The following is a 115,285-nucleotide window of genomic DNA, read 5'->3' as shown; positions in this document are numbered from 1 at the left end:
CAGCTCTGTGTTCAACATCATCTTCTTTCACAAACTGGTGGGTAAACCAGCGACCTGGGACTTCCACCTGCATGTGGATCAACAGCTTCTTGTCAGACTGCAGGGTTAGAGTAGGAAACTATACATCTGCAGCCATTAGTATCAACACCGGCTCCCCTCAGGGCTGCGTGCTGAGCCCTCTGCTCTATACCCCCTACACATTTTGCTGTACCTCAGCACACCACAATAACACCATCATCAAGTTTGCAGACGACACCACAGTTGTGGGGTTCATCTCTGGGAGGGATGACTGGGTGGTGCAGAAAGAACAACCTGCTCATAAATATATCAAAGACCAAGGAGCTTATCATAGACTTTAAGAGGAAAAAAACAGACATTCCACAACTGTTCATCAACGGGGACTGTGTGGAGAGGGTGGAGGGCTTCTGCTTTTTGGGACTCCATATCGAGGAGGATCTGACCTGGACTGTGAACACCTCTGAGCTACTGAAAAAGGCCCTGCAGAGACTGCACTTCCTGAGGACGCTCAGCAAGAATACCATCACCCAGAGGTTGTTGGTGTCCTTCTACAGGTGCACTATGGAGAGCATCTTGGTGTACTGCATGTGTGTGTGGTACACCAGCTGCACGGTGGCTCAGATGACGCCACTGCAAAGAGGGCATAAACACAGCCTAAAAGATCTCTCCTCACACTGGAAGAACTGCACGTTTCCCGCTGCCTCTGGAAGGCTGGCAAAATTATCCAGGATTCTCTCACCCCGGTCACCACATGTCTGATCTGTCACCGTCAGGCAGGCGGTACAGATCAATCACTGCAAGGACAAACCGGTTCAGGGACAGCTTTTACCCGACAGCAGTAAGAACCCTGTGATTGAATTGAAATTCACTAATTCCTAGATGTAGCTGCTATCCTCTGGTTTTTATTGAAAGTAATGTGGTTTTCTTTTAGGAGGAGATACAGATGTGGACAAAATTGTTGGTCCCCTTTGGTTAAAAAAGAAAAACACAATGGTCACAGAAATAACTTGAATCTGACTAAAGTAATAATAAATATTTTATGAAATTTAACCAATAAAAGTCAGACATTGCTTTTCAACCATGCTTCAACAGAATTATTTAAAAAATAAACTCATGAAACAGGCCTGGACAAAAATGAAAGTACCCCTAGAAAAGACTGAAAATAATGTGACCAAAGGGACATGTTAATCCAAGGTGTGTCCACTAATTAGCATCACAGTTGTCTACAATCTTGTAAGCACTCAGTGGGCCATATAGGGCTACAGATAAGTCCTTAGATAACAGTTGTTATATTATTAATGTGGATCATATAATGAAGGAGTTTAAAACTGGGAGTTGGGACCCCCATGGGTGTCATGAGACAATATCGGGGATCGCCAGGTAACTGTAAAAAAATTGAAAGTCTACATTTATCAAATAAATTTAAGCAGTCAAAATTAAACCATTAATGAAGAGATAAATCTTTGAAATTAGCTCCTTAATATTTTAACACATTAATGCATAAACAACAACATTAGTACATAAGTCATATTAAAAATCTGAATTTCACATTATCACTGTGAGAGGAGCTGATTTTGGGCATGTAGGTGCCTTGTTACAGTGGTGAACCACCAAAAATCACTTTATCCTCCTTATTTATTAAGATTCTGACCATTTTCCAGCCTTACATTTAGAAGATGCTGCAAGATGACTCATTTAGGTTATTTCCCCAGTGTTTCCTCGGAGGGGGCTCTCTGCACCGGGGGCTTTTCATCGGCTGTGGCTGCTGCGGCTCTGTCCTGCGGGTTCTTTCGGTCTAGTTGGGTGGCTCCTCTGCCTCTCAATTGGCCGTGTGCCCTGGGTCGGTGTGATGGCGGTCGTGGTCGGTGGGCGGCTCCCGGTGCAGACGGCTCCCCGTGATAGTGTTTCCTTACCAGGCTCATCTGTGCTCAACCTCACATTAGTCTTTTAATATGTGCAAGTATGTGTGTGTGTATGTGTATGTGTATGCTTGCTTGTACACAAGCGGGGAGGGAGGGGGTTATCTGTGGGGGTGGGGGAGGGGGGTTGTTTTAACCATGGAAAGCACTTTGTGCTGCATTCTTGTATGAAAAGTGCTATATAAATAAAGATTGATTGATTGATTGATTGATTGATTGATTTCATACATCACACAACTAATCACTAGGTCGTTGCGTGGGGATTGCAAACACCAACATATGTTATCTTGGGGGTCGTGGCTTAAAAAGTTTGCAAACCACTGATATAATGGATTGGTTTGAATTGGATTTTAATTAAACTGCATCTTTAAAAGTACCTTGAGATAACTTTGTTGTGAACTGGTGTTGTGAGTTGAACTGAAATAAAAATCTAAAAACAAAAAGTATGCGAGAACGGGGTGAGAAGAAACTAAATTTGTTCTTGCCACTTTTCCACCCATAATCTTTCATAAACTTCTTTATATTTAATTCTCCAATTCATTCTAATAAAAAAGCTGTTTAACTTGTTTTTTGTTGTTTGGTCAGATGTTAAATTTTTATTTTATTCTACTGTATCTGTGGGGCTTATTATATTGCTGAATTACACTTTTGGTTTGTCTGTTTTAGGCTTTAAAAAAACATTTAAATAAATATTTTTAATTTCTTATAGAAAAAAATGTGGTTTTTGTATTCTTTGGCTTTGAGTGCTCTATTTGCATCTTTGCAGCATTTCTAATACTGAGGAAATAAAATAAATATGAGAAAATCTAATGGGACTGATGCGTATCGGTTATTCACCTCCAACTCCTTCATGGTTACAATGCCATCGTGTTTTTCATCAATGACATCCTCAAACTCCTTCTTCCTCTCTCAGACCCAGTCGTCGTCGATGTCCTGAGCTTGCTGGTTCTCCACGGTTCCCACAGGTAGGGAAATGAACTCAGACCAAGTCAGTTTCTTATCTCCGTCTTGGTCTGCAGATGAAACACAATGAACCTTTAATTTATCCTCGGCCAGTGACTCTCAGAATGAGCTCTTTACACAGTAATGCCATCAGGGAAGATGCAGGATTCAACATTTTAACAGCACATCAGACCGACAGCCACTGTGGTACCAAACATTAGTTTGAGGCCTTTAGTTTAGCATGTTGGCTGCCGCCATACTGACTCCTTAAAACCTTAAAACCACAAGTTACAAGCTTGCAGTGGGTCTGACTGAGAACCTGAGAAACCAGTCACAGCCAGTTGGTCGTAGTTTGTCAATCACAATGTAGTTCCTCACTAAAGCACACCTTGTTTAATCAACTACTTTACCCTAAATGGCACCACAACCGACACATTAATCCTCACCTTTTATCAAATATGAGTCTAGTTACAGTGGTTAAAGTAAAAAATTACCCTGAGCCTGAACTTTTCCCAGATTCCCTCTACTTGAACCCAGAACATATTTATAGAAAGGTATTTACCTATTGTAAATTACAGGCAGCTCTGTTTCATCGCAAATGATCTGCTATGTTGGTTTCTTCGCAGACTACCGATTTAGCAAAGCTAATTAAAACCGTAATATACAGAAAGGTTGGTAGATGGCTGAAGTACATCTATAGGTAATGGTCTTAAACAGGAGCTGGTCTGATGGTCTAGATGCCAACAATAAATAAATAAAATGAGCCTCATAAATAGAATATAGGTTTTCACAAATCTAGCAATGTGTGTAAATGAATTTGCATCCTCGGTTAAATAATTCAGTACAAATTTGAATATCTGCAAATCTTGTAGTTTTTTCTTTTTTTAGCAGGACCTGGTTTAATGTGGTCTGGATGATGATAAAAAAAATCCCAGAAAATGACCTTCATTAGAACAATAATAGTAATGATAATGTATTTTTTTTAACAATTATTTATTTTCTTTATTTAACTAGGCTCTGCACTTTACTCACCTCCATATTTCCTAGAGAGCCGTTTTTGTAGTTTTTCAGCAGAACTTGGTCTAATCCCTGTTTAGTTATTAAAGTGTTAGAGAGGCTGTCTATGATCTAATCAATTTCCAAGGTCTGCTCAACTTCTGATTGGTTAGTAATGTGTCTGGTTGAGTGCAAAGCTGTGTTCTTCTCCTATTCTCCTATTTTTATGTATAATTCATTTTTTTATATGTGTAGATTTACAGTGCATCTGGAAAGTATTCACAGTGCTTCACTTTTTCTACATTTTGTTATGTGACAGCCTTATTCCAAAATGGAATCCTCAAAATTCTGAAACCAGCGGTCCTTCAAGCTTTCCAAGCCAGAATAATGTTAACCACTGTGTTCTCAGATTTAACATCTACCTGCACTAATTACTGACATGCAAATAAATAAGAAAAAACTGAATATCTCTTACTTTCTTTATCCAGTTTCAGATCTTCGTTGTTCTTTATTCTCTATGCAATCTCTTTTTCATTGAAACCTTTGCTGGCCAGAAATTTGACTCTGCATTCATCCCACGTCACGTGACCTGCAAGCAGCTTGGTCGTTAAGACTCTGACATAATATTAAACACAAGGAGATTCAACAGACGGCGAAGTCGACTCTCACAAAACTGTTTTTGTTCTCCATCATGGCCTCCTGGAAGTGCTCCTCCGTCTTCTCCATATTACAGCGCTGCATCTCTTTAGCGCTCACACTCCGGTCCTTGTTGAACTCTGTCACAAGCGAATCGAGAGAAGAAATGGCTCCAATAACACTATTATTACAGGGGTCCAGACGAACTTTTTTTATGAGGAGTACAGTGGCCATAACTTAAACTTTTAGGAGCGCAAGCAGAAAATTCAGGGGCGCACACTGAAATCACCTTGCATAACAAATATTCACATTTCTTCTCATTTTCATTGTATTAGTGATAAATACTTGAACAATAAATAAAAAATAGAATGTTTACAATTCACTTTTTTGTGCAGCAGTTGACATAACATTAAAAAACATCTTACTGGACGCATGAAAACAACACAATTAGAAGTAGAACTTGTCAAATCAAATCAAATCAAATCAGATCTGATTATTTGATTTGATATTCACATTGTAGTCGAACCAGAACTGCAACTTTGTCACCATCACCTCCAAAGGGCATGATATGACTTGTCCATGTAGTTCCTGGCAATAAACAGATTCAGGGACTGACTCCTCTCCAGTATGTGTTAACCCTAACTGAGCATTTGGTAATTTGTTTGGATTATCAGTGTCATTTACCGTTCGTTTTCGGTGATTTTCTAATAGCTTGTGCAGTTTTACACGGGGAACTGCATGTAACACGTGACAGAATACAAATATTAAACTAAGTTGACTTAACGCTATATCATATTTTGTTTATGCTATTTTCTAAAATCCTGAAAGCAGACGACGTTATTATCTTTAGTTATTTTACAACTTCATAGGCTAGGCTAGGCTGCTAGCTAGCAGAAGAAAGCTATGTAGCCATTCCGTTTGTTTGAGTAGCGTGATTCCACTCTTCTGTTTTGTATGTGTTAATAAAACAGGCTGACGTTATAAAGAAAAAAAGACATGTGCATCGTGTCACGTGACGCGATACACCGTTATATTTCATAGTGGTCATCCACACGTCAGTGTCCCTTCGATAGCTCAGTTGGTAGAGCGGAGGACTGTAGAGGAATTACAGCTGACATCCTTAGGTCGCTGGTTCGAATCCGGCTCGAAGGAGACAATATCTTTTATTCCATAATCAAATTTTCCATTGAATGTCACAAGATATTTGTTTAAACCAATAACGCTTGTTTTAAAAAAGCTTAATAACTGCTTGTTGTGATAACAAGCTTTTAAAACAGTCTGGTAGGACTAAGGCAAATTTATTTGAGTTGCTATATATATATATATAGCAACTCAAATAAATTTGTTATATATATAACAAACTATGTTATATATATATATACACATATATATATTGCTAGTGATATTTGATATGTTTTTATAACTATGTTGAACATTTTCTGCAATTATTCTGGCCCTGTCTTACACAAGTGTTTGTTTGTGTAACCTTTGAATTTGTTGACCAAAGCTTCTTTTGCAGACCTGTGACCTGTGCTTGCAGCTTCCTCAATAGACCCTGGTGATCTATTACAGAATGCTTGATCTACCATGGCAACGAGAGCGTCGTACCTCCGGCAGGAAATCCTCCTAGAAGCGTATGAAGAAGTCAAGGACCAAATAAAAATACAAGGGTAACACCACCACGGTAATAAAACAAAGAGAAAAGCATTGTAAAGTATTGCAGACCACCTGAATACGTAAGTAGGACACAAATACACACTCCTCTGAAACCATCATAATTACAGTCTACATAGTTACTAATGAGGCCATTGAAATTGCAGGTGAAACTGATGCAGATGTGAGAGAAATGATGTAAATGTGTTTGTCTGGTTATTAAAACAGTATCAGGTGTCTGTATCTCCTTCCCTGGCCACAGAAATCTTTGCCACACCAAAGAGGAGTTTATAGGGTTGCAGGTAAGACAAAATTACAAATTACACAACAAGTGTCAACAGTCATAGTAGGAGACTCATTGCTTTGTGTTACAGATTTCTCCAGTGTCTTTGGTGCACTGGACTGCACCCACATTTTATTTAACTTTTAGTTTACCAAAATTAATAACAACTTCTTATTTGCAATGTTGGCCTGGTAAGTGCCAGAAAGTACTTGCAGGACAGAAAAAAAACATTAAACAGTCATTTGCATAAATTTCAATAAATCATCACATCAAAGTAAAATCCCCAGGTGCCCATTAGGGGGATTTTGTGACTAGGAAATCCTTTCACAGCATTAATGGATGTGACTTTTTGATATTGTCTATTAATAAAGACAGAACATTGCTTGTGAGGTGCATTGGTTGGTTTAATAATCTACATCTTATCATTTCAGATGGTCTGCAAAGCTGACTGGCTAATCAGTATTGGCAAAGTGATCTGGCTCGGTCCAGGACTCCTGAGTCTTTCAAACTTCTGGCATCTGGCACCTCTAATAATAATCACTTTTAACATTATGGCTGGGTCTATTTATGAGGTTGTGATGATGATATTCACAGGTGAATGTCTTGCTAGTGGATAGAGGGTGTCTACCAGCCTTTTCTCCTGACACTGTCTGCAGACTCTCCGGCAGCACAGCAGACAGCAAAAAAAAAAAAAAAAAAAAAATCACAGTTGGGAATCACTGTTGTAGAGCTCTGTGTAATTTCAGTTTTGAACAGAGCTCATTGTTTAATTGCTTTGATATATTTTTATTTAATAAAGGAACATCATGTAACTCTGTATTTAAATGGGATGTGTATTTTATACAATGGGAAAGTGTAAATTATCAAATTGCAAAATCTTCTAAAATCCTTTAACTAAAATGATTGCAAGTAATGATCTCAAGTGTTTAAATAATGACAGTGGGCCTAGTTGAATGTGATAATGTGTAGCAGGCAGTAGAATAAATACTGGTTTCCATTTGTGGTGACTGCTGACTGTAAAAAGGGATGAGCTTAAATACATCCTGGAACTTAGCCTGGTCTGGCTCAGGCTAGCCCTACAAAATAAATCTCCACAGCAACTTACATGATAACATATCCCACCTTCCACTATGCTGTTTTTGTGCAACCGGATCGCAGATGACTTGATCTAAGATGACCAATATTTCCCGGATTAATCCCTTATCTTGGTTTTGTGTAACAGGCCCCAGGAGTTGTTGATCACAGTGTGGTTTTGCTGGTCACCCTATCACATACAGGCTGCCCAATATGATACCACAAGGGTTGGGTTGAGGTCTGGACTCGCAGCAGGCCAATCCATCTCCTCCCCTCCCACACTGTGAAGGTACTATGTGATTATCCCGGTACTGTGGGGAGAAGTGCTGTTATCCTGGTTGATGGAATTAGGTCCCAGATTCTGGCAGTGTGGAATTCACACTAGCTCCAGAGTCTCATTATAGTATTTTTCTATCAACTTAGTGCTAATCAGGTGCCAGTGTGTGACTGATACATGCCTGGTAGCACTTGATTCTCAAAACAAAAGTGAATGTATCAATCAGATCATTAATCAGATGTAATTCTGTTCTGTGTTTACAGCTAGTTTGGTATCATAGAGATATATATTTGTAAGGACACAGCACTGACAGAAGGAAATCATACCGCTGTTGCAATTATTATCAATATATTCACCACTGTTTGTACTGAAAGTGATACACGTCATAAAAATCACAAATCTGTGTATGATGAGGTAGATTATTTTGACATGTCATATATGTCCATACCCTAACTATTAAGAGAGATAGTAGACAAACAAAGAAATGTCATCATATAAAGAATAAGAATAAGAATAAATATTGAAAAGAATTTATTATATAAGGTTAGAAATATAAGGCAACAATTGTTTTCTAATAATTACATCTGAGTGTCAAGACAAGGACAAATCCACCCACACTGCTCAGAGACTGTTGTATGTGCAAAACCCTTCTTTCAGACCACAATTATGCCAGAGAAATGTTTAATAGCTATGCTGTTGCTACTTTATTAAAAAGGCTGAGGTAGTCATATGGCACTAAAAACTAAATTAGGCACATTTTAAAGGGATAACAAAGAAGAAACTACACTGTTCTGTGCAGAGGTGTAGGGCCAAGTACACACAAGCTCAACACTAAATAATTCCTAGAGCGATATATTGTCTGACTCTTTAAATTATCAATACATCTTCAAAGAATTTGCCAGAAGTCATGTCAGCATTATATATTAAAAGATTTTAATTGCTTCTCATTCAGTGAAAATGATTAGTGACTAAAGACAGAGAACACATTTGCATGCATGCTTTTACTCATGGCGAACACGTTTCCTTGGTGATGCTGGAGGCTCCAGTGAGAAGGCGGTGGGAGAATTGGGGCGGGACTCTGGGATGTACTCTGTCTGATATTTGTCAATATAAGGTTTGGCCACGTTCCACACCTGAGTGGAAATTTATAATATTTCATTAAGGATTCATCCTAAAGGTTGCAGTCCTGTGCAGATTACAACAAACACATTTTTCAGTTATTTCAGAAGTTTGAGAACTTGCCTTCTGGTCAAGCAGGAGACGGTGAACAGCTTCAATGTCTGGAGACAAGAATCTGTCTTTAAACCATGGTCTGTCAGTAGAAAGAGAGAGTGGGGCTGTGGATAAACATTAACTATCCTCTGCATCAATTCAGTGAACTGAAATCTGTGTACCTTGGCCACATCTGTTTGACTTACTTGACAACACTACGCACAAGTTCATAGACCTTCTCCAGTGGGGTGGTGGTACGAAGTGGGCGGAGGAACTCGATACCCTGACAGGCTGCGAGCAGTTCTATAGCAAGAACTGATCACAAAAAAACAGAGGTTCAATTTGAATAAATGTATAACGTACTTGGGCTAATTCAGTCCTCCACAGTGCTCATTATTCTCATCAGATGCCCCTAAAATGATCATATTCCACAGTAATTTTTATATTGTGAACTCATTAGATCTTTAAAATGTCCCCAGTACATTATTTCATGATCAATTTAAATTCTGTCATGTTTGGGATATTTATGTGGTTTGTAAAGAGTTTTACGGGGATTTCAGATTATCTACAGTAGTTGACAGAAGATCAAACATAAATACAGTGAAGGAGTGACATGGATTTCAATTAGCTGCATTTGTGATCTACTGTCTCTGTATAGGAAATATTCCATTGTTCTTTGTAATGAAAAAAACCCACTTTACCTTGCTCCACATGCTCTACAACCCTCAAGGCCTTCCTAGCAGCCCAGCCTCCCATAGACACATGGTCCTCTGTGGCGGCACTGGTGGACAAGGAGTCCACAGAAGAAGGATGACACAAAACTTTATTCTCTGAAACTGAACAAAGAACAGGATTTGAGATAAGAGTCAGTTTTTATATAAGAAAAAGCAATTTTATGCCACATTTCTAACAAACACCAACCTAAAGCAGCTGCGGTGCAGTGGGCAATCATGAAGCCTGAGTTGAGTCCCCCCTCATTGACGAGGAAGGCAGGCAGCTCACTCAGGGAGGGGTTACATAACCTCTCGATCCTCCTCTCGCTGATGGAGGCCAACTCATGGACAGCAATAGCCAAAAAGTCCAGAGCCTGTGGGAGATAGAATGGAAAAAAAAGTGAAAACAATAACATTCACAGCAAATACCCAAACTGTGTTTTATCACTCACAAACCTTAGCTGGATATTCGCCATGGAAATTCCCACCTGAAATGGTCTCACCTCTCTCTGCAAATACCATCTTGTATGACTGTTAAAGCAAAAGACGTGATTCCCACTCAAATCTGACACACCAGTTTCAATTCTCTGTTTACATGAATGTCAAAATCAGATTCATTCAACAGATCAGTTTTCTAGTTTGCAAGACAGGGAAGGATACAGGGTTGTCAGTAGCACTGTTGATTTCTGTATTGATGATGTCCTGGACAAATTTTATGGTATCATTTACAACTCCATGAACCTGTATAAAGAGAGGGCATATAATCCTTCGAAACACCTGTACAACAATCTATATAAACTTGAACTGACTTAAAGTTACCTGAGGACAGCACCGCATGGTGTAGGCATCCTGAACTCTGTCACAGAACCTGTGACTCTCTGGAGGAACACACCAACATCACAGATACAGTATTAAATGCATGTTTGAGGGGACCGTGCAGGTATATTATCTAAAATGATACTTTATTCATCCTTATAATGTACTATACTTTATTCAACATGTCTCATCTAAATATTTAAGGTCAGCTTCACAGGAGTGTTGCAGTTCCTTGATGAAAGGATTACTAACACAAGAATTTGTTTTTATTGAATGACTGGCAGATCTGATGCTTGTCATAATAACTATGCAAGATAATCACATGATATTCTATTACTGTTTTACAATCTGGCTCAGTCCTCTGACCTGCAATCTCAGATGGATGGTGATCAGAATCCAGCAGTGAGCGAAAGCGTTGGGCCACCTCTATCTGACCTGGATGGGGCCGCAGTGAATGGATGTCTATGCAAGGACGCCAGAACATGAGCAAGGACATATCAGAGGCATGATCTTTTACTGGAGATAAATAAGCCTCACTTGTAGCATATGAGTTTTTGTCAATGTGAACAGCTGCTCACCACTGTCAAAGGCCTTGGTGGTTCCCTTTAACACCTCCAGGGTGAGAGCAGCAATGATATCTGCCTGGTGGGCAATCGCCTGGGCCCGCTCCACGGCCTCTGCCCCTAAAGAGGTAATCATCTGGGTGCCATTGATTAGTGCAAGACCCTGTGAGGAAATACCAGAACAAAACAGTTAATGTATTTTATAATAAGTCATTTAAGCTGATCTGGGTTAAGCCTTACTGCGTGACACCTGCTTACTTCCTCTGCCAGGTGTAACAGCTGTTAATTTGGTCAAGTGCGTCTTTTACTGTATACTGATAATAGAAATGTTTATCTTGACAATGACGGGACAAACTGACAACAAATCGACTAGGACAAACTGAACAAGGCCGCACATGCTTGGTTTTAAATATTACCTCTTTAGGTTTTAATGATACTGGCTTCAGTCCATGGGCCTCCAGGACCTGGCCAGGGATGAAAGGAGAAAGAACATGTAAAGTCAAGGGTCATCAAAAAACAAACATGTTTTCCTATTGGACCCCACAACCTTTCACTCGTGCAGGCAAAAGGTACATTTCCGATAGTATTAAGCAAGTTGTTTTACAACCATGAAAACGTGACTGATCTTACATATTTGGCATCTGCCCATCCACTCTTTGGAGACCACATTTTACCCTCTCCCATCAGCCCCAAGGCCAGGTGTGAGAGGGGCGCCAGGTCTCCACTTGCACCCACTGTCCCTTTCTCTGGGACGAAGGAGAGACAGGAAGCTGCAGAGGTAAAACAAGTTAGAGACAAAGATTAGTCATGTGAGATCCAGTTTTGCTGTTGGAAGTTGTTGGTTGAAGACATTATCTCACATCAGCTGAAGATGAGAGGTATAGTTTAAGCTTACCATTGAATGCCTGGATCATGGCATGGAGGGTTTCCAAAGAAATTCCACTGTACCCTTTAGCAAGAATATTGATCCTCAGAGCGAGCAGCATACGTGTCCTCTCTGGGCTCAGTGGGTTTCCCACACCTACACATCGCAGCAGAACTCTGATGAAGCATAATCAAGCCCAAAACATTTCCAAAGCCCTGAAATGTAAATAATAAGTCAAAGATTTTATCACCTGCTGAATGTGACCGCACCAGGTTTTCTTGGAGCTCCCTGTGGAAGGAAACGTGGCCATTGATAAGCACAAAGACCTCATTCACCATCAGTTTGCAAACATCATGAACAGAACTTAAAATACAGCCCTACTTGAGCTTGCTGACAGGAATTACAGTTCGGGCAAATTTGCCAAAACCTGTTGTGATGCCATAGACAACTGAAGGAACAGGAGAAACAAGGAAGGGAGTAAATGGGATCATATATTTGTGAAATTCTGTAGAGCTCACTGCATTTACTAAATACTTAAATGTATCTTTAACCTTTGTTTTCTTTGACAATGGTGTCCAAAAGTTCTCGTGATTGCACAACATTGTTCTCTGCCTCTGGAGTCAGCTAAAAATGTTGGTAAAGGGAAAGGATTTCATTAAGTCAAAGATAACTTTAGATAAGCCACAACAACAAACACAATTTGTTGATCATTACCTTTATCTTGTACAGTCCTCTGCCTAAGTTGACCAGATCCGTTGATGTCAGGCTGTTGCCATCCAAGAAAATGTACTGCACAGGAAGTCACATGTCACACACAAGAGGTATATGCATTCCGATTTAATATGTTTTAAATTGGAACAGAAATGGCACTTACTTGTCCAGGTTCTTTGTACGCTGCCGTACTGTTTACACAGCTAAGTAGATTACTTTCATCAAAATGTGCTGTCGTTTTTTATATATATATTACAAAAGTTACCATATCAAGTTACTTGTTTTAGCCTGTGTATTTTTCAAGTTTAAAATATGAGTTTACAGAAAGATAATGAAAATTGATTTTATAAAAATATTAGTTTTCCACACCACAATACCCAGTAACTCAACAGGTTTAAGGATACATGTTAGAAACTCCAGGCTCACACGGGATAAAATCAGGAGACATTGTATCTCCTTCAATAGCTGAAAGCATAATAAAAATAAAATTAATGAAGTTCACAACTTGCGGGTTACAGTCCGCATGTCTGATGCTCAATTACGCAGAGCTTAAGCTCATCATAATCATTTACATTGTCTACTAAATAAATTATTTTCACGCACACTGTCATTACCAAGTTCGACAAAGTCATTATCCTCCAGTACATCGTCGATGGTGTCATCCAAGTCCAACAAGCCCAACCCCTGACACCTGCGCACCACGAACGGCGTCTCTTTCACAGAGGTGATGCCGCCGTTGTCCGGCTTGCTTTTCACATAACGTTTCAGTCCTTCCAGTCCGAGCCACTGGATTGTGTTGGAGGTGTCCCGGCATGGCACTGCCAGCCACTCATCTCGGATGTGGACAGTAAATCTAGGCATTGCGCGTTAGCGTTACTCTGGAGCAGTGAGCACTGCGCCCCGCTCTCCACGGTACCACCTTCCACCGCTTGCCGTTCGGCCACCAATCAGACGCAGCCGGAGGGGGGGTACGCCTTGCTGGTGTCGCACCTCTCGGGACCAGTGACCTCAACAGGTCGGTCATTCACACAGATGTGTGCACACAATGCACAAAATATAACCACAAAACTCACAAACGTTATTAAATGTAGGGCTGCGCAGGTGAAGTCAAACATGGAAAGGCTCATGTTCTTCGGTAAGTCGGTAATGTACACCACTGAAAAGGTATCAATATTAGGCCTAATTATACAGATTTGTTTTACAACATCAATGCATTTGTTTGTTGTATGGCAAGAAGCTTGTTTTTAAATGGTAATGACCTACATTTCCGGAACTCTAGTGCAGATCACTTTTATTTTCATATAGCTACATTTTATAGCCTAATTAAGCATAAATGTCATGAGAAGTGGAAACTTTAATATAAGTACTCACAATAATGACCACTGGTCTCCCAGTGAGTCTGTTCAGATGTTAAATTATTTAACATGAACAGGTTCAGTTCTTCCAAAAATTCCCAACCAATGTTGATTGCAGCTTAGGTAACTATTGTTAGATGTGTATCCTCGGTGCCAAAAGAAAGATGTTGAGTTATGCGCCCAAGCTGCAAATAGCAGCATTTCACAGAAATATGCTAAAAGACAAAACTGTAGTCTTTTCCATAACCTGTGGCTCCAATAACTACCACAGCTAGCATGTGTTGATTTAACCAGAAAACCTCTCTAAAAGGTTATATCTATGTTTTAAGCAGAGATTTTTATTTTAATAAATATTTTACTCTGATCACACTCCACTTCTATAATTTAGCTGATTACAAATCCCTCCTTTTTGAACAGATATCTCAGATACTGATCTTGTAGTAAACATGGAATCATAACAAAACAAATATTTAGGCTTTCCACACAATTTCATTACTAGCAAATATTTGTACTGCAGTCAAATATTACAAAAGACTGACAGTTTAATCACGTTTGACTATATAGATTGCTTAAATGCATATTGCCATACAACACAGTTTGCAAAGAATTTCAGACAAGATGGGAAAGTATTAGCTTGTTAATTCTAGCAGCATATTTTTTATTTAAAACAACAACAATAGAGATAGGTATTGTGGAGTCAAATACAAATGCCTTTTTTTTCTTTCTTTTTTTTTAAGTAAGTTGGAAGAGGAACGTGTTAAAACCACGTTACATGACGTCCCCATTTAACAGTATTAGCACCTTTCCCTTTCAGAAAGACGTTCTCGGTTCAAATATCAGCAGTGAGTCTGGAGGTTTCTCTGTGTGGGTTTTCTTTGGGTAAGATAAAACGGCGAGTCTAAACGCATCCTAATTCTCAGGTTTCGTGTTCCAGTGGGTGTCTTTACCCCAATCCTCTCTGAACTTTTGCTGTATGACATCGTCCTCATCTTTCATCTTAAAAAAAGGGGGGGCAAATGCAAAATAAAATGGAAAAAAACTCCTTCGATTAGTTATTTAGGGCATATTAAGTCATCAATATATGCAGGAGTGCGGGCTGTCTTTTTTTTTTTTTTTTTTTTTTTTTTTTAGTGAGAATCAAACCACGCGATGTGTTTTGGACTAACGAGGCGTGCCTGAAAGCACCACGGCGGCCACCGGACCGATGATGTCAGTTTACGGGCTGTAGGAGTTTCTGTCTCACCATGTGTTCCGACAGAGACTAGGCCTGCTGCTGGCCGTCATCGGGCAGGCGGAGGAGAAGAGAAGGGGAGGAAAAGTGTGTTTACACAGACGGCAAACTGCCTGGGGAATCGTAGGGGAGAGGAAGTCAGCCGGCTCTGTGTCTGCTTGCTCCAACTTCCTGCTCAGAAAAAGAAAAAGCCCAGGATCCTATTTCAGTCCAGCACAACTGTGCAGACCAGAAGTAAGCATGGAAAAACAAGGAATCACACAAGCTTCACCTTAAAGTTTCACGGAGGGAAAAGACCGAGTCGAAGATCGCAGGTAAAGTAAAATAAATTGTCAACTTTCCCCTTTGTTAGCTAGTTGGAGATTTGTGGAGAGTGGTATTATTCAAAGATGGCTGTAATAACCGCTGTTGTTACCTTTTTATTAAGTAGGCTATCGATGTTGCAAGCTTCAGCTTCCTGTTTAACTCCTCAGATAGAGGCAGTTTTTAAGTTAAAATCAAGAATGGTACGGATTTGAGTAGTACACACTGTGCGGTCTTCCGGTCCGAGCAACATCTTGAAAATGAGTCAGTGGGGCAGATTTGATCCAGACCAAATAGTTACAGCAACTTCAAAGTGTAAATTAAAGACGTGGGGCAAATTAAAGGGCAATGAAAAATCCTCCCTGGAGTATGTGTCCGCTGTTTAGAGATGCGTTTCTTACGGGTCCCTCTTGAATTTTCCACCGCCTGTGAACAGGAAGAGAGCAGATTCAGTCATGGCTAAGTAATGTCTGCATACACCATCTAATCTCATTAGGAGTTTCCGTTCAGCCAACACACTGGATGGCTTTGTGCACACAGTGAGACTTCTCCGGCCGAGCATCCACAGCAAGGCTCTTCATCTTCTACCCAGACTGCCACGATGTTCTTGTGATGTTCCTAGAAAGAGCATCAGCAAATCTGCGGCGCTTTTAGTTACTTAATTGCTGTGTTAAAATGTGGGATTTTATTCTGTAGGATAAGCCTAACGCTTATTGTTTTTACAGTGTATCGTTTTGAGACAGTCGCTTTGTTGTACCTCATCTGTTATAGAGTCCAGGTCGACTGAGGTCTGGAGGAGGCATGTTTGATCGGCGGTTGCTGCTGGAAACTTTCAGCTTCCCTCTGCAGCATCTTCCAAATATGAAATTTTTAATTCAGCTTTGTGTCCATGTAGCCTGTTGGCATGCTTTACTTTTGCTTTGTTTAAAAGCTAAAGCGAAGTATGGGTTCAGAGCGGGTTAAAGGGTGGAGCTGTGCAGAAGGGACAATGATCTGATCTTTTGACCTTTCCCTCTGGGATTTTTGTGGGAAGTGTGGCCGGAATGGGGAAACGCTCCCCTGCTGTGGGATCCCCTCTCCTCACCATTTGTCCTTGGAAGTAGAATAGGAGGAAGTCCTGACTTTGACAGGTTTGTAGTTTCACATGGCAGATAAAAAAAACTCAGGGGATGGCTTGTGTCGGAAATTCGGTTCAGGCCTCTCTAAACAGAGTGGTTGAAAAGCTGTGCCGCTATCAGTGCTTTTCTGGTGTTAGTCACTTGTTTATCCACAGATAAGAGAGAAAAGATCACAAGATGAGAACGCAGTCCTCCTGTCCATCAAAAACTTTGGCTTTTACATTTAAGTTAGCAACAGATTGTAGGAAATCAACAAGACATTTGATGACACGACACACCTGCTGTTATGACACACTATTGTTATCATGAAAATATTGAGGCATAAACAGTATTAGAGTGTCTATTAGTGTAGAGCTTCAGCTAATAGTTATCTTCATCACTGACTAGAGTTTCTAAGAGCTTAAGGTGATGCCTGCAGCTTGCCAAATTCAATACCAGAAACAATAAACCTGTGATAGACCAATATGATATAGTCGTCAGGCTAGTGGGGATTATTTTATTTGTGCTCCAAATAGGCAGACAGGAGCTTGGAGCCTGCACATTTCTCTATTAAAGGAATAACCCACCCTGGGCCCGTCATACTTCCTGTGGAGAGAGGGCCAGGTTGAACCACAGCATATTTCTGGCTTGAGCTGTTGTTCCTCCTTATATTTTTTTCTCTCCTGCTGCTGCTGCTACATTACACTATACTCTTTTACACACTGTTCTATTCATGACTGGTCTACTCTTCCTCACACCACATGTTACTGCTCAAACAGGCCGTTCCCTCTTCAGCCAATAACCTAATTTAGTGTGCATGCAGTAAAACATGCTGGGAAGAATGAAATGCTGAGATAAGTATTTAAACTGAGGGGATTTCTTTGTTATAAGCAGCCTCTTTATTTCTTACAACACTTAATTAACACAGACTTTGATCGAGCACAGGAACGTACAAAGAGTTACTTACCTTGTTTCCGTCAGAGGTTTGAATTTTGTGCTTTTTCTGCCACTGTGACATCTGGCAGGTATTACATATGCAGGTAATTTTGCTGCCTTTTTAATGTCAGCTCAGAAAGCTGGTGCTCCAATTTTGTGCTGCAGTTTAAAAAGAAAGAAAAATAAAAGACCACAGGAGAAAGGCCTCAGTTGTCATTAAAATAACCATGAAGGGTTTTGCTCATAAATTTGAGCCAATATTCCCCCACTGATCTAGTTACTTGGATGTATTACTGCAGGTATGGACAGTGCCATCACCTTGTGGCAGTTCCTACTGCAGCTACTGCTCGACCAGAGTCACAAGCACCTGATACGCTGGACATCCGCAGACGGAGAGTTTAAGCTCCTGAAGTCAGAGGAAGTGGCAAAGCTGTGGGGGCTGCGCAAAAACAAGACCAACATGAACTACGACAAGCTGAGCAGAGCCCTGCGCTACTACTACGACAAGGTGACTTCATACTGATTCCTTTACCAAACATGTCAGTGCAGCTTTAGTTTTTAAGTGGACCTGCAGATTTTGTGAAAGTGTAGTATCATGACAAAATCTTTGTCCTTCTCTTTTAACCCACGATCTCCTGTGATAGAAACTTCCACTTCCTCTTTCTCCTCTGACACAAAGCAGAGCTCTATCTGTGACGTAGCACTCTAACACACACACACATACAAAAAAAAGAGTTTCAGTGCAGTGGTTTGCTGTTGCAACACTGACATGCAGTCAAAAATCTCTCCGTTATCAATTGTTTTGCATTTCTGTTTCAGTAGTAGTACGTTTATCATTGTTGGGTTTGTTTGTTTTACAGAACATCATCAAGAAAGTGATTGGCCAGAAGTTTGTCTATAAGTTTGTGTCCTTCCCTGAGATCCTTAAAATGGACCCACAAGCAGTAGAGATGGGCCTGGTCTCTGGAAGGTTCCCCCTCCAAGAAGGAGAGGTTCATGAGCTGGAAGTAGAAGAGGAGGAAGATGAGGAGGGTGAGGAGGAGACCCAGAGGAGGACCTTGGCAGCAGTAGGGACTCAGCAGTGTCGAAGTGATTACCTCCACTCAGGTCTCTACTCGTCCTTCAGTATCAGCTCCCTGCAAAACCAACCCGAGCTCCTCCGTGCTCTGCGGGAGCGCCAGGAAGAGCCGCGCTCCGTCATCCGCTTCGGCTCCAACACAGAGAGGAGCTCCCCTCCTTCTGCCAAGTCTGAGTCCTACATCTCCCCCAGGCTACCCAAACTCCCCTCTCATTCCCACTCCCCGTCTTCCCCTCATACCCAGCCCGGGCAAAGCTGGAGCCCAGCTGCCAAGGAAGAGGATGAGGAGGACTCTGATCAAGGTGCTCAGCCCCTCAATCTCTCCTCTGGGCACAGGGAGCGAGCCCTGCAGCCTCCTGAAAAGAGGAGCAACAGCAGTAGTAGAGGTAATTCCTCTAACAGTAGTGGTAACCAAGGAGATGGACTCCCACCTAAAAGCAAAAAGCCCAAAGCTCTGGAAATCTCCACCCCATCCATGCTTCTGGCAGGGAGCGACATCGGCTCCATCGCCCTGAACAGCCCAGCGCTGCCCTCTGGCTCTCTCACTCCTGCCTTCTTCACTGCACAGGTGAGACATTTACTTGACATATGTAAAACTATATCATGATGCTCTTAGGGGAACACGATGAATGCAATAATGAAGACATTTCCTTCCTTCTTTCTAGACATGAGTCAGATGGTTTAGAGCCTTGGAAACTGTTGACTCATTCACATATTCCTCAAGGTGCTTTCCAGTCTAAGAAATGACACAATCAGCCACAACATTAAAACTACTGACGGTCTGAGCAAATAACAGCGATCGTCACATTATAATCCAGCATTCTGCTGTGGACCCTTCACATTGTTGCAGAGCATGGACGTCCCCAGATGTCCTGCGTTTGAGTGTCTACCAGCCAGAGTTGATTTAGTAGAGTAAGATGGGACCTACACTGAATTAGGCCAGTGGTTTGATAACCTGGCTGTTGTTTACTGATAGGTGTGTGCAGGGTGAAGCATTAGAAGCTTTCTGTGAAATTATTTCATCACTATCTTGTCACAACATGTTTCCACACCCACTCCTATTTCCTTTCTGAATAATTGAAGACAAACGGGATCCTGTCACTCACAGGCAGCCACAACATATCGCACTGAAAATTAAGACTCATACCTGAGAAAGTTATTCTGTGATATCAAAATCCATCCTCCTTTAACCCTAGCCTGGTTTATCATGAGGGTGGTTATGTGAGCTATCCAGAGTATGATGTCAGAGCCCCATAAGCTCTCACAGAGCAGCAGCAGACATCTAAACCAGCTTGGCATGTGCTTGTGGAAACACTACTGCTATATTTATTTAGCTGTCACTTGAGCCAGCAATTCCTCACGGAAGACAGAGGGAGAAGGTATGGAAAAGGTAAACTGATATGATTTTAAGTTCAATAATAAACCTTAAAGCATTGGTTTAAAGTATATAATTGTTTTAATGAGCTGCTGTCTGGTTTTGGCTCAGCATGAATGATTTTTCTTATAATTTATTGTGCTGGAAATAATAGCTCCCCCAGTAATATATATCAACATTCAAATACAATTTTAGACAAGACAGTGAACACTTAAGGAAAATGTCAAATTTGCTCACAGATGGTAATGCCTTGACATGCAATGTCAAAATGAACCCTTCAGTCCAAACTTTGAAGAAATCTCTGCATCACATTTAGAGACAAATTCAGTGAGCTGGAAGATTTTGAGGTCATGGCAAAGATCAAAACAAATCTAATTATCAACTCATATTTACCATCTGTTTTAGTAAATAATGCGTTTGCATTGGAATTGTTACAGAAAAATGGCTGCCACATCAAGAGGTGTTTTATCTTCATGTTGAGAAAGGCATTAATAGTTCTCTCACACCATTTATGAGTGTGAGAAAATGAGATCAGAGGGAAACGTGCGATTTACAGAAATCTTCTCCGGGTCCAGCCTATGAGAGGGGGAAGAGGCCCTAAGTGATGCCATATGCTCCAATAATTCCATTAATAATGGGAGCAGGGTTGGGTCCCTCCACAGCAGCACTGGCTCACGTCTGAGGTGACACAGGGGAAAGTAAGGGGGAGGGGAAGAGAAGAAGAAATTGATTTCATATGTTTTCTCTCTTGCTGGTGTTCCAAACGCTTGAAGACCACTGCCTACCTCTGCCTTGCTTACTCTCAGTTCCTACCCCAACCCCCCCATTCTCATCACTCCTGTATTCTGGGGGGGGGGGGGGGGGGGGGGGACCAGACTTCCTTCCTGCTTCATCAGTTTATTTTCCCAAATGCCAATGCACATCCATGTACCATTTCAGCATGTTTCACATTATCAAAGCCCTCAGAGCAATTTTGTCCAACTGGGGCTTCTCTATATTTGTCTTTCAAAGAATGTTACCCTCCATCTTTGGTTCTTCACAGACTCCTTCGGGTTTGCTGCTGGCTCACAGTCCCCTGTTGTCAGGCATCCACTTTTGGAGCAGTCTGAGCCCCGTCGCCCCACTCAGCCCCGCCCGGCTGCAGGGCCACAGCTCACTCTTCCAGGTAAGATGTGCACACAGGTGTGAATGCATAGTAAAACGGAAAGAGCAATAAAAGAAAACAAACAGAACAGAAGCAACAATCAGAGGATGACCGTTTACTGGATGTGCTCTAAAGCAGAGGAGGAAGTTGTGAAGCTGTGCATGTAAAATTAGTGCTGCTGTTAAATCCTTTCTTTGCAACAGTAAGAAAATTCGGGTTTTAAAGATATTGCGAGGAAAAGATTTTAAAATATTAAGTAGATTAACCACTTTTGTAACTAATGTTTGGCAGCTTAAGTTTCAGCCTCAGCTTAAGTGGCACATTTGCTTTAGGTCCAGCAGACTTTGTTGTCAAGCAGGTATTTACATAATGTTTTCAGTATTTGCAAAGCAGCAGATACCAACGGTTGTGAAACTAGTTGAGACTTTGCAAGCAGGTCCTGCAGAGGTGTCCTGTTTCAGTGCTTGTGTGCTAGAGAGGAAATCCTGTGAATACTTCCTGTTTGAGCCCAGGGGAGCCAGTCTGAACAGGGTGGACTGGTTTGAGAGCTGCTCCTCATTTATGAAAAACACACATTACCTCCACAGGCACGCGCACTGTACCAGATTCTTTGTGCACGAATGCTGTTCATATCTCCTTCTTTGTGGAGTTAGAGGGGATAGAGACAAGAAGGAAGAGGCACAATGAATTGAAAAAAACAAAAAAAAAAACAGGAAATCAGGGCAGTGACAAAGCTGCAGTTCCTCACCAGAAAGCAGTCACCCTGCTAACTCTCAATCTCTGTCTTCCTCTACAGTTCCCCAGCCTAATCAACGGACACATGCCTGTCCCTCTGCCAAACCTGGAAGGAACACCCTCCTCTCTGCTTCTGTCCCCCACCACCCACAAATCCTGATCCAGTCTGTGAAAAACGTCCCATCATCATCCATCTCTCATTGAAAGTTCCTCAGTTATCATCATCATCAGCCTTCATCTTGACAAATTCTGCTTCAGAAAAGATCTGACCTCATCTTTTTTTTTGCACTTGAGCTGCTTCAGATTTTGGTTAAAAGCACTTGGTAAAAGCCATACGTCACAATGTCTAAGAGACGTCTGTGGTAAAATACCCTGCCCTCCATGGACGGATTCAACATGATGCTAGCTGGAACAGGCTAGCCAGCCCCTCATTCTGTGCAGAGCTTTGTTTTAGTCTTGTAAAAAAGAAAAAAAAAATCTGTTTTTCTTTAAATATTAACCACAATGTGAAACTTGCTGTTTCACATATGTGGTATTGTATGTATTGTATGCACTATGCTTCTCAGATAGTACCGGCTGTGCCTTGACTTTTTTTATTGCTTTATTTCAAATTCTTTTAATGAAGACGAGATTTCAAAATCAATGAAAACCTTTGTAACTGTTGTTTTTTATACTGGACTTGGCATACAGTATGTATTCTGTATATTTTTTGTATTGTGAAAAATGTCTTGTCATTTTCAATAAACAAAGCATTGAATGCTTGAACAGTATGTACACACTTCTTCTACAAACAAATGTACCCGGCAGCTGCAACAAATGCAGTTTAATTTATTGATTTACAATCGTTTAATGGTTTAAATTTAGATTTAATTTTTTTTTAAAAAAAACAAAACCTCAAATATGGGAGGGGCATCTGCAACAAAATCCCACACAAATGACAGTTATTCACAAATAAAGTTAAAGAATATCATACAAAACTTCTTTTTTAACACTGTTAAATAGACTGCAACTCAGAATCACTAGGGCAGGACTAGAGCTAGTGCTTCCTGAATCAGGAGTTTTATGGCTGTGTGCTTCATCACACAACACAGCAGGCATGCAACACAATGATGGAGGCAAACCAGAGAAAAAAAAAGATCAACTTTTACATGTGATGGACATGGGAATGACAAACAGGAGAACCATCTGTAAAGCACAATGTCAGCAATGTGGAATCCATCTCTGGAAACTTGCTTAGCATCTCCTCTTTGTAACGAAACGTGCCAGATTAAGATAAAAAATAGACATGACAGCTGAGAAGGAGGTTGTTCAATGTTCTTAGATATCTGATTCCTTCCTGTAATGCCCTTGATAATAATTTTGTTGCCTTTTTCCCTGCTTTTGTTCATTGGTCACAACTGAGACCACAGCATCCTGGAATGATATGCCAGCATCTGAAATGAACAAAAAAAAAATTTTTTCTCTCATTTTTTTTTTTGCACAAAGGTAATGTAATGCACTGCTTCTGTATTAACCTCAAGTCTGGATAAAAGTTATCAGTTATTACATGAAAGCTGGCTTTAAAAAAACCTTCAGAGTGAATGGTCACAAATTATTTGTGCAGCTGAGCGCAGCACCGTGGCAACAAAGTCCGAACATCAAACCCCTCTGAGCTGCTACAGGGACATCCCTCTGCATGTGAGCATCACACATCCAGGAGCCTTGAGGTGGAGTTTTATGTATGACAAAGCTTACAATGAACCCCTTCTGACAAAAGAGAAAAATTATCTAAAAAAATAGACCACCACTAAAAAAAAAACAACAAAAAAACAAACAAAAAAGTTAAAAATCTATACACATTGCATGTATTCATTAAAGTGACTGAGCCAGTTAGAATTCTAGACAGTAGTTGAATTTAGCAGCAAATTCTCTCAATAAATATAGATGTACAGTATATAAACGTCTCTTATGTGAACCAGATTTAGATTAAACCTGGGACGGGTGGGGTTTTTTTTTTTTACTACGGACAAGTTTCCCCCAATAGTTTAGAGAGGGTGGGGGGAGGAGTGATGATCATGATGTTCAAGGTCAACATCCATCTCTGAGTACTAATCCGTCTTCAAGAGTGTACAGCCGAGAGAGATCTTTCCCAGGAAAAAAAAATTAAAAAAAAATTCCAGTCCAGAAATTTTAAAACAGCATGCTTTGTCTTCTGTTCTTTCCATTGCCTGAGGGGGGAAACGAGAAAGAAAAATAAGTATTTAAACTACTTTTGTCACAGTCTGTCACATTTGAATTCATATTACTCCAAAAGTTTCCAGTAGGTGACACCTTTTTACAGCGGGTAGGCCAGTAAAAAAGCATGACCCACTTTTCACCATGCTGCTGTAATATGTGCAGAATGTGGTTTGGCATCGTCTCGTATACAAAGATATTATCTGACGGCAGCATACACTGCTCAAAAACTAGAATATTTTGTTCAACATTAACAGTACCTTCACAGATACATAAGCTGTTCATGTCGTATGGTAAACACACTCGTGTACGATTACAGATGTTTGCTTTTCAACTGTCTTTCCCTGTCGTCTTTAGCCTGGGGGACATGGCGTCCATGTGTTTAAAACTTTGATTCATCAGATCACAGGACAGCTTTTCACTTCATCCTTGTCCATCTTAGGGACAGAAAGCAGCAGTGTTTCTGTTCTCGTTTACATTTATTTTTGTTCTTTCTCCACTCGTGTTTCTGAGTCAGCTACTGAACATATTTATCTAATGCAGTGTCACCTGATGGCCTGAGGATCATCGTATAAATAAATAAATCTGTAACCATTCATTCATTTTCTGTACCGCTTATTCCAATTTAGAGTTGCCTGTCTATCGCAGGGCCAACACAGAGAGACAAGCTCGCTCACACTCACTCACAGAGGGACTTTGGAGTGGCCAATTAACTTAACATGCATGTTACTGTGGGAGTAACATTTCTATTAAATATACAAAGTCAAATGTGTAAATATTTTACAGTATGAAAAACCGAAAGAAGCAGCAACAGTCAATAGTTGCTGCACTTGTTGACTTTGTTGCTAAGTAGCCAAATCTGAGGACTAAACTAATTTTAAAAAAGGACGCACTAGTCCGTTTCAGCCCTCTCATCAACTCTGCTTCACATGCCACATTCCCATCTTCTTTACTCTATATTCCTCACCTGATTCGGGGTATGAGGAATTCCGATATCCAGGATCTTTCTGCAGCTGAACCTCCTTCAGTGTAAATATGGATATGTCTGTTAAAGACACAGTCAGTCAGTGCAACAGAAGTCCCCAAGAGAACTATGTCTTTGTTAAGAGGCTGTAACCAAGGCTCGTTACACACTGCCATATCCTTCAAGTTGTGCTTAGCTGTTGGCATTACTGCATCACAATGTGATTACTCATACTCACTCTCTGGCAGTGTGTGCACACGTGGCCCCAGGCTCCTGAAGTACGACTGCCTCATTGCTTCATCAGCAGAGATCCTCTTTTTTGATTCGTACTGAAGTGAGGGATAAAAATAGGAAAAGTTGAAGTCATTAAGGGGAAACAAAAATGGGATTGGATGTTAACGTGCTGGCATGGCTTAATGCACTTCTTTCCAAAAATAGTCTTAGCATAGCTGCAAAATGTGTCACTCTGCTTTTAATGTGGCATCAGTCGCTGGCAGATATGGTACAACTCACTTTTAAGAATGACATCAGCAGGTCAATTCCATCGTTATCCAGCCTGCAAGGGGGTGAAAAGTGGAGAGAAAAGAGGAGGGAGTGGGGTCAGTAAGGTGGGGTGACTCACAGATGCTGCCGGGTGTAAGGAAGGAAACTGAGCCAAACAGAATCAACTATTCCACAGGATTTCCTTACAGGAAGTGACAAAGAGCACACGCTCCTAACTAAACAACCCAGTAACACTAATGTCCAAGTCTGAAAACTAAAAAGTTTTTACATACAAGTTGTCCTATACCTGGGTCTCATGAGAAATATTTGCTCATTTCCATTTCCAGTGGTAAGTGGACTAGCAAGAGAGATTGAAGGAGTTATGTCAGATACTTTTCATAGCTGCAGTATAAATATCTGACATAACCAGATGAAACACAGTGCATGTTGTGTATGTAAAAAGACAATCCATATACAGAAGTTAGAACTATTCAGTTTGAATGCCCCAACCTACCTGGGTGCATGATTGATGAGGGCCTGTGCCTTGTACTTTGGAAACTTGTAGGACTTGAACTCGTCAATAGAGGATATTCCAGGCCAGCTGTCTTCTGTAGGAGTGCCTGTGGAGGGACATTCAATCAGCCCTGTTAGAGCCAGACATCACCATGCCAGCTGGAGGGGTTTTTTCATGCAGCAACAGGGGCTACATGCCAGGGTTAATGCGATTATAGGCTCATGTTAAAATTTTAAGCAGTTCCCTGTCAGCAGGGGGCAGCACTGACCTAACAGCCTAAAGATGAGGTGCAGCTCATCCTCCACTGTGGAGCCTGGGAACAGGGGCCTGCCGGCAGCCATCTCATAGAATATACAGCCAACACCCCTGATGGACAGAACGACAGATAGCAGGGAAAAAGTCATGAAAAGGCAAATAAATATTTGACACTAATTTAACTCCTATAACTCTTTGTATTGACTTCTCAGAGACATTTACAGGCTGATTACAATCCATCTCAAATAAAACATCAACAGAAAGATTTATGTTTGATTTCAGAAAGATTAAATTTTAAGAAAACCATTCAGAGCTTAATTCTCAAACAACTTGACCCTGAAACAAAGTCAGTAGCTTCACTCATCTGTGCTTATCCCACAAATTAGGTAAATGAAGCCATGATATGAAATAATACATTTTTACAGATTCATAATATAAATTCTTTTAGGATAATATCTGCCAGCTTCTCCACTGTTTAAGCATATGGACTTAAATAGAGGCTGGAACAGATGTAATGACACCCACTGAGCGAGGCCCACTCACCACATGTCTATCTGCGTGGAATACTCAGAGGAGCCCAGCAGCACATCGGGAGGCCGATACCAAAGCGTTACCACCTCATTAGAGTATGTTTTAGTGGGCACAGACTTGGCCCTTGCCAGGCCTGTGGAGCAGAAACGTGCAAAGGAAAAACACATTTAAAAAACATGTTTAGAGAAGTGTAAAAAAGTTATTTAAACTGCAAAATATTTATTGAAATGGCTCTTTTGTGTCACATATTTAAGCTTCCAGCCGAATAGTACATTACTGCTTGTCAAAAGTATGATAGTATGATATTATTTATAATCTTAAATTTATATGTATAAATAATTTTTGTAATTTTGTTTTGGTTTTACCAAAGTCAGCCAGTTTGAGCTCTCCTCTGTCATTGATGAGCAGATTTTGGGGCTTCAGGTCTCTGTGGAGAACCTTCCGTCTGTGACAGTAGGCCAAACCTCGCAAAATCTGAAAAAGAAAAATCTACAAAAAGAGATTTTGACCTTATTAAAACAAATATCCAGCATCACGAACTACATTTAAACCCCATTTTAGGGGAACTAAATGTGTTAATTCAATGCACAATAGTCTATTAAAGATTATTGTTTATGGTTGAGACTCTATATTAACAATCTTAATCAGAATTTTGCAATTTTACTCTTCTTTTTAAAGAGCCATGTTACAACAAATGCAGATTTCTTTGGAAAAGTGAGGGTATGGTTGGACTTTTTATTTATGTCTTTAGGGTTTACATTTCACCAGCAGGGGGCACACAAACAGTGTGACTAGCTCTGACACCAGCAGCTAAAAAGTCGTCCCAGTTGATGAAGGTGTCTGGGCCAACAAGCCGCCTGCGGAGACTCACCTTGACATTCTGCATGCTCAGGATGTTCCCGCAGTCATCCATGTACTGCTTAAGGTCTTTGTCCTGGATGAAAAGGACAGTGTTAGAGAAAAGAGGCAACAAGCACAGAAACTACAGCAGTTGGTAAACAGTGTCTACTTTGCAGAGGGCCATGAATAATAATGATGTGAAATAGATTCATTGTAGGGTCCCTAAAGAGAACAACAAGTGAGTCATGAACAAGGTGACTGCAGAGTTTCAGCCGGTCTCACCAGGTATTCAAAAACCAGTGTGAGCGACTTGTCTGTGTGGACGATGTCGTGCAGCGTCACAATGTTGGCATGTTTCAGGTCCTTCAATAGAGACACTAAGAACAAGAAAAAATAAAAATAAAAAAAATAAAAGGACAAATTGGACATTTTGAGTTTCCTTCTCTGGTGTCTTCAAGGTTTGAACTCAAATCCAAAAAAAAAAGACTGCATGTTCCAAATTTGACTTTTCTTATAAGGTCACATTAACCTAACTAACCTGAAAACAAAACTTCCCCCACATTCACTTGGAATTTAGTGTTTTAACAGGTCAATTTAGTACATCTTCTCCAAGCAAAGCTTCCACAAATTCCAGTTTTATCCTGGTAAACATGTGGATGAAGCCTGCATGATTAATTAGATTTGCCACATGCACGTCTGAACTATTAATGTTGCATAAACATGAACTCCAAACAGTGAGTCCACCTGAGCTAGATTTATGCGATTCAGGTTTCTGAAAAGGTGATTTAAAGGTGAAGCAACATTACTGTACCGCCCCACTTTGTACACTTACACTCATTCTCCATCCCATATTAACTACTCCTTTTTCTTGGAGGATGGGATTTTAGTAACTGCCTGGTGACTAAATAGCATTACTTATTGACTATGAAGCTCCAAAGTGTCTTACCTTCTCGAATAGCTGTGCACGGTGCCCCCTCCTCATGCTCAAGTCTGATCTCCTTCAGTGCCACAAGGTTGTCCGTCAGCTTACTCCTCCCTTTGAAAACTGTTGCATACGTACCCTGGAGATCAGGATGAGAAGGGAAAAAGTTTCAGATGCTGGAAAGGTCAAACTAAAATCTGCAACTGTGTTTAATTGCTACACGATGAGAACATTAACACCTGGGAGATGAGAGAGGAAGTCAAGGTTGACAGTTGCACGTACCTCCCCAAGTTTGTCCAGTTTAATGTAGGTCTCCAGCTTCCCAAAACCAATTTCTGACTGGAGGAAAGAAAAGGACAAACAGCATTAAATTGGACAACATCTTTATTAGCACTGACAAGCTTACAGACACCACAACAAATCCTTATGACAGCTGTGGAGCATCAGAGAGAGGGATGTAAGGAGGTCAAACACCCATACCACAATCATAGCTAATCTGTTGTGACAAAAGACTGCCAGCCTTTGGCTTTTTCAATATGCTTGTTTATGAGAAGACTAAGTGATAGCAGACATTGTCCACAAAGCAGGATTAATATAAAGAGAAATACAGGTGTGCCAATTTGTTTACTATCTTTAAAGGTGAAAAAAAGCTTGTCTCAATGATTTTTTAAAGTGATGGATTTGCTGCATTTCTTTATTTATCACTGTGGGAATTCACCAAATCAAGGATTTCTTTTAGAGCTTCAGGGGTTAAAAAAAAAAAACCCTCCAAAACCACAGAGAAGCTGAACACATTCCCGCTATCTAACTATTTAGATGTAATGCTCATTTGAAAGGAAAAAGTAGTAAGAAGAAAAAGCTTCTGCAACAGCTGAGGGCAGAAAATATGAGGCATGATGAAGACCGGCCTGCTGAGCTGAAAGGCTGGAGTCTCGAACACATGCGCCATGCCATTCAGAGCTTAAATAAACAACTTCACAGGAGAGCATATATGCAAATGAGCTCGACTGAGTGAGGCAGAGCGTTACTCCTCTGTTCTGCTTTTGATAGATGTACTTTTAAACCAAAATAACAAACCAATTACTAAGACTGCTGACAAAGTGAATGATAGGCTGCATGACAACAGGCTTAAGGGGATGAGATTAGTCAGTGTAGAGGCAAAGCATGACCTCTCACTTCTGTTCTCAGCTATCTTTATCATTGTGCAGCTTCTCTCTCTGACTCCTCTGTTTCTGTATCCCCGTCATGTCTTTCATTTAAATCACTTTCCAGTCAGATGTTGACAAGAAAACCTGTACAATCATACAAGTAGTTTAAGACTTTTACTATCCTACCTACTGCAGACATCAGAACCAAGTACACCCCTGTCCAGCATCGCTTCAATGTCCCACCTCAGTGCTTCATTGAGAAAATAATAAATTCAAGCTGGCGGTGCTCCCGAAACCGTTCAGTGCAAACATACTGGACTCTATTTCAAATGTTAAAATTTATTTTGGTCTCATATGTCCAAAGAACAAGCTTTAACCTTCATCTGGTTCCTACTAATGTTTCTTAGCTAAGTTAATTGTTGCAGTTTTTGTGCTAAAGAGTGAGCAGAGTTTGTTTTGGATAGCCTAACATCATGCAGTTTGCTACACACTGTTGTCAGAGAAACATTGATTCTCACTGATGATACTTGTGCAAAGTCTAAAGCTTGTGAACAAAATCATTGACAAGGTTTTCTGTATGAGTAACCGTGTAACCTACTTTTTGAGATTTGTCTGAAACAAGTTTTTTCTCACATCAGATTCTAAAATATACTATACAAAGCCACTCAAATCTAAGCACCAATTAAAAATGATTACACAAAAGGTGATAGGTGATGTTGACTGCATTACTTACATCAACTACTAATAGTCAGAGTTCTAACCATCTCATAGTATTTGATGTGCACTGATCTGTGGTAACTATTAATGTTTGTTTCATAAAATGCTGCAATTACAATGATTAATATAACTCATGAAATCCTGCCAACAGTTTTTTTGTGCAATTAAGTACTTAAAAAAAGGTATACTTTTATAACTGGACAAAAATTCTAATAGTTTAACAAGAGAAAATAGTGGATAAAGCATCAATTTCCCAAGCTTCAAGTAAATTCCAATAAAATCACAGAAAAAGAGAAAGTCACCACATCTGAGAGGCTGAGACAAGGGAACTAGTTACAAAAATGCCCCAAATGAATAAAATTGTCAAAATAACAGAATATATTTTTTTGTCCGTTACCTGTAAAAGCTCTACTTTCTATTCAGTTAAATGAATTAACTGAATGAACCCTTTTTACTTTGTAATTTGTGTAAATGCTGCTTATTTTTAAGTTCTCCAGCCCTGATAGTCCAAAATCACTCATCATCTTTTTGTTTCTTAATTTTCTTTCTCTCTTAAATCTAATTTCTCAAACTATCCTCTTCCTCCTCACCAGTGATGCTCTGCGGGATCGTCGGCTCAGCGGCTGGTCGAAGGTTGGGCTGCTCAGCTGTAGTTTCTGCAGGTAACCATCAGGAATCCGGATATCAGCAGGCAGGGACAGGCGTTTGTTCAAGTCCTACACACACATATCATTACAAACATGTAACCTAGTTCAAGGGGAGTCACATTGTCATCAAAAAATGTACTCTGAATAAACACCAATAATAAACAACAAAAATCAGAGGAATCTGTAAGAAGAAGTCTCCTTCAGATCTTATTAGTCAACAAAGTGCAAAAAACACATGAAACATGATTTTATACAGTGATGAGCTCATGCTGGGTTATAATAAAGGTCGTCTGTGGAGCCCCCTTAAAAAAAGATCAGGGTAAAGTTTTTCTTTAGTGTACAAAAGGAGAAAGCAGTGATCCTAATGGCTTGTTGCATAAAAATCCAAATCTCTCACAGCACAACATCTGTATTCTTCCCATCATGCACTTCTTCCATTTGTTAGATCACTGGTTAATCCGGCCTCTCACTGCTTTAACTCTACTTCCCCCCTGTCTGAGGTAAGATTGGACATCTACACCCCACCTAATATGCAACTTTGAACTTTTTGGAATTTCAACACACGCTTGCACGTTAATAAATCGGTAAATGAAGGCGACTGCTTCTTGGACAAGTCAACTGACCTTCCGCCTTTTAGTCGAATATGAAAGTTATGCTTTACCTGCATGGTTGTTTCCAGCTGACACATTTAGACATGTTGTCAGCTTAAAGGAAGTGATTATCTTTTTCCTCATTACATAACTAAGTTGAAGGAGGTGAAATTGCAGCGGAACATAACCCGACGGATTTAATGGTATAAAGAGGTCATATTTAGAGCACAGCTTCTAAATATTTCTTTGAATTTAGTCAAAGTCTGCATTGGTGTATGGGTCTATATACTGAATATCACATTTATCAGTGAACGTTGCTGTAAAGCTGAAATTATCTACTTTTTTTTCTTAATTGCGGCAAAACCACATTTTAATTTAAAATCTATTATTTGACTATTTCCTTATAAAAAAATTTAAAAAAAATTTCACTTGCTGTAGACTTTTTTGTTAATCTTATAAACTGTGGACAGAATGGTAAAACACAAATAAGCACTTCAGAAAATTGTGTCAACTAATATTTTTCACCATTTCCTAAACGCTGTGGCTCAAATGACTGAAAGCAGATTAAAAACAAATCATTATTTGTAGCTAAATAAATGACAGATACTCAGTTTGTTCACATGTTGCTATGTTTACGTTTCTGAAAAACATTACATCTCTGCTGCCCTGTGGTTTCTGCGTGTACTGCCAGGATTGGCCATGGGTCCTCAGAACAACTGATGTCACCTGATCTTTGCTTCCATCCCACCCTCCTCCGGTTGTCCAATCAAGTCGGTCTAATCTGTTACAACGGGGTCCCATCTGGACGGTATTACACTAATCCTTGTGATGTAATCCCAAAACGGCACTGCTTCCACTGCAGCGAGACAAGGGCGACCCACTGCCTGATCACAAACAGAGATGCTCTCACTTTTCCTGCTACTTTTCCTCTTCTGCTGTCCCCACTCTGAGTGTCACAGCAGCCGAAAGAAAACAAAGACAAAGGCCGTGTAATAATTTTACCGTTGGATCACTTCATCAACAACAAGCCTGCAGTTAATCCCACTACTCATAAAAACAATCCTCAGTGTTTGTGAGCTGCCAGAATCAGTAGAAATGTGCTTAAGTCAAAATCAACTTTTTATAGTTGTGAAACAGTCATAGGAAGTGGGTGTGTGCTTAGACACACATAGACAACACAGCCCGGTGATGTGTCATTTATCTGTGTGTGCAGCCCGAAATGAAGAATGCTGCTTAACCACTTTTTGAAAGTTTTATCTTTTTTTTCACCTCATACAGTTATGCATGTTTGCTGCGTCTGTGCAGATGCTACCATGTGCTTGTAAATCCCCAACAGCTCTGCAACCAAAGTAACCAATGAGACGTAGGAGGGAAGTGAAGGTTCTTTAATCATACAACATTTTCTCCTACGTTCGCCCAGCAGGTAGCATGCAACACAGCTCACTGGTAAGATATGGACATCAAATACAAAGATTTAACCGTGTGTGTGTGTGTGTGTGTGTGTGTGTGTGTGTGTTAGTGAACTATCATTTGTTCTGGCTCCTGATATGTCAGGTGTTTGTCCCTTAAATCGTATTAGCATCAGTTAGCCCATTAAGGCCCTGGCACTTTCCACACACGATGTGTGCAGGAGCAACCCATATGTTGCATTGGCTCCTAGATGAACTCAAGAATCCAATTCCTTGCTTTGCTGCAAAGAGAGGTTAAGAGATACACGCATCATTTAAGGTGTGAAAGTATGAGGATATTTCCTTTTATTTAATCAAGAGCGTAATTGTTTCATTTGAGAGCAAAATTTCTTGTTTTCACATTCAAATATCATATTGCTCTCTTTCTAAACTCTGCTCTGAAATACATTGTTCTTCCTTTCGAAACTCTGCTCCTCTTCTCAGGTTTAGTGTTGCAGGTTCAAATGTCCTGCACTCAAACTTGGTCTCTTTCCCTCTCTTTCCTGTCTGTCAAACCTCCTCCAGCCAAGAGAATACTAGTTAAATGAATGAAAATAAATTCTAAAAGATTTACATAGTGATTTTATAGTGACTGGTATAATATTTAAACTCCACAGTGGCTTATCTTATAGCCTTTTTTTATTTTATATACTGGGAGTAGCAGAAATTTACTTCATTTACAGCCCCAGTTTGAAAAAAATGGGATGTTGTGTAAAATGTAAATAAACACTGAAAGCAATTGTTTGCAAATCTCAAAAATACATAATTTTACCAATAGAATATAAACAACATATTAAACATGGAGACAGATATTTGATCATTTTATCTTCAAAATATTACCTCATTTTTAATTTGATGACATTAATACAACTCAAAGTTTGGAAAAAGGCTAGCTAAAGTTGGAAAAGCTGGCAAAACACACAAACTAAAAGAACATTTGACAACAGATTAAGTTCATTGAGGAATGGTGGCCTAGACGTTAGAGAAGTGGACTTGGGAAGGAGGACATAGGACCAAGTCATTGGACTAGCAAGGAAGGTGAACCACTATGGGCTGGAATATGGCTGCCCACTGCTCCAAGTCATTTTAACTAGTGATGGGTCAAAAGCAGACAAATAATTTTAAATAAATAAAGATTTCTTCTTCTTTGCAACAGGTCAGTAACATGACTGAGTACAAACATTTCAGAGAGGAAAAGGGACAAAGCGTGGCTAAACACTGTGGAACAATCAAAGAAAAATGTTCCTCAATGTCAAATTGTGAAAACTTTGAAGATCCATCCATCTATAGAGTCAGAAGAAGTCTGAGAATTAGAAGGAATCTCTGTGCATAAAGGACAAGGCTGAAGGTCAAAGCATTAAAGATGGGCATGATTCTCTACTGGAAATCCCTGCATGGGCTTAAGAACACTTCCAGATATCACTGTGAACACAGTTCACTGTCCACTCCAAAGGAGGATAAAGCTCTATCATGCAAAGAAGATACCATATGTGAACATCATCCAGAAATGCCACTGTCTTCTCTGGGCCAAAGCTCATTAAAAATAATCTGAGGAAAAGCGGAAAACTGTTCTGTGGCCAGATGAGTCACAATTTGAAATTCTTTTGTGAAACCATGGACACAAACAGACTAAAGAGGAGAAGGACCATTCAGGTCCAGCTTATCAGCGGACACAAGCCTGCATCTCTGGTGTGGGGTTGCACTAGTGCCTACTGCATGCAGCTTACACATAAGGGAAGGCTCCGTCAAATGGTGAAAAGTGCATACACATTTTGAATATGCTACCATCATCCAAGCAAATTTTCTTTTATGAAAACATCTGAAGCACCGTGGGTTTATGTGACTTTGTTTTTAGCCTATTGTTAAAAGTCTGAGCAAAAAGGTTGACAATCAGATTAACAGCGTGATTAAGTCCAGTTTCTTTGAGCTTAGGCAGCTAACAAAAATTAAGCCATTTTATTAGGCTCCTTCGCGCTTTTATAACAAGGTTAGACTATAATGCGCTGTATGTTGGGTTAGCCAAATTGCTGCTCTCTCTCGTCTGCAGATGGTCCAAAATGCAGCTCTTCGCTTGCTGGCGGGCACCCGCAAGTCAGAGCACATCTCACCTATTCTGGCTTTGCTTCATTGGCTTCCAGTTGGTTTTAGAGTCCATTTAAAAAAAAAACCTTCTTTTAACATAAAAATCCTTGAATGGTCTAGCACCACCCTATGTATCTGACCTGCTCCAGCCCTTAACTTAGAGGGGATCGGGCTTTCGCTGTGGCAGCACCAAAGCTGTGGAACAAGCTGCCTTTTAAATATTAAACAGGCCACCTCACTGTTTGTTTTTAAAACTCTCCTTAAAACACACTATTTTCTTTGGCTTTTAACACTAATTGAGGTGATGCTTTTGTGTTTTTTAAGGATTTATTGTTTTGTTTATTTTATAATTTCTTGACTGTTGATATTTTGGCCTAGGTTTTAGTGGATTTATAGATATATGTTTTTAAATTATATTTTGTTTTATTGTTTAGCACTTTGGTCAACAGTGTTGTGTTTAGAGTCCTCTAAAAATAAATTTGAACTGGATTAAAGTAAATGCATTGTGGTTTAATTTACATTTCACACAGCATCCCGATTTTTTGGGAACTGGGATCGTAAAATATGAAAACTCACTAAGCTTGGATTCCAAATTATCAATCTCTTTTTTATGCGAGTCTTGCATTTACAGATGTGTCTTTCCATGGTAATGTTTGCACTGTGTGACCACATTGAAACAAGAGGTTTGTGTGGGAAGAGGTGATGACAATTGCCAAAGCTTTTTAAAAACATTTCAAAACTGTGCTCAAAAGAACAATATGTGGAATTGCAATGCATGTGTGTTTGAGTCCTGCAAAGATTATCTGAGCGGATGAGGAATTGGGTGCATTCACTTCGAAAATACGCCCACGCTGAGTTACAGCATCGAGCACCGCATCCACTTCCTACAAGAAAACCTTTAGTGAGACGATACAGCCTCTTTGAGCAAATTCATCCAAACATACGTTCCCTGACAAAGAGATGGTTGAATAACTCAGCAAGGTACGAATGCACGAGTTAAGGCGTTGAAACTAATTCACACGTCAGAACTTGTTAATGTGAGAAGTGAATCACATCCTACAACAGATCAATGAGTCATGAAGTAGACAGGCTATATAAGGACATCAATGACATGAAAATTCAGAAAACAAATCTCACCTCCGCAGAGATGCGTCTGCCCCCTCTGTTCCTCAGACAAACACCCGTGGGCGACTGCACCTCATCAGAAGATGTCCCGGATGCCTGGTCGCTCTCCCCATCTGACCCCATCTTCATATTCTCGTGTACAATATCTAGAGAGGAGAAAGAGTACAGAGAGAGGAAAAGGATGATGAGGTAAAAAGGGTAAGAAAGGAGCAGGTCTACGGAAACAGGGCAGCTCTTGTTCTAATCAAGAAAAGTAGTAAATAAGGTTTAATACATCTGACAGATGGATTTTATGTATGTCAGTGGCACAGTGCCTTATGTGGAAAATTCATGCATCAAATGTAATTTGTCCTATGCATGAACAAATTCAGATTTCATACATAGAAAAAGCCACATTTCCATTTTCTCTAGGGACTATATTTATGTTTGGTAATGTTGCAAATTTAATTATTGTCTGCATCAAGAAACAAGGCCTGCTTAGAAATGTCCAAAATCAAGAGTTTGTTTACAAAAACTAGTGTGACTGTATAAAACAAGTGAGATTCTTCAGCAAATAATAATGTGTATCTTTGCTAGTAGTGGGGTTGCATGATTTGTCAGTATGTTTTCAGGCTCAAGTTGATGCAACAGAAATGTACAAGGCAAAAGTTTTACAAGCAGTTTAAGGAGATTTAGATGTTCCACTTCTGGTCACATTTAAATTACACTGGTCTGAAATCCCAAACACTATTTCTGTTTTTGAAGCAAGAAAAAAAAAGGAAGGACAAATATGAAACGTGTCTTATGTGCAGCATTTGTGTCTCACCGAGACGACTGCCATTGCGAGGCACGGCCATGAGAGAACCAAGACCTCCTCCAATGACGCTCTGAGGCCGTCGTAATGGCGGCTTTTTAAACGAGCCCGTGTATTGGTGGAGAAAGGAGTGGACACTGTGGGCTGTTGGAGGACGGCCGTTCCTCACTATGGGCTCTGCAAAGGAAGAAAGAATTTCTTAAAGATTTTGGAGTCAACAAAACAAATATAAAGTATGGATGCACAAAAAACAGCCTTACAAACCAAGTACATATCAGTGATCACAACAGGCTCAATGATGGGTAAAGAACACTCCTATGAAATCTTTTTGGATCTCTAAAAGTTACTCAACACATCAGGTGAAAATTGTGTAAACTTATGTTGAACCAGGCCCCTGTAAAAGTGGCTTAAACGCCATGAATATTTCCCCCATAGCACTAATATCAAAATCTCTTCTTCCAGAAAAATGCTTATATACAGCTATAAAAAGCTATTAACTGTATGAAGTTAGCTAAAAAGCTAAGTGCAAATTTTCCACAAATTCTATATATATATATATATATATATATATATATATACACACATTTATTTCCATCTTTACAAAACAGCATAGTTGTATTTCCCACCAAATAAATTTCATGAACAGACTACACTGTTGTGGTTGTAGTCACATTTACATCACTGGTATGCAAACACCAGAGTGCGGAAAACAATCAGTTACATAAGACGTAGGTTTTAACTCATTATCCTGTATAGATTTGTGTGCAAAACTTGTTGTGACTTAGTGAGATTGTTAAAATGTATGCTGAACAAATAGTTAACAGGTTTATGACAGAGGACTTTTTTTTAGTCCCAGAGTGGAAACAAACAAAAACAGAGCTGAAAACAAAGAATACTACCAACATCTCAAAGAAACAATCAAGGAAGAGAAAATGATGGTTATAGTGAAGAGTAATTAATGAAAACATCACAGTTTCCATCACATTGGTGTGATTTTATTCAGTCTAATCTTAATCCGCTTCAAGTTCACATCACTCCTACAGCCTCCCACTAAAGCTATAATTGTAAAATGTTCTCTCGACTTGTGTTACTGCTGTCCTGTTAAATAGGGAAGTAAGCCTAGCATGTAAACAAATGCCTTGTATTCTCAGGTGTGTAACTTGGATTGATAAAAGGCTCTACTGACAAACAGAAGATAATGTGTTTGAGAGCATAACTATAGCTAACAGCAGTGAAAGATTTATTATGTATTCAGCAGCACCTTGTAAAACACTGTCACTGGGGAGAAGATGTAGCCCCAGACAGACTGAGCTCAGAAAGGGGGACAGTATAAGACGGTGGCAATTCAGTCATAACATAAGTAGCAATTCAGGAGAATATGGTTCAGAGAAGAAGAGGTGTGGATTACACAGATTAAAGTGTCTCTGACAAAGAAGGATCAGAGAGAAGGATGTTTTTATTTGTTTATGACTGATATGTCTGGTTTTTCAGTTTCTAGGATCAGCTGATCCTGTGCATTTATTTGACATAAATCCTAATGCAAACATAAAGCTTACTTGATGCAAGCTGACGTTTGGAGCTGATTCATTGTGTAGTGGGTGTTTGTTAAGTTATAAAAACAAGGTTTCACTAAGCAACAGTTTTGACAACCTTGACGTCAGAAACTTCAGAACATTTCGGCATGTCCTGTAACGCAGCGTTTCCCAGTTCTGGTCCCTGCAATCATCTGACCTACATGTTTTAATTGTGTCCCTGCTCCGACATATCAGATTCAAGTGAATGGATCACCATATTGGCTTGTTTTCAAGTTCTGCAGAAGCCAGTTAATGACCCGTCAACATGAGCCAGGAGTTTTTGAAGCAGTCGAACACAGACAACATGCTGGGCAGAGAGATTGGGACTGAGAAGCACAGACGTATTGCAACCAAATTTGTGTTCTTTTTTTCCCTTTTTTGCTTAATGCACTAGCATATAAGCTTTCTTAGATATATCTAAAGCATTTCCTAGAATTCATTTATGAACAGAAAATCACACAGCCATGTGATATCCAAGTCCTTACGCCACCTCTCACTTATCTTTGGGCAGCTGCTGCCGCCGCTGGCCTGTGATATGAGTGTTACATAATCAGATCAGGACCAGAACGCTTTCCCCAATCGCACAGTTCAGATCAGATCTCATCTGGCTACTCCATTATGCCTCTTCTCTACTCTACTTACTGTTGCACAGGCTGCTAAAATCCCTCCATATGACGCGTCCCTCCATCTTTCCCTCTCACACACACATACACGCCATGATTCTGTGTCCAAACTCAACAAGCACAGACCCCTCTGGCCAAACTTGGTGTTAATCACTACACAAAAAGCCCTTTTACAAAGCCCAGTTAGTTCTCAGAAAGTGGAGGGGGCGAGAAGGGGGGGGGGGCTTACACAATCTGACTGGTAAGGGGAAAATGGGGGTGAGGTCAATCCTGGTGGTCAAAACAGAAAAAAAAAATTTAAAAAGCAAAAGACTCATTAACAACTTAAAAAATAAATAAATAAAAACACAGAAAATGAATGAAGATGGCTGGCTGGAGTCATCCAAGTCTCCGTGGCAATGTCATGGAAACTCTAGAAATGTTTCCAGACCCTGAACACCATGGCAACGATGTGGTAGCACACCGAGGCATGCGCTCTCCCTCGCTCCCTGCAGATTTTGTGAATATCACCAGAAATAAGTTGCTGTGCCCCCATGTTTTTATTTGACACCTTAAAGGCCAAAACCTTCAGCAGGATCCAGATGAATAATAAACAACTACAGAGCCTGTTAGACCACAACAACAATGAGTTTATGGTGAAATAAAGAGAGTCAATACAGAACTGCAATTTACAAGAAGACATTTTTTTAACAGTTAAAAGGGAATAAGTTTTGAAGAAGGGTTTTTATCCCTGCTTAAAAAGTTTGAACAGTGGGTTTCCCCACTTGTAATTGTCAGATTTCAGCTGGTAGAAACCCAAAATGATCAACTCTGTCAATTGTTTACTTTCAGATTATGGGTCAGATTTGGACAAAAATAAATAAAGGGATTTTAATGTAAAAAGAAGTGCTGTATAAATGAAATCTATTCAAATTCAGCCAGTAAAAACCATCTCAGATGTGAACTTTTTTTTTTTTTTTAAACATTTTTATGCAGATGCTTGGTTGTGTTTGATTATTAAATCAAATTCACGTCACTGTGTAGGAGGAAGGTGGGACATGGATTCTTGCTCTCAGATAAACTTTGCAAACATCAGAGTCACCTTTGGGTAAAAGTCATGAGACCTCTTGGTTTCAGGTCCATTTTCCAGTCTTAGTGTTCTTAGTCTTCTACCCATGATAGTCCTGTCATATTTAAATAAAACCCTTGACCTGTGCAACAAAATGAATTAAATGACATTAAAAAAATATTTATCCCAGAAGGAAATTTCAATGTCGAACTTTTTAAAAAAAAAATAAAAACAATAATTAATTAATTAGAAAATGAAGATGATATTGCCTTGTTCCAGAGAAAGATGACTGCTGAAAGGAATAATCTCCGATCCCTTTCTGTTTCTGAAGCATGCTCTGGAACAGGTTCTGTCTGAGATAAGCGATCAGTTCGTGTCAAAACACAGCCAACTAACCAAGTAACTCTCAGCTTTCCTTCCTCACTGATAGCAGCAGCTGTGTTTGATTTGGCCTTTACTTAATCTCCAATTTACTCATTTATGCTAGCTTTATGTCAGATTATAATCTGTTCATCTTGTGGGAAATATAATATTCTAGATCTATGTTTGTGTTTGATAACATAATGCCCAACTTTGCCCCTTTTATTCATTTGATTTAATTTTATTTGCTCACAGAGTCTGATCCTGAGTGCAAGATCACACAGAGAAACCCTGAACATATACATGTATACAATCTTTTAAAAGTTACTATAAATATATCAATTTATACAATGAGGCAGTAATTCTAATAGAGGAAATGTGAGGAAATGCCTTATGGTGCATCACGTTGCACCTCTGGTTAGCCTCTAGAAACAGAAAATTAAGCCAAGGCTTGTTATTCCTGTAGCATTTTAAAGAATAAAGCATACCAATCTGATAAAAAGAGCATTATCCTTTAGAGCCATTAAATCACTCCAGAAATTCCTGTGTTTTGTAAAAGAATGTAGATTATAATAAGAAAGCAATCAAAAAGGGAATATAGATGAAAAACCTACCTTGGGACAGCACATTACACAAGTCATCATTTACAAACAAGCTGTGAAAGCTTACCACTGTCCTTCAGGCCGTTCTCTTCAATGGTCATCTGCTCAGCCAGCTCAGACAGAGACTCGTCGATGGTGTGGCTGCCTCGTAGCGTCTGACTAAGACGTCGCTTGAACCGCTTCATCTTTTCCATGGAGCTCTCAGGAAGGGGAGGCCTGATAGTGATGAATAAGAGGAAAAAATAAAAATGTAAGCCATGACAAAAGACAGTGATAAGAAATGATAGCGCTTGTGTTGGCTCCAGAGGAACGCTCTGTCTGTAAGCACTTTTGCTGACGCAGGCCTTGACATTTCACTCACTAGAATCAGCTGTATAAACTGCCTTTTACCAAAGCACCCCATCCACCTGTTGTCATGTTTCGCAATCCCGTGACATGCATAAAAATGTGGTTAGATCACCAGGAATGTGTCGAGAAGAAAGAGACCCAACCAATCAACACTGACGTTAATTATGACTCAGCTCGCTCAGGCACATCACTTCACATTTCTCCCCCTGGGAAATCATGACAGGTCGGTGAGAGATTCTTACGGGTGACTTTAGAGTGCTGTCCCTGCCACACCGAACTGTAAAAGCAAATCCTAAACCAGGGGGATTAGCAGCTGAATGGTGTAGGACTAGTCTGTGCCACAACGAGTCCACATCATACATTCCAGCTCCATTTATAGTGTGTGAGAGAGGCCGATTGTGAGAGTTTAGAGGCTGTGCGAATATGTGTGTGTATCTCAATATGTGCCAGAAAAATTCTGTGTGATAGCATGTGTACGGAGAGAAGAACGGTTTCCAAATAAAGACAGATAATGTTTGTAGATTACGAGCAGCCTCGCCCTGGGACCTAATGTAGAAACTCTGACTCTACTACTGCTGCAGATCTGGACATGTTTCTGTCTGTGATGCTAATGAGTACAACCAGACATGAAAACACCCAAGTGTTAAAACCCCCCCAGGGTTCACCCACTGTCAACTATTCTCTACAGACAGCATTTTGTCTTTTAAATATCATACACCTGAATACTGTCTTTACTCATATTGGAGATGTCCACATCAAGGGAAAATGATGGGGACAGTTGTACTTTCCCCAGTAATGCAGCTGTGATGTGTACTCTGACACGTGTGCTGCAAACAGGACAGAAGGTGGTGTAAAAAATGGAGTCAAAGCCACACCATTAAACAAACTTTTGGTGATATATTTTGAAATCACTGCATGCATTCTGTTCTGTATTTATTTCTCTGTGGGGAAAATGAATAAATAAATAAACTTTAATTTCAGAGAACACTAGAAAAGTTAATGATAAATCTGATACAGTAGATGTTGGCCAGTAATATAGGTCAACCAATACTAAAGTCTTTCTGTTGCCATTTTTAATGCATATTTAGAAGATCTGAATAATATAGGGTAAATGGAGATGTTAAAATAAATAAAAATAAACAAACAAAAACAAAAGTATATGTTTACTTGAGGTGTTTTAACTTGTAATGGGCATCAAGGATACTGGAAACAACTAGATGGTAGACTTAAATGACATGACTAACAGCTTACCGGTCCAACCTGGCAAACAACAATCTTACATGACTGTATTCCCAAATATGAAATAATACACCAGCTATTCCAAGAGATTAAATTCATTTCTGAAGAAGTGCTCTCTTATTTTCCCCTTGTGGATGTCCACCACAGTGATTGAATAGTAGGAGTTTTAAGATAATGTCTATTGAATTACAACCAGCTGCATCTTATGGGTGGTATTTCAATAGACACAATGCAGTCTGGTTTATTCACTTCAACACAGCCAAAGCACAGTTATCTTACTCACAGTTCTTTTATTGCTGCTTTTCAAAAGCGCTAGTCTGTCTTCATTGGTGTCTTCAAATTCAATGTTTGTTGCATAACGACTGGTTGAGTGGGTGCCCCAGGCCTGGGTTTGGGTCTTAACTTACAGCAATTTATTCTGCTTAATTTCCTTCAGGGTGAAACAAGTTATCTTTCTATCCATCTATCAACCTGCCTGATCTTGATGACTGATTTTAGTGTGAGCTCATTGACTGTCGCTGTGGAGGCTGACAGAAAATATTGGCTCAAATAGGCAAACCAGACTTAAAAACAGTAAAAATGCAGCACCACAATTTATATGTAATGTAGTCTATCTGGGACAAAAAAAACCCTGCAGTTGTTTACAGCAACTGGTATTTTCTTTTATGCAAAAAAAAAAAAGAAAAAAAAAGGGCTCATACTGATTTTCCAGAGGAAGTCAACCAGTTCGTTTTTACTCCACACAGCAGACAGCAGTGCCATTTGACTGAACTGGGCTTCAAGCCAATGCCAATGAGGACAGTGCAAAGCAAAATATTTATCAATACAACCTGACGATTAGACTATACAAACAAAATTTCACACAGCTCCAATTAGTTTTACAACGACAAGAATACTGAATGTGGAACATCCACTAAGTGTGATATGATGTGTTAATCACCTAAAGTGGAATTCCTAATGAACAGAGTACAACAGAGATGTATCATTTCTACTTTGAGAATATTCAGAAACCTTTTTGATTTTTAAGAACTAAAACCTAACAAAAAAAGAACAGTTATCAGTTAGTGTGCACATAACTAACATTTCATTTAGAAAATTTGGGGGATCCTGCAGCTTCTTAGGCAAAACAGATGGTGTATTCATAACTGCTACAGAGAATCTCACATTAGTGAGACCAAGGGGGATATCCAATTCTGGGGAAGCAGAACTGGAGTCCAACAGGGACTCTGTTGGAGTCCCAAGCACTTGCAGTGTAATGACATCTTATTAATTGAGACCATTGTAAAAGGCAGAGTGATATCAAACAATATTAAAGCCAGGTGATTCCATTCAATTAAGTACATAATAGCATCTTGAAATGCTACATGTAAGTGAAGACCTGATGGCACAGTAGTTGTGTTGAACTATTTTAGGCTGTTGACGCAATGACACACTGGCTTAACATTTTCCCTAAATATTCTCATCCTGCACTGTTTATCGCCTACATATATTCTTACTTTCCATCTGTTTTCTACGTCAAAACACAATCGAATTTTCCTGGGGCGGATATGAGGAAGAACAATTTTGATTTGATTGTCATAACAGCTTTAAATCAGTCAGTTCTGCCTCATGACACGTCAGCTCCAGCATGGGCGAGCGGTCTGTCATCTCCTGGACAGCTCAGTGAGTTACCTACTCTCCAGCTGAAGCCTCACACACTGCCAGAGGAGAAAAAGGAACACTTAAAACTCCTGATTACCAAAATATATGTAAAAAAAAAAAGCCCTGAAAGAGGGAATTCACTCTATAAGACCTTGATCATCCGAAAGTTTGCAAAATTTGCTTTCTGTGGGAGAATATCTGCCGCATTTTCTGAACATCTGTGTAAATTAAAATTTCAGTAATCCATAAACATATGTTCATCCACTTCCCACTAAACTGAGAAAAGACTTCCAACTATATTTTTTATATAAAGAATAAACACCTTTGTTAACTCCAAAAATTATTTCAGCTTCTTTTAATTCAGTCAAGGATTTAATCAGAAAAAGAACTTATAGGTTAATCAACAATAACCACAACTGTTAGTTGCAGCCCTACTGTAATTCTGACATCACTCTGAATGGCTAAAATACTTGGTTGTGTTTACAATCAATGAGATAAGCTGAGACTGTTCGTTGTTGCTTTTGATCTCTCTTTGGATTTTCTATTGTGATATTCAGAATCTCCTATTAAGTTATGACTGTAGATCAGGAAGCACACCTCATAAATAACCAGGATAAAAACTCAAATACAACAGATAAATCAATTTTTTTTAGAGTTCTGAGTGGAAACTCTAATGGGGGAGTGGGGGGCAGATGTGGATGCCTGTGCATCCATATCTGCTGCCCAATGCTCCTGCTCTGGGATCAAATGTGAAGCTTTGGACGAGATTTCTGTTCCAAGCTTTATCCCTGCTCCTGTAAGTAGGCTGGTTTGAGGGCTGATCTCAGATCTGCTGGGGGATGGCCAGGAGTTAGGAGGAGGAGGAGGAGGAAGACAAGAAGTAGCTGAGGGTGGTGGGGTGTGTAGAACAGAGGGGTCCGAGCGTTGTGCTGATTTGGGATTTGTTACCAAGGCAACCCCCCACTGCTTTTTCCATGTTGAAAATGCATTACAGGAGTCGGTATGCTGGCTGATTTCCCGATTGCCTCAGTCTTATGTCCCAAACAAGTCTGCATTTTCATCACCTAAGCTTGCCATGACATTTCTTTAACAAACAAACACATTTGTCAAGCTATATAGTAAATAGGAGATAGTAAGGTGACTGCAGCCACATGAAAGGGAGGGCTGATGGGATTGCACACTATAGACGCTGCAGTGGGGAGACAATAGCCATATGCTCTCTATAGACAGTCTTTTCTTTGCTGCAGCTGCTTGTGAGCAATGACTGTGTTGAAGATAAACAGAAAGCTACTAAAAGGCTCACTGCAGTGGTCGGTGCAATTGGTGCACTTCTGCAACATGAACTGCCACGTGGTAACTGCTGTCTGGACCACAAAGAAAACAGGAAAAAAAACCAAGGTCACAACCCATGCATGACCCCTGCTGTGTTCAGAAAACCTCAGAACGTCACTGCCTTCAGGATAATAGGGGCCCTAGAAAACACCTACCTCTCCTCCCCGGCTGCCTCCCTCACATAGAATTAGACAGAGAACAAGCGTGACAGTTGGCATGATTCACAGATGAGCTCAGCCTTGGGTTTCTAAAGAGCAGCCTTTTCTCAACCTGGCCAAGACAATGAGGACATGAGTGAAGGAGCTGGCTCCATTATAAGGGTCTTGCATAAAGGCAGCTTTGTGCAGAGTAAAAAGTGGACTTTTTTTCAAGAGATGAAGTGGGGTACTGCATGGTGCTGAGCATGGCAAGCAGGCAAGCATGCACGCCTCAGGTGAAGCTTTAACAGTAAAATTGTTTGATCATCACAAAGTGTGTCATGAAATTTGCTTTTTTTTCTGTCCTTACTGGCACATTTATCCTTTCACCCTGCTATCACACCTATCAGACGTGTCGTCTGTGTTCGGAAGGGTGAGTGCTGCTGACAGGTCAGTACTGATGTACAACTTGACACCTCAGCCAGAGCCTGCTGCTGCTGCTGCTGGAAGCCAGACCAGTGACGCACAGCCACAGATCTTACAGGCAATAAGATTCAGTGATGGCTGATTAACGCTGCTGCTATGGTTACAGCAGCTTGAATGACAGGCCTGCTCTTCTCTGAGCTAAAACTATAGCTCAAAATTACCTGCAGTCAGACAGTAGATGTACAGTTCTGCAGGTTGCTAATACATGCTATACTGAGTAAAGTTCAGCTGTAGCTTTATGATCCAACAAATGTATCCTCTTTGCTGTGAAGGTTATGCTTAGAATTTATTTCTTAATTAATTTGTTAAAAGAAAAAAAAATTATCTCCACTTTTTTTTTCTATTCCAGATTCTCAAATGTGGGAATTTGCAGCTTTTCTGCTTCTAAAATGTTGGGGGATTTAGGACTTTTGGTTTCATAGATATAATATTTCATTAAACCAATCTGAGACATCTTGATGAATAACTCACTTTTATAGACGAATACCTTATTCAAGAGCATATTTGAGAGATTAATCAATATTTATAACTATTTTTAAAACATAAAGCATACATTACTAATAACCCTGGGTTTCTCACAGGTATTTTGGTGCAGATGAAGGCCAGAAGCAAAGCCCTATACTAACTAAAAATCAGAAAAAGTGGAAAATTTGGCATAAAATTTAATATTAATCTTATGTGATCTTGAATGATTTATTAATTTTGGTAGCTCCTAAAATCCAATACTTGCGAGATACACTAAAATTGAAAAAGGAAACAAAAAAATCTGACTTGAAAAACAGAAAATAGGAAATTTGGCATTTTGAGTCAACTGAATGTGTACCTCAGTCTGTTCTGTGATTATCAAGGCTACATTTACTGCCTTATTTTTAACACCACCAGCTATTGCTTTATCTTTAAAAACAGCAACACAACACTATAAAGGTACTTAGAGATGACAGCATTTGCCACAGAAATCCCCAACATCTTTTTAAAATCATCCTAGCTGTTAGCTCACATACACCTGAGAGGTAAACTTTCCAGTAGAATCAACTTCTTGAACTAACAACACATTAAAGTTTAAAGAATGAAGCCACAATGTTTGAATGAAAATATCCTTAGCTCCATGTGCACTTCACATGATCATGTTTTGTGAATGGGATGAAAGGCCAGTATGAGTTGTGCCAGATAAACCAGCTGGGTTTAGAGCGGGGCATCAAGATCAAGAGATTTCATCTGGCAGACAGCAGATGTGCCAAGGAATATTTTTTTCAATCCAATCAGTTTTTTTTTCTTTAAGAAACATATGTGCTTGGCATCTATCTTGAATTTAAAAAAGATTAACAGATTTTAACAGAAATTTGTTTTGGACTAAACTCAATCCCAGTACAGACAGCTAAACAACTGGCAGCTAGCACATATCTTACTTGTTCCATGAGACAAGAATTTTATCCTGGATCCTGGAAATTGAACAGCTACATGGCACATCGGGTGTGTACTTATCACTATAAATATACAGTGTATATATGCACATGTTTTTAGAGATGCCTTTAATTCATTTAAGATAAAAGGAAGGGTGACTATTACAGCCTTCTGTTGTGCTAATTATTGGAGATAGCTGCTTATCTGATCCAAGCCTGACTCCAGTCACCTGTCCCTGTTTGTGAGCCCACCATTAGCATCAGAGAGAGCAACAATTAGCCTCCCCCTCCCCTGCTTTTCACACTCATCCTCGCTGCAGCAGCTTCTTCATGGCTATTAAATATGAACAACAAGCCAGGCCCTATCTATCTTAGGGCAGATGACAGGACATTGTTATCACAAATCAGCATCCATATCAAAGCCTTTGTGGCTGACAGGTACTGTTGTACATTACACTGCTTGATCTCATTTTTAAATGACTTTTTTCTGACAGTGTTGAAGCTGCACTTAAAGACTATTTACTAAATTACTTACTTTAGATCCAACTTGTACATTTTTACAACATACAGAAATGAATGTAGTAGTCTTTCAAGAATTAGCTTCTTTCTGTCTGATGTGAAAACTGGCTATTATGAGGCTTCAAGCTGCCACTTTGGGTTTTTAATTATTTTAAATGGGAAGTTTTGGTCCTAATTCTTAAAGTCTAAGCAAACATCTCAAATCACTTAGAATTTACATTATCATAGACTTTTGGCAAACTAAGTAGAGAAAAGAGGAAACTGCAAACTGTCACACTTGTAAAAACCAGCATCTCTAAAAACAGCTGCACATTTTAACTGTTAACTACAGTATTTCACTGTTAACAACTACACAAATCTCTAAGCAAGTTTGTTTAAGCTCACCGAAAATGTAGGTGAGTTAAAAAGAGACCAGAATTTATCATTAACTAGTTTTACCCTGTCTGATTAGAAAAATCTAGGCTTTGAAGCTAAACAAATCAAGGGTGATTTTTAATTTAGCTAATAAAAAGCCCCACGGATCCAACATGGCTTTTCATTAATTTAGAGATAAATTAATTATGGGTACATCACACAATGCATCTCAAATATGCATAGTTTTCCTGGCTGTAAAAACAATGGGGGGAATGAAAGCGTGCCTCAAAATAAAGTCCAGACAAGTGTTTGGACAGCACCAGCAAATCCTGCTGAGTGACAGGAAAACAGCCAGAAGATAGCACCTGTCTCAGACGCTGCTGCGAAAAATGACCACACACACACATGCAGAGTAAGTCATTTCTGCAGAAGCCGAGCAGGCTCTCATCCAGCTGGCTCCAGGCTGGATCGGCGTCTATAGCATCAAACGGCACTTGAATCAGACCGTAACAAAAAATCAGGGAGTGGAGGCAGCCAAACTTGCAAGCAGCATGTGTTTTGTGGGGCGTTAGCATGTGAGAGAGCCGAGTGCATGCTGGCATTAACACGGCAGAGAAAAGAGGAAGATTTCGTATTCATGGCTATCTATAGATAGGAGTGGTGCCTGCGACATAGCAGCTGCTCCCCGGAGAGCTGCAACACATTAACCTTCAGACAGCTGTCTTGGCCCACAGCTTTAACATGAGCTAATTCACAGTTGTGCTTTCATGATTTCTGAGGGCACACTTACATTCACTGGTTGAAGACTTACTCCAACCTATCCCTAACCTTGCAACTCTTCTTCATCTTAATATTTCAAATAAACATGCCCCCCCCCCCTAAAGGAACACAAGTCCAAATAAACAAAATGGTTTAACAGATTTTAGTCCCCACAACCATAGAAATACTCACAATCAATCAATCATACACACAACCCCAAACTTCTACATCTGTTTTCAAGGACAATAAATATCAACTCAGGATCAGTTAATTATGGTTACAAAAAAATCCAGTCTCCTCATATGAGAGCTCACACACCCCCTGCACACACCCATTCACATACTGGACCATCATGTGATCTGCACTGGAACTCAGGGGATCAGCACCGCGGGGCTACAGCTGTTTCACAGCGGGTCAGGTTACCCTGCCACCACCGTCCCCAAGGCCTTCACCAAGGGAGCAACCCAACATCAAACCAACACACACACAGTCCTCCAGCAGTTCCTTGCCCTCCTGCACGCATTGAACCCAACAGTGGGCGCTGCAAGCTCAAAACTGACACACTTTGGAAAGGTCCTCAGTAACACATATGCTGTAAGGAAGCTCAGCAGCTTGTGGTTGTCAAACTGAAACCTTCTCACAGGAAATCAGAGAAAGTTCTTTTAATCAGCCACCAAGAAAACAAAAACAGACTACAAACAGATGTAGATGTGGCTTTAACATGTCACCGGAACAAGATGTTAACAATATCAGAAACAGCACTGTCTTAAAAACAACTTACTGTTTGGATCAAACTTTGTTTAGTTTTTTTCCCTCTTATTTTAGACAGCTTTTCAGTAAATTCCTGTACAGTCACTATAGCAGACTGGTTCCTTGTGTAACACAAAGAAGCTCTGTATGAACACTAAAGAGCATCTAGTAAACCACAAACACTGTTTCTCCTTTTTTGCTCTAAAATTCAAGAAATTTTTATCAACGGTGCAGACTGATGGTAACCAAGTTTAATTATAGAGGCCCAGTAACTACATCTCAATTACCTTTTGGTGTTCAACACGTAAAATTAGATTAATATTCTATCATCCTCATTCAAAGCTGAAACTATGAGTTGCTAAATTAAATTCATCACATGAAAATTAATCAGCAACCGTTTTGGCTTCATGTGATGTTAACAATCAAAGGTGCTAAAACTTCCTTCTAAAATGTTCTTTATTTCAGGAATGTGACAGATTTGTACAAATTAGTTGATAAAGAAAATTACCCTGGTTGCAGTCCTTATTGCTGTGTATAGCCAGAAATATTTATTTTCAAGATGTAATTTTCTACGTATGTTTTGTAATCAAATACCAACAAAATTAGCAAGAAGCAAAAGCATGGAGAATCATGTCTTGTGCAAAGTAGAGCAGGATAACGTCATTACATTTATGATACTGCACAAGACTTGTTATGTGCACATTTATTATATACACACCCATCAAAATTTAGAGTATAGAGTTCATCTGCAGCTTAATGACTGTTACGGCTATCTCAGCTGTGTACAGTTTAGATGTAAACTTGTACAGAGGGTTTCAGTTCTAACTTTTATAGTCAAAGATGATAGTTGTTTACACTGAGGTGTATTTGATTTTAGTATTGAGTCCATACAATTATTATTAATCAGGGTAAAATCAAAATTAGAGATACATCTCAGCTTTCAAAGGCAAAATATCTTACTTGTCTCAAATATTTTAAATTAAAATAAACATTTGCATCATTGCAAAAGTTAGATTTGCATTGCTCTGCACTGACTGAGTTGATGTCAGATAAAGAAAATATGTAGATCTACATGTGTCTTCACACCAAAGTCATGTCTTCCTTTGGGACATCCTGCTCAGGTTAATTCCCTGTAAGAAGAAAACGTGAGTACAGGCATTAACTAAAAAGCTGGGGGTATTCATGGAAACTGCAGGAGACTTTCTCCAAGTGTTTCCTACGCAGGCTCCAGTCCAGGCCTTCATACAGCAGCTGAGACGGCTTAAAAGCTGTCCATGAGTGAGCTCAGAGACAGTCTGCGCAGGGCTCAGACTAGCTGCTCGTTTAAAAAAAAAACGTGGACCAGAAAGACAGGACATTTCTGAAATGTGGGTCACTGAGTGTTTTGGTATCAGCTATACATGATGATACATGCCAGGGCCGCCAGTAAACCCTTCCTTTTGCAACCCAACCTCATACAATTCAATGACAGCCACCCGCTGAGTGTTTGTGCAGCTCTCAGAGGTATAAAACAACAAATCCGATACAAATGTTTAACCGTGAACAAACTATTAACCCCTTTGAACTTAGTTAAGCAATCATTTGGGAACATGTAGCTAACCTATCTGCGTGTTTCAGTTAAGACTGAAGACAAACTGACACACTGAACAGGTCAAACTGCAAACGGCTGCATTCAAACTGAAGCTGTGAAATAAACATTGCTACATCGTTCAGTCGACTCAAACCAGGCTTCTTGACACGTTTCTGTTCTTCGAGCGGCTCTAACTGGTGCTTCGTTCGTTGTTTCGTTATGGTCAATTCACATGAACTAACACACATTCAGAGAAAATATGAAAACTCACCAGAAGCGATTAACCCTGCTCCGACCGGAGTCCCCGACCTCGCAGCTTCTTCTCAGGCCGGACGCCGTCTTTCTCTCCGCGCGTGAAACAAGAAATAAAGCACCTACTGCTTCTTTTGTGGTTTCTGTGTGGTCGCTACTTTCTGTTCGGCGCTGTCGCCTATTTCCGCAGGGCTGCAGCGTCCAGCAGCATGGCTTGTTCTTAGGCTTTAAAGTTTCTCTCGCAATTGAAATTAGGAAGCGCTATCGTTGGGGTTTCCGTCGTTGAGAACATAGCAGAGTGAGGGACGGTGGTGATTACTGGTTGATCTGTCCTCCCTGCCAGCTGACGCTGCCTTCTGCCACCACACCGTTGAGCTCCCGAGGTATCATCGGGGAAACAGCGACACCTAGCGGTCGGAACGGAGAGGAGACAAACTGGAGGTCAGCACGGCCCCACAGTGACTCCTAAGGGAAGAAATGATGAAGTTCTCCACATTTACGTGAAAATATTTCACAACAAACCTGAGTCTTTGGCAAACAACAGGCAAATTCACACAAAAGTGGGACATAACAGAGTTCATTTGATGGGAGGAGGCAGCATATGTTACTCCTTGTTTGTGTCTAATAATCTATGAAAACTGACAAGTAGGCACACAGTGGTGCTTTGATTGTTGCAGTATGAAATGATTCATAAGAGGAACAAGTCATTGATTAAGAAATAAACTGTGTTCAAAATTAAAGACTATATAATAAGATATCTTTAATATAGGACTATTGCTTTATTGGATAGGTTCTCATATAACTTCAAATTTTATGAGAATATGTTAAAGATTTTGAAAAAGTGGCACATTAAAGTCAGTATCCTAATTTACTTCAAATTTGATGTTTAGTTTGTGCAAATGCAAATATCATCCTCAATGCAAAGAACTTTCCACATTTACCTGAGCAAAAAAAATCTCTCTCCCTGCACACCTTCTCAAACTCTCCATCCAATTTCCTCTCACTTCCCAGAGCAAGAATCCCCACCACCTTGGATATCTCCGTCAAAACAATTTAAACATTCACTCTTTTCTGGGGCACAGCCAGAGTTCACCTTGGAAAAAAGTCAAGCAAACACAAGGCTGCATACTTTCTGGCACAATTTTATTCAGAGCAGAGAGAGTGGCCTTGTTGAGGGGGCCCATTTCAGCTTCATGTGGAAAAGAGACATCTGGCAAGGAACCCTGTTCTAGCTCTATACTCCAGTTGATTTTGATCAAATTCAGAATTATTCTTGTTCCTCATCCATCTTCTTCATGACAAGTGCAGGAATAACTCAGACAAGTGCTCCATACTCAGCCTCTGTTTTTCCCCATTTGACCACAGAAACAGGCTCTCACAGGCTTATACTGCTGTGCTAAAGGTACATGTTGCAGGTCGATATTGGGTATCAATATGGATTACTTTAGTTGTCACTAGAATGGCTGAAAAAAGACCCAAAAAATATTTATTTAGTCAAATTGAAATCCTCAGCACCTGATCACATGGAAACCCTTTCGTGGTGTTTGGATTCAGCTTCTTATCAGATCTACATGGTCACTCCCTTCCTTCCCTGACAAGCAGTCCATGTTGCTGCAGGCACTCCAGCCCACCTCTCACATACGTCTTTGTCACCTCTCTCCTTTCTGCTCTCCTAAAGTACTGGCATTCTCAACATTTCAGACACAGTTAAGATGTCTTGGACCTATGCAACTCTCCTGGCTTTCCTCACTGTGCTACTTGCACTTTCCTGTGAGTCTGATACAGGAGTTTTTTTTTAAATCTAACCTGCATGTAGATTTTAATTTCTACAGTATCTTATATAAAAAGTGTAATATTAGCCTATTATTTTTCTTGCATTTCACAGAAAGGTAAGCATGACAACATAAGCTCTGTTTATTAATTTAGATCGCTCACATTTTGTCCTCAAACGCAGTGTCTCCAGAGGCCGACTCTGCAGCTGTGCCCAGCAGCACAAGCAGCGCTAAAGATCCGCAAGGTGAGAAGCCACATCAGCTGCATTTTTTCAACCGTGCATCCTCTGTTTTTATCCCTTAATGCTGTCAGATGAACCACCACCTGCTTCCACTGCAGGTCCCCTGCGGAGGATCTTCATGAAAGAGGCCGATGCCTCAAACTTCTTTAGGAGACGCAGCAGACGTGCTGTGAAATCTCAGGATGAGATCAACGGTGAGTTCACCCACGAGTTTGTTTGTGGCACGTAGCTGCGGTCTGGCCAGCAAAGCTGTGTGGGTGTATGTGATTGCAGACATCTGTGTGTTGTCCTGGTCATTTCCTTATAAGTTAAACTGAGTTTAGTAAAAATATATATTTACTTTTACTAAACTTACCACTAATTTTGTATTAATGCTAAACAATGAGGACAACTGTTTAGTTTATGATCTTACACAGTTGTCTACATGACTATCTTTTAATTTGTTTTTAATTAAAATAAATCAATCTACTGCAGAAAGTTTTATGGTTTTAGTCCATGTAAAAGAATCCGATAAAGTCAATAAATCCTAAGGTCCTGGTAAAGGTTTGCATATTTGAGAACTTTATAGAAAAATTCTCAAATCTCAGAGTTAATTATAGGGTTGGTTGCTGCCCATGAATTAACAATACATGGAACAGTGACAGATTAATTCCCTTTTCTATATGAAGTCAAATCTCTGCCATCAGTAAGAGATGAAATTACCTGTTAAGATTAAAATCTTTTGCTGCCTGACTGCACAGTGAACCAATATGTTTACTGTGGTCTGTGGTAGCCTGCAGATGTTGACTGTATTCTGAAGTTGGCCTAACCACAGACCACCTCAGTCCTTTTCCTCTGCTGCAGAAGGAGCCAAAGGGCAACATGGAGCTCACACACACCAGTCCACATCTGTCAGCGTTCCTCTTTACAAGCATCCACATACTGTACAATGTTTGACATTCTCAAGTGAGTTAATAGTGCTGTTTTTCATACAGTTGTGCCAGCGGGGAGGTGAGAGCACACACTGAAGCTGGTGAATTGGAGTTGTGTAACATGCCATGTGTCTGATAACAACATGACACGGTGTAGTTAAAGGAGGGATAATATGACCACAAAGCAGTGAACGGACAGAGATGGATGACTGAGTGGGTGAGCAGTTGGGAGTTGAATGTGGAATGTGCCAACACTCAGGCAGACGGGTCAGAAAAGAAAATGAAAAAACACATAAAAAGAGAAAAACAAGTTGCTCATTTTTGAACAGCCTCTCCTGCAACATCCAGACAAAAAAGTATCTCTACTGAAGATGACTGCAATTTACAAAGGGAAGTATCTGAAACAAGCATCAGCTGTTTTAGCTGGCGGATGAGCTAATACACAACATTAAGGCAAACTTTTTCACATCCACATTACAACATCCGAATCCAGAGCAGAGCAATAAGCAGGTTAATGTGGTCATATTTGTTACATCTAAACGCAGAAAGATTGCACAAATAGTTACGCTACTGAGGTGTAACCTCGAAGTTCACCTATAAATCTTGTTCAGTCACATAATTTACAGCTCGTGATTTGAATTCCCAGAAAGAGACTCAGCCCTCAGTTCAAGCTCAAACTTGAGCTGTGAAGGCTGAGAGAGGTCAAAGGCTGTAACCTTAATTTGAAAAGGTTAGCATTGCCATCCCAAACCTTTCCTCTCCCAGCTGATGTTTTTTTTCTGCTGTTGCTACAGTCAGCCAGTCACTGACAACTGTGTCAAAAGAAGTTGGGGCTGTGTAAAACACCAATACATAGCCTAATTTTATACATAGTATATACATAATTATATTCATAATTTTATAACTGAATGTCTCACAGATCTTGTTTTTCCTGTAATTACAAGCTAAGTTATTATATACATAGATGATGACTGAGTACATACAGACTTTGACAGACTGGTGAACCCTCCCTTTGTTTCTTTTTTACCTTTTTCTGGAAAAAAAAAACAAGAACAACTATTTTCCTATTTATTTAATATGTTTCTATAAATGTCAATTTATTTTGTGCAGGATGTTATTTACCAAATAACTCCCTAGTGAATGAGTTTGAAGCCACTGCATGGTGGTGTGGCAGTTAGCACTGTGACAACAGGAAGCTTCCTGGTCCTGACTTCAGCTGGGTCCTCTATGTGTGAAGTCTGTGTGTTTTCCCAGTGCATGCTTGGGTGCTCTCTGGTTTCTTCCTCCCACAATGAAAAAAACAAAAAACAAAAAAACATGCTTGTTAGGTTAATTGGTGTTTCTAAGTTCTCCCAAGGAGTGAGTGTGAGCATGACTCTCTGTGTTGGTCCTGCAATGGTCTAGTCACCTGTCCAGGATATACCCTGCTCCTAGGCTTGTACTTGCCCACTCACTTTAGAGATGTCAGACGACACATATTAAGGCAAACCTATTGTTGGATATTGGGTTAGTAGCACCATTTGTGAGCATGTGAATTTGTAGCATTACTTACATTCCCAAGTGTAATGAAAATAGTTGACTGCCGTAAATGTTCCTCATGTCCACACTGGCCCTTCTTACAGTGACCCTGCTGTTAATGCTGGAGAACAAAGATAACTCTTTTTATTCTGCATAAAATACATTCTTGAGTTTAACTGATGTGAACTTTCAACAGTCCTAATTACAGAAGTAAATACAATATACAATTGCAGTAGATTTAGGTATTATGCAGTTTACTTCTTTGCTTCACTGTTTTTGGGACTCGGCATGATGTAAGTTTTTTTCTGTTTTTGTTTCCTTTTCTTTGACTTTTTAATTTCTAACGATGCAGTGTGTGCAGTCAGAAGCAAATGTTCAGTAGGACTCTGTGAGTCTGAAAATATCCAGAACATTTCTCCCTCCTTTCTCATACTTCCAGCTGTTGATGCCACAGAAGCCACAATATAGCTGACACATTAAAAACAAAAAGTTAGAAATACTGATTCAGCTATGTAGGATTTATTTGACTTTACTATTTATGCTGTTTAACTGTTATTCTACTAAGTACATCTTTAATTGTCAAAACTGGTTTAAAAATTTGGTTTCTTTTTCTGACCACAGGTTATTTTTAGCCTCTTGCACTTAATTTGAGCATTTTGATTTTATGGTAATTTATTCCTCAACTCCGTTACAGTTTAGACACATTTATCTAATTTATATTCAACATGTGTAGCTCCTGGTGGCCATACAGGTTTACATGTTTCCTTAAAACATATAATGATCCAGCAATAGACAGCATTGTCTAACAGGGGTTAGTCCTATTAGCATAGACGGCATATGAGATGTCCACTTACCGTCAGTGGTGTTAGCCACTGGCCTGTAAATAGCTGTTTAGGAGCCTTGAGTTCATCATTTGGTCATCACCATGTTGTTCTTTTGGAGCCAGAGGTGATCATATTTAGACGAGAACCCAAAGGTGGGGAAATTTGAAACCTAACTGGACAGTTATATTCGTACTTGAGGCCCAATTGTTCACGATGAAGATATTTTCAAAGAACTGCCACTTAAGAAGAAGTTAAGATGGCTAATGACACCATAATGGGTTGAGGGAGAAGGGATTGGCTCCGTTGTTAATGAGAGAAATTGCTGAGCTTTGAATGGACGTTTGTCAAGTTAAAGATGTTAGCAGTCGACCATACACTACACCTCAGTTTCAACAACAACAGTCTGTACAATACTCCACAATATTTTTGATAGTCATTGTTTCTCATTATTCAGTTAAACTAATTTACAGTTACTGTTACTGTTTTCTACAAACTGACTAGTCTACTTACCAGTGCAACATTTCCAGTATCTGCCAACTGGGATGTGTGCTAATAAAGGTTTTAACTATTATAACTTTTTAATTGTCTGCTGTAACACTGAATTTCTATGGAATCAATATCTGTTAAGTATAATACCATTTGTGGTATTACACTTCAAACACTTGGCATCAGCTTCAGATACTTTTTTTAGAAAGTCTTTTGCTCCACTAACTTGTAACAACATGACTAATTTAACTGTCTGGATATCAATCAGGTCAGATTATCCAGTACATAAGAAAAAAGCAAGAAGATGACCAAATGTCCAAAATCTCACCATATGTTTATTTCTCAAAAATTCAGTTTTTCATCTTTCATAATACTTTAAGCATCTCATGAGAATTAGTTTTCATTTTGTGTTCTAGCAGCTTCAGAATAGCATTTTGTTGAAAGTATGATATGCCTGTTTTTTATATGGTATGGTAAAATAAGTAAATGACACCTTTAACTTACATCCTTCATCTAACAAGAACTTTCTCTAAAACTTACAGTCCTTTTTTTAAACTTCTATACTTAAAAAACACGTAGCAGCAATTTAAAATGTTGGTAAATTTACACCCTGTCTGATTTGTCTGTGGCCAGTAGTTAACTTGACATACTGCACAGAGCTACTGAATCTAAAATTTCCCTGCTGGTTTTGCAGCTGAGCAGAGGCAGGTTTTGGCTGCAGATGAACGAAAGCGAGAGTTTCACGAAGAGAACAGGAATGAGTTTGAGAGTTACGCTGAGGAGGAGCATGATGGTATGTAAACCTTCCATATGCGATGTCGCTGAGAGGAGAGTTCATTCACTTAACAAGCTCATCCATTCATTGAAATGCTTCTGAACTTCCAGAGCAAGACGAGAGGACCAGAGAAAGCACCGAGCAGTGGAGGGAGTTCCACTATGACGGGATGAATCCCCCCCATGAGTACAACCGTCAGTCCATCTGAGACGATGCAGCAGTAGTAGGAGGGATGTGATGATACAAGCTGACAGCTGCCAAGCTTTAAGGAGTAAAACATTGTTAGCTATGCTTTTCTCTTTTAAGACTTTAACTCCTGCAGTTAAATCCAAATGAAATATTTTTAAGGAAAATTGTGACTTTTTCCCCTTACTTTGTTGGCTTTAAAATAAGCCTTGAAGTTTCCTCCAACGTCTATTTATTTTCTTTAATGTCAATATGAGAAGCATTGAATTAGTAATACTTCTTGTTACCCCAAAATATAACTGATAACATGACTAATATATCTGTATTTATGATATTTTTAACAAGTATTAATACTATTCTGTTAAAATAAATTATATTAAATTAGATTTTTCAAGTAGGATTGAAATACCAGAAACTTTGTAAAAAGGCTAAAATAATTTCCCCAAACCCATGCAGCTTTTAGTTCTGCTCGATTTGTCTGATCTCACATTGAACACAGTGAAACCGGTCATTTATTACAAAACTAGAATACATAGAGTGCATATTTTTGGCATTCTTTGCAGAAAATGCAAAAGAACAGTGGTCTGTGAAAGCTTGCAAGACCTTTTTGATTTCATATTTCTATCTAAAGCTTAGAGAGATTTTCAGACGAGATTAGCCAGTAAAACCAGTGTGACAAAAATGTTCTGTTTGGTCATTCTTTCAATGAGGAAGTGAAGGTTCAGCACTTCTGCTTTAGAGGTATTTGAGCCAGTTACTCTACAGCACAGCTTCACCCCTGATGTTAGTGAGTTGACCTACTCAATTCAGAGAGAATTTGATTAATTTTCTTACTGCGTGACACACCATTTCTCAAGATTCCCTTCACAGATCAATATCCTGACATTTAACTACTAGAATTTTCTGGAATGATTAAGAAGTCATTATTCCATTAATAATAAGCCAGACAGCCTGGTCCACATACTGCAAAACAGGCCCTAACTATGACACACCACATTTTATTGATGAGATCTTTTTTTTTTTTTCTTCAAACAAAATGCTTTTTATTCAGACATAAAGTTGTATTTCAGTTTCATTTGCCTTTTAGACCTGCAATGAACTCCATTGTTATAAAGTGCTCTACTGATGGAGTGGGCTGAAACTTTAACACTAACCAGTGTGAGGAAAGCTTTTGCTTGCTCAGAAGTTTCCCAGTGTTTGTGACCTCCCTGAATATTCTACACTTTAATGAAGCACTAAATTCAAACCATTTCTTATACAATCTGCATATTAATTGGTGGAGACCAAGCTCTTTAACTAAGCTGCAAACATCAAAACCCTTTAAGACCGCTACTTTGAGAGGCTCACATTGTTCTGCCCTTTCTTTTGCAACACTCAAACTATTATATTTTTGTTTTATTTAAGTTGGTTCTCTTCATTTGCTTACAGGATTTGTAGGACATTTTTGATTAGGTTGTAGGTCAATTTCATGCAGCAAATAAAGGCAATTTGGATTCACAAACTTTCAAGCACCACGTTCATCTTAAATATTATTTTAGAGAAATGAAAATTATTTGGGATTATAGAGGGGTAGAGATGCACAAAAAGGTCCTGTCACTTATAAAAGACCAAAGGGAAAACCATAGAAATCAGGTTAAGTTGTTGAACTGATGAAATAATGCTAAATATGCTATTCGAGTTATGAGGAGAGCTCTGCCTCCCTGGGTTTAAACATGAATAGATGCTGTTATTTTATAGCAAGCAGTAGTATTAGTATGTATAGGCTTGTGTATTTTCCATATACTTTAAGTAGTCTGTGCAAACTGTACCATGATATTTACTCCCTGTCAAAGTAAAATAACATGCAAACAGGCCTGTTGTTTTTATGTGCATCCACAAATTCAGAACATTTCTGAAACATGTGTTTCATGCAAACTGACACAATTTCAGTAATTCATATTTTGCTTTCTTTTGATGAATTGAGTCAACAAAAATAAACACACAAGACCCAGGCAACCATTGTACAGCTTTGTATTTACAGTAAGTAGAGGTTTAAAATCCATTTTAATATTCACTACATTTCTTTAGATGTTTAAAGGTGGCAAAGCCCTCAACATTGGGCATGCTTTTGTGGAGCATCCTTTTGTATATATTTTTTTCCTTTTCCCACATTCATGTTGTGTGATTGTAATTAAATAGAAGTACCACAGAGAAAAATACAAAGACAGATCCCTTTTCTTCTCTGTGTGGAAGCCTGTAGAGAGCGAGTGGGAAAGAGAAGGATAAATAGTCTTTCTGCTAAATTCAACAGGCTGGTATGAAAGCACAGTGATTAAACACAGAGCAACTGAGCTGTTCCCAGAGCAGCCACTTCATGAGCGGAAGCAGAGCACGATATTTAAATACTCAACTGTACACGACTGATCTCACCGATCTGACTCTGCAGTGGGAGTGAAAATCACCAGGAAGCATTTGCATTCATTTGTCTTTTTATAATTTGACTACAGACATGAATGCACACATTACTGGTGAACACTTTCTTTACATCCAAATATAATTCAAAATGTTTAAAGGTGAAAACATTGTGTCAGGAATAATGAGTTTAAAGAACTTAAATATCAGTCCCAAATGGCTCATTAGGAGTATATCGCATGCAGTTTTTGGAGGTCTTAACTTTTCAACAATTTGAATGGAAAAGCAGTGTCTGATCATGCAGAAGTGTTTGGTTAGCTTCATGTTCATGTCCCTGTAAATCCCTGAGAACTGGTCATAAAGCAACAACCCGTGGCGCCCTCCTGTGGTCCAGGAAACCTTCACAGTAATGCCAAAATGAATTCTTCAAATAAAACAGCAATCACAAGGTAACAACTATTAAATATCACATCCTCATTAGACAATGCAAGAACTTGTAGTCCAGTCTTGTGGTACATTTACAAATGATCCCAAGTGGTACTCTTACAAAACTCATGATATATAGTAAGAAAATAAATATTCCAATACATAAGTGCAATCCTCTTTGCAATCTCCGTGATTTATGCACATCATCCGGTTTAGTTTTGACACTCCTTATGCTACAAAGCAAAGACAAAACACTGACTGTCAAACTGTTGGAAGTTATGACGCTGTGAGCCATTGCAGCAAATACCACAGAAAATTAACTAGAGCTGTCTGAACAATAAGAAGTTCAGAGTGCAGGTGATCACAATTATTTACCACAGCTTGAAGCTTATATTTCACTTGCATAACATGACTCCACACAACAGTTCCAGGCAGGATATTTACACAAGGCATACAGCAGAATGTCCCATTACAGTCAAAACTGACAGCAGCTTCGATGAAGTTCCCTTTGGTGTGGCATCTCCCAACGACAGCTGTTCGTATGGCTGCCAGACAACAGTCATCCTGATAAATAACAATTTCAGGTGAGTCTCTGCCCCCTCTGTACTTCCAGGTCTGTATGACAGTGGGAAGGGAAGCAGGGGGTGCCACGCTGAGCCATGCTAAATGGAGCCAAACCAATGCTCCTCAAATTCCTCCCGTGTTTTGGCAGACACAGATGGGAGGCAGCGGGATGGTCAAACTGGGCGACGACTTTGAATAACGAGGCCTGGGGTAGGTTTTTTTCCCTGTCCCCCTACTCTCAAAGCTCTGTGGTCTCCCAGCTCACCTCCCGCGGAACCTGGCGTCATTTAGTCCCAGTGTGGATGACAGTAACGGTGGAGGGTCGCGGCCGGGGCGGCTCAGCCACCGGCAGAGGTTCCTCTTGTGTAACGGCAGAGGGTGCACAATCAGAGTCCTGATTGTGTACTTTAATGGCAGATGACAGAGGAGCTATGGGAGGACCTGTGAGAAAGAATGTAGTTTTAGTGAGGGGTTAAAAACCTGAAAATATGCTCTTAATTACTGCAAATAAATCAATTTGCAAGGCATTACTGGTTGTTTGAATAACTTATACAAAACAACTCTGTAGTTTTTGTCAACATAACAGCAAATGGTGCAATACCCGACCATGTATTAATACTACACACAATTATACATTTCAACTTTGTTTTGATCTATGGTACCAGGATATAAGCTGAACCAATTACAACGATAAGAAGTCGAAAACTTCACATCATTCTCAAAAAAAGTCAGAATCTAAACATACAGAACAAAAGCAACACATCACATACACTCCAAATGTGAAAATGTGTGCACAGCTAAAGCTAACTGATAAAACAAAAACCTCAATACTATATAAATTAAAGAAAAACATCTCAGTGATGCCAAGAAATGTTAAAACCTTTAAACCACGAGATATGTACCATAAATAGCTTCCTCAGTCTATAAAAGTGATGCATTCAGGAATTTGTTTAAAAGTTTTTTTAAAATATTTTTCATGCTACACTTGGTTATGCCTGTAAAAGAACATATTTTTCTAAATTTTGATGCTTATTGAACTTTCAGTGATTTTAAAAAAGTTTCATTACACAACTGTAGCAGCGTAGCCATGATCAACTCAAGAAAATACGCAACCTTTTACTTCACCTGAGGGAAATGGTCTGGATATTGACTGTCATATAAGATGCTGCACTGCACAAAATTCTGCAAGTACTCAAATAATTACAGTTTTACTGTAAAAACATGTTTGGCTACAACAAATCATATCAAACTTAGAAATGTGCAGTCATAACATAATGGTAATGGATGGGAGAAGTTGCAAATATTACAGTCAAACAAAGAGCAGAAGTTTCAGCTGCAGAAGAGGTGCAGCAGCTATGCAGAAGACAAGTTTGAACAGTGCTGTCTACTGCCATGACCTATCTGATTCCTATAAACAGCTGATCACATGACAGATTAACCCACTGTCAGTTCACACTTGTGCCGAGCTAGATACATGTGTGTCACTAGATGTGACCAAGTCAGACCACAGTTGTGTGTTCTGTTGAAATGTTACACCCATGACAAAGACATGTTCTGCTGTTACCAGAATAATAGTGGAATCATGTCTGAAAGAGGCTTACAGTAAATGATAAATTGCATTAACACATAAGAGCCCGACATGACATATTTGTCACATACAGTTTCTGAGATATTTTGCTTCAATTTATGGTATAAACTTAGCTCAAAGCTCAAAATCCTGTTGAACACAAACTGATACTTGTCTTCTTTCCCCTAACAGATACCCAGAGGCAGAAAACCACATTATATTATTTATAAAATATCACATGGTAATAAATGGTAGATATCCCCCCCAAAAAATGTTAATTTTTTATGCTTTGTTACGTTTTGTTAAAGGGCTAAATAAAGACCTCATATTGAGAAAAATTGGACTTTTCTTACCATTTTATTCATTGGTTGGTCCTTAGAGGGTTAAAATGGACTCAAGTATAAAGTAGGAATCACTGCAATGGCTTAGAAACACATCTGAAAATCTGTGTCAGCTAATATATCTTGTTGCTACACCCCCTAATCACCAGGCAAAAATCTACCAAGAAAGAAAACCCACACACATGCAACAACCTCCTTTGTACTGAGGTCCATAAGAGGTTGTTGGTAGGAAGTGCCATAGATCATTGCAAACTGATACAAAATCGGAAAACAATAAGCAAAAATGACTGCATCCTGTAGTTTACTGACATTTTAGAACTTTCTGGAAACTTAGTTTTTGAAGCAGTAACATGCTTTATTTTAAAAAATGGTTAGTAAATAAGTTGATTATCTCTTCACATATGGCTTAGGAAATGTGCTAATCCTTTTAAATATCATAACTAAATGTCACCAGAAAAGTGTCCAATTAGCTTAACAGACAACCCAGCAGAGTAAATGCTCAGCAGAGCTCTGTGTTAAACCTTGAACATAAATGTGTTGGTCTGAAGTGTCACTCACAGTTCTTCAGGGAGAGTGGAGCGCAGTCCACAGATTGGCTCTTGGCTGGAGCTCGGCTCTGAGGGCTTGACATAGAGTTGGAGCTTTGGATGCTGCTGCCAAAGCTGGTGCCCAGCTGCAGGCGCCTCATGTGGCGGATCACAGCAGTCGCATTAAACGCTTGCTGTACAGAGAGAGGAGAGTGGGGACAAAAGACAAATCATGTTTTTTGATCCAAAAATTAAGCAGCAAATAGAGTAATGTATGTTTTTTTTAATTACTGCTAACCAAGAAAGCCTAAGTTTCACATGCTCACCCTCCATTTACTTTTAGCAAAGTTTTTTCGCATCTGTCTGCTGACTGATTCATGTATGTTCTTGCAGAGAGCAGTGTCTCCAGCAATCCTGGGGAAAAAAAAGACATGAAAAGTCAGCGTTTACACATACCCAAGCAGCATTACCCAGGTGATTGATCTCTGCATCTGCCATGCCTGAAGAATCATCCTCATGCTGCTTTATTTGCTGCTTTCATTTATTTTTATTTCTGCTACACCTGCGACCAACGGACTGCTGTTTTTGCAGGAGTAACTGTCAAATTTATCATAATATCTCTTAGTGAAACCTTATCAGTGAAAGCCATCTCCCTTCATTATGACACCTGTTACTGATATCTGTTTTAGATGGACCACCTGCCTACGACCCAAACCAACCATTACTGCCAAACAGACTTGCTGCCACCTCAGCTGGAGACAGCAACCCACGCCAGCTTGCTCTCATTAGCGCTGACACAGACCAAGGAAGACATCCCAATTGTTCATTAAAGATTCCACATTCTTCAAGGATCCTTCAGCAGATCAGCCACTAATTGGAAGACATTTATTCAGCAGATTTCTCTCTGAGGGCTTGCAGTGCCCAGCAGAGGTGGGCTCGCGGCTCGGAGCCATGGTGACAGATGACAGTGGGAGGACAAGCTCTCCATGAAAAATGCTTAAGCCTGACAATCTGCGTCACGCTGCTGTGTAATCGCAGTGCAATGTGTGGTTCCCTGTGATTGTCTGCTTGTGGCACAGTGTGGTGATGAGGTCCTCACCAGGGGTGCTGAAGAGCCTGATCACATGTGAATCTCTTCTCAGGGTCCTTCTCCATTAGGCAGCCGATGAAGTCTTTGGCTGAGGAGGGTAATAAAGTGAAGAGCACATCAAGTTGAGAACAGGTTCAAAAGTCTCCAGCACTCAAAGATTTAAACTATCTTATGATTTATATTATATGTCCTGCACCCCTGCAGGACTGGACAGAGAAGAACTGTGGGGTTATAGAAATTATTCTTGAAATGTACCTCTACTTATAAACTCAACACAGCTTTCTTCTCCTTTTGAATATATACAATAATATAAAGAACTTCTTTAAAAACATTTTATTATTGAAATTTCCATGCAAATAAATTATTTAATTAAAATATTAAATATTATAAGACCTTTTAACATCTCTTCTTCTTATAAATTTAGAAAATACTGCAGCAGCAGGAGATTTTAAATGTGTTAATTGCTGCTGCAGAGAATGAAATACATGGTCACTGCTGAATAAACCAGAAGTTAAGTGACATAACATCTAAAAACTGAATATGTTGCAGGTTGTTTTCAGTCTCCTCAGCCGCTGCATCGTAATCCACTCATGCTGATGTAAGCTGGAGCAGAGCTCCAAATGCGAGTCGTGATTATCTACTGCAAGAATGATTAGCACTGTTACTTTCAGGAACACTTAAAAAAAGCCCCATTTTCCAATGACACCAAAATGCCATAAAAAATACATAAATAAATAAAAACATGCTAAATTCGGGCCCTGTTAGTTTAGAAATGTTTACACAATTGGAATATAGAAATAAATAAATGTGGACCTTATAAACAAAATAAAAAGTGGAAATAAATGTTTAAATCTATATTTAAATAAATATTTATCTCAACAATCTGCCCAACCTTCATTAACCTTTTCTTCATTGGGTTGTTTATGATTTCTGGTCCTCCATATTGTTGCAGTGATCAAAATCAGCAACAGATTAATTAGATTTTTTAAATCTTTAACTGCATCCATTTAAAATCAGAGGTGACGTATACACAGGAAGTGAGGCCGTAAGTCAGCAATACTGTCATGTAGTAAAACGCAAATTGGTACCTTGAGGCTCATACTGTGAGAAAATTTTTTTTTTTTTTTTAACACTTGGCCAAGAAGATTAGCCACAAAAAAAACAAACAAACAAGCACAGATATTTCACACTAATAGATGCAAACACTGAACGGGATTTGAATATTTTTCACAGGACACAAAAATCCTCACCAGAACTGACAGAAATAATCTTAAAGGACAAGTATTAAGTACACTCACTGACCACTTTATTACAGCCACCTGATTAAGTGTTAACACAAATAACTAATCAGCCAATCACATTGTGTCAACTCAATTCTTTTATGCATGCAGACATGGTCAAGAAAACTTACTGAAGTTCAAAATGAGCATCCGAATGGGGAAAAAAAACATAATATGGACCTAAATCTCTGAAGAATGTTTCTAACACAAAGAACTGAGACCGCTCTCAAGGCTAAAAGGGCGTCCAACATGGTAATAGCAAGGTTTACCAAATAAAGTGGCCAGTGAGTGTAATTTTTAATTTTCATAATAGTTATGTTTTGGTACAAACTGCTATATATAGACGTAATGGTTGTCATGGTGACTGTGCCCTCAATCAACTGCTTTTCTCATCATTACTTTGCCTTTTCCCACCTTTAGGGACCAAAATACAAGTTTACATTTTAACACAGTAAAAGAACACAAACGCACACTGTCACAACTCACCGGAGTCTGATATGTCATCCCAATACGGCGCATCAAACTCATAGTCAGCCTTGAGAATCTGCTCAAAAAGCTTCGAATCGTTCTCATCATAGAAAGGAGGGTAACCACACAACCTGGGAAGATAAAGTTGAGCGATTACACAAGAGTTTGCTTGAAAGTCGTCATCCTGATGATGTTAGAAACTTTAACCATAATCTAAAAGGATTTGCTGTGACCTAATCTCATTTACAGGCGGTTTGATTTTTCCTATAGCATGCAACAGGAGACAGCTCAGAGGGATTATCAAGGACACAGAGGAGAAAAAAATAGCACAATGGCAATCCATTTTTATGATACGGGGCAAAGAAACTGGTCTGCTAAATCAGACATGCATTATAAATCCATGGGCTGTGCTTTTGTTTATAAAATTGTCTTAATTCCTGCCTAAGTAGAGGTATCATATAAAAGTGTTTTTACAATTTATTGTTTGGTTGTTTTAGACATCACTGAGGTTGTCCTTAACCTTTTTATGTTCACACCACAGTAAAAAGTAAGTGAAAAAATTTCTTTACATTATTTTCTTTTCTTTTGCACAATAATACAAATCAACCTTTGGCATTACATGATAAAACCAAGTGGCAGAGATGGATCAGGGAGGTTTATTTTTACAATTTTTTAATTGAATTCATTATAGTTACAGCAAGATTTTCAGCAGAGGACAGCTGAAGGGTTAAAGTGGCGCATTTAGATACAAAAGGAAACTTGTTGCTTGTTTAATTTATGTTATTGTAGCTCAACAACCAAGGGAAGTCCACATCGATCAATCTGGGCAACAAATATCTAAACTACTGGATTATTACAGTGAAATGTGGAACCATATACAGGGTATTCACTTTTTAATCTAGCACCATTTTTTTTTAATTTCAATTTACAGCATTTGACGGAGCTGTAAGCAAAGCTGAGACGTGTTCATTTTCAACATGTCTTTCATTTTCTGATGTGAATTAACATCTCCCTATCTAAGTATTTAGAGTTAACAAAAACATTTATTTACCAAACACATAAAGACTTTAATAAATCCTAAATACTCACAGTATATAAGCGATGACCCCGATGGACCAGCAGTCCACAGCCTTACTGTAGGGCTTTTGTGCTAAAACCTCAGGGGCTGAAACAACGACATGTTTTTGTTTTTTTTAACAAACAATGCAAACAGTTTTTGACTTTCACTGTGTCTCGTTGGTTGGATGTAAATATTTGCTGGGATGCCTGCAGCAGATGAATAAGGTTAACCAGTGGCTACGGGCAGATTAAACTAGGTCATGTTTAGCCAACTAGAGCATCCAATTATTCAAGAGGAAGTTTCCACTAAAGCCTCAGTGCAGAGGGCATCCTCACCCACGTATCCCGGAGTCCCACAGGCTGTGGCCATTACGCCACCTGACCCCTCCATCTTGGACAGGCCAAAGTCACTGATCATGATCTTTGACTCGTCATGAGGACTGAAATACAGCAGGTTCTCAGGCTGGAAAAACAAAAAAACATCAAAACATTCGCCTTCGAACATATATTATTTCTCTGTTTATTTCTGTAGTCTTAATAATCTGGACAGTAAAATATCAGACAAAGGATTGTTCTTTTAAGAGCTTTAATGGCTCAGCCGAGAGGCTTCAACAGTTTGCTAAGAAGGAAAATCCCTGACATTTAGCTTCTTTAGGTGATGATTACTGAATGTGGTATCACTATGCAGGTTAAGTAGCAGGGATTTCCCCTCTCAGGTAAACTGAAAGGGGAAGTTTTATTCAACAACAAATACACATTTGACTATGTTTGAATAATAAAATGTTGCTGTACCTTTAAGTCTCTGTGCACTATGCCCATGGAGTGTAGATAGTTTACGGCATCCAAAACCTGCCGAATGAGCCGACTGGCATCCATCTCTGTGTAGAAGCCTTTTTCCACAATGCGGTCAAACAGTTCACCTCCAGACACCCTGCCAGCACACACAGACACCAGTGGACTAGTTTATATAAATGTAATAGAGGATTATCTGTGTTGTTCTCATACAGAGAGATTGCAAAGAGATAAAAACAACACGTTACTCTTCACATGAATTCAAGCTTACGTCAACATACAGCATGTGTCTACACACAAAAACACACCCAGATGTATATCTCATGAGTTTTCAAGATAACCTCACCCTGACATACACCGTCAGCTGTGAGACGTTATGTATATAACTTTGTGTTTAAGCTAAACCTGTTTTTTTCTGAGTCATTGTTGAAAATTGTGCCAAGACTGGCTTTAGAAAAATAATTATAATCATTTAATATGGGTCTGAAATATAAAATAAAAATATCTTAAAGGGGGTTGAAACTCTTTAAATATTCATGGTACATCCCCCCCTTTAAAAAGAAGATTACCAAATGCATTTTCTTTAGCTTTTTTTAATTTAAATGCAGCCTCCCTCTCAAAATATTCACCACAGAAACTTTCATTTATAAATCTGGGTAAATAAATTTTTTAAATAAATACACAAACATTTTTATTTCTACATTATGCACATTTTATTACTTAAATATGATAAAAAGCAACCGTTTAGGTTTTTGGATTTGTCATCTGTAAAAGCTTTTGACTGAATTCAAGCTGATGCTGAGCGGTATTATGAAATCACTCAGTTCTGGTAAAATGTCTTTATTTTAAATGTGTTCCTCCATTTAGTAAATGTCATCGTGACATTATGTAGTAAAGCAAGGTTTGTCTCTAATGCACCAGCCATTCTCTACCATTTTAAGCTAAAGGAAAAAGCAAAGGGACGACAAGTGACTCATTAATATTTGCATCTAGTGCAAGTTAGTGCCGGTTTTCATAAATGACTAACAACCACCATTTATGTAACAGACTTCAAGGAAGCATTAAACACCTTTAAGAGATACAGAGGGCAAATAATTGCTGGATAAATTGCTGGTGCCTCAGTCACAAACACTGTGAAAATATGTGGTGAGGAGAAAGGTCTCAGAAATCATGACGACATATTCTGCACACAGTTGGCCAGGACAACGGTGCTCATCTTGTAATCTCAAGAAAACAAAGTTCAAAAATCAGTTACAGTATGTCCTTATCTCAAGAAAAGAATTATTTTATCCAGATAAAAAGACACTAACTTATTATAAAGTGAAAATGAGTTTTGGTATCTCGAGAAAACAGAACTTGTGATCTCAAGGTAACAGCATAAAAAATAAATAAATAAATAAAGGAAAGGCCATTCTCAGCTTCCATGGCAACTGACATCTAGCAATTATTCATTTAAAAAAATCTTAGATTTAAAAGTGGAGACCCAAGTGAAATGCTAACATTAACCACATTAAGTATGCAGTATGCTAATGAAAGAGATTTTCCTATTATTGATCCACTGGGCCTTTAGAAGAACATAGTTCATGCTTGGAGCAAACAACAGAACACTTGGTTAGCTGCTAGATGCTGAGGCAGCTGCACTGTACAAGGTGTTCAAAACTAGTAGCTTACTAGAAAGGCATTATGCTAATCTATTACATGGAGACATGTACTGTTGTTTAAATAAGAATTGATTCCTCTTTAAAGCATCACTGCATTCACTCTAGCAAAGTTGCCTCAAGGACATCACAGACACTTACTCATAGTTGAAAGACAACACATTATCAAAGTGACAGGCAAAATGGGAGACCAAGAGCTGACCCAAACAAACAGCATGGTGGGTAGATGTACTTACAGCTGCATTATGAGGTACAAGTGATTTGAGCTCTCATAGATGTCTTCCAGAGCCACTATATTCTCATGCTTTATCCTGGAAAGGGAGATGAGAAAATTTACATTGCTTGCTACCAGTTTCCATTAACAAGCACAAACCACGTACGAAGTTGTTGGTTCTCTGTTACACCCAATCCCGAACAAGTTGGGACAATGTGCAAAAGCTAAATAGAAAAGGAAAAGATTGATTTGCACATCTTATAAATGTCAAAAACTAATTAAATGTGGAAAGCAAGGCATTTTATTATTTCATGAAACAGGACCAAATTTACCAACTCACAATGTCCTTCTTAGTACAACAGTCTGGTAACTGGAGAAACCTCTTACTGGACCTATTGTCTGATACAGGATGGTAGTTACTCAGCAGTCCTGAGGTATACATTTTCCATTTCAACATGAACTAAATGTTTTCAGTCTGATAATGGTCTAGCTGATCCAGGCTCTTTTACTATGAAGTTATTGTGTTTAAATAGAAGGAGTATACCATTGTGCATTATCTTGCTCAAACATGCATGGAAAACATCTGTATTAGCCGTTTTTTTCTTTTCTTCAATGAGCCCTAACTTTTCCTGTTTTTTTGTTGCAGTCGGAACAACTCAAATATTTGTTGTCATTAAATTAAAGATAAGCTAATATTTTTCACGAAAACGGAATGGAAAGGAAACGGTAGATCTAGAGGGGGATGCAGAAATGCTCTCAAAAGACTAAACCGTCACAGTTTTCTTTCCTAAGCCTGGAATGAAAATAAGGATGGAGTTTGAGACTGTCGGACACGAGAAAAGAGCATAAAGAAGAACGAGAAAAACAGATGAGAAACAAAGAGTGAAGAAAAAAAATGGAGGTAGTTAAAGGATAGCAACTGTAACCAGGCAACTACACCCAACCACTGCAATGCTGACTTTCAGAGTGACTGATAACTGAGCTTCTCTGGGAATTTACCTGTCAGGCCCTGGAGGAGGATGAAGTGTCACCTGATGTCAGTACAATTCTATCACACCCTGTCTGTGTTTGTACGTGTGTGTGTGTGTTCAGTTTGATAGATGGGATTCGATGAGGCAGTCACTTAAGCCTGTCAATGACTGTTAAATAAACTGGGGCTAAATAAACCAGGCGAGAGTGAATACAGCAAAAAGGAAAACACAAGCTTCCCTACGGATGATCTAAGACGGTGACCCTTTCTAAAGTGCTGTTCTTCTTTGGCAAACGCCTCCACAGCTCAGTCATGTGGTACCTACTTCCTTAGGACGGCAATTTCATTTTCAATGCTTGTCTCCTTCCCCTTGAGTGCTTTTTTGGGGATGCACTTGATTGCGACCATCTTCCCTGTGGCCTTCTCCCGGGCCATCACCACTTCAGAAAACGCACCGCTGCAAGAAACAGAGAGAGACATGTTGGTCTGGCTTTATATGAGCTTAGACAATATTGACACATCATCAGTGAGTAGAGAGAGGGCACTCAGAGGCGGACAGGCTAGAATACACAAACAGCATATTGTGAATATTTACTGAGAACTGGCAAAGTCCAGGACTGTGGTCAACATCCTTCTGTGCCGATGTAAACATGAGGGTTCATGTGCAGCCAAAAGCACGGCAAACACTTTTAAAACCTCTAAAAAACACCCATTTAGGAGGGCAGATAGCGTCTCTTCCTCTACCATCTGCCTCCATACAAAACAAATACTGAATTAAGGGAATATTAGCTCAAGCAATTTGCATCTGTTGCTATGATACCATGTAGATTATAAATCTTGCTGAGCAGGCGGAGTGGTTTCTTTTTCCCCCTGCTTGTTTTCATTACTCACTCTTTTTTTCTCATGGATTCTTCAACATGACTTGATATCAAGATCTCTAAAGGGATCGATGATCTGCAACTCTTTAGGTCATGTTCACCAGACCAAAGAAATCAATATGATATTTAAAAAAAAAAAGCTTAGCTCTAATGGGGGGATATTTTCACAAGAAATGAAAAAGCTCCTTTCCTTCTGTCAATTCAAATGTCTTACATCCTTTATAATACACACAAAAAAAAATGTGATAGATAAAAGATTGGGTCAGCATAGCAAGGTGAAAACCATTGAATCGATGCGCCTGAATCACATTGCCCATATCCCACAGAAGAGGTATTGTAGCAAGGCATAACTTAATTTTAGAGATGCAAAACTGCAGTCCAGTCAAAATGACCATACTGATCTCACTCTTCTGCTAAAAGCACCTACAACGGCTACATGAGCACAGCAGCAGGACCAGGACAGAAGGTGACAGGTCTGATGACTCATGCTTTCTTTTTACATCGAGTGTGCCAGGTGTGCGTGCCTCACTTACTTTGGGAAGAAATGACAGCAGGATGCACGACAAGAAGATTGTTCTGCTGGGAAAGCTTTGCTCTGGTATTCAAGTCTATGAATGCATTATGTATTTTGTAATGTGTTAGGGGAAATTCGAGGAGAGAAAATCGGGAAGCAATAGCTTCATAATGCAGGTACCTGGGGGGGTCACCTTACCCAAACCATTTATACTCTGATGGAAGCAAACTGTTCTTATCTTGCAAGATTTGCCAGCTGTGTATTACAGATACTGAAAAATACTCCCTTTTCCTTCAGATAAAATAACCAGATTACCTGAAACCATAGCAGGTAGTTCTCCCAGAATGGCAGCTCTTCCAGGCCTCATAGCCCCATCATGATGAACCTCCTTAAAACTTAAAACTGTTACTACACAAACCTTATTATGGCTGTGTTATTCAGCAGTAATTTAAAGAACATGATTAAAAGTTAAGCGTGTGACCTTCATATGCTCAAGATCATCAATCTGATATATCAAGTCCTAGTCACAATGAGTCAGAGGATAAAGGTAAGTTTCTCCACACAGTTTCAAAACAAATATGAACATAACCTAATTTTCTTTTTAAACATGCCACCTCCTTATTTTTCAAGTGTTTCTCAGTATTTTCTAGAAACAGCACGACACATTGGACTCCATTATGTTTTCCAAGCGTAATCAGTTTCTACCAACAAGCTGTACTCATTGCCACTGTTGGCTGCTGCAAGTCCCACTGAGGCCATCAAATCCATGCTAATCCCTCACTCCTCTATCACACAGAGGGGGAGGGTCAGTCAGAGCCACAGCACACAAACAGTCCATGCACAAACACACCACCTGGCTCCAGGTGTGATGAGGTGGAACATACTCACTGCAAACAAAATGCTGTGGGCTTGGAGTCCAAGTCCCCCTGACTTGACCCCATTCTGACACATGACGTGGAACAGTATGTAAACTCAGTGAGGAAGATGGTGCCTTACTCAGTGCTTGTTATGCTCCATCTTTTTACCACAGCTGCTGCCATGAACACAATGAGCATCATTCCTATTCAGCACATGCCACAGATTTCCACAGCTGTGCGGACATTAGGAATACAAAATTCCTCTACCATCTGTATACCAAGCCTGTCAAGCACCTCATGAGCATGTTCTTTTATTTCCCCCCTCAGAGCATGCTTTCTGCTTTCTGCAGTAGAAGACACACAATGATGAAAACCACAGGAAACCTGCAAGCTCAATGAGAGGGTGCTGAGGGTGTATAGCACTATTTCAGTCCCCCAGCTCACCACACTGACAGGCAGAAACATCACTTCCTGTGAATGACAACATGACACAATCCAAGGCTGTTTGTTCCCTCGCTTTGTCAATGCATGAAGCCTGACAAACTGCAGCAAGCTCCTGGAGACTCCAGTATATTAAGCTATAATACACAGGAAAGAATACGTGCTTTATGTGTGAGTCACATGAATATAATGATGCCACTGCACATATTATCTGCCATGTGTGTATTTACAGCCAATAATTTTTTTGGATTGTCGGTAATAGACAAGCAATATGTATTCATTTTCATTACACCAGTGTGTCATTTCAGGTACAACATAACAGATTTGGTTGTGAAAATAACCATTAGCTGTACTACAGTGGTAGAGAAACACTAAGTGATGAGAGAAAGCTCCATCAAAATTATACCTTTTGTTGAAGCTCATCTCAAACAATAACGGTGGAAAAATATGACCAAGTGGCTAAATGTTTCTGACCCGACACCATCAAGTCAGCATGCTCACTCAGTCAGCTAAATGAGAATAGGTGGATTCTGAAGTCATCATATGATCGTGCTTAATGATCACGATATATGTCTGGTTGATCATGGCGATCAGCTGTGAGCTATTTTACTGATCACACATGGCGGAATGTGCGTGACAACAGCCAATGAGAGTCGGCCTGTTCCTGCTCTACTTCCATATGTGGCAAGTGAGAGGATAAGACGACAACACCAACTGGGGAATTTCACCCTAGTAAATATACAGTTCTTACATACACCAGGACAACAGATAGGGTTACCTGAAAACTCAAGTTTATTATAACACAAAACTTAGAATTAAGACATAAAAGAGCTGTTAGTAATCCCCTCCAGTTAACAGAGGCCAGGGGCCCTGCATGTCAATAAAAACCAAACAACCTGGTATCAAAAGAAAAATAAACACATGCCAACAAAACCACATAATGAAGTTCAAAACAACAAACCAAAATGCAAACAAAACCAAACCCATGAAAAAACAGGTTGTAGTCTAGACGACTTGGCAGGAGCCCAGCCGTGCGCTTGGTCCAGACGAGGTGGAATCCAGCATGAAGGATGTCTCCAATGAGCAGGCGGTGCTTAATGAAACAGACCCGGACAAGACAGCAGAGAATCCAGGGACCCAAAATCAAAATCCTACTCACAGCGCACAGCCAACCTACGCGTCTACAAACACAAAATTAGATGAGTTTCAAATTGAAACACGTGGCATCACAGGCTAGATGTCCTACCAGTGAGTGAAGCCTCCCCTACCCGAAGGAGGAAGGGAACCGCAGCCAGACACCAAACTTCTGGTTGATGGGGAAGGCAGTTTGGCCTTCCCCCAAGTTCTGCAGCAGCTGAGAGACAGGTAGAGAGCCAATCCACCCGACAAAGGCAGAACCAATGCAGGCTGCCCCAACCACAGCCAGCAAACTACCACACTGCAGACAAAATGAAGCGGTTGTAATAGCCAAGGAGAAAGAGAAAGAGAGACAGGCAGCCAGCGTGACGTTTGAAGCGTGGTCTGTGGTAATACAGAGTAGTTTTTTTCCAACCAGGTCCCACAAATTGTTTGTCTAAGACCATCAGCTGTGTTCTGCCTGGTGTGATCTGGAAAAAATTAGTCTGGAGACACTTCGTTTTCATGTTGAAATCCGTGTCATATACGGCTCTGTGGTACAGCTTGACCACAGGTCCATATTAGTGGCGAAACATTGGACTGTAGCCACGTCCTTCACAACACCCTCACGACACTCATTATACAGGGCAGGGAGAAACATCCCACTAACATATAGACAAGATGGGAGTGATGCCGTTTGTCCAAAGTGTTGATGAGTTTTTTAAATCCCGAATTGTTAACTGTGTTAATTGAGAAAAGTCGTTTGTTTGTGTTTGTTTTTTATCTGTCTTTGTCTCTGGGAGCTGGTGGATTATTTAGTCGCGACTCACATAAAACTGAACATTTTTCTATTTTATTGTGTTGCGTTGCAAGCCCCCGGGTGCACGTCTACGTAAACGAGCGCAACGTTTCACATGCACAAATGTCGCCTGTCGCTTGGCTGGAGGGCAGTGATTTTTCGCCTCATCACGCAAGTTCCATGGAGAATGAATGGAGAAGGAGCGACGTCGCCTCTCGTGTGTCCAGCCCATAACTTGAGGTGTTTGCAATTCGAGCTGAATAAAAGCAAAGCAGCTCAGACTGTGGGAGGGCTCTGCAGCAGAGCAATGCAAGTGGTGCTCCATTTGCAACTGAAAGCTTTTAACCAAAGCGCTTTACAATATACATCACAATAACACACACGTTCACACACTGATGGCGAAAGCTGCCATGCAAGGCGCTCAACCACGACCCATCAGGAGAAATTTGGGGTTCGGTGTCTTGCTCTGGGACACCACGACATGAGCTCGACAGACCGAGGATCGAACCAGCAATCCTCAGGCTACAAGATGACCACTCTACCCACTGAGTCATGCCGGGTGGCCCTGAGTGGAACAAGGCCACCTGGCCACTGCCTCGGTTTTGGCTGGGTCTGTGGCCACACCTTTACAAGAGCTAACATGGCCCAGATACTTAACCTCTCACCGAAAGAACAAGCATTTCTCAAGCATCACTTTCAGGCCTTTCTTCAGGAGACGATCAAGAACCACCTCCAGCCACTGAACATGCTGGGAGACTGAAGAGAAGACGATGATGTCATCCAAATATAAGAGAAAAGACTGACACTACTGATCCCCAAAGATCCTCTTCATGAGATGCTGGAAGGTACTGGGTGCATTACACAGCCCAAACACCATACGGTTCCACTCAAAAGGTCCGAATGACATACAAAAGGCTGTTTTTGACTTATCCTGTTCTAACCACCGGCCAAGGCCAGTGTAGATAACCACTGGACTCCTGATAAGGCATCAAGGCTCTCCTCAATACGAGGTAAAGGAAACACATCCTTCCTAGTCTTGCTGTTAAGCAGGCAGTAATCAACACACATACAGAGGCAGCCATCCTTCTTCCTAACCAGGACTATCGGGGAGGCATAAGGACTACTGGTCTTCCGTATTACCTGATTCTTTAAGAGCTGGTTAATGTGCACCTTGACAGCTTCGTATTCTGAGGGGAGAATGCACCTGTACCTCTGCCGGATGGGAACATCATCCAACAGAGGGGTGTCGTGAGAAATCAGGTTGGTGCCCCCCAAATAACCTTCATAGGCAGAAAAGACCAAGCTGAACCTTCTGCAATAATGAGCGGACTTGTGATTGGTCTGGTTCTTTCAGAGCCGTCAAGTCAACCAAGCAAGCTATAAAGCTGTCTGCTCCGCTCTACAATTATCCCTGATGATTCACATCTGATAGATGCAAATTGGAGGAAGAGTAAAAGGTGGAAGGCGTTCCTACCACACATAAGTTGCTGGGAAGTTGAAGCTATAGGCAAGCAGAATGACCAAACGTAGAGCTGAGGGCACCAAAATAGATGCCAGGTACGGCATCAGAGTTATCCTCCAAAGATGAGGTCACAACGTTGTTTGTGTGGCGGTGGTTAGGATATCCCTAAAGAGAAGTGGAGCAAATTAAACCGATATGCAAGGTGTGTCAGCGATTGGTTCCCTCAAAAACCAGCAACACAACAAATCTGTTTAAAGGAATAACACCCAAGTGATTATACGGAAAGCATGAAAATGCAAGCACAGTAAACACAGCTTGGCAGTTTGGCACAAAGTAGACCGAAGCAGTTAGCCGCTAGTAGCGGTGCAGCCACACAACCAAAACAGCAGTCAATGGCATCATCGTTTGCAGCCATTGCGCTGTACGAGCAGCATTCAAAGAGGAGCAAAAGTTTTGCTTCAACTGGAATTACACCGTGGCTTTTGGGGGAGTTCTTTTTTGGGCACATCTTCATAAATCACATGTACTCGCATATATATGTATACATATATTAGTGCACAGTAGTGTGGTCAAAAACATGGTTACTGTCAAAAACATTCTGGTAATGCTGTATGCAGTACAGAAAGCTAAATACGAATTTGGCATTATCTCTGTGAGAGAAGCTGATTTTGGGCATGTAGGTGCCTTGTCACAGTTGTGAACCGAATCCACAAAAAACACTTTATCCTTCTTACTTATGGAGCTTCTGATAGTTTTCATCAGAAACTCCATAAATAAGGATATTCATTATTCGGTGTTTAGAAACGAAGTTACGCTACTACTGGTGCTATTTGAAATATCCAAGTTTGAGCTGCAAGAAAACATTCATTTTGAGATACATCTGCTTCCTCACAGCAGTGAACAGAAGACAACAAAAAAAAAATTTATCCTTTTTATTTATGAAGATTCTGGCTGCGATCTTATTTAATTTGCATTATTTACTTTGTATGTTAGTGAAATATTTAACTAACCTCTTTCTTTCTTTAGTTTTCAGTACAGACGCTTGAAAAATCGAGTTTGGACAATATGAAAAAATATAATGTGATCACGTTTTTTGCCATATCGCCTAGCCCTACTCCAGAGACATAAAGCTCTGCACTTACAGTTCTAGGATGTCACTAGCTGAGTGTGACAGTCTGCAGTCACACACCACCACCACACAATGTGCAGATAGCCACGCCAAACTGGCTGACTAATGCGAGCGTGGGCTGTTCTCTGTGTGAAACCGGTGGCTGATGCTGCAGATGCAAAGTGAGCCACATATGAAGCAATCATCTAGAAATTTAGAAAAGGTCGTGACTTCTGCTTGCTATGAAATGGTGGGGGGTGGGGGGTCTTGAAGACTGGAATTTGCTTATGGATATTCAGAGGTGGTACATGTATTGTGTTGCTACTGAGTAATCACACTGAATCATCTTGTGTAAGATGCATTACAGCAGACAGTTATGCAACATAATAGAAAAGTCGGGACTTGATAATCCAGGTTGAGCTACTGGTGCTGTAGCCTACAATGGCCAAATTCACCCTGCACAACAGCAGAGCTTCAAGCAATCACATCTCAGATCAGCTACACTTAAAAAAATAACAATAACAAAAAGAAAAAGTTTTGAAAGCTTATTTTAAAATGTACGCAAATTTGTACATGAACAAGTCACACACACAAAAAAGAACACTTCTTAATTCCTAACAGATTTTACACCACCATCTGCTCAGCTGTCTGCTATGCTGTGCAGTGTGAGTTTTCCAAATCATAGTAACTGGACAAACAGGGGAAAATCCTCCTGTTTATGATAAACAGACACTCTTCGTCTGCTAAAGGCATTACTTTCATCAGTGTTTCCCCCAGGTTCACAGCCTTGAGGGGGCAGCTACAGGGTGTGTGTGTTTGTGTGTGTGTGTGCGTTCACCCATGTGCTCACGGGTCTATGCGTGTGGTGTCAGGGCAGAACTCACAGAGCGACACAGAGACCAGCTATGACATGGCATCTTGTAAATCAGATAAACAACATCAGATGGTTTATTTTTCTAACCAAAAGACAAAGTTTAAACCTGTTCAACAGGAAAAGGAACCTTAAATTGCACCCCCCAGGCTAATGGTAGAGGAAACACTTATCTGCCATCAGCATAACAGTTACATGTTTGCCGTTGGTGGATGAAACAATTTAGAGCTTATTTAAAGAAGTGGTACAAAACAGCAGTAGGTGCAACTGTTATAGAAGAAGCCGTGGTAACTTTGAAAAAATATGTGCATGATTAAAGCAACACCGTTATGAACGTAACCTGAGGGTGAACATCGCATTTATGAATTTTTATGTCAATTGTTAACAGATTGTGTCTTTTGTTGAACGCAACACTAATAACATACTGAAATCTTATTACGTCCACATATATAAGAAAAGTTTGGCTTACGTATTGATGGGTTAATAACCAATCCAAATTCTTCCACTGTAAGTTTACAGTCTGAGGGAAACTAATGAAAAATGTTAAATAATTGATGTAAACTCTGTATCATGGTATAACTGAGCAACATCACCATTCACATGACTCACTGGGTGTCCTGCCAGTCTAATACAAAAACTTTCAGATAAAATTACGTTACCACGTTATTTTCACAATATGTAACTACTTGTCTGTGTTAAATCAAAATCTGTTTGGTATAACTGAAATAAAATTTTTGTATTTTTTCTTGAATGAATAAGTGCTATTACTTGAAACACAAAAGTATCAGCTTTTAAAACTTTTTTTATCTTTACTGTTCCAGCCTTTCATTAATACCATAATGTCATTTATTAAGAAAATTAGATTAAGTGTCAGACATCAAACTCATAAAACACAAAGTGCTCAAAACTGTATCAAGTTCCCAAAAGGTTTGGTGCCTGCACTTGATAAAACAATCACAAGCATAGATCTGGAGCCTAAATAGATATGAACTTTTTTTTTTTATTTAATTTGAACAAAAACGAGTATTAAATACACAGAGCAACCATATTTTAAGGCTTAATATAGCTGTACAACTATTACTGCCCAATCAAGGTACAACTTTATTACAAATTACAATTTCAAATGTCATTTATAAAAGTGTTGTAGGTATACCTTTGTGACATGCAAAAAGCTTTATCCTTTTAGCGCTACCACAGTGGCATTTAAATGCCTTGCAGGACCAAAATAAATATATAATCTAGACTAGTACACAGGCGTACTTCCAGTTGTCAATTTGAATTAATTTGAATGACATCCAGACTGTAAAATTTACAAGGAAAAAAAATGCTGTTTTAATGTTTTTAAACAACTATTTTTCAACCCTCCTATAACTGGAAAAACATACAGCAATTGGACTAAATGGAGTGAAGCTAAAACACAAGTGTGAAAAGATCGTAGCCTTATAAAGTGAACAAGCATAAAGCTTTAGTGGTCTAATCAGTCTTAAAAACATCAAAGTTATTTTGACAGTTAAACCCAAAGCTATCACACTAAGCCTCAGATGCTATTTTGTGATACAGACTGTTGGCTGTAAACAGCACTGATCAGGCGTTGCTTAGCTGTATCAACCCCACTGATGTAACTACAATGAAATCCAGCAGCTCTCGCAGCTCCAGCTGGAAATGGGTGCCATTATCACAATTCACAAAACAGGACCTGAGGTTACTTTTTAGGAATGTACAATTTAACTTCAAACAGAAAATACTGGTCAGATCACAAGCTGATAAGAGCTAATGGTCCCAAAATTAATATAAGGTTCCTGCTTAATATTCCCCTGGGACTTCAATTAATAGTGTCTGAAGCTAACAACAGCCTGTCAGAGAGAAGTTGAATTATTTTAGTAGGGATGATTACTTTACTTTACAGTGCAGTGTTGTATACCTCAATTCTAGAGTATGTGCAGGAAATGGTAAAGCATGGCTCTGCAGGCATCCACTGTGGCCAGAGGGCAATGAATACAAATGGAAACTCCCGTAATTAGCATGCGTAAAACCTGTGTCCTTCAACAGTCAATGTAGTCGGAGGATAGCAATGGTTGGAAATGGGAGGTCTTCTTCAGACAGAGCTACCAAAGAGTTTCACGATCCTAGTTGCCTAGCTGCCATTTTCACTGCACTCGAGCTGTTTTCAAGGCCACAACACAAGCTGTGCTTCAAATAATGATTAATACATGGAGGGAACAGCAGTCACTGTAACACATCACAGATGAGATTAATATCGGACTGTTTATTCATGGTTATCAGAGCTCAGAAAATTTTATTTTTCTTGTTCAATGGGGTTACGTAGCATGCCTGAGCCAGCTGCCGTCAGCTACTCTAGAAGACTGTTTGGTTCAAGTCAAGTTTATTCATGTAGCACATTTAAAACCAAGTTGGCCAAAGTGCTTTATAGTTAATAAAAATTAACAAATGACATCAAGGTAATATGATAATAAAATATAAAAGTAATAAAAATAAATGCAAGTAAAAAGGAGATAAAAACACAATAAAACAAATGATTAAATTTAGATGTCCTTCCCTACCCAAGTTGAGAGCCAAGGAGATCTGCTGAATAAGATGAAGCCAATCCATTTAAATCTTTAAAAGTCAGCAATATAATGTTTAAATCAATTCAGAAACTACAGGAAGCCAGAAAAGATTGTCAGACCGGAATTATGTCTTCAAACTTTTTTTAAAAGTTAAAAAAACAAGCTGCAGCAATTACAGCATACAACACATTGTTGACTTGTTCAAACCAGGATACAGGAGATTACAGTAGTTGAGTTTAGATGTGATATGAGCATGAATAACTTTCTCCAAATGCTTGAGAGGCAGGTATGGCTTCACTTTGGCAATCACCCTGAGCTGTTCCTTAAAACAGCACTGACAAGTTAAGAAGGTTTGACTTTGGTCAGGATTTAGGAGCATTTAAATAACAGATGTCAAACTCCGGTCCTTGAGGGCTGGTATCCTGCAGGTTTTCATTGTTTCCCTGATCTAACACACCTGACTGAAATTAATGGGTGATTTTGAAGAAGTTGACAAGAAGCTGTTGGATCCATTTGATATTATTCAGGCGTGTTAGATCAGGGAAAAAATGAAAACCTGCAGGATACCGGCCATCGAGGACCGGAGTTTGACACCCCTGACTTACACAGTTAAACAGTGGTTCTAGTCTGATCCTTATTGCTTGGTTTAATTGGTAAGTAAAGCTGAATGTCGTCAGCAAAGAAGTGAAAGGGATATTGTGTTCTCTAAAAAGATATCAAAAATAAATTAAAAACCATCGGCCCTGAGATTGACCCTTGAGGTACACCACAAGCAAAAGGGTCCCGGACAATAAATAATCCCCTAAATGAACACGAAAACGTTTCATAGACGAAAATTATTTGAACCTAGTCAAAAATGAACCTTTGATACGGACACATTGTTTGATACAGATCTGTCTGCAACCTTGCAAACAAACAGTAGAATTCCCTGAGTCAACTTAACTCTAGAAAGAGATATTCCAGAGCTGTGATGTTATTTAAAACCAGATTGGAATTTTTCACATATGTCACAGGTGTCTAAACATTCCTGAAGTTGATTAAAACATCTTTTTCTGAAATGTTAAAAAAAAAGTTTTGGAATTGGCCTGTACTTAAAACAGTTGGGTAGAGATTTTTCTTTTTGAGGAGAAGCTGCATAACAGCATGTTTAAAATTAGATGGAACGCAGACAATAAAGACTTATTAGTAAAGAAAGGACTACACTTCTCAGTATGAAATTCTTTCTTTAAAAGACAAGAAGGCACACTGAAGAAGAGAATTTAAAAGCTTTACTAGATGAATAACAATCTGTAGCACAATTTTCAGCTCAATCTGTGAGCAGAAAACAAGTTTGGCATCTCAGTTGAGATGGTGGGATCTTAAACACCAACACTAAGAGGTTAGAACAGATGCAACTAGAAGCAGTTGTTAAACCATTGTGAGCTAAGTATGTGATAAAGGCAGTGCTTCCCAGCTCTCTTAAAGATAAGTATTTTTGCTGATCCACTTTGGATCAGCTACAGATTTGTGAGTAATACTGTTTTGACAACAAAATAAGCATGTTTAAACAGGTTTTTAAAATGCAGGCACACCTGCTAAAACAATCTGATTAAGCCTTTTCCCAGTGGCAATAGCTGCATATACTGTATATCCCTATGGGTCTGATGGGCAACAACAACATATACAGAACTCAAGTTACTAGTACCTATCAGAGGACACACCTGAAAGCTACAACAACAAAGTGATGGCATTAATCTGTATCCTGCAGGCTACTGTGAAATGCAATATCTAATGATCAAGACTTTCTGAGATAATGAGGTTAGTTTATGAGTTTTGACTGGAACAGAAAAGCCTTTATGTGTGATAATACATTTAGTAAACATGTTTCTCTATAAAAAAAGAAAATAAGATGCGCCCACTCTTTCAGCCTGGAGTGCAGCACCTCAGGTTGTTGTGTTCCCTCCAACGCTAATCAAAGCTGGAGCTGATAAATTCCCTCAAAAAATTAAATTATTTGAAACAGGACTTTAGTGATTAAACACCTTTCCATCATTTTTTCCATTTTAAGGATTCTTTACTACGGGGGATGGGGATAATTATGCCATCGAAACTTCTTACGCAAAACTAATGCCCACAATCATTGGCAAAAAAAAAAAAATGACAATGGCTTGGCGAAGGTCTGCACTCTGTGCTTCTAGTTTATTTCTGCTACAGTTCTGTCAGACTGCACCGCACAGCCACATGTTGCACTCGCAGCATTTTCTTTTACTTGTGACTCCGCTGCTTAGCCACTAAACAAAATTTCTTTTCTTGCTTCTACCTCACCAATGTACTTCAATTTCTTTTAATCCCCCCCTTATTTATTGCCATTATTTCCTCTTTGATCAGCAGGCTTTCCATATGCAACGATATTCATGACCTGCTTTGCATTGACCATTTATGGCTGGGTTTGGGCATGTTCACGGTGGGATATGAGGCTGATTCACTGCACACACTTCCAAGTAGTCTGTGATTGATAAAGGGAAAATTGCCTGCAGGTGTACATCTGCATGGTTTTATAAAGCTGATTGTTTTTTGTCATACACTTTTAGTGATGGCCGCACCTACGGCCACACAGATTAAGGCAGTAACCCCCAAACACAACACATTTCAGTCATGTTACTTTAACACTTTTTGTTTACATATTTGGTTTAAACCTAGTTGAAATGCTTTAGTTCTTTTTTGTTAGTGTGCACATTGAGGCACTATTATATTTTCAACTCTGTTTAACTTTCTGATTATTTGTTTAACTTGTATTTTTTTTTTGCTTATACTGGTGATGGGGGGAGCCTTGTGAAAGCTTGAGGGAGGAGTGAGCACAACATCTTGGGAAAAGCCGAAGGACAAGAAGTTCAATGGGTCTGTTCAAAGACAGCTCCCTCCAGAGTGGAGCAGGGGTGTTGAATTTAATCATTTTTTACGATGCATCGAGATGCGGACGTGGACAATTCTGCATTGATGCAGCAACAAAACATAATTGGTTATAATAATGTAATGTGTTTATTCTGTTGCCGCTCATGTGTGAAGTAATCTAACTGCTGCAACACTAAATAATCTCCCAAGAAAGGTCCATGGCTGAATCTGTTTTGAAACCTTTATTTTGAAAAATTGTGAAACTATGCAGACATACAGAAAATACATCAGTATCTCACTGGAAATACATTTATTGTCTCAGTGAAATCACATCACATCTAGCCTCATCTTAACTTCCTAATTCTGTCTGAACTGTCTACGGAAAAACTGAAGAGACAAAACACACTGCTTCACTGCAAAAAACCTTGCAACTAGAGGGCTTCTGAACCATTTCTGATAACAGAACATCACAGTATAGTAATGTCTCTTGATTTTTCCAGCAATGGAATAATAAAGTTCAATAACAAAGTTGAAAATGACATCACTGTTTACATGTTTATGATGTTTGTCAATATCAGGGCATTGAGATTGATTTCTGAAATAATTATAAAATAAACAAAGTTCAAATTAATCTGACTGCTTGTATTCATATGAAGAAAGTAGCAATGTGCAGTGATGAAGAATACTGCGGATGCCACACATAGTGATGCATCGTTAATTCGAATCGAATCATTGACAAGATAATCGAATCATGAAACCAGTGAAAATGCAAAGCCTAGAGGAAAGATCATTAGTTTATATTCTTTAAATATTTGGATGTGTTATTTTGACTTTAGTAGTTTATTTACTTAGACCTTTTGTTCATCCTTTTGTAAATAAATAATTAACTATAAGGTCCTGTTTCTTCGTTGTTTAGTTTATTTGTTAGTATTTGTTAACCCCCCTCATGTTTAGACTAGTCTGATCAACCAGTATTTAAGTTCCTGTTTGTTTCCTATTGGTTAGGTCAGTTTGGTTCTTTGTTAGGTTACTTGTTATGTAAACAGTTTGAAGTTACTCTGAGTTACCATTATGAGCATGTTTTGCTCATTTGACCCATTTTAAGGGCCCTGGTTTTTTGGGGGAGTTTTTTTTTTCGTGTAAAAATGTCACCTTTCTTTTTGAAGCCACCTGTGTTCCTCCTCCTTCCCCAGCTTGACCCCTCACCGGGTCCTACGCACTGTTTGGTAAATGAGACACCAGGACTGTCAGAAAGGCAAATCACAACTCCTGTTAAACTGTAAAAGAAAGATTTAAGAGTCTCTGTAGTGATGGTGAAGTGTTCTATGGTTCTATTATCTATACGCCTGAATAGATAATATTTCTCTTTACTTCACAAGCAGTTCTATGGACAGAAATTGGAAATTAAGTTGCTTACATACAAGGATAATTTAACTATCTATGGTAAGGCACATGAAATTAATCAATTCACTTAATTTCTATTTTAATTCTACCAACTAATGACAAAAAAGTTATCTTAAAGCCTTTTTAAATAGGCAATCCTGATCTTATCATAATCCAATTCACTGTAATGCAGTTACTCCCATTCATTATTAGTCCTAGTCTTTATAACTGTGTACATACAAAGCAAAATTATGAAAAATTCCCAGGCTAAGGAAACCAATGGATCGTATCAAATCTCATCTTCAATACAATTCTCAGGACAGTAGGTGTCAGGAGAGATTAAAACTGCCTTCATTACTGAATTAATGAATGACTATTAATGAATTTTGACTGCAAAACTTTAAAGTCAAACTATGTACCTCTCTGACCTTTATGATCTGTGTTCCTGGTTCCTTTGATGGTACAGTGTTATTTATGATTTACATTTCTGGAGTAGTCACAGCCCAGCAGCATCCTGAAGCTAAGACACCGCATTACGCAACATTTCACTGTACAGGATGGATGCAAGATGGATGCTGAATTAGGCGATATGGCGTAAAACTGATATCCTTTCATTTTTTTTTGGCTTCATCCCGATACACAATATACATCTGGATCCTTTGAAATGTCCTCTAGAACACTGTGTAAATATTGATTTCAACGTTATCTGGCATAAAAAGACACCAGTAGGATTTAAGTAAGCTCAGTAAAATTGATCTTTATTGTGATTTTTCTTTCAACAAACTTTTTTTTTATTTTGAACCAGGGACCTTAACCAAAACATTTAATAAATTAACCCAGTCTTTCCCCAACCATTATATTAGAGGGGCGCCCCAACCCAATAAAATCAAGTTTATTTCTTTTCTATAATTACTCAATATCCGATATGTTTGTTTCATTCAGTTATTTTATTTTAAAACATTATCTTATTTTAGTTTATTTTATTTTGCACCAGATCAAAACAGAAGTAATCCAAGGTCCCCCTTCCTCTAGAACAGGTTTATATTTTGTCCTTTTATTATAAAAACTAAACAGCTTGGTTTTATTTATCTTATTTTCATGTTGACATGTAATGACATCACGTCATGTCTGTACATGCCGTGCTGCGTGCACACACAGGTGAGTTACACTCCCATCAGCAGCAGAGAGCACACGCTAAACTACAAAGAAAACCACATGTAGACGCTTTAAATGCTGTTTACTCAATATACGTGATACAGACATTTTATATGTCGCACACAAAACTTCTCGGGATACATCGAGTTTATCCGATATATCGCCCAGCCCTATGCTGAATTAGCCATTGTTAGGCGGTGCCTCCCTAAGAAAATCTGCAGAATTTCCATAGTGCCTCTTTAAGACTGCAACAAGGAAACACTTCTGTGCCTGTTAAGCACAGCAGTGGATTAATCATGCTGTGGGCTTGTGTTACAGCCCATGGCAGAAAGAATATTTTGCTGATGGAGACAATAACAGACTCAGTTTTGAAACTCTAGGCATCTCCTACTCTTTTTAGAATCGATAGCGAAAGAAATTTAAACCAAGGGTGCCTAAACTTTGGGATGCCACTGTAATGCATCATCATCCTTTGTGATAAGCCACAACCATAGTAGGTATAAATATAACAGTTTCTTTGTAAAAGAATTCTGCTTAATTGTATTTCTACATGCAAAACATTTTCCAACAACTGCCTTGCGTAATGTTTTTTTTTTTGTTTGTTTGTTTTTTTTATCATGAGCAAACCTGCTATTGAAAGGCCAGTCTCAGCGGTACCTCAGATCCACTGTGAATGGCAATTCTGCCTGATGCTTTACATTCACAGCACTTTGCCCACTTAAATCTCTGTACATGCTTGTGGCCGGGTTACTTAATTTGCTTCCTCAGAGTATCAGCAGCTTAAGGGTCTGAAATTAGCCACATGGGAAGGCAAGGACTAGCTTCCGTGGTGGAGATCTCATTAGCTCTACAGCAAGAAACACATGGAAGATGCATGGTCAAAGCTTTAGTGACAAGGCCATGGGTTTCCTGTTCGAAAACTCCTACTGATGTCTAATCAGCTTGCAAACACACTCACCCATAGAAAGACTAGTTTCCAGCTGCTTTCCTAATCAGATATTATCTCTGTAAAACATTCAGATTTTGTTTCCTTTGTCCAAATGTTTGGGGATAACAAATATCACAGTGAATGCATCTGAATAACATTAACCTAAACAACTGTTCCAATCATGTGAAAGTCAGCCAAGCCAGTGTGTTAATTCTGTTTTTACAAGCTTCGCAAAGGGTTAGAGGGTGCAGACATGGAGAAAACTTTCAACCTGAAGCTGACAGGAGAAGCAGGAAGAAGGAAGAGGATAATCTGTCTCCTCCTTTGACCAACAGTCCTTCCTCTTCCATTTATAATCCTCAGGTAAAGCTGCAGGCTTGCTGGGCTTTTCTGGCCCTGGTGGCCTGTTGTGAACCCCGCTGTGCAGCAACAAGCTATTCCCCGATTAAGACACAGGAACACGTAAACGCGCCTTAGTTAAAGGCAGTCAGGATGAGCACATTCTGTAACAATGTGCGACGTGAAGGCCGAGCAATGACACAGAGGCGATGTGAGCTGGGCAGTTGTGGGCGAGGGACGTGTGTTCCTCCAACCTGGCCATTGTGTGGACAGTAAATCACGATGATTCACTGGTGTTATTCACAGGCTCCTCACACATAAATGTAAGCCTTGGGGAAATCAGAGCTGCCTCCAGGTAGGAGTGTCTGACTGTTCAGTCAAACTGCTGGAGTGTGGAGTTTGCTTTATGAATCACCAATCTGTATTGAGGATGTTATGATGCTGCTGCTGCTCCTCGAACACAGCAGATCTGCAGTCACGCTGAACGAAATGAGAGGACATTGAGGAAAGTCAAGAAAGAAGCTGCTTACTCAAGTTCACGCAAGATGACAGGTTATACCTTAGGAGATCAAGTCAGTGTGTTTTTGCATTTATGAAAGAACTCTTTCTAGTTTGACAAGAATCCCAATAACCAACAGTGTTTTTTATGCATCTTTACACCAGTTTCTGCTGCGAAAAATCAAAGCACAGGCTTTCCACTAAACCTAACAACATATTCCTGTCAGCCAAGCAGGCCAGGTGTGGCTTTAGGGAACAAAGCATGCTACAAAAATGAGAAATGTATTATAAAATGTGTGATAACACCTGCAGCTTCATCACAAGACAGACTGAAAGATGTTACTGACATGTAACCTGCATTTAGAGGAAAACTTCAAGGCTCTGTCTGCTGCATAACTTATTCAAAGAAAAAGAAAAAATAGACAAAAAGCAGAGAGCACTAAGAGCAGACCAAAATAAACTCTGGAATTTGTCTGTACTCCAAGAGAGCAAAAGACCAACTTCAGCCAAAGTGGTCTCTGAACTCCCCAAACAAGCCCACTGCAGAGCAGTTTCTCACAAGTGTTTACATTACAAACAAGTATCCGTGACAGTGGCACAAATCTTTAAAGTCAAACATAATGTTTCTCAGCGGAAATCTGTTCCTGTTAGTAGAAGACAGCTGAGCACAAAAAGTCAATGCAGATGGAAGTTGAATTTGGGAGTTGACTTTTTTTTATTTTTTGTGGATGCAAATAGGCCCTGCTGTACAAAAAAGCACACTTTAGTAAATGGCTGCCAAGAGCAAAAAGCTCTTGATTTAGCCTTGAATTGATCCAGGAGGGAAAATAACAACAGGATGCAGTAGTTTGTGAATGAACTGACAGAACGAGGAGGATGATGAGAGGGGTTGGAGGGGGGGCATCACGCGTCTGCCTTCACATATTGTTATCGTGCCTTGTGAATGATCCGTCTCCCCACTGAGCAATTAACAGATGATGCTCCTGACTGGATTTCTAATGTGTTATAGCGCACGGCAAGTTTAAAAGGCGCAGTGCGCGTCGAGCAGTTTTCTCAACCAATATTCAACAGCTGTCAGTCTGCACTCGTTTCCGTTCAAATGCTACAACGTGCCATTGTTTTCTGACGCTAATTTGCACAACTGGCTGAAAAGTTTCCCCGCTGCATTGGCTCCATACTCACGTGCCGAGGACTTCCTTGAAGTCAAATATCTTCTTGATATCATCGACATGCTTTTTCCAAGATCCATCGCTGCACTCGCCGTTTTCTTTCGCCATTTCGCACGGGGGGGAGGTGGGGAGGGGGGAGACGCGGAGAGGACGCTGGAGGAGCACCACAGCCGTCTCACCCAGCCAAAAAAGAAAGAAAGAAAAAAAGAAGGCAGGAAAGAAAGTAGTGCACTTCTGTATTTCGACAAGCTTCCTGGCAATCTGTCAGCGTTGTCTGTGTCGCCGCTCGAGACCATGCATGCAGCCAGGCAAGCCCAAAGGGGGGAGGTGGGGGAGGTACGTCCTACCCCAAGAGGTTATTTGACTAATCTCTCTGACGTAGCGGATCCCGAGCCTGAGCCTCCCCACTGTTCACATCACTGAACGGGGAAACACAGTTGCTTCCCCCTCCTCCTCTTCCCCCTGCTGCACGGGCGGGATTCAGTCAGTGAGGCGATGCTGTGAGCGGAGGTTGGGTTACTTCCAGGAGGGTGACACTTGACAGTCGAGCTGCTGTGCCATAGAGATACACCAACCGCTCTGTGGTTGTTACATTGATAGGAGGAGTGGGAGGCTGCTACTCCCGCCTTTCTATCTGACGGCACATGCAGCGGTTTGAGTGTTCGCATTGCACCAAATCTGGAAGTCAAAGTCAGGATCTGTCTCTTTCCAGTCTGTTCTATAAGCTTGTTGCACAGTAGATATTTAGGGTCAGGTTATGTCTGATCTGAATATGTGATCTGAGCTGTTTTTTGTTATATGCAGACTATGCAAATGCAAAGGGCGCCCCAAGCCACAAGGGGGCCCCAAAGCTGAATTGTCAGCATCATCTGAAGGGAATTACAATGACTTGTCTGTATTCTTTACATATTTAAATCATATTTAAATTATGTAGAAATCATGGACTTCTCATCATGGAAGTGCAACATCACTGCAATAATAAAGTAAGAATATGTACTCATGATCTACATTGCTTGATAACCTAAGGGGCTTTATCTTTGCTGCCCAAAGCCCTAAGTGTGTGGATGTAAATGCAAAAGCAGGGGAGGAAGGGTTTGAGGAGTGGCACAACCAGGAAAAAGGGAATCTACCCCCGGAAGATGAGCCGCCCCATTGGCAGAAGTAGCCACCCCTGTTTCCCGGGACCCCTCCCAGGCAGAACCAGGCCCCACCACCAAGCCCAGAGCCCAAAGTGACAGCAACCAGGGACCCACAGTGCACCCCGAATAGCTCCCATGCACCACACCCCGGGAGAGAGAGGACTACCAATTGTAATCTCCCACCCCCTCCATCCACCTTTCCTCCCCAAACCCCACCTGTCCTTCCACCCACCCAACAGTCCCACCTATCCACCCTCCTGCCCAACAACCCTACCCAACCACAACCCCACATTTGTGATGAAAGGTTTTCATTGAAACTACTGGATAAATCTGTTTCCCACTTTGTGATATGGAATCTTTTGTTTTGACCAGTAATCTATACGTTTTGGGGCACTTTTACAAATTCTGCCACCCTAGTAGGAAGTTGTAAGTCTATTTGGCTGCAGGTGTGTTCCTTACTTTTTATAGACTTAATTTGATGATATGCTAAGAATTTTGCACTAATGATTCCATATTGTGGAGTAAGTGTCTCAAATGATATAAAGCTTCTGTTTTGTATTATTTGTTCTAGGGGTCTCCAACTCCCGTCCTCATGAGCTACTGTCCTGCAGGTTTTAGATGTCTCCCACTACAACACACCTCTGCACAAGCCTGTTAATGACCCAGTGATTTGAGTCAGGTGTGTTACATCAGGGTAGAATCCAAAACCTGCAGGATAGTAGCTCACAAGGAAATGCTTTATTCCCTCATTTTTCCACTGAGTAAAATTTATTTATATATTTTTTTTTATTTTGCAGGATGTCAGGGTTGTTCCAGATGGGTGTCAGCTTACATTGAATGAGCAAAGAGTTGGTTATTTTAAGAAAATCCCGCCAGGCTGACAGAGAGAAGCTGATGTTGATGCTTTTAAAACATGTATGGTCTCTGATAGCTGAGCTAATAAATGGCAGGTCAGAGATGACCAAATCCTCATTGTCTGATTCTGATTCATTCATAGGGAAGGTTTACTGTGGGTGTTACAAGTACAAGTTAACAGCTATAAATAAGCTTTTAAAATAATTCTGATCAAGATTCTTAGATTAGAGGTCTAGAGATCTCAGGAAAAACTGCAAACTGTATGAACATTATTTTTAATTTTCCATCCAATGCAAAGTCTTCAATATTTTCAATGCACTCAATCTTCCTCACTGACTATACAGAGATGGTTTTAAAGCTCTCAAGGAAATTTATTTTCTTATCCAGCACACCCATTCTCTTTTCCAGCTGCTTTTTATAGGCTGTCTATGATGGAGCCTCGGGTACTTTTGGATGTTTGTGTTCCACTCCTCCTTTGTGGTCTGCAGTGAGGATAAATGCAGGAAATCAGACAATATTTACATTTATAAACACCTGATGCAACTTTCCTGTGGATAAAATAATCACTTTATTTACTGTGCACTTTCAGGGGTTTAGAAGCCTTTATGGACCTCATGCTGTTTTATGCCAAGAATGGTGCATTTGCTAACATACTCAAGTACCTCCAGGACAGCTTGTTGCTCCTCATCTGGCAAGCGTTGGGTGGCTTTGTGCTCCTTCCCTTCCCATCATGCTCCTGAGCCCTCTGTTGTGCTTCTTTGCTTCTCTGCACATAAACAGGTGTTTTACCATAATCCTGAAGGTACAAAGAAAGTAATGATGTTTACCACCCCTATTTTCTTCACGTTTTGATTCCAGGAAGCACAAATTTCTAAGGTGGTCTTCAGAAACATATCTTTAGACTTTTTAAATGTCCTTTAAGATTTTTCTTTGGGCATATTTCTTTGTAAGTCATTACACAAGAATGGTACAAATTGGACTTTGACATAACCTACAAACTAAAGTGTTGAAATCACAACGTCGTCACAATCTAGAAACTTGTTACAGTTAAACATGTAATGTGGTTGAGTGTAATGGGGTTGTGATTTTTGCTCAAAATCACAACCACTCTACATACTGAATGCCAAAGAGAGAGCACATGGCATGCATGAGATTCAAAACTATATATTCTTCAGATAACAAAAACCTTTTTTTAATAAATAACAATTTTGAATCTTCTTTTTTTCTGCCATTTATTACCATGTGATAGTTTAAAAATATTATAATATGGTTTTCTGCTTCTGGGTATCTATTAAGGGACAGAAGACGTATCAGATTGTGTTCAACAGGATTTTAAGCAAAGTTTATACCATAAATTGAAGCAAAACGTCTCAGAAACTGTATGTGACAAATATGTCACGTCGGGTTCCTATGGGTTAATGAAAAATTATCAATTCATTTTGGTATTACAATCATTAATAACAAAATAAAATACACTGATTATGTCAAAACGTATGGACTTTCATCTAGTTTTGTTATATCCCAATTACATTTTCAGTGAAGGCCACAAGAAACATGACATAATAGTTGACTGTTGTGAAATTTTTCTTTAATAAAGGTACGATGAGAAGTGAAGTAAAAGTTTCAAAAGACAAGTCTTTAATTCTGATCAGAAGGGTAACAGTCGGTAGAAAGCGCCCGGCAGTAGGGAGTGCTCCACTGGTCAATATGACATGCTGCTTTTAATGTGACACATTATCAGCATAATAGAAGACTGGTGTCCAGACATCTAACTCGGCTCTATCTGACCTTTGTCCTTAAGCGGCGCCCTCACTGTAAGTTGGGCCACCGTGACACCTCAAAGACAAAATCCATACAGCGCAGTACCGGACATTGCATCATTTAGGCAGATATGATGAGTTCAAAGTCAAGATAACTGAGTAAATATCAAAAATCTGAGTCTGAAAACTCAAATTCCATCACAATGACGTCAACTGAAGAAACCAACCATTTTTCTCAAAAAAAGAAAAAAAAAAAGTATTTTAAATTGTATTAAATTGAGCCATTTCAATATTTATATAAAGCTGTTTAAACATAGATTTTGGAGACACAATAAATAAAATACAGCCCAAAAGGTCACGTGGACGTAAATTATATTATTTTCATAGAATCACTCTTGTATGTTTGTTTTTTTTTTTGTTTTGTTTTGTTTTTCCTTTGGGATAATGTACTTGACACTGAGTCATGAACAGTAGATGAACAACATCTGAAATTAATGTTCTAAAGAAATATGAGAAAAAAAAAAAATCCAGGGAAGACCTGACAGGACCTGAGAGTTGCATCTGGACTTTCAGTGGATCCAGCTACTGTTTCCATGGAAGGTGGCTGAAAAAAGTTATTCTTAGGGAAGGGAAAGTGGAGAAAAAGTTAAAGTATGCTAAATGACACAAGAGCTGGACTGAAATCAGTGGCAATGAGTCTGATGGCGTGATGAATCCTCCCCAGAGACCAGACTTCAACATATTTGAAGCAGTGTGGGTTCATCTTGACAGAACAAAACAAAAAGCCGTCAACATCAAAAGAAAAGCTTTAAAAAGTCCTTCAAAAGGCCTGGTGAGCTATCCCTGAAGATGACTTAAAAATACAAGACAGTTGGAGGAGGGTTCAGACTGTGTTTAAATGTGGTCAAACAAAATATTGACTTTCAAGCTCGTTAGTATTTTATGAACCTTATGTTTGCCTTATACTGCATTTCCAATTCTGTTTGTACATGTTTCAGTAAATCATTAAACCTACTTCCTGTTATTTTGGTGATAAACAAAGAAATGAAGGGTGACTAAAGGTCTTTGCACAGATGTAAATTTAATCTAGGTTTTTGGATTTACTGCTGTGTCATTATCCAGCTTTTTAACCAGGGCTAAGAAAAGTAAGTGGGAATCATTCTCACTGTATAACTTTTTGATGATGTGTTTGGGGACAAGTCTGGAGTTTTCCAGGTATGGGGGTATTTCCCTATCCCTATCCTATCTTTAATCAAAAGCGTAACTGAATGATTTGAGAGCAAAATTTCCTGTTTTAAATGCTGACCGAGCAAATCGTCACCACCTTCTTTAGGGTGTGGTTGTTTTACAAAAACACACAAAAACACAGAATAGCTCAAACTAAATAAAATTAAGATTAAGTATAAAGAAAAGCATTACTAGAAGCATCTGTAGAAGTAAAATATTGCATGTAAAAAAAAATTGTGGCACTACTTTTTAATTATTCGAGCATCAGACGGTTAAGAGGACTAGTCTTGTTTTCCATCTTTTAAGCAAAATAGTCCTAATTATATAATATGATCCCAATTTATGAATGTTCTTCAGCATATCAACTACTCATTGGTCAAACAAGAAGTGAAATGAACACACACACATAAAAGGTGAAGAAAAATCTGGAACAAATTAGGAATTTCTCTTATAAGACAAAATGCATAAAATTTGTTCACAAACTGAGATTAAAATATAAATTGTGTTTAAACTATGGAAGTATAAAAACATCAAGAGTCAGCTTCTGACCAATGCAGCACCTGGGCCACAACCTCCTCACGAAGACATGAAGTACTACATGACTTGCATAACAAATTGCACTTTTATCCTGTTGAGGGAAGCTACTTTTTTTATGCGATGAACTGACCATCTGTTCAAAGTGCACCTCTCCTCTTGCCTAACAGCAGTTGGGATAGACTCCAACTCCTCTGATGGATGGATGTTTTTGCTGTAATTAAGTATTACCTTAGTCCTGGAAAATAGATATTTTTTGCTTGTATTATGAGCAGGCAAAGCCTTTTTGGGGGTGGGGGTGTATTAGTGAAATTGGCTTGTACAATCAAGAGCAAGAAAGCTGAATCCACTTGGCTCATGTCTTCAAGTACCACAGTGGCCATTTAACAAAATCATGTTTTCTTTTGAAGAAATGCCTTCAGCACACCAGTCACACAGATAAGTGTTGCCATTTCTGCAGATGCAACATTACTGCTTTTTTCCACCTTTTTTTTTAATCAGGGAGAAACACAAAAGAAGTACCAACTTCAGGTGAACCTTGAAGAAGTGCCAGTTGTCTCCACTTTTCCAGTAACTGGGAAACATCCATTTATAAGAGTGCTTAGATCCTTTTAAATAACAAAATCAGATATGAGGGTTGCAAGTTACAAGTCTATGACTAGGTATATCTCACAATATAAATTCTGGTGAAAGACTTCATAGTGTGAGATGATTTCTGCATATATATATGAATTAAAGCATATAAAATAAACACAATTTGGGAGTTAAAGAAACAACACACAACAGCGAAAGTAGATTTATTTGAAAATATTCAGATTTGCTCTACATGCATAATCCCTTTTTAATGTCACTGCTCTGAATTTCAGTTGTGGTTTGACATTTAAATAATATATTTTTCAGGTCAAATTTCTACAATAAACTATGAGACTTGGGATAAATAATCACACTGATAACAACTATTTCATGGGTAATGCTCAGAGATTTTTTAACAACACTGGCAATTTCTTTTCTAAGCAGCATAAAAATCAACACTGCATGCTTGCAGCATGACATCAGCAAAATGGGTTTGATTCCTTAAAAGATTTAGCCTGTACAGGTTTCACACATGCAATTCTCAATACTACAAATAGGGCAGGGGGCGATGAGTTGCTCCTACAGTGTCCCTGTAAACATCATCTGTAAGGCCTCAGTGTATTTGCCTTTTGCATTAAATACAGAAAAAAATATGGATTGTATGAGAGAAATGGTAGAAACAAAACACTTAACACTAAAATTAAAACAGTTCCAACTCCCAGAATACAAGTAAAATTACTTTTTAAATGACATCCATGTCATCTTAATGTCCCGTGTATCTGACCTGTGGGGCTCTGTGCAGCAGACACAAAATGTAGTGAAGTACCAAAGCCTGTGTTCTGGTTAGTTTGACTTCCAGTCGGGTTTTTGTCTCAGGAGAAGGTAGCTTTGAGGATGGCCTCTTGCTGCTGGTGATGAAGGGTCCCGATACCGACAGCAGGGGCGGGAAGAGCAGGTCGACTCACTAACCGGAGCTGACAAGGACGGAGGAGATGGTCAGTTTGCATGATAAAAGTAATTCCTGAAGCGCTGGAGACAGGCGCACTTTAAAATCTGCTTACCTTGCAGGCCAGCTGCTTCTCAAACCTGGGGGCTATGAAAGTCCAGGGACCCATGTTCTGAGGCTCCTCTTGGCTCCAAATAAATTCTAATTGAATTTTAAAAAAAAAGAGAGAAAGAGAGAAAACAACTCTGATTACAACTGGCAGCACAAGAACACACTTCCACTTGTGGCCTGGAGGATTGTCCTGCTGTAATCCTCTGAGTTGGGGAGTCTTAGCATGAGAAAGTGCTTTTCTAGGATAATCTTGTATGTGGCTTTATCAGTGCATCCTTCACAGCCTGATTCCAGCCTTGCTGAAGCACGCCCTGACCATCACTGATCCTTGTCTTCGTTTAACAGTCAGTGTGAGACACTGTGGCTGTGTCCGAATGTGCACCCTACTCCCTGCATAGTGCCCTATATAGGGGCCACGGCATTTTGTAGGGGTGTCCGAATGTCCAGAGAGAAAAAATTACCCACAAAGCATCTTGAAAAACAGTGAGCATCAATGGTCACTAAACCGGTCAAAATAGACCACAATGCATTGAGGGCAGAAGCTCAACATGGTGCAAGGAGGTGAAAAAACATCCTGACGCGCGTTTTGGTTGCCGTGGTGACTGCTGGTAGTCACGTGGTTTGTGGCAAGAAAAACCAGGGCGCTTTCTGTCCGAATCGCCAAAAGAATGAGCACACAATGCAGCGTGCTATATAGTGCAGCCCTATGTAGTGAACGAGGGGTTAGGGAGTAGGGTGGACATTTGGACACAGCCTGTGGTTTGTAGGCCTCTCCAGGTCTCCATTTAACCATAAAAACGCTATAAGTTTGGCAAAGCTGGAAACTGGACTCATATACAGGTGAAACTCAAAAGAATTAGAGTACTACACAACACTTAATTTATTTCAGTAATTCCACTTAAAAAAGTAAACTAATGTATTATGTTAACTCATTACATGCAAAATAAGATATTTCGAGCATTTGTTTATTATAATTTTGATGATTATGTCTTACAGCTTATGAAAACCCCCAAAATTAATTTCAGAATATTAGAATATTGCGAAAAGGTTCAATGTTCAATGCAAAGGACTCTTGAGCATTTAAATGGTTTTTCAGTCTATTTCAGTAGAATTCACAATCATGGGGAAGGCTGCTGACCTGACAGTTGTGCAGAAAACCTCACTGACACCCTCCACATGGAGGGAAAGTTTTAAAAGGTAACTGCAAAAGAAGTTGGATGCTCTCAAAGTACATCCAAACATTACGACCAGTTAAAGATTATATGCTTAACCGGTCAGGGGGTCTCAGTGATTTTTTTTTTTTTCTGTCATCATAGATGACGAGCATTTATCCTGGATTCTCCACCAAAGTCTCCACAAACTGCATGTGACACACACTCCCCACATACACACCCACACTTATTCTGGCACACACACACACACACACGGAATCTTTCCTTATGACACTCCACAATATTTGTTGCGCAATATAAAATGATCTTTGAAGGGTTCAATAGTTCCAAGGACTGCTTAATAATGTTCTGAAACACAAATTCTTACTTGCATAAGTATGCATATTTATATCATTCTTTATTCATTATACTTTGCTTTTCCATGGATAAATTGTGACTCGGTGCTAATATTTCTTTCTTTTTTCTTTTTTTATTACTAAAAAACCGTAGTTGTTTTTATGTAGCTTGGAGTTTTTAGCGATGATTTTAGCTCCTCTTGAGAGAATACAGCTGGAATAGTTTCTTTAGCTGTTTTGTATCAAAGGTCAGGACTGGTATGTCTTCTCAGTTCTGGTCTTGCTTCACTGATGGGCAAAGATGACATAATAATACCTGAATTGAAAATGCCCACCTGTCTCTTTGAGGATGTGTGTGAGTAGCTAATGTGCTGCATATATCAGTATCATCTATTATGTGCAGTCTCTTCAGTCTTTAAAAAAAAAAGCACTTAACATAGAAAATAGCTCAACTTTTTAAATGTCTTGATAAAGACCATTTCATTAAGTGGAGGCACTCTTAATATTTTTAAAGTTCAGATCTCAGAGACACAGTGACACATAGAGCAGTTATAGCACGTTGTCATTTAAATCAGATAAACAACATCAGACTGTTTAGTTTGTAATTAAAAACAGTATAAACCTGTTCTAGAGGAAAGGGAACCTGAAAGGACTTCTGTTGAAACTTGGCACTGTACAGAAAACAAGATCTACCTTTTAGTGGGGGCAGTAGGTGTTGTTGAGGGGGAAGGGAGGGGCAACATAATGGTATGGTATATAAAATCCATTGTTCTAGAGGTGACTGTGCGTGTGGTTTTCCTCTGAAACAAAGCCTGAAAGTTCAGGTTTCACTTCAGCTGTCTGTACAGTTGTTCCCAGTTAAAACTCTGAAGCAAAACAGTTTCACATTCATTTAAAATCATTAACTCATAGAGGTCTGGATTCAGAATCACATTCAAAGTATTATTTACTATAAGTATTATTATAGGGCTGCAACGATTAGTTGACGTTGACAATAGTCGACAACGAATTTACCCGTTGACTATTGTCCGCAAACAAAACAACAAAAAAAAAAACCTTCAGAGTGAGATATTGTCTTCTTCCCTATCTCTGCTGAGAGTTGATCAAAACAAATGCGCAAAGAAAAAAAAAAAACCTAGAGTGAGACATCGTCTTCTTTTCTTATCTCTGCTGAGAGTTGCACATTCGCAATAAAGTCCGCCAGGGGAAAAATATGGCGGCGTACCAGGGAATAAAACGGCGGCAGAGAACGTCAAAAGTCTGAAATAACTTCAACGTTAAACTTACAAAATAAATTAAATACATGTGAGATTTGTAAAGGGGACCTTACGTACCACTGAAGTACGTCTGCAATGTTCGAACATTTAAAGACGAGGCACGTCGGACTTACATAACAACCACATGCAAGATTTCAAAGCCGAAGGTGAAATAAGAACCATTTATTAATCATGAGATACATAATCCGATTGGTCGACTAGTCGTTTTAAGTCGGTGACTAATCGACCATCAGAATAGTCATTAGTTGCAGCCCTACATTTTTATATTGCATGACACTACACAACAATACAATTTTGGCCAAACAATTGGACAAATAAAATAGGTCACTTTTATAAAATTATCAGTTCACAACACCTGTGAAATATATAACTATGTCCAATTTTGCTCAAAGGTGATCGCTTCAGTAAAACTGGAATGCTGACTCGTTTATACAGAGGTTGCGATTCAAGCCTAGAGGTAACTTTTTTTTCATTTTTGCCAATTTCCTCATGGAAATTAATACTGATCTAATTTAATGCCATGTATGTGATACAATATAGTTATGATATACTCTCTAGAACATACACTGTAATGATGGAAGTAGATTCTGCGGTGGCCTTTACTGACACAAAATGCAGTATGTCATGGATTCTGTCAAAGCTGCCTGGTTTATACACGTTGGCCAGTAGGTGGCTTCGTGTGCACATGAAGCCTTGAGAAATGAACCATTTTCTGAACCAATTTACTGGAAAGCTTCAATGCTTTATCTGGCCACATAGCAAACCTTCTTGCCACAGTGTGCATAGATGTGCCACCCTAGATAAGTTGCACTACCTGAGCAACTTCTGGGGGTTGCAGACATGTTGCCTCTAGTGGTGAGGAAACTGGTAAAACCAAATGTGACCAAAAATCAACCAGAGAGGATGAAGACAGGGAAATGGTCTGTGGCCACCACCTGCAGGACCATTCCTTTATAGAAGTTGCCTTGGTCACTGCCTCTCATTTCCACCGGTTGTCTGTTCAGGTTGTACAACAGCAGGTGACATTAATTCACAAACTGCCTTCCATCATCTCATCTGAAATCACCACACCCACTACCTGTCACCTCATAGACACATTCAGGAAGTTATTTAACCCCACCCTTAAAGCCTGTTCAGCCCTTTTTGCTTCCAAAACCACTGCCACCTGAACAAAGGGAAACTCTCCAAGTTAAGAAATGGACGCTTTAAACCTAATTTCCTTTCCCTTTCATAGTGATGAAAGTTTGTTTTTCACATTTACACATTATGATACGCTTTTCTAAAACAATGTAAAAGCTAGCAGATGGATAAATTAATAATGTTAATAGTGACAATTAATTTGATCTGTAATAGCATTCATGCATCATGTTATTTACTTTCGTGTACAGACAAAATCACCATCAAGTCATTCTATCCTTACAGTGTACAATCAGAAACTGTAAATGACTCATTCCAGGATCTGCTGTTTAAATGTGCACACCACAGGATTTTCTATTAGTCTGCGCTACCCAACTGGTAAGCAGTTTTTCAAACATAAGAAATTTTATTTCTATCTTAGCAAATAAATAAATAAATAAAATAAAAAAAGCACATTAGCAGTAAGGAATAAGTAGAAGCCTCTTTTAAAGGTGACATTTGTAGATAAGAACTGCCACTTTTTAGCTGTGTTTAGCACAGATTTGAGTTTGGGATTTTTATTACAAGCTAAATGTAGGGGCCATTATTTTTAGTCAGTATTAAGTATTTTAAGGATGGCAGTAAGTCAGGCAGACCAGCTTTGCATGGACAGCAGGGTGACTGCACGTTTTTTTTTTTTAAACGCTTATGAAACCCTTGCAGATTTTCTGTAGGTTTATTAGAACTTTTTCACATTTTTACATCAGCAGGAACTACAGTAAATGGACACTTTTCCCAAAGGACAAAAAGTCTCTGGATATTGTTTTTTGAAGTGTGTCAAAGACAGGTCTCCTCCCTCATCCAGCTAAGTGATGAAATGCAGCTAGTCATGACACTTGCTGCATTTTTACCTGTACAGTGTCTATGCTGTTAGCACATAGTGTAAACTACGAAAACACAGATGAGTATTTAGAAAGTCACAGGATTTTGGTTTAGTGGTCATTTAGGGAATAATTCTGAATGGAACAGAAAAAAATACATGTGTATGTTAAATAGATTCATGGAAAAAAAAAAAGATTGCAATGAAGCTACCACACGTCATAGTCTTGAGTGACACTTATTCAGCTGCAGTGGGTGGATGAGGGAGTAGAAACCTGTATGACAGTAGCTCATAATAGAGATACTGTCAGATACACTGATGTAGCAGAGTACTGAAGGCCCTGCAATCTGCTGAAGGGCATTCAGCTTGTTATGACTCAACGTTCGAGGCTGCTTTTGTGGCTGCTTCTTTATACCAAACATGTTAAGTTGAGTGACAGCGGTATGTCTGCATTTCATTGTGCAGCAGAGAAATTACTTTTGGAAACACCAAAAGATACTAAAAGAGTAACTGCTGTAAGAACATGTGAAAGGTCATTACTGACTTTGAATCCAACACAAAAGCCAGACATTTATAAGATTTTAACAGAGTAACATTTACAAAAACAAGTGTCACAATGGTTCAGTTAGACCTTGAAAAACCTGGGTATCTTCACCAAGCCAGTGTCATGTTGATGTTTGTTAGCCGATTTCTCCGAAGAGAATCGTTAAGAGGATTAAAATAAAACATGAGGAGGCCAAATTTAGTCCCCTCAGTCCTTTTCAGAAAATGAGATGCTCAATGGCTTCAACAATCTGCTAAAGTGCTGGTGGTCAGTCATTCATTATTATATTCATCTTCCTCACAGTTTCATCAAAATATCCCCAAAATTGAACAGTATATGATGTAAGTTATATCAAAATCCTGCAGACTTATTTTTTAAATGTTTATTTTACTTTGAGTTATTTAATTTGATCCTAATTGAATGTATCTCATTGTTCTTTTCATCATCTCTTAAACTGCATTTTGATACAGTTATATATTAAAATAGCTCTTTCCTTTGTGCATCAGTCAGAGACCACAGTTTTTCCTAATGCAGCAAGGGGAAATTCCCCAAAAATGCAAAACCAAGAATGGTGTGTCTTTAAAGAGGAACAATGAACACAAAGTGGCTACAGACATTAGACAACAAGCTGACTGTAGCCTCTACTTATAAGCTGTAGAGGTTATAAAAATTTTTAAAAATATATTGCTGGAGATATGGAATTAGAACTTTTAAGGGAAAAATGATATAAAATGAGAAATCTTAAATCTAATAATGATTAAAAACATAGAGGAAATAAACTGAACATGCCACACAGTTTCAGTGTGATGGCACCTACAAAGACAACAAGCAAGCTTAGAGTGAAGATGGAGGACTGCGAGGTGAGAGGGACCACCCTACCTTTGGCATTGGGGTATTTTTTTAGCTCCTGTTGCAGAGCCTCCAGAGGGAATGGACACAGCTCCTCCACACGGATGAGCGCTGTGTTCTGGTTGGCTGCTGACGTCTCCCTCTGCTTCAGTAGAGCATAGTAATGCTTCCCCGAGCACAGCACCACTCTCTGGACGCTGTGTGGATGAAGAATGCTTTCACTCAGGCCTGATGTTTAAATTATTCATACAAACCGACACACAGGGTTTATGAACTAAGTCTCTAAACAAGCTGTAATGGCAGCAATCGATTATCAATCAAATTTGCATTAAATAAGTAAAAGACAAAACGTTTTCCAAATTAGTTGTGTGGTCTGTACCTTTCTGCTGAGACAGAAGTATCTCCTAACACCGGCCTGAACGATGTTCCTGGTCCCAGTTCAGTCAGACTGGACACTGCACCCTGGGAGATGACAACCATTATGCCACCAGTGTGACTGAATTACATGGAAAAAAACAGCTTTGTCTTCATAATACCTGTAGTACTTACAGAGAACCTCAGCAACATCTTGGGTCCGACCACGATGAGAGGTTTGCGGAAGTTTCGGATCATTTGTCTCCTCAGCAGGTGGAAGTACTGAGCAGGAGTGGTGGGGTTGACCAGGGCCATGTTCACACTGTCACTGTCCACGCCCTCTTCTTTACTGTCACACATCTGACAGACAAAATCAGCACAACACAGCAATTGTTCACAATTTAGCTTTTGTATATGTGTAACAACTCAAAATCAGATATTCATCCAAGCATCTAAATATGTAGTGTCTGATGAAGCTTAAATACATTAACAATAAGAATTTTTAAGTAAAAAGATAATTGAGAGCTGAGTAAAGAGTAAAGCAATCTCTATAATGAGACACAGCTTCAGTCTGATATTATGTAACTGCTGCTGCAGCCCATTAAAAAACATCGTTCTTGGTTTGCTATTGATTTAACCTGCAAATCATAAGATGTGAGTTGCACAGCCTTGCTTTGAACTGATAAGTACTAGCATTTCTATAAGGGATGCACCAACACTGACTGCATTATCCAGCTTTGGTCATACACTGTGCTTGTGGACTACATATAAGAAACTCATATAACTACTCTAATACAACTACATCCAGCTGTTGGATAAGCAATGACCACAAAAGTTAAAAAGCTCCATTTATGTTGCTCGTTAGCATCATGGTGTACCACTTCCTACTTTCCTCAGCAAAAAATAAATAAATAATGGAGTGGATTTTCAGGAAAATCAGTTACCGGTCATTATAATGTACCTCTGACTGTGAGAACAGCATTTAAAATGCGTTATGATTATGAACATGTACAAATTTGACTTTCTGTGCAGTGAAAGCCTCATCCGCCCATCTGATCTTTGGACCCAAAGGGATTTTGTTAAGTTATTCCAAATAGTAACATATTTCAACAACATGAAGAGACAGGGGTGGAAAGATAACCTCTGGCACTGGCCGAGGTAAAACATTAAACCACAAAAAAACTTAAGAGGGTTTTTTTAGGTGTAGCATTACAAGACTGCAAAAATTTGGACCTGAAATTAGGAGATATATGAGAACGATGCCAGAGAAGATAAATAATTCTGCTTGTGGGGACAACTTGAGATGTTTGCATGACTGCAGAGCCAGTTAAGTGTCAGTTGCAGAGTTTTTGTTATACTTCAATGGTTCTCTAGGAGACTGTCACTGGACAACAGTCATAACAGAGTTCTGTAATGCAAGACTTCAGATAATTGTAAAAATATCCATGACTTGACATGACTGCAGGATCATTGTCTCACAGACCTGGAGGAAGCGCTCCATGCGGCAGGACGAGTGTTCGGGTCCAGCACCATCGTAACCATGAGGCAGCAGGATCACCATCCCGCACTGAAGCAGCCACTTAGCTTCCCCTGCAAACCCAACAATTACACAGCTAACACTGGAACATTTTTCATGTTTTCGTGTAATCGTGTGTGAGTAATAAAATCTCAGAGTGGTCAGATGCTCACCTCCAGAGATGAAGGTATCAAAGATGATCTGAGCTCCATTGAAGAAATCTCCAAACTGAGCCTCCCAGATGGGGAGAAGTTTCGGCTGTGCGATGCTCATGCCGTATTCAAATCCGAGCACGGCTTCTTCAGATAGCGGGCTGTTGCACACCTGAGCACACACGCAGACGTCATAGTGCAGTACATGAGAGGAAGTGGCAATTTATATATAGCCTGATTTATTCATAGATTATGTTCATGCTGGCGGTTTCCTCTGGTTTACCTCTAGGAAACCTGTCTGCTCGGGGCTAATATGGTTCAGGGGTATGTACATGTCGTTGGTGTCTTGGCACACGACCATAGCATGCCGCTGACTGAACGTGCCTCTTCCAACATCTTGTCCACTGATTCGAATATTAAAGCCTATGAAATCAATAACATTAAATTAAGAAAACAACTTCTAAGTGGCAATTACACCCTCATGATGAAGTAATTTTCCAACACTGGCACACAGACCTTGGGAGAGGAGAGAACCGAAAGCCAGCGCCTCTGCGGTCGACCAGTCGAGCTTGGTGCCCTCTTCTAACTTTTGCAACCGAGCCTGAGTTTGCAAAACACAAATTATCTGCTTCAGTGACAACATGAAACCATCAGACAGAAACTACAAAAATGGTGACTTTACCTGCACGTGGGTCTTTCCGAGGTGACTGTGCAGCTGGATTCCCTCAGGGATGTCCACAGACTTTGCTCCTACGAACTGCAGCAGTGGAATGGGGACGCCCGTGTCCCAGGTGGTAACTCTAGACTGGGGCTCCATCAGATCCCCCCAGCGGCCTTGAAGGTTGGTGGGTGGAGGAGTGTACACAGTCATGTTCGACAGCTTGTCGTTGAGCATACCATAGTGTTTGGATTTGATCTGGTCACGCTCAGCCTCAGTCATCAGGCCCTCTAATATCAGCTGGTCTGAGTAGGAATCCGGGACGCTCTTACGGGACCTGAAAGGACGCCACAATGACACACTCCATATATTTATATAACTTCTCTCTTTCAGATTATTGCACTTTGTGCGAAGTTTAATGAAAAAGGACTTTGGGGTTATATTTAATCCTTATTGTTCTGCAAATCTCAAATTAAAAGATGAAGAAGCTAAACTAGACGGACCGGATGATCTTGTACATGGCCGGGTTGGTGAAGAAAGGCTCATCTAGCTCATTGTGGCCCCACTGACGGTAGCAGATCAGATCCAGGATGATGTCTTTCCTGAACTGCCGCTGGTAGTCCACAGCCAGCCGTGTGGCTCGCAGCACCTCCTCTGCATCATCGCCATTTACGTGGATCACAGCACAGTTCACCATCTTACCTATGCGAGAGCAATAATCTTGAGTGATGTCTCATTTTTCCACGTGGAGTAATTTAATTAAGTGGCTACTGATGCGGTTTCAGAGTTTCACTGACCGACATCACTGCAGTACAAAGATGATCTCCCCCTCTCTGATGGAGTGGTGTAACCCACTTGGTTGTTCACAATAAGATGGATGCTCCCACCAACTCTGTAGTGAGGAAGATTCGAGAGAGTCAAGGTTTCCGTAACAATCCCCTGGCCAGTAAAGGAGCCATCACCGTGCACCTGTGGGAAGAAAATAACAGAAACTCTGGAAGATTAAACAGTATTGATGAAGTTATGATCATCTGGTGTGTTCAAAGTGAAGAACTACTTGCTTTAAAATGAGAGGGCAGGATTACGATGACCAATCAGACTAACTAAAAAGCTGTGACCACCATGTTTATAAAAACAAGACAGACTTGTGATAGTAAGACATAGTTTGCAGGGACAAAGAGATAAAATATGTGTAAATGAAAAGTATCCCTCAACACCATGCTGTTCTGAAATTCAGCACAGTGTTGGGAGGTTTCAAATATGTATCGAGAGGGACATTTAAAGTGATGTCAAGAAGGGGCTCTGTGGAGGTCAGCTTTCAAAATGTTCCAAAGTTGAACCAGCTCTGAACTGGCTCTTATCCCAGACTGGCACCTGATTGAAAACCGGTATCAAGAGGAAAAAAAATCTTAGGTTTGAGAAGTTTTCCCATGGTTTTAGTCATTTTTGCATATTGAATTAAAACTGAAACTCCTCAAGAGTCGTCATGTGCATACGCAATTTAAATTGAGATTTTGGGCGAGTCAGCGAAAAACCCTCTATTCGATGATACACCTACCGGCTGAAAAAATACACCACCAGCTTAATATTTTACTTGAGAAATGAAAACCCATCAGAGGCAGATGTCTGCCCGTGTCTATCGCTTGGTGGCAGTGACCTTTCCATGCATAAGACATTTTCCAGTGCATATTTCAGATGCTCAACCTGATTGGAAATTGTTGTAAAAATTGAGACACGGTCCATTTCTTTTGATCTTTAAATATTTCTTGTCTGTTTTTTTTTGTTTTTTTTTGGTAGTGTGCCTAAATTGGGTGTGGGAGGATGACAATGTCAGGCTGTATGCTTCAACTGTATTAATATTTAGGTAGATTTAATGTGTCAAAATCACATCCAGCTGGATACCAACACCATGGGGTCTTAGCAGTGCATTGGACGAGATGATCAGTGTTACTTTACCCATCGATAGTTTTGTAAATGGTCAGTGTGAATGTAAAATCAGATATTTAAATGAAGGTTAAATATCCAAGCATGAAGCAAAGAAACCACAGTTATTCTGGCCATTGCAAAATGGTAATTTGTGACATTTAAAAAAAAATAATCTGCATCAGAATGTTAGTGTGGATACAAACTTCCAGACTTTCTTTACTTTAAATCCTAAACATACAGTGGGAATGTATTAACAAATTAATTTCTTGTTCTACTAATATTTCTTGAAAATAAAAAGTTTGGCTGCACATGTGTGCAAGTTATGACCCAGTACCTGCAGACAGATGACTTGGTCACCGGGCTGGGCGTCATTCTCTGGCGAATAGTCTCCTTCTTTCCTGAGCTGCTGCCTGGCTCTGGTCTTTCCCTGAGCAACAGGGTTGATGGCCTCAAGGTGAGATGGGTTGGGCAGCATGGTGACATGAAGAGGGTGTCCTGCTCCAAAATCCAACTCCACAGAGGAGGTGAGGTGGGAGAGAACATCCCCAATGGCAGGCGAGATCTCAGGGAACTCGCTGAGGCCACGCATCTTACGGAACATAAGCTGGGGAAAAGAATGATGCTCTATTTTTATTTGCCTTTAGCTGCAGGCTGTGACTTTGTTTATTTGTGCTGGTGATTATAGTGGTGTGACATAAACAATCTCGACTTAAAAATATTTATGTCCCTTTAAATGTGGTTGTGTACAGCTGTCTGACCTCTGGTGGGAACTTCAGCAGGCCTGTCAGGAGGTTGAGTCGGCCTCTGTGAGGCATGCCGATGACAATGTCAGTAACTCCACTGTGTGCAGACTGATAGAAGAGCTCATAGAAAAATCCCATCATGCTCTCCGCTCCTTCTCCTCCATAACGCTTTACAGTAGAAAACTTAGTGGCAAGAAAGTGGTCAAATTCCTGCAAGATGTGAAAGAAAAATGTTAATAAGCAACATTATTAAATGAAACATGATGTCTCAGTTTGTGTGCAGGTGTTATACTGATCCTCCTTGGACCTGCCTGTGACTCCAGCATGATCTTAGCCAGCTGCCTCCTCTCCTGTGGAGAAAAGCTCTTTCTCTTGAGCTCCTCAAAGTGGTCAGCAAACCACTCCCTCTCTTCCATACTGCTTAGCTGGCTGGTCTCCACTGAGAGATGCCCACAGTAGGCTTCTTCCAGGTAGGCCCGAACCTCCTCCACTGAGGCCTGAGTTTTTCCAAAGTGCTGCAGACCTAAAGAAGCAAACCCACTCACATAGGTAAACTAATGGGTGAAGCTTTACTTAGCTAGGTGGGACCAGCAAATTTTGTTAATTTGTTTAAAGTCCACATGGATATAACTCAGAGAGTTTATCAGACCCATCTGTGGGCTGGCAAAAAAAACAGTGACTGAGACTCTACTCAGTACTTTAAATCATGACACTCTGAAGTTTGGCCTTAGAATAAACATTTCTACAGCTTTTCCTAAGCTTTACAAGCAGCTGATTTTTCTCTGGATCTGGTTAAATTTCACACTGAATCCACAAATGAATAAAACTACAGACCATCCTTTAGTGAGATTCCACCAATAAACAACATTACACATCTCATCCGTTGTTGGCTCCGGATAAAGTGCAACTAAATTATCTGGTGATAAAAAATCTGACTGCCATGGATTTAGCTAAATTATAAAAACTTTGCCGTTGTAAAATTACTTTAATTGCTTGTTTTCCCCAATAAGGAAATTTCTATTTTTCCCACTTTAAAAAATATATTCCAAAGTCAGTATCTGCAGCACGCCAACTTCAAAGTTTCCTTTTGTCAGTGTGATACCTACTGAACTCTAGTTTTTACAGACTTCATGAAACAAGCACATTGTAGCTTGTAAGGGTTTGGTTTGTTGCATATTCATACTATCTTGATTAATGAGTCTGCACGTAGTCCTTTAATTAACCATCACCTAAATACACATATCTTTTTTGCATTTTCCAGACATTATAAAACCCAAAGCAGGTTTGGAGAAATTATTCCTTTGAAAAATAGTTGTATCGTTAATACTATCTGTCCGTTTACTTCTAGATCAGCCTCGACATTACACATTAACCTCTCCTCTTAATATCATGAAACTCAGTGAAAACGTAGTGCATGCATAACTCGGCGGTAGATCATGTTCTTTAAAAACCACAAAACACGGCATTTGCTTTTGCATCGGAAAAACACTCCAAATACCTTATGGAATAGAGACTTGGGCTTTTAGATTTAGTTTTTCTCTCCAGAAACATCTCTAACCTGCACTAGGAAAGTTATCCGAACTGGCACAGAAATAACTATTCAGCAGTCTTGTGTCATTTATATGTTACATGACGATGCATAAGAAAACATTATTATTACCTCTGCCATGGCGGAGGTCATGTATTCAACTGCGTTGGTTTGTCTGTTTGTCTGAGAGCAACATAACTCAAAAAGTTAGAGGAATTTTATTACATTTTCAGGAAATCTCAGAAATGGAATAAGGAATAAGTGATTGGATTTTGGGGGTGATCTGGATCACCACCTGGATTCAGGTATTTTTATGGATTCTTTACCAATGGGGGGATGGCCCCACAATCAATTTTTACAATGGCTTGGTGGAGGTCTGCACTCTGAGTGTTTCTAGTTTTAATAGAGATGATCAGTGAGCATGTTTTCTGAATATTTCCCAGTAGAGATGTGACGTTCATGAACGAATCGATTCTTTTGAACGGCTCTGGTAAATGACCGATAAGAATCGAGTCACAGTAGTGAGCCGTTCGTTTGAGATCCGTTCATTTTTATATACAAATTGCCCACGCAATGTGACATGGAAGTCTGATTTCCGACATGCTCAATTCACCTGAATGCATCGCAGAGCAGCTCTAGGGTGGAGCTAAAGGTAATGCGGGAACAACGAAGTAAACACTACGGTACAAAAGGGGATTAATTAATGAGCATTGCCGAACTCGGGGGGAAAAAAGAAAACAAAAAAACAAAACAAAACAAAAAAAACTCTCCAATAAGATGCGCAAACGGAGCAGCATTTGGATGCACTTTTCTGTTGAAAGCCAAGGTAAGGCAAAGTGCAATATTTGCCAGAAAAGCCTATCTTTCAAGTCAGTCAATTTTGCGTGGAAGCTAATTGTAGCCAGCTCAGTTTTATTTGTGCCACAAAGTCTTGTTAAGTATGGGGATATGGGGCTACGGTAACCATGGAAACACAAGCCAACTTAAATATAATAACCAATATTTCAAGATAATTCCCACCAACAGAGTCTATATTAGTGGGGTGTGCCAGTTTTAATTTAAATTTTACCATATAATCACTACCACTGATTATTCCCTTTATAAATATGAGTTACCCTGCAATCTTTAAAAGAAAAAAAAAAAACAAAACAAAAATGAACGAGCCAGTCTTTTGAATGGCTCTTTGGAAGGAACGGATCCTCAAGATCCGGCTCCCTTCAAAGAGCCATAAATCCCATCTCTATTTCCCAGAGCTGAACTTACCTGAGGTGTTGAGTGTTCCTGTCATGGTGCCAGTCAGCTGGTTTATCTCTGGGACAGTGTCAACAACAGGCTTCTGGGGTAGTAAAGGGTTAATTTTAGCAGCCTTGTGTCCATGTGTTCTGTATGCCTCCACCAGACGAGCAAGACCATGATCTGAGCACAAAACAAGCTGATGTCACATACTAAATGACACTTTCTGTACCATGAACAGGTGGCCTTCGGGTAAATCTTGAAATAAATATGAGCCAGGGAGACAGGGGACTTCACCAAGGACAAATAGTCTATAAAAAAGTTAATTTTCGTGCATTTTTCATTTATCTGATATTTAAGTCCAACCATGACTCGTCACCACCTTATCAGACAATGTTAGGATGCCCGTTCTTTAATTTAACCCCATACTGACCTTGATTTAGTGCAGCGATACGGTCGCTCTGCAACTTCTGCTTCCTGTCGGTCCTCTTTGGTCGGTATCCGTACACTCCTTTCTCCGTGTGATAACAGCAGCCCACAACTTGCCGAGCAGCACCCGGTGGCAGTCTACTCAGTGATGTTTTCAGGAAAAGCACGGCCGACATTATTGTTTTACTGGTAAACCTTTAATCTCACATGTGACAGACGTACCAACCAGTCTAACGGCTACAGGAAGGCGGCCATATTGTCATGAGCGCGACGTGATGGGAGGAGAAGCCGCATCGGCAGCCGATTGGCTGAAGTTCCCGTAGACGTTTCCGTTTATGTTAGTAACACGGTGAAAACAAAACGTATTCTTGTTGTATTTGACTCTTTTAAGTACTTATTTTGAATTCACATAAGTCAAAGGTAGATCTTGGAATTTCGATGGATGATTTTTAAACTAGCTAAAAGAGCCCGAATTGAATCAGACGTGTCGTAGACCAACAAGTGTCAACAGCGTTGCGTTCAGGTGCTAATCGAAAATATTAGATTCCCCCCTTTGAATGATGGATTCAATTAGTTGGCAAGAAATATACCCTATTTATATTTAAGACTAAATTTAATATAAATGACATGTTTTTTTGTTTGTCTTTTTTGCATTTTTGCATTAGTATTGCGTTTTTTGTAAAGCGCTATATAAATTAAATGTATGTTATTAATATATAATACATTTTGTGTATGTATAATAATAATAATAATAATAATAATATTAATAATAATAAATTTTATATATATTCTTATTATTACTGTTATATATTTTTGTGTTATATAATCATTATTATATAACACACAAAGATCAACAATTAAGGTGCAAACCGTTCTAGAACTATTTTTATTTGCACCATGTCCAGGTCCTCCTGGTCACTTCTGCGCTGTTGGGCCCTGCGCTCCGACCGCCTTGGAATGGCCGGTGCCCGTGAGTCAGGGGCTGCCGATCTTGGCCCGCCGGGACCTGTACACCGTGGCTGCGGAGGGCTTTGCAGCCCTCTGGGTGGGTCCGGGGTCGTCTTTATGGTGGGGTCCTTGGGTTTGTGCTCCGGGATTGCTGCTGATCGCCGCGGTCTCTTGGTCGCCCTAGCCTGCCTCGCATTTGCACGATCACACACTCATGTCTGATCACTCCTCATGCTCTCCATGCTGACACAGTCACTGAGTTGTTCATTGGGTTTATACACTAAAGCTAGTTTTGTTTAGGTTTCTGTTTTGTGCCTGTGTTTCTGATACTTTGGTTGTTGTTACTTTTTTTGTTGTTGTTCTTATTGTCTTAGTTATATCCGTAGGAGCTCTTTCTTACTTTAATGATAGATAGATAGATAGATAGATAGATAGATAGATAGATAGATAGATAGATAGATAGATGGATATGATTATCAAAAGGAGCCTTATACCCAAATTTGTTCGGCACAGTCGACAGATTTCAAAACATGAGAAAACGTTACTGAAATATAAAACTGAAATATAAAACCGGCAGTACTGCCTATAATCTTTAGACATTTTTAAGACCTGTTATGTTTTTATGTTATGAAACTTCAATGGGCAAGGGCAAAAATGGAAAAATATGGGAAAGGCTGAAAAATATGCAACTCCTTTCAATTAAACATAATGTCTCCAAACAACTTTATGCTGTCAGTGCATAAAAGAGACACAACTACGTTTTACTTGTCAGATTCCAACCACTGGGTGGAGGTATTGTACAATACTTTCAATTAATGGGGACATTTTTATACATTAAAATTCATGGTAGACATACCTTTGGTGCAATTGTAAAAGGAAAAAAAGAAAAAGAAAAACTGAAGTCATCATAAACAGAACTGCAACTAATTACATGCTTATGTGTTGTGATGACTGAAAGAATATAAAAGTCATCACCATATTCCCACATAATTCTTAATGTTTTTATTCATTTTACATTGGCCTGTCTCATCTGCACCATTTTTGCAGTTTTTAAAAAAAAAAAAAAAAAAACGATGTTTCTAATTCAATTAGGAAATCATAGATGTTGCAGCCTAAAGGCTTAATGGAGATTGTGATACCTTTAAGGCATTTGTTTATTTCCTGTTTACATAATTATTTTTCAATCAATCCCCTGTCAGTAATTTGAGTTAAAAGAAACTAAGTCTTTACAACTGATTTTTACTTTATTGTACCAGAAATTTTA

The 115,285-nt window shown here is 39.6% G+C and overlaps 6 protein-coding genes, 1 long non-coding RNA gene and 1 other non-coding gene across 11 annotated transcripts; 4 read left to right on the top strand and 4 right to left on the bottom strand.

The window, feature by feature from the left end:
- Positions 1 to 5,574: 5,574 nt before the first annotated feature.
- trnay-gua lies at positions 5,575 to 5,663 on the top strand. Its single transcript is given in 2 exon segments — positions 5,575 to 5,611; positions 5,628 to 5,663. It is a non-coding gene; the product is annotated as a tRNA-Tyr (tRNA).
- Positions 5,664 to 5,914: 251 nt separating this feature from the next.
- On the top strand, positions 5,915 to 7,103 carry LOC121646885. Its single transcript, XR_006011725.1, has 2 exons — positions 5,915 to 6,466; positions 6,879 to 7,103. It is a non-coding gene; the product is annotated as an uncharacterized LOC121646885 (long non-coding RNA).
- Positions 7,104 to 8,716: 1,613 nt separating this feature from the next.
- hal (histidine ammonia-lyase) lies at positions 8,717 to 13,587 on the bottom strand. 2 transcript variants are annotated; one of them, XM_041997813.1, is made up of 20 exons: positions 13,293 to 13,587; positions 13,083 to 13,143; positions 12,842 to 12,869; positions 12,682 to 12,756; positions 12,519 to 12,591; positions 12,349 to 12,415; positions 12,218 to 12,255; positions 11,998 to 12,123; positions 11,733 to 11,872; positions 11,519 to 11,566; positions 11,118 to 11,265; positions 10,906 to 11,001; positions 10,543 to 10,601; positions 10,384 to 10,464; positions 10,180 to 10,245; positions 9,932 to 10,097; positions 9,712 to 9,846; positions 9,217 to 9,325; positions 9,041 to 9,110; positions 8,717 to 8,931 (listed from the first exon to the last, which is right to left on the bottom strand). In XM_041997813.1, exons 1-20 carry the CDS (start codon positions 13,537 to 13,539, stop codon positions 8,800 to 8,802), a joined length of 1,965 nt encoding a protein of 654 aa, XP_041853747.1. In that variant the 5' UTR covers positions 13,540 to 13,587; the 3' UTR covers positions 8,717 to 8,799. The 2 variants fall into 2 exon arrangements, with proteins under 2 accessions (XP_041853747.1, XP_041853748.1); XM_041997814.1 differs by having other exon boundaries at positions 13,282 to 13,373.
- A 134-nt stretch (positions 13,588 to 13,721) lies between these two features.
- On the top strand, positions 13,722 to 22,697 carry LOC121647964 (ETS domain-containing protein Elk-3-like). Of its 2 annotated transcripts, none has more exons than XM_041997816.1 (5): positions 13,722 to 13,813; positions 17,900 to 18,108; positions 18,461 to 19,246; positions 21,096 to 21,218; positions 21,994 to 22,697. In XM_041997816.1, the coding sequence occupies exons 1-5, from the start codon at positions 13,792 to 13,794 to the stop codon at positions 22,090 to 22,092; spliced, it is 1,239 nt and encodes a 412-aa protein (XP_041853750.1). In that variant the 5' UTR covers positions 13,722 to 13,791; the 3' UTR covers positions 22,093 to 22,697. The 2 variants fall into 2 exon arrangements, with proteins under 2 accessions (XP_041853750.1, XP_041853751.1); XM_041997817.1 differs by lacking the exon at positions 13,722 to 13,813 and adding an exon at positions 15,193 to 15,578.
- Positions 22,698 to 24,082: 1,385 nt separating this feature from the next.
- On the bottom strand, positions 24,083 to 52,567 carry LOC121647963 (cyclin-dependent kinase 17-like). Its single transcript, XM_041997815.1, has 17 exons — positions 52,219 to 52,567; positions 41,480 to 41,628; positions 37,218 to 37,382; positions 36,425 to 36,558; positions 31,111 to 31,236; positions 28,938 to 28,994; positions 28,680 to 28,794; positions 28,016 to 28,110; positions 27,765 to 27,827; positions 27,259 to 27,382; positions 26,906 to 27,026; positions 26,376 to 26,473; positions 26,108 to 26,213; positions 25,624 to 25,666; positions 25,349 to 25,439; positions 25,114 to 25,191; positions 24,083 to 24,139 (listed from the first exon to the last, which is right to left on the bottom strand). The coding sequence occupies exons 2-17, from the start codon at positions 41,604 to 41,606 to the stop codon at positions 24,102 to 24,104; spliced, it is 1,581 nt and encodes a 526-aa protein (XP_041853749.1). The 5' UTR covers positions 41,607 to 41,628; positions 52,219 to 52,567; the 3' UTR covers positions 24,083 to 24,101.
- A 1,230-nt stretch (positions 52,568 to 53,797) lies between these two features.
- Positions 53,798 to 59,374, top strand: ucmab (upper zone of growth plate and cartilage matrix associated b). Its single transcript, XM_041997326.1, has 5 exons — positions 53,798 to 53,969; positions 54,154 to 54,216; positions 54,312 to 54,407; positions 58,647 to 58,745; positions 58,838 to 59,374. The coding sequence occupies exons 1-5, from the start codon at positions 53,912 to 53,914 to the stop codon at positions 58,933 to 58,935; spliced, it is 414 nt and encodes a 137-aa protein (XP_041853260.1). The 5' UTR covers positions 53,798 to 53,911; the 3' UTR covers positions 58,936 to 59,374.
- Positions 59,375 to 60,909: 1,535 nt separating this feature from the next.
- On the bottom strand, positions 60,910 to 94,361 carry LOC121647680 (calcium/calmodulin-dependent protein kinase type 1D-like). 2 transcript variants are annotated; one of them, XM_041997325.1, is made up of 11 exons: positions 93,873 to 94,361; positions 72,586 to 72,717; positions 71,313 to 71,387; positions 69,419 to 69,557; positions 68,963 to 69,089; positions 68,657 to 68,732; positions 67,586 to 67,698; positions 65,829 to 65,907; positions 65,056 to 65,143; positions 64,761 to 64,923; positions 60,910 to 62,735 (listed from the first exon to the last, which is right to left on the bottom strand). In XM_041997325.1, exons 1-11 carry the CDS (start codon positions 93,896 to 93,898, stop codon positions 62,578 to 62,580), a joined length of 1,176 nt encoding a protein of 391 aa, XP_041853259.1. In that variant the 5' UTR covers positions 93,899 to 94,361; the 3' UTR covers positions 60,910 to 62,577. The 2 variants fall into 2 exon arrangements, with proteins under 2 accessions (XP_041853259.1, XP_041853258.1); XM_041997324.1 differs by lacking the exon at positions 93,873 to 94,361 and adding an exon at positions 91,230 to 91,799.
- Positions 94,362 to 97,643: 3,282 nt separating this feature from the next.
- On the bottom strand, positions 97,644 to 113,625 carry dhtkd1 (dehydrogenase E1 and transketolase domain containing 1). The gene is made up of 17 exons (XM_041997137.1): positions 113,078 to 113,625; positions 112,675 to 112,827; positions 110,195 to 110,406; positions 109,899 to 110,093; positions 109,475 to 109,744; positions 108,012 to 108,183; positions 107,718 to 107,916; positions 107,239 to 107,551; positions 107,073 to 107,157; positions 106,840 to 106,979; positions 106,578 to 106,728; positions 106,372 to 106,478; positions 105,084 to 105,248; positions 104,914 to 104,996; positions 104,565 to 104,731; positions 98,366 to 98,451; positions 97,644 to 98,278 (listed from the first exon to the last, which is right to left on the bottom strand). Exons 1-17 carry the CDS (start codon positions 113,247 to 113,249, stop codon positions 98,177 to 98,179), a joined length of 2,772 nt encoding a protein of 923 aa, XP_041853071.1. The 5' UTR covers positions 113,250 to 113,625; the 3' UTR covers positions 97,644 to 98,176.
- Positions 113,626 to 115,285: the final 1,660 nt, after the last annotated feature.

This window comes from Melanotaenia boesemani, chromosome 10 (genome assembly GCF_017639745.1).
Source record: "Melanotaenia boesemani isolate fMelBoe1 chromosome 10, fMelBoe1.pri, whole genome shotgun sequence".
NCBI lineage: Eukaryota > Metazoa > Chordata > Actinopteri > Atheriniformes > Melanotaeniidae > Melanotaenia > Melanotaenia boesemani.
Note: the sequence above shows the minus strand (reverse complement) of the source record. Positions and strands in the feature narration are given on the sequence as shown.

Bases quoted from the DNA above. Each gene is read 5' to 3' on its own strand.
- hal (XM_041997813.1), bottom strand. From the start codon at position 13,539: ATGCCTAGATTTACTGTCCACATCCGAGATGAGTGGCTGGCAGTGCCA. The intron at 10,246-10,383 runs GTATCCTTCCCT...CAGTCATACAAG, and splicing joins ACAGTGCTACTGACAACCCT to ATGGTATTTGCAGAGAGAGG. The intron at 10,098-10,179 runs GTTTGTGAGTGA...TATCTCCCACAG, and splicing joins ATGGCGAATATCCAGCTAAG to GCTCTGGACTTTTTGGCTAT.
- LOC121647964 (XM_041997816.1), top strand. From the start codon at position 13,792: ATGGAAAGGCTCATGTTCTTCG. The intron at 13,814-17,899 runs GTAAGTCGGTAA...GTATTACTGCAG, and splicing joins GGAAAGGCTCATGTTCTTCG to GTATGGACAGTGCCATCACC. The intron at 19,247-21,095 runs GTGAGACATTTA...GGTTCTTCACAG, and splicing joins CTGCCTTCTTCACTGCACAG to ACTCCTTCGGGTTTGCTGCT.
- LOC121647963 (XM_041997815.1), bottom strand. From the start codon at position 41,606: ATGGAAAAGATGAAGCGGTTCAAGCGACGTCTTAGTCAGACGCTACGA. The intron at 28,111-28,679 runs GTAAGACACTTT...TCTTGTTCTTAG, and splicing joins GTGCACAGCTATTCGAGAAG to TGTCTCTATTGAAGGACCTG. The intron at 26,474-26,905 runs GTGAGTGGGCCT...TCTGTCCATCAG, and splicing joins TCCACGCAGATAGACATGTG to GGGTGTTGGCTGTATATTCT.
- ucmab (XM_041997326.1), top strand. From the start codon at position 53,912: ATGTCTTGGACCTATGCAACTCTCCTGGCTTTCCTCACTGTGCTACTT. The intron at 54,217-54,311 runs GTGAGAAGCCAC...CTTCCACTGCAG, and splicing joins CAGCGCTAAAGATCCGCAAG to GTCCCCTGCGGAGGATCTTC. The intron at 54,408-58,646 runs GTGAGTTCACCC...CTGGTTTTGCAG, and splicing joins ATCTCAGGATGAGATCAACG to CTGAGCAGAGGCAGGTTTTG.
- LOC121647680 (XM_041997324.1), bottom strand. From the start codon at position 91,324: ATGGCGAAAGAAAACGGCGAGTGCAGCGATGGATCTTGGAAAAAGCAT. The intron at 65,908-67,585 runs GTGAGTTGTGAC...TACCCTCCTCAG, and splicing joins GGATGACATATCAGACTCCG to CCAAAGACTTCATCGGCTGC. The intron at 62,736-64,760 runs GTGAGTGACACT...TCTTTCTCACAG, and splicing joins TCCACTCTCCCTGAAGAACT to GTCCTCCCATAGCTCCTCTG.
- dhtkd1 (XM_041997137.1), bottom strand. From the start codon at position 113,249: ATGTCGGCCGTGCTTTTCCTGAAAACATCACTGAGTAGACTGCCACCG. The intron at 110,407-112,674 runs GTAAGTTCAGCT...TTGCTTCTTTAG, and splicing joins AGGAACACTCAACACCTCAG to GTCTGCAGCACTTTGGAAAA. The intron at 110,094-110,194 runs GCAGGTCCAAGG...CACATCTTGCAG, and splicing joins AGATCATGCTGGAGTCACAG to GAATTTGACCACTTTCTTGC.